The sequence below is a fragment of the Pholcus phalangioides genome, unplaced genomic scaffold (assembly GCF_987345545.1).
Source record: "Pholcus phalangioides strain wild (caught in Gottingen) unplaced genomic scaffold, Ppha-v1.0 ptg000017l_1, whole genome shotgun sequence".
Classification (NCBI taxonomy): Eukaryota; Metazoa; Arthropoda; class Arachnida; order Araneae; family Pholcidae; genus Pholcus; species Pholcus phalangioides.
The window spans coordinates 50,718,237-50,862,415 of record NW_028301610.1 but is presented as its reverse complement, the minus strand read 5'-3'; the positions used below and the strand labels follow the sequence as shown (position 1 = coordinate 50,862,415).

Sequence of the window (144,179 nt, the reverse complement as noted above, 5' to 3'; positions counted from 1 at the left end):
CCCCCCACGAATATTGAAGAAATTAAAGACATAATTAAAAAACTAAAAACAAATAAAGCACCAGGAGCCGACATGATCACGAACAAAGTTATCAAGAAGTTTCCGCACACAATCTTGGTTACTCTTGTGGATATTTTCAACAACTCCATTAAATTAAATTACTTCCCTGCCCCATGGAAGCACTCGATCGTAAGGGCCATACCCAAAGTCGGGACTGACCACAGACAGGCAACAAATCATCGTCCGATCAGCCTCCTTTCAAATCTATCCAAGATCTATGAACGCATCCTTGCTACCCGTCTAAAAGAATATATGGAAACGCATCAGGCCATACGTCCCGAGCAGAATGGTTTCCGCAGCGAACACTCTTGCGTCACGCAACTGCTCAGAGTAACTGAGTACATAACGAAAAACTTTAACCTCAGAGATATCGTAGCAGGACTCTTCTGCGATATAAGCAAAGCGTTCGATAAATGTAGTCACGCAACTCTCCTCGATAAATTAATAGCAAAAAACTTCCCACCGAATATTATAGTCTTCCTCTATATTTATCTAACTGGCAGGACATTCCAAGTCAAGACTGGGGGCACGCTCTCATCCAGAAGAGTGGTAAGAGCGTCCGTACCTCAGGGAAGTGTACTTGGGCCCTTGCTTTTCCTGCTGTATATTTGACATTGACATTGATTTGACTGTTCAATTGGGGTCCCGGAAGCCACTGTGGTAGTGGTCCATACCCCCTTCGTCATCTCTTCGCCATCTGCGCTGCGATTAGTGAGAGTAGCCATAACGATATGTGCAGATTAGATATATATATATTTGTTCTCCTTGTGAGAACTGGCGCCCCCTTGCGGGGGATGCAAGGGTTCAGAGTGTTGCGTTCGTTCATCGTGCAGAATGGATAGTGTTGACCATGGATCGATCGATCGTGCTCGTATTGACCCTGTCTGTTTTTTGGATTATCGGTCCATTTACATGTTTTGCGGTATTCGGTGCAAATATCAATATTAGGATACAATAAATCAGGATTCATATTTTAATGATACATAAATTACTTATAATTACTAAATAGGTATCTATATATATATTATAGTAATGTTCCCACCACCAAGAGGTATTTATATACAACATATACTAATCCAGAGTATTGAAAACATGTTCAATAATGTTCAATTATAATAGACAAGTTCTAATCAAATAGATATTTACATCATATTTACTACAATTAATCCCTTCACCAAATAATATATACACTAATTACAATCTAATTACACCGCCGTTCGGCGGGGGGGATCTAAATAGGGAGGGGAAGAAGGGTTCTCTTCTTTCCTCATTTTTCTTTCCCTCTCGGGAGCGGAGAAGCTATTCCCCGTCTCGCCCTGCGGGGTGGGGAAGGGGTTCCTCGCTATCAGGTTCTCTTATCTAACTGCTCCTTTTGTCAGTTTCCTTCTGCTCCTATTGTCTGGATGTTATCACCAAGGATTGAGCGCCGTGCAATCTTCTTTTCTCCTTTTTCTTTCCCTATGTTTAGCTCACCCTACTCTCTTCGGGTTGGGCTCTTCTTCCTTTACCTCTTCTCCCTCGCTGTGGAGTGAGGACTGGGGGGGGGGGGGGAATCTGTCAATTAGTTTCGTTTTGAAACGATTTTTCTGTAGTTAGCACATTTAGAGCCCTGGTCGCTCGGGTCTCGTCATATGGAGAATATTCTTGGGCCGTCTCCTGGCCAAGAATTCAGCACTGTCATAGCTGGATATTTGGTTGAGGTGCCCATGTTCCGAGTTTTCCAGAGATTCAAAGAATCTTGTGGCCAGTCGAAGGTTATAATCGAAAACGGTTTCTAATTTAATGTCATCTCTAATATTGCGGTTCCTAATGTACCACGGGGCCTTAAGGGCTTTTCTAATAAATTTATTTTGTTCCCGTTCGATTTTTACTATTATCGAATCGCGGTTATACAGCCAGCATACGGACCCGTAGGTCATTACCGGCCGTATAACCATTTTGTAGAGAATGACCTTGTTCTTGGTCGATAGAGCAATTCTGTGGCGTATTATTCTGTTCATATCGCAGATGGCTCTCGTGGCTCTTCTTATTGCTTCGCTGCAGTGGTTTGTGAACCTGAGGTTCTTATCGAGGACAATTCCGAGGTATTTGGCCCTTAAGGACGGTTCAATTCGTGTCCCGCTGACAGTTAATACTGCCCCTTGTGGCAGGTTTTCTGGGCGCACTCCGGTGTTCCATAAAAAGATGGTTTTTGAAGCGTTGAGCTTTGCTCTGCTGTTGGTTCACCATCTTTCGATTTCTAACGTCGTTTCCTGAAGGGCTTCCAATGCCTTCAATGGGTTCCAGTGGCACTGGGCGACCGCGCTGTCATCAGCGTAAAGAGCCGTAAGTCTCGTGGGGCTTACGGGGAAGTCGTTCATATGATAATTATGAAGTGCCGGTCCGAGAACGCTTCCTTGGGCTATAGATGCCCTTAATGGTCGCTCGGACGAGTAGGTATCATTAATTTGGACTTTGAAGGTTCTTCCTTCAAGATAATTTTTTGTAAAGTTAACTAAGCTGCGGGGTACGTTCATACCAATTAGCTTATGCAATAGCCCGTTATGCCAGACCTTGTCGAAACTTTTGGATAAATCGAACATGGCTATTGCGGCGGTTTTTCGATGCATGCGGACCCATTGAAGGTATTCGATGACCCTCAGGAGCTGCGTCGTGGTCGAGTGTCCACTCCTGAAGCCGTGTTGCTCCGGAATGATGATGTTTCTGTCTTCATTAAATTTTTCATATCTTTTGATTACTATTCTTTCGAACACTTTACTCAGGCAGCTGAGCAAGGAAATTGGGCGCCAATTTGACGCAAAGACCAGGTCTTGGCCGGCCTTTGGTATTAATCTGATGATGGCAAATTTCCATGCTGTGGGGTAATGTTGGTGGCGCATTATTTCGTTGAAGAGGCTCGTTAAGATGTTTATGAAGTTTTGTGGGAGCTCTTTAATCGCTCGATTCGTTATTTTATCAAAGCCAGGTGCTTTTTTGATCTTAAGTTTTTTGATTACTTGCTTGACCTCCTCTTCGTCACTTGGGTACAATGCAGTGCCATATTCGAAGTTGGTTGAAGCGAAGAACCTGGTCACGCTTCTGTTGATATTTTGTATCGTTTGGATCGGAGTATTGTCGTTGGGACTGAATTGGTCCTCAAGGGAGTCTGCAAACACCTCGGCTCTGTCCTCGTCGGAGACCACTAGGCCGTTGGGGCCATGGATAGCCCTCATTCCCTCAGCCCTGGGCTTGCAGATTTTATAGACCCTATAAAAGGAGCCATCTTCACAGTTGGCCTCTTCTATAAAATTTTGGTATCGTTCTTGCACGAAGCTGCGGATTTCTTTTGAAACCTCTCTCTTAAGTTTCGTATAATTTCTATGATTTTCTCTCGTTCGGGCGTTTTGCCAAGTGCGTCTTTTCCTATTTTTCTCCTTGATAAGAAGTTTTAGCCATTGAGGCAAAGCTAATGGGTTTCCGGCCCGAGAGGGGGTCTGCGAAGCTTTATCAACGGCATTTTGGATGGTTTCCGTGATGTTATCCACAGCTGTATCGAGTTCTTGGGGGGTTCGGAACCAGCAGTCTGGCCGGGGAGGAGCGCAAGGTGGCGCTTGTATACCTCCCAGTTAGTACGTTTTTTAGGCTTATGGCCGTCAGGCAAAAGGAAGTCGACCTCCATGATGATTGGGATATGATCTGAAGACAAAATATCCTTGACCTCGATCGACATTGCGACGTTAAGATTTTTCGTAAGAGCAATGTCGAGTGTATCTGAGTGCATGTTAAGATTATCGGGGTGGAATGTGTGTACCCAACGCTACTATACAAGCTGATCAATATGAACTTTCCCCCGAAAATAATCTACTTCATAAAAAATTACTTACAGGGGCGTAGCTTCACGGTCAAAGTTAGTGATTCGCTCTCGACGATCCGGCCCGTAAGGGCGTCGTTACCTCAGGGTAGCGTATTAGGCCCGTTGCTTTTCTCCCTTTACGTTAATGACTTTCCGGCCCCTCAGAGAGGGCTAATTAGTCAATACGCAGACGATGTACTAATATCCACCAACTGCAGAGACCCACAAAAAGCATTCGAGAACCTACAGGAAACAGTTGACGAGATAGAGGATTATTGCATTGAATCTGATATCGCCCTGAATCATGGCAAATGTAATTTCATTTGGTTCCACAAGAGAAGAAATCCGCCCATGGCCCAGAATCGCTATATACAACTTGGGCAGGCCAGGCTCCCAACGAAACATCAAATCAAATACCTAGGTATTTTCTTTGATAGGGGTTTAATCATCGGCGATTCTATGGTTAGGGAACTTGGGAACCGAGTGTGTAGGGATTTTCGGGGTTTCGAGCGCTGTTGTCTTCCTGGGGGGAAGATTGACAACGTTCGAGACGTTTTTCATCGCCGAAAGTTGCCCTTGCGGGTGATTCTGTGGGTGGGAACAAATCAGGTAGGAGCGAATATTAGTGAGTCTCTGTCAGAATACCGGGATTTACTATTATCCGCTAGGGAGGGGGGTTCAGATGTGGCAGTGATTCCAGTGCTGCCAAGGGGTAGTAGGGGATATAGGAGTAGGATCCACCAATTCAATATAGGCCTGAAGGACATTTGCTCCTCACTTGGGGTCACGTTCTTGGAGCTTCCCGCATTTACCGATAGGTGGCTTCGTTCGGATGGGATCCATCTAAATAAGAGAGGGGTCTGGGAGGTTTACGATAGTCTTAGGTCAGGTTTTTTACTCCCAGACCACGTAGTCGGGAATGCGGGTTAGTTAATGATAATCACAACAGTACTGACGGGGAATTACCCACCTCTGACTTGGATGGCTTCTCGATTGACAACAAACCACCGGGCAAATTAAAATGTGTGTTAATAAATGCCAGGAGCTTGGGTAACAAGAAAGATTTTTTAGAAACTATGATAGTTGTGGAGGACTTGGATCTTATAGCCATTACAGAATCTTGGGCAAACGATGGGGATGAATCTTTCTTACACATCTCCGGATACGATACTTTTTTGAGAAATAGATCTGATAGGAAAGGGGGTGGAGTGTTGATATACGTGAAATCATGTTTGAAGGCTAGAGAGTGTAACGTGCAGAGAAGTGATATTGAAACCATATGGGTTGAACTTGAGAACAAAAGACGTCATAAGCTTATTGTTGGGGTTTGTTACAATCCACCGAATAGGGATCAAAACTATATCGCCAAAATGCATGATGAAATTTCCTACATGTGTAAGCGAAAGAGGGTTCTCATACTAGGGGATTTCAATTACCCGGGTATTGATTGGGAGAACCTTTCATCTGGAAATCAGTATGAAAGAGACTTTCTTAAGTTGGTGCTCGAAAATTTTTTGTATCAGCATGTATCAGAAGCCACTAGGGGTACTGCTATTTTGAATTTAGTTCTTACTAGTTCTGAGGATCTAGTTGAACATGTTTCGGTGGGGGAAGAGTTTTCTTCCAGTGATCATCGTATCGTCAGATTTCACTGTAACTTTTCCTCGGGTAAGGTTGATAACAAAAGACTGGTTCCTTGTTTTCGGAGAACTAACTTTGATGTTTTGCGAAGAAGGTTAGCGGAAGTTTTCAAAGACCGGTTGGAATCAGCAGGAGTGGTAAGTCAATGGGAAGAATTTAGTACGAAGCTGTCCTCTGTTTTGCACGACGTCATACCCTTTGTTCGAAAAAAGCGTGTTTGTACATCACACCCTCTATGGTTCACGGATATCGTGCGGAACCTTTATCTTGAAAAGAAAAGAGCATTCAGAGAGTATAAAAGTGGACGAGGTGACCTATCATTGTTTACTGATAAAAGAAGACTGTTGAAGAAAGCGATAAGGGATAGTAAAAAGCAAGTTGAATCTAGGTTGGCAGATAACATTGGCTCTGACCCAAAATCATTTTTTCGATACGTCAATAATGGATGTAAGGGGACAGTTGGCCCCCTCTCGATAGGAGGCTCAAAAGTAGAGAGCAATGTAGGCATGTGTAGTGCTTTCAATGACTTTTTCGCGTCGGTTTTTAATGGAGATAATGATATTCGATATACGGGTGTTGCATGGGGTAATAAAACGCTCAACGATATTCAAGTGGAAGACGTGGAGGTCCTAAATCTTCTAAGAAATGTATGTGCAAGCAAAGCACCAGGACCAGATGATATCTATCCCAGGGTTCTCAGGGAAGGTGCTAATGAATTGTTGGGGCCAGTCGCACAGATATACAGGAGTAGTGTTGCTGAAGGTATCGTCCCGAGAGATTGGAAACTGGCTAACGTTGTTCCGATATTTAAGAAGGGTAGTAGAGAAGTGGTGTCTAATTATCGTCCAGTGAGTTTGACGAGCTCCCTCTCGAAAATTTTGGAAATTATCATCAAAAGGCAGTTTGTGAAGTGGATAGACGAGAATAATGTATTGTCGGATAATCAGCATGGGTTCAGGAAGGGGAAGTCATGTGTAACTAACCTCCTTTGCTTCTATGATTACGTGACTAAGGCTTTGGGTAACAGCAAAAATGTCGACGTTGTTTACCTTGATTTCCAGAAGGCATTCGATCGGGTCCACCATGGCAAACTCTTGAAGCGTTTACACGAGATTGGAATAGGGGGCAACTTGCTGAATTGGATAGAATCGTGGTTAAGAGATAGGTCGCAACGAGTTATGGTGAACGGGGAATTCTCTGGTTGGACAGACGTCACAAGTGGAGTTCCTCAGGGAAGTGTCCTTGGCCCCATACTTTTTTCACTTTTTATCGACAAACTCGATCAGGGTATCGATGGAATGACTAGCAAATTCGCAGATGATGTGAAGCTAATGGGGGTAATCGGAAATGAAAGCGATAGGGAGTTGCTCCAGACCAACTTAAACAAGATTGCAGCATGGGCAAATGAATGGAGCATGACGTTTAGTGTAGATAAGTGCATGGTCGCTCATTTTGGTTCGAACAACCCACGGTTCTCTTACGAGTTGAATGGTGTCACTATCCCGGATGCAACTAGAGTCACCGATTTGGGAATTCTCATTGACGAGCGACTTAAGTTTTCTGAACATTGTTCAGCGGTTGTCAAAAAAGCGAATAGAATGCTTGGTCTCATTTTCAAAAAGGTCTCTTCGCGTTCTCCTAAAGTCATTCTTCCTCTTTTTCGAGGCTTAGTTCGTCCTGGACTGGAGTATGCTGTAAGGTTTTGGAGACCATACCTACAGAGGGACATAGACTTGGTTGAAGGGGTGCAGAGAAGAGCTACGCGTGTCCTTATTGGCACACAGGGCTTGAGTTATGAAGAAAGACTTCATTTTTTGAATATGTTTACATTGGATGAACGCAGGTGTCGAGGAGATATGATCGAAGTGTTCAAAATTTTCAATGGGATGGATAGGATGGACCATGAACTTTTAGTACACCGCCAATCGACTGCTTTTACAAGGGGACACCAGTATCGATTGGTGAGGGACAATGCAAGGTTATGGTGTCGCAGGGAATTTTTCTCCAATAGGGTTGTTAATAAATGGAATAGCTTACCCCCGGAGGTAGTAAATTGTAACACAATTGACACGTTTAAAAAGAAATACGATAAACATGTTGGGGTAAGTCGAGAAGCTATCCATTCTTAGAATAAGACAACCATAAGTATTCTTTATGGGCATTGTATAATATTTTATCATGTGTATATATTGTTTGTAATTTGTGTTAATTGCATTTTTAATTGGGTTGCTGTATTTTTGAAACATATGACAACTATATTTTTATGGGCATCTTTTTATCAGCCACCTCGTTGGGCATTTTGCCTGTTGTGGCGTTGTATTTGTATTTGTATTTGATAGGAAAATCAATTTTAAGGCGCATACGGAATACTTAAGGATGAAAGCCACCAAACAACTGGGAATGCTAAATAAGATCTTTTTCCCCAACAGTGGACTTTCGCTAAAAAACAAACTAACCCTATACACCACTGTGATTAGGCCAATAATTACCTATGCAGCACCAGTCTGGGCCTTTGCCACAAAAAAGAACATCAGTACACTGCAAGTATTTGAAAACAAAAACTTCAGAAAATTTGCCAGAGCGGGGTGGTACTGCCGCAACATTCATATCAGAAGAGACCTTAAGACCAGCACCTATCTGGAGCATATTAGAAAACTCGCAGAGGCGCAATACGAGACGTTGCGAAACTCGGAATACACACATCTAGCAGAGCTAGTCAATTATAACCCAGAGGTTATAATCAGATATGGGCGCCCCCAAAACATTCTCTCTCGACCCTGGTAAATGTATAGTGTAGATACTGTAAATACTGTAATTATTGTAAATATTTCTTAATTTTTCCTTTTTTCTTATTATTGGCATTTATATCGTAACTGTATCCCATGTAAAACCAGGCGAAAAAGAGAGATGCTTGTAACAGCCCAAAACGAAACCAAAACAGTAGTAACTGGAATAGAACTTACTTCTGGAAAATAGAACTTACCTCGGATTACGAACTAAACACTAAACTTGACCCCAGAGGTTTTTTGTCGCCCAACAAGATCGGGTGAATTTTTCCTCTCCCCATTTTCCACCAGAGAAGTTCCTTCAGACCTCCTGAAAACCTGACCATATTAAGTGCATAGTGAATTGACTCAACTGTATTTCTTTTCAGCAAGTGGCAACGCCATTTTACCTGCAAAAATTTATTGAGTATTGAGCTTAAAACTACCCGATTTCGACATTTCTTTTACACAACATTTACACACACCTTGCACCACACGCACGTACACTTCACAATATAGGCCACCCCCTTAGTGGTCCGCGGATAAGGCCAGTAGAATGCCCATAAAAAATAGTGGCATGGAACTGGCAAAACAATTTTAATTCAGCCCTGGGGGCACTTTTTCACATCAAAAATAAGGATTCGGGTGCTGGCCTTCGAGGTGAGAGGACGTATTCTTCGATGCTCCAATCTTCAACGGCGTTAGTATCATAACGCGTTGGCTTCTACGGACTTCAATCTTTCTACGGTGTTGGGTGCGACCTGTTTCTTCGGAGCTGCTGATTCGTCTACAGTACATCTGCAGTGCGGAAAAACGGTCATCTGTGATCCTGAGTGTTCATCGCTCTCAAAATTGTGATATGTGTGTGTTTCCCCCCCCCCCCCCAGTGCAAAGTCTGCCCCTTTTCTCTCCCTTTTGTGAAATTTTTGTGAACTTCAAGTTTTCTTCATGGGTTTTCTCTTGGATACTTATTACAGGTAAATTCTGTTCATTTTAGTGAGTGCTCGTGGGGTTTATTTGTCCTTTTGCAAACCCAGATAATATTTTGGTGGTTAAAAAATTATGTTCACTCGTGGAGGAGTTCCATGAATCCCCTGATCAGGGCGAAAGATTTGAAAAGCTTGTATTTCAATGGCTAAAAGATAGATATGAGGAAGGGAACTCTCTTACTAGAAATGATGATTGTGACACAGCTAAGAGGTTAGAGTCTGTCTTCTCTGTGTATGTGCAACTGCTTGAATCCCCCTCGGAAGAGGAAGAAAAGTTGCATGAAATGGTGTTAAAGGCGGCTCAATCCTTTTTTGAGGATTTAAATGTCAGAACATGTATACATAGCAGCAAACTCAGGTTCAAAACTGTGGTTCCCAAAGTCAGTGAAACCCCCCCCCCCTTCTGTGGAACCTGTTGCTAAGAAAAAGAAAAAGAGGGACGAAAAAAAGATCAGGATGAAGGAAAATCGCTCAAAAGAAGCGAGTAATGGGGATTTAGACAAGGCGCCTCAAATTGGTGAAGCTCTAAGCACAAAGAGCGAAATTATTAGGGGAAAAGGTAAGATTTGTGTAAACAAGTTAAACAAAAAATTAGAGTATGACTCATTGACAACTTCTGGGTCAAGCAGTGATACATGTTCCACTAGTTCATGTAGTACCAGTAGTTCTACTTATGAAACTTCAGGTGAAATGTCCTCTAATAATAACAATACTACCTTGGATTCGTTTGTTCCCAGTGACTCTTCCTTACCCAAGTTGGATATACAAAATAGCACTTTGTATATTTCTGGGGATGGTGCTGTTGGGGATATCTCTGTATCCCCTATTGAGAGAAACTCCGGGATAGATGCGGCTGCACTGTTGGCAGAAAACAACTCAGATGATTCTGGTGCAAATGACCATGGTCAAATACTTGCTTTACATACGGATGTGAGTGACAACATGGAAAATGTACTTAATAGACCCAAATCAGATACACATTCGGGGGGTGAGACGAATCAAGAAAAATATAATGGGAATGACCCTCAGGTTGAAATTGCAGATAGTGCTGATGGCTTTGCAACAGTTATTTGCAATAAAAAAGGGAAAAATAAGCAAGCGGTTTTGGAATTAAATGCCAATGGATGTACACAGGAAAGGCAAAATAGTGAAGATCTAACTAACTCAGAGAATAATGAGGACGGTTTTGTAACGGTTACAAGAAATAAAAAGAAGGGAAATATTCCCCCATTAATATTGACGGACTGGGGAAATAATTGGTTAAGTGACTTTAGTGAAATCAAGGCAATGTGCGAGTTTCCCCCACAGCAAAAACCTACGGGAGATAAAATGACATTTCAAGTTTTCTCAGAAAAGGACCATAGAGTGGTGACAAAGATTTTCAATGAAAAGAAGTTTAAGTACCATACCTACCAGATCAGGGGTGACCGTACTATAAAATTTGTCATAAGAGGTCTACCGGCCAATATAAAAACACAAGAAATTATTGAGGATCTGGAGAAACAGAATATCCAGACGGTAAAAGTGTCAAACATGAAAAACTACTCTAGTGGTAGAGTTCTACCTCTATTTTTAGTAGAAGTAGCTATTAGTTTCAAAAACTTTGCAAACATTACTCATATAGGTGACATACCCATTGGTATTGAAAGGTACAGGGGAAATCAAATTCCCCTACAATGTAGAAACTGTATGATGATTGGTCACAGCTCTTATTTTTGTAAAAATATGCTGATCTGTTCCTTTTGTTCAGGGAACCATGAAACCAGGAGTTGTGTGGTAAAGGGTGATAAAAATTTCTTGAAGTGTCACTTTTGTGGTGGTCCTCATACTGCTCGATATCCTGGTTGTCGATCTAGACCGGGTTTTGTGACTAAAAATACCCGCACTTTTCTGCCTTTGCTACCCACTACATGTAAACCCCCTGTGACAGAAGATTTTCCATCATTAGTTGGAACTAATGAGGATGAGTTCAATATTGGAAGGTCCTCGCTTTTTGTGAGGTCCTCAAAAGAACTTTTAAACACTGATATTGATACTCAAAAACCCTCACGTGAAGATCTTGAAAAGGAGATGGCTGACCTCAAACAGAGGCAGGATGAACTGCACAATACTATTTATGCAGGTACCCATCCACTTGGTCGTGAAAAAAATCATAAAACTTTTGAAGAGTTACAAATGGACTTACAAAATATGATTCACAGAGACGTCATGCTTGATGTGATTACTCATACAGTTGAAATCGATATGAGTGGCATTGACTCTTCTCATGAAGAGACACTTGATGTTTTAGAGGAAGGTAAAATATCAAACCCCATAAAAGACTCTGGAACTGTAAACTGCACAGCAGTTTTGCCTACAATGAAAGACCAAAATGTAGTCATCGAAAAGTGCTCCCAAACAGAAAACAATACACTTATTAAGAGTTTCGATAAATTACTTAAATCAGCTAGTATTCACCCTGCCAAAGTACAGCTGATTATTGAAACTTTGATTCAGATTCTGGAAATTCCTAACAATTACACAACTAATTAACGCCCCCCCCCAGGCCACTTTGCTTAATGGCCTGGAATGCTGGTAGTCTGAGTGGCTCAAAAGAACTTTTTAAACAAACACTCTATGACTATCAAGTGGATGAACGCAGGTGTCGAGGAGATATGATCGAAGTGTTCAAAATTTTCAATGGAATGGATAGGATGGACCATGAACTTTTAGTACACCGCCAATCGACTGCTTTTACAAGGGGACACCAGTATCGATTGGTGAGGGACAATGCAAGGTTATGGTGTCGCAGGGAATTTTTCTCCAATAGGGTTGTTAATAAATGGAATAGCTTACCCCCGGAGGTAGTAAATTGTAACACAATTGACACGTTTAAAAAGAAATACGATAAACATGTTGGGGTAAATCGAGAAGCTATCCATTCATAGAATAAGACAACCATAAGTATTCTTTATGGGCATTGTATAATATTTTATCATGTGTATATATTGTTTGTAATTTGTGTTAATTGCATTTTTAATTGGGTTGCTGTATTTTTGAAACATATGACAACCATATTTTTATGGGCATCTTTTCATCAGCCACCTCGTTGGGCATTTTGCCTGTTGTGGCGTTGTATTTGTATTTGTATATAGCACTTATCAGTGAAACCTGGCTCCTTCCGAGCAATAAATTTGACATAAATGGCTATCAGTGTTTTATAAATGATCGAATTCACAATCGTGGAGGTGGTGTTGCATTATTTGTGAGAAATCATATCCCTTGTCAACAATTCCCCTTGCCAAATTCTCATAACATAGAGGCAATTGCAGCTACAATTTTCATAAACAGAGTCAAAACGAGATTCTGTGCTATATACAAACCACCTAACAATCTTGCGGATCTTGAACTTTTAAGAGAAATATTTAACACATCTATCCCAGTTATGGCAATTGGTGATTGGAATTGCAAATCATCGCTGTTTTACTCCAGGACTACAAACAGGCAGGGCAGAATCCTGAGGAAATTTTGTTTGGACAATTTTCTGGATATCATCTCATCACCTGAACCAACGCACCATCCTCCACAAAATATTGGACAGCCTGGTGTAATAGATTTTGGTATTGCAAAAAATTTTCTTCATGACATACAAATGCATGTAAAACCTATTCTTTACTCAACACATAATCCACTTTTTGTCTCTATTGATTTTTTAATCCCTAGGAAAAAACAAATTTTGAAACAAGTTGATTGGGTAAAATATACTGAAATACTCGATAATTTACCTACATTAGAATTAAATGATCCTAGTGCCCAAGACATTGATCAGGCAGTAGAACATATAACTACACTTATTAAGAACACAATTAATGAGGTTTCCTCTGAAAAAAATGTAAGTAATAAAAATTTTGGTCTCCCTAAGGAAATTCTCGATAAGATACAATACAAAAACAGGGTGAGGAAGAGGTGGCAAACCTTGAGAGGGAACATAGACAAGATTATATTAAACAAACTTCAAAGGGAAATCAAAAAGGAGGTGGCGGCACATGTGAACGAAAGATTCTCAGATTTTATTAGTAACGTTACGGCAGAAAATGGGCAACTATGGCGTGCATGGAGATTGTGCAAACCTAAGACCACTAGAATAAACAAACTAAAAAATAGCTTAGGAGAACTTGTTTTTACAGATCAAGAAATTGCTGATTCCTTTGCTGAAGGATATGAAAGGCAGTTTACACGAAATTCAAATCAACCTGCAGCTACATCACTCAGAATCAGACGTAGGGTTGCTCAGTATCTACATCACTATGGCAGCCGTACCAATTCTCATATGGAACTTACTTCCACAAATGAGATACGTGAAACAATAAACAAATTAAATGTCAAAAAAGCATCTGGAATAGATGGTGTCAGCAATAAAGCGCTCAAATGTCTTCCAGTAAACACTTTAAACTCTGTAAACAATATTTTTAATGCTGCTATTCAGAATAATTATTTCCATACACCTTGGAAAAAATCAATCATAAAAGCTATTCATAAGCCAAATACTGATCCTTTAATTGCTCAAAACTTCAGGCCTATCAGCCTATTGAGTAATTTTAGTAAGGTGTTTGAACGTATCATTGTCTCAAGACTCACACAATTTTTGCAATTAAACAATATTATTAGACCGGAACAGCATGGGTTCAGGGCAGAGCATTCATGTGTAACGCAACTCATCAGAGTCGCAGAATTTATTACAGATGCTTTTAACCATTTTGACTTTGTGGCTTCTGCATTTTTGGATATTTCTAAGGCTTTCGATCGCTGCGATCATGCCACTTTGCTTTCTAAAATGATTGATCTTGACTTCCCACCACATTTCATTATCTTCTTCTATAATTATCTTTTGGGAAGAACTTTCCAAGTGAAAATTCAGGATAAATTATCTGCTGTTAAGCCAATTCAGGCCTCGGTCCCACAAGGTAGTGTGTTGGGACCGCAGCTATTTTTACTTTACATAAACGATATACCTGGTCCACAAAACGGAACTATTGCTCTGTTTGCAGATGATTGTGCTATTTTGTGTAGCAGTAGGGATGCTACACAAGCTCTAAATAATTTACGAGAGACCATTGACTATGTTGAATCATAGTGTGATAAATCAGCTATCAAACTCAATTTTGAGAAATGTAAATTTGTTTGGTTTACTAGAAGACGAATACTTCCCAGACAGCCTCTCCTAATTGGAGACAGTGTACTGAGACCTGTTTCACAGGTAAAATACTTGGGATGCCTACTAAACAAAAATCTTTCCTTCACACCTCACATAGAATATGTTAAAAATAAAACAAATAGAGTATCAGGGATGCTAAATAAAATCACTTTCCCTCAGGCAAAACTTACACTGAAAAATAAAATAATTCTTTTTAAAACCATTATTAGACCTACAATGCTATATGCTTCACCTGCATGGTCACATGCATGTAAAATGAACATTAAAAATTTACAGACGGTGCAGAACAAATTCCTCAGGAGATACACCAGAGCACCATGGTACATTAGAGGTATAAACATCAGGAATGATTTAAAAATCCCCCACATATTTGACTACATAAAGAAAATAAATGGAGAACAATACGATAAGATGAGAGAGTCGGAGCATCAGCATTTGAGAGACGTTGTGGATTACGATGCTCACTTATTGGGAAAATATAGAAGACCACAACAAATTCTACATCTGGATTGGAATCGTCTATAACCACTCTTGGAATATTGTGAAATTTGTAAAATCTTGTTTTGAAGGTAAATTCTTTCAATTGTCTTTTTGTGTACATATTTATTTTTTACTTATTTTTGATGAGCACTTACTGAGCAGAACTGTGTAAAGTGTCTTATTTCATTTTCTTGTATATTGTTATACCACGCATTTGTACTTTATATTGATCCTTAAAAATGAACGAGGTTTTTGCGCTGCGATACCCATGCAGTGTTTTTTATTGTCCTCTTTTCCACTCTGAACTTTTAGAATTTGTCTGTCGATGCAAAAATGTGACCTGCTGTTGAATCTGGTTTTGGTTGTGGTGGCATTTTTTCCTGACTTAATTTTGAATAGTCTGACGCATATTGCTATTTCTTTTCGCTTTTTCTTCTAAATTTTTTCCTTTTCCCTCTTCATAGACCTTCTTGGTCAGTTCGTATGCCGACAGTCGTCCCCTAAATGGATGGGAATCGGCTCCAAATTCAATTCTGGTCTGGTCCCTGGGGGCACTTTTAGTTCCGGTTACCTGCCGTTCAAGATGTCAGGAGAGAAAAGGATGGATTCTTTGGTAAATATGTTTTTTTTTCTCTTAGCTTGCGGAAGTTGCTTCGCCTAGCCGTCGTCCATTGCCCTGTTCTGATTGCAGGCTTTGGGGGTACGGTCAACGAAACAATCTGTACGCCGTGGAGCTCACATGTTAAAGGGTACGGTGGTGTAATGACGTTCAAATGAGTTTGCACTGAGATTTGGACACTTCCTCGCGGGGCTTTCCCACATGCACCGGGATGGATATGATGGCCTCGCAAGGGTCACGTATTCTTTCCGGAACTATGCATGATGCCCATTATCCTTGATTTGCGAATCCTCCTAAAGGATATCGCCCCCTCCACCCCGTTTAATTAGCGACCCCTCTCGGTACTCGTTAAAGAGTACTTTTTTTCACCTGCTAGGTAGATTGTCTCGTGTAGGATTTTTAAAGACATTTTTTGTCACTTATTAATCACAAATCCATTCCTAGGTTAATTATTAGGGTTAATAATGATCTAGGGCTTTCTTCTTTCAATAATAGTCTTTAATGACGTGGTTAGGATTTTTTATTTTCTCAGTTTTAAACGTAATGTAATGAAATTTTTCACGCTCACGTGTTACTTTTAACATTTTTCTATGCAATGTTGTTGTCTGAGGATAGCTTTCATTTCGAAGAAGACACTGATGCCAGTATGATCTTTTTGAAGAATTCCTTACCCGAGATTTCGGACAGTTCACTCAATGTAAGTTTTTATTCAAAAAATATTGTCTTCATCTTTTGTTGGTTAAAAGAAGAATTAATTGATTCTTTTTTATTTATTAGCCTCCAGCAACGAACGAACCGGATATCGATCACGAGGAAATATTTAGACTGTACCCCCCTCCATCTAATATGTCATTGACTCAAGAAGAAGCCTTTGCATCTTCTATGACCATCGACACTTGCGACTTCGAATTCGCCGAAGATTTTGAGATTTCAGACAGTTCACTGAATGTAAGTTTTTTCTTCTTTTTTAGATGTATGAGTAAAATGTTAGTGTTATAAATCATTAGTTTGATATATATATATTTTTTCATATCTTTTAGCCATTTTTGGAGCAGCGAGGCCGCGGAGAGAAAAGAAGTAATGACTACGACCCTGGTGAAGGTACATCAAGACAAAATGACGAGCGTCAGAATGTGAGTATATTATATCAAGTTTTATTATCGTAGGTTTTCAAACTCGAATTGTTTTATGTTTTTTAACGGGAAGGAATTTAATAGGTCTTTATTTTAATATAGTTTTGTATTGGTTTGTTCTGACTTCTACACCATTACTGGTTGATGGCGAGAATGAAATAGTAAGATAAAACTTTTTTGATTTGTCATCCAATTTTCAACATTATTAGTCTTTATATAGTAAATAATTCGGGGTCGTTTTCCTTTATTTTTTAGCCGCCAATTCCTTATTTCCTGAGAGAAGTAAACAGAAGAATCAACAAAAAGTTCAATGCAGAGGAAGCAACCTATCAAGCACGAATAGTCATAGACGATCTTCACGACGGTGATTCGTTTCTTGGGACGGCAATTCAACGACTTAGGGATTTGCTCCAGCGAATAGTGAATGACGCCATGAGAAATCTTAATGATGACGATATGATTAGGTATTTTTTTTATTATAACTTTAATAAACCATATTCTTATTCTCAAAGTATAAAACTCAAGTTAATTTACTTATTTTCTTTTTTAATAGGATCTTGATGCAATCGGACAACTTAGATCGTCCACTATCAACATCCCTAATGAAAGTGCGAGATATGACGTTGGAGCATCTACTTGCAATTATTTGCAAAGTTTTGCAGAGTAAAGACAGAGTTCCATTCATTGACCCGAGCTTGGCATTCAACGTTATCACAGTCCGTCTTCCAAGTGGCGGCGGTGGGGGTCATAAAAAGCTGATTAATCTGGACACTGATTGTCTGAAGAAGCGCTCGATAATCACCGTTCTCCGGGATGGTTATTGTTGTGCTAGAGCATTAGTGATTGCAAGAGCGATTATTGAAAAAGATAAGAGAATCAAGATTATCAAGGATCGCAGAAAGCATCTGCAGACTAACTTGGCCTTGGAACTTTTCCGCGAAACTGGAATTCAGGCAGGACCATGTTCCTATGGGGACATAAGAAAATTCGAAGATTTTCTTGATATACAAGTCTATGTTGTATCTGCTGAAGAATCGAGAAAAGTAAGTATACGAAACGTTTCATGAAATGTAATTAAAAAAGTATCACTTTTTTCTTCTTTTTTTTTAAATATAACTATTTCTCTTTTACAGGTAGTCTATAAAGGACCAGAAAGAGAGCGAAAGGCATTCCTCTTATACCATGCAGGTCATTTCGATATGATAACATCGATGAAAAGTTTCCACAATTCGACGCAATACTGCAATCATTGTGATAAGGCGTACGATCATCACCATGAGCATCGGTGTCCGGTTCGCTGTAATGTATGCTTCTCGGAAGAATGCTTTACCGATGAACCAGTCGTATGCCCAGACTGCAACCGGAAATGTAAGTCACGGGAGTGCTTCCTAAGACATCAAGAATCGGGGCGAAAAGAATCATCCTTCTGTGAACAATATTATGAGTGTCTCCGGTGTGGAAAATTTCTGCAAAGCAAGATTAGAAACCCTCAGCAGCACAGATGTGATGAAATTTATTGTGCGGGCTGTAAAAAATTCTTTCAACCAGGTGATCATTTCTGCTACCTTGACAGGGAAAAAGCCAAGAAGAAGTCCGATAACCTCATATTTTTTGACTTTGAGACTGACCAGTCAACTTCGGAGCACATTGTGAACTTTGCAGTTGCACAGTATGCCGATGGGACAGAAAAAGTCTTCCAGGGATACACAGCCCTGAATGATTTTTGCAGGTGGCTGTTTGACAATAAACACAAAGATTTTACCGCTGTGGCTCATAATATGTCTGGATTTGACGGTCAATTTGTTTTGAGGTGAGTCCATCATAATTTAGAATTAATGATTCATACATCTATATTATTCATTTGAAACATTTTTATCATTTCAAGAACACGTTTACATTTTTCTTCTATTCATTTTAGGTACCTACTCGAACAAGGTATAACCCCTACTGTCATTCCGAATGGAGCAAAGCTAATGAGCATACAACTGGATTCACTGAAAATCAAGATAATTGACAGTTACAATTTTCTACCCATGAGTCTTTCTAGACTACCAAAAACTTTCGGACAAACCGAACTGGCAAAGGGTTTTTTCTCTCATTTCTTTAACATCAGAGAAAATCAAGCGTACGTGGGGGTACTCCCAGATGCAAAATTCTACGGACCTGATGCCATGTCAGCAGCCCAAAGACAAAGTTTTTTTGAATGGTACGAGCGGAGGAAATTGGAGAATTTTGATTTTCAAAAAGAAATGCTAGAATACTGCAGGTAAGTCAATTCAAACTGTTAGATGTATATATTCTATTGAATTTTCCTTCTAGGTATGTGATAATGAAATAGAATTTTTCTTTTAGGTCTGACGTGGACATTCTGAGAAAATGCTGTCTTCAATTCAAGGAGGAATTTTTTACAGCCACAGAGGTGGACCCATTCCAATACGTCACGATAGCTTCAGCGTGTATGGCAGTATATCGTTCAAGGTACATTCGACCATCAACGATAGCAATGATTCCACTGGGTGGCTATGTAAACAAGACTAAGCACAGCAAATCTTGTATAGAATGGCTTGACTTCATTGCTGCAAAAGAAAGTATTGACATTCAACATGGAAAAAATGGATTTGGAGAGAAGATAATCGAGGGTTTGTCTGTGGATGGCTTTTGTGAAGTAACAAAAACTGTTTATCTCTTTCATGGTATGTATTACAATTATATTTTTTTTTCAGGAAATACCAAGTTGTGGAAAATTTTTCTTGAAAAAAAAAAAAAGTTAAATTATTATTTTCATTTCTCTAGGATGTTTCTGGCATGGTTGCGACATTTGCTACGACACGGGTACCAAAAATGCTGTTAAAGACTGCTACATGTGGGAGCTGAAGAAAAAGACGATGGAGACAGAATTAAAGCTCAAAAACTCGGGCTTCAATCTGGTCACCATATGGGAGCACAAGTTTGAAAAAATGAAGAAAGAAAATCCAGAATTGAAAGCGTTCCTCACAACACACAGGTTTATCGAGAGATTGGAACCTCGAGATGCATTTTTTGGAGGACGGACCAATGCAGTCAAATTATATTTTGAAGGCCGAGCGAAATATGCTGACATAACGTCCTTATACCCCTGGGTAAATAAGTATTGTAGGTAAGTACCATGATCCAAATTGAATAGTCTCCCCAATAAAATTTGTAATTATTATTATTATTATTTTTTTTTTTTTTTTTGCAATTTAATTTTTTTTTCCTTTCCGCGTTTCCTTTCTTTCAGATATCCGATCGGACATCCTAAAATAATTACAAAAGATTTCAACGACATCTCAAACTACTTCGGAATCATAAAATGTACAGTGCTACCACCTCGAGAACTATTCTTGCCAGTACTACCATACAGGTATTATTTTGTCATTTAAATATTATTCGCGTTACATAATCAAAGATGCAATTCTCCTTTCATTAACACGATATCTTTTCAGATCAAACAAAAAACTGTTGTTTCCTCTTTGCGGAACATGTGCAGACGAGAGGAAACAGACGAAGTGTGAACATTCACAGGAAAAACGTGCAATTACTGGAACATGGGGAACCGAAGAGGTGAAAAAAGCAGTCGAATTGAAGTATGAAATCTTGACCATCCATGAGGTACCGTACACAATTCTTTTCTTATACAAAAAAAGAAAAATAAACCTTATACAAAAATCAGAAGGCATTTAATATATTTGTCTTCATTTTTCTCTTTCGCTTGGTTTTTTAGGTTTATCATTTCGAGAGTAGCCAGGTCGGTCTATTTTCGGACTACATAGACACTTTCTTGAAATTAAAACAGGAATCTTCAGGATGGCCTGCCCATTGCAAAACAGAAGAGGACAAACAGAATTATGTAAATTTATACGTGCAGAAAGAGGGTGTCAAACTCGACGGCCATGTAATAGCGCCCAATCCTGGACGGAGAATGGTAGCAAAGTTATGCTTGAATAGGTAAGAATAATATAAATGCAACGAAATCCGTAAAACAACAAATCTGTACTATTTTTGATCACGTTTAATAAAAATTAAATCTTTTTTTTTTTCAGTTTTTGGGGACGATGGGGCATGTCTACAAACAAGACTCAATTGACTTTTGTAAGAGACGTTGAAACTTTCAACAAGATGGTAACAGATACTGAAAAAGAGGTTAGTCATGTGTTACTTTAGCTTTTGTTACCCATTTTTAAGTATTGTTACTTCTTTCATTAAAATGCTTCATTTTTCTCTTACAGGTAAAAGACATGTTTCTAACTACTGAGAACATAGCTGCTCTTCAATGGAATTTCAGAAACGAATTCGTTCCGGATTCAAAATCCACAAATATCTTCATTGCGGTGTTTACAACTTCTTGGGCAAGACTAAAATTGTACTCTCAGTTGGAAAAAATTCAAGGAAACTTGCTATATTTTGACACTGACAGGTATATTTATTTTTTTTTCAATTTCTTGAATGATATATTTTTTTAAATTGCACATTGCTACAATTTTACTAACTTACTACAGTTTTACTAATTATTTTCACTATCGTTTCAGTATAATTTATGCTCACAATGGAAGTAACGACCCTCCGATGGGAGATTTTCTCGGAGATTATACAGATGAACTAGATGGAAAGGAAATCACTGCTTTTGTGTCTGGTGAGTGAAAGAATATAGAATTTCAAGCAATGTTATTTATTTTAAGTTTTTTATTAATTTTAAGTTTTATTAATTTTTGACTCAATTCTATTTACAGGAGGAGCCAAAAATTACAGCTACATGAGATCTGACGGAGAAGTATTTTGCAAGATTAGAGGATTTACACTGAATTATCGCAATTCTCAAATTCTCAACTTCAGGGCGATGAAAGATCTGGTACTTTCTTTTGATTTTGACACTTCGTTACCTATCATTAATCCACATAAGATCGTTCGAGACGCAAAGAAAAGAAGGGTCATGTCGAAGCCGGAAGAAAAGAAATATAAACTGGTATACGACAAAAGAATTCTTCAAGATGATTGGTCAACAATTCCATATGGTTATTAGAAGAAGACCAAGTCTTGCTGACGAGGGAAAAAAAATAATTTTAAAAAACCGTTTTTTTATAATTATTCGACAGATGTTCTCTTTGAAGGACAGCGGAGATTGGACAAGGCTCTTCTCAGGGCCACAAATCATGCCAAGAGGTTACGCCTGATCGCATTCCTGACTTTCAAGCACTTTTGAGAGCTCAGAGGAGAGACTTTTGCTTTCAATAAAGATCAGATTTTTTTTTTTTAGTGCATATACATGTTTTTTCTTCCTTATATAGCAGATCGCAGCTTTCATTAATTGTCATTCGACATGGACGTGTTGAAGCTTAAACACCCTTTTACGGCAGTATGCTCTGGTCCTACTTCATGCGGGAAAACTAGGTTTGTATCAAGGTTGCTTGCACAGCAGATGATAGAACCTTTCCCTACCGAAATAGTATGGTTTTATGGGGTCTACCAGTCATTTTACGAAGAAATTCCAGGAGTTCAGTTTGTTGAGGGGTTACCCGATAATTACAACTCCTACATCGGTCAAAGAACATTGTTTATCATTGACGATTTGATGACTGAATTAGGAAACGATAAACGGTTAACAAATCTTTTCACACGGGGAAGTCATCATAAAAATCTGTCGGTGGTGTTCATAGTCCAAAATTTCTTCCATAAAGGAAGTGAGAAGAGGGAAATTTCCCTGAACGCCCATTATTTAATTTTATTCAAAAATCCTAGGGATCGTAGTCAAATACAACATTTAGCAAGGCAGATGTATCCTGGTAAAAGCAAGTTTCTCCAGGAAGTTTTTGATGGCGCAACTAAACAGGCGTATGGATACTTGTTAGTTGATTTAAAACCGGTTACGGAGGAGGGGCTTAGGCTAAAAACCGGTATTTTCCGAGACTATATACACTACGTCTACCAGTCCAGATAAGTCAGATAGTCACCAACAGCAGCGGTCATGGGGAGTGTAATAATTGATTTCGAAGGGTTCCAGTCCGAGACGGAGGGATACATAGTGAAGGAACTTGCCTTTCTTTCGGTAGATTCTGGAAGCTATGGTGTTTATACTTTCCAACCACCGTTCGAATGGGCAAAATTAACAATGAAAGAGAAATGTTCTGCTGTATGGGTAATGGCCAATCTTCATAACATGTCTTGGTCCGGTGGTGACTTTCCTTACGAAAGTCTCACAGACATACTAACCTTCTTATCCCGTTCCCACTCCAAACTATATTGCAAGGGACTCGAGAAATGTAAGTTTATAACTTATGTTTGCGGTGTAGAGTGCAGCGACCTAGAAGAATTTCCTCGAGTTTCTGTCTTACCTCCTGCTCACGTGAAGTGCTTCAAGCACAGGGCGAATTTCGACCACTGCGCGCTCAACAAGGCTGTGAAATTCGGTATGTATAGCAGGCAACAGATAAATTTTCCCCATTTGTGATCCTGATGTCTCGATACGCGCATCACCACCTTGAACTCCTACGACAGATATCTCAAGCCAAACCTAAAAAACGCCTCGACTTGATCAAAAAAAGTCAAAACAGTGTTATCAAAGCCTTGTGCGAGGTCTGTTTGAATTTACTCAAAGGAAACATTCCTGTAACGAAATCTCGAAGAGAGAAACTCAGCAAGTACAGAAAAAGTTTAAGAAATTTAGCCGCCAAGAAGGTGCCTTTATATAAAAAAAGACGCATATTGGTTCAGAAAGGAAACGGTTTTCTAAGCCTGCGATTTCCGTCATCTCCACTTTAGTAAATGGAACACGCTAAAAAATACGTCATCGTTGCGGCAGACCGACATCTCAATGCCGTCGAAGAACAACTCGGGCTGTTGGACAAAGATATTAATTCCATTCTAAAGAGAAAAGTTCTTGATGACGGTGAGAAAGCAAAACAGTATTTGCAAGTGTTGCAAAAATACTTGCAAATTGCTGACAATTCATCCAAAGAAGTTCAAGGCGACGTCAAAGTCGACAACGAGACCGAAGAATCCGATGGAATGGAGTATGAAGATTCTATATTGAAATCTACAGCTCCAAAGAAAAAGCAGACGACCAAGCAACTGATCGAGAAGATGAAGCAAAATAACAAACTGATTTTCTGGAATGAAAAAGGTGAACTCGTGTATAAAGTGAAGTTGTACCTGGAAGCGATATTGTTCAACTATTCAAAGAATCTATGAAGAAGAAACGTGTAAACCGATTGAAGAAAAATAATGTACCCGCTGGAAAAAAATTATTTGATGAAGCTATGAAAGAAATGAAAAACCCTACGTGGTTTACTCTGTAATTATGAGAAAAAAATAAATGTTATCAACAATGTAAAAATTTGTCTTTGATCTGATTTTTTTTCAAACAGTAATTTACACAATAACGACAAACACAAGAAATAATCATTTTTAAATTTTTTTTTATTTATTAAAAATCATTCTTACACCATATTTCTTCTTGAAATATTGATACAAAGCAAAGTCACAACCATTCATTTTTAGAAAATTTACAATATCTTCCATAGATTTTCCTTCGCTGCGCTTGATTAAGAAATACATAGAATATTGTCCACATACGTTTGAAGTCAGAGATTGTAGAGGTGTTTCATTCCACAAAACTTTTGGGAACCTCTTAATAAATGAAGCGATGTCTTTTCCATATACTTCTGGCTTCTGTCCATACGAATCGAAAAACTCCACTATCTTCTTATCTGGTAAATTAACGGCCATCCAGTGTGACCCAGGCTTGGTGTGATCATCGCTGTTGACCACGAAGGAAGCCGGGTAATTAATGTTCTTGGGTATCTTATCGGAGGGAAACACGCCAATGAAATACGGTGATTCTTTCTTTAACACTTTCTCTATCTGGGAGGAATACATGTTCAACTGCTGAAATCAAACAATATGTTGCGTGTCTGGTTGATCTCTATCACGTTATCAAACTCCAAGTATACAATGATGGAGATTGGGTTAGGCAATGGTGCTTTAAACTTGGTTTCCAGTCGTAGATTTCCATGTTTTATTAGACTGAAATGACCGCCGTGGCATAAATCGGCTGATAAGTCGTATACGAAGAGCGAATAGCCATTCGGATATTCCTCTCTAGAAATATCAATACCTTCGTCTTTGCAGGCCTTTTCTGTTCCGAGAAACAAACTGTGATAAGCTCGTACATATTGATTCTGGTCAAACTGTGGTTCCAGGGGCTTGAAGGGTACTGGCTCGCCATCTATATACACTGCTATGTAATTCAAGTCATAGTGCTTGAATTCGAAAGGTGATTTATTGTATGAGCCAGAAAACGCGTCGTTGTCTACTAAACCAACGACAACTCTTTTTGGCAACTGGCCCACTACTATACTATCCTGAATCCAGGACATATTTCCTTGATGAAGTGAGTAGACTTTACATACAATGCGATCTATGGGATACTTTGCTGATGTGTGAGACAATGCTTTGGCATGACCAACGAGCACACCAGGCGAGACTTTCACTTTCCTTATCTGTATAGATACGTGATCTAACATGACTTTGTAATCGGCCTTTGAGGTTGAAGATACAAGGCAGAATTCAGGCTTGCTTCTAATAAGTTTTATCTTTAGGGAAACGAGGTTCAATAATAATCGTCCTTGGCAAAAAATATCTCCATGGATAGATCCAATCATGTCAACCGTCTTACTTTCTTTTATAAATTCAGTTCTCTCGGCTAGTCCTTCATTTCCGTCCTTAGCTTCAGGATCAACGATGTTCATTTTTCCGGCAGTATCCTTATAATAAAGTTCAGTAGTAAGATGACTTGTCTTGCTATCAATACCGTGATTCAAAAGTGTCTCGATTATTGAACGATAAGCGTAAATATTGTTTGATGACGACACTAGGCGATCATTAAGCGAAACATCAACCTGTGAAAACATAGAGTGTAAAAATAGGTTTACAGGCCCTACTGTGTCTTCTTTGGTCAAAGGTTTTCCATCTCCTTTCACCACTTTGGCCTTGACGTATAACAGGGTTTGTGTAAGATCCAAGTATTCTTCTCCACTGCCAGAAATGTAAAATTCTATGGGACCTCCATCTGATACATTTGCTATAGGATGAAAAGTCACCCATTTACCACCTTCTATTACTGTTTGCGTGCCAGGTAAAGAAAATAAATTCAGCTCGGACTTCACGAGTTCGGGGGAATCTTTGAGTCGGTAAGTCATCACGTATCGAATATGTCACGTGTACTCCGTTTGGGTTTCTTTGCAAAAATGACGCGTTGAGCCTTTCGACGTTTCCTTTTAAGGCCTTCACCAAACATTGTTTTTGTCTTGTTTACTGCTTTTTCGGCGAGAATTTTTCCAGCTTCCTTAAGACGACGCTTGGCAGCAACTTTTACTTTATCTCCTTTGATTACGTCGCCCACAATGTCCGCTCCAGATCTTAGTACTTGTTTGCCAACAGTTTTGGCTCCTTGCTTCAAAAATGGCAAGGCGACTCGGAATAAACTCCCGAATATGATGCCTAATCCATTTCCTCGCTGAAGCGTAACTCCAGAATAGTATGGTAAGCCTCTTCCAGCTTGCTCCAAATAATATTGTTCGAACGATTTTGTACAGCAGTGATAGGGAACCTTCATCTTTACAGTTTCGTATCTCACTTCAAAATGATCTTGAACTTGTACATTTAACAGTTTTATAGTATTTGTCTAATGCGAAAATGTAATACTGCTATGGCTTTACCTCTATTGAATGGTATGCGTTTACCAGAACTTGATCTTATCTCCATTTCGATGGTTTGAAATACTCGCCGGGAAAGAGGAAAGTAGTGTGGTCGGTCATAGTATGCACTGACTATTTCGTTGTCTCTTCCTTTAACTCTAACTACGCGTAGGAGAGGTGCTTGAACGTCTCCCACCACTTGTGGCTCTATTATATCGGTGTAAATGTACAATACAGGATAAAATACATTTGTGTCTGCTACGAAAGGACTCTCTGTGGTTTCTTTAAGAAGGGTAGGCTCAAAACCTAATAGTTCAGCAATACCAGTGTTCAACAGTAATCTTGCCCCATCGTTCAGGATAATTTTTACTTTCTTAGAGCTGTCGTTGTAGTGGAATGTAATTCTGTTCTTGAAGGATTCGATTTCAATACCTTTTATTAGATCGGACTGTTTCATAATTCCCAGCTGGAATATGTTGTCCTTGAAGTTCGCCATCACCCAAGTCAAATCCTATAAGATTGGAACCTTCCGTCACGTTGTACCAGCAATGAGGGTAAATTATTTCAGGTAACCCACATTCCCAATCTCCAGACAAATGAATCGGTTTTGGCAATTGGGTAATGTAGTGAGATATCGTGTTACCTGGGTAGTACGCAGCTGAACTATCGCTGGGTAGTGTTAGGAAGAAAGACATTTTTCTAATGAGTAACAATTTAGTGGTTACTGTCTTTTTATATCCTTTTCAACTCTCGGACCCATGCTTTGAATTTATTTGGGTAACCTTTGAATTTCACAAAGTATTCGATTTTGCCTTTAAGTTTCCGCTTTTTCAAGATCTTCTCAACCTGGTAATATTCACTAGGTTTCACTTTTTGCAGCTCGTGCTCGTAGAAAGTTCCTTTAATAGGTTCTCCATCAGCATCACCTATCTTGTAAACAGGGGGATCTCTGCCTATTCGCTGTTTTACGGTAAATATTTCGCGAGTCCAGTTATGTTCATAACCCTTTTCAAAAATCATCTTTGATCGACTTATGCGAACAGTGTCACCGACTGCAAACTTGAATTTTATATTTTTCTCTCCTAGGATGTCTTTTTATAATTCTTGCCATACCTGAGACTGATTTTCCTCTGTCACCATGATAGGTTTCATTTTGATACTGCGATGCCACGTGTTATTATAACTCTTGATCAACTGATCCAAAACATCGATGTATCTATGAGTATTTTTGAACGTGAAATACTTGAACATTTTCTGTTTCAACGTTCTGTTGAACCTTTCTACCACTGAAGCTTTCTTCTCGCTTTCGCTCGTGAAAAAATTTACGTTTTTGGATTTAAGATATCTTTGTACTACCCTGTTTTGAAATTCCGTTCCTTTGTCAGTTTGCAAGTTCTGACAAATTCTGTCTTTGAATATTTTTTTAAATGCTTTAGTTACCTCTTCTCCAGTTTTATCTTTCAAAGGGATAGCCCAAGCGTATTTAGATAGAATGTCAATGCAAGTAAGAATATACTTATAGCCACTATTTTGTTTACTCAATGATTGCATATCAGCTAAATCTGCTTGAAATTGTTCGTTCATGCCACCTACGATAACACGATTCCTGCGAAAATTCTTTCGCGCTGGCTTATGTAATGTATAAGCCTCATTACCGTCTAACCATTTTTTCACTTGTTTCAGAGAAAAATTATAACCTCTTTCTTTCAAGTTCCGATGCAGAGCATTTATTCCTCCAAAACTTCCTGGTTCTGTTGAATCTGTATATTTTTCCATTTCACAGTTTCTACCCAAAGTTTTTTAAACTCTTCAACTTTACGTTTGAATCTAATGGCGTCTTCAACCCAGAATCCGCGACTGCAATAATTACCAACTTCAACAACGGTTACTGGACCGAATGAAACAGACTTAACGCCATCCATAAGTATAATGAAACTTCTGTTGAGTTACAGTCAAATAAATAGTAAAACACTCAAAAAATAAAATACCAACTCAAAAATTTAATTCAATGAATTTAATTCACGTACTTGTAACAAATACAAATTAATCAACCAGGCGACGTTTAGCATCGTTAACGAACTCAGTAAACTTAATGGAATTTAAACACTCACAGCTCACTTCATAGTGCTGCCTAGACAGATACACATCAATAAATTCATATATATCAAAACATTGCACGGCGTTCAAAAATGTCTCAAAAGAATTGTGGTCGTTTGTTTTCTCAATATAGATTTTAAGTCACCTTTTTTAACAATGTACTCACGGAATGCAGCATGGAGGTCGTCTCGCATGACTTTTTGTTCATCCACTGTTGGCTTCCTCGAGCTGTTGAACCCCACGTAGTCGCCGTAAGACGAGACCAAATCCAATAGATCCAGACGAAAACACTCTATGCTCAGGTTGATGTTATCTTTAAGTTCAACCAACTTATACCATTGGTCTTGGCTCAATTTAATGTAATTTTTGCTCGGCACACCATTGTGTAATCGCTCTTTCACGATAGTGACATTCTTTTCTGTAGGGCCGATCTTTGCGTAAACGTCCTTATGCACAATCACTTTAGATGAAGCTGTAGCATAGTCCAGTTCATAGTTGATCTTGTATGATGACGCCATAACACAGTTGAAAATAGTTTGGTCCACGGCAATACCGACTTTGGTTGGATACCATCTGTTGTTCAACCAGTTGAACTCCCTTACGTGGACCAGGATACATCCATTGAAGACGCATACTCTCGCCAAGACAGAGTCACCCAGCTGGTAGGAATGATCGGGTAGAGCCATTTGTTTTAGCAGATCTTCTGACATTTTGTCCTGTAAGAAAGAATCGTGTTAGGGGCATCGCAAATCAGGGCATATTATATAAAAATTGGGCTTTGTTTCCAGCATTGGAAATAAAATACAGTTAAATCATTTGCTAAGAAAAATATGAATAGAAAATAAACTTACCTCAGATCTCAATCTCTTTGCGGGTGGACTAGAATCGGCCATAACGCACATCTTTAACCAACGGCGTTCAGACTGGAAAGTGACGAAAAGCGAAGACCACGAGCAAGGCTTCAATGAAACGGGATTGCACTTAGTAGATCCAAGGACCATACAACTTCCTGATTCGACAAATGTTGTCACGTGATCATACAGAACCAATAGAATCATCTTTTGACTTGTTGCCAACGCGCAAATACTAACCTTGCACAATCTAATAATACCCACGAGTCAAGACAAGTCATGCCCATAGAACCAATAGGAATTAGCGAGAGCACAACCAGTGACGTGGTAACAGGTGAATATTTTTCAACGACCGCGGGAATCACGTTCCGACATGTTACTGCATGTTTGACGGCAGCGTAACCTAGGTCACGTGATTGTTCAGACATGTTACTGCATGTTTATGAACAATTTTGAATGATGACATCATTGCCATGTAGCACCATCTACGTCACGTGATCGTAAGTTGAATAATTAAAAAATATTTTGTAAAAAAAAAAAAATTGGAGAAAACTACTGCTAGCCTTTTTTTTATATTGATAATTAACTCGAATTTCCATAACGACATCATAGCTGAGAGGGAGGATCACCGCTCCGAGATCCCAAGGTCCCGGGTTCAAAACCAGGCAGGTCAAGTTTACGGAAACTTTTTTCCCGTTAGTGCTGCCACCTGGTGGGAAAACATGAAAAAATAGTCAGGTGACAATGGCAGCCATCTTGAATGACTACAGCGCCATCTACCACCTCCTCGAACAGTACGATTTTGGGACACTATCCGTGTCGTCACGTGACACCCAAAAAATCACACCGTCGAACAGTACGATTTTCGGACACGCCCACTTGTGGCCAAGGCCGTCCATAGGCGCTATCCTACTTGTGGCCAAGGAAGATGATGCCACGCCCCCCTCCAAAACTATCTCCGTCCAACAACACGATTTTGGGACACGCCCACTTGTGGTCAAGGCCGTCCATAGGCGCTATCCTACTGCTCATACTACTAATATGAATCTATATTATCTCTTATTTACTTGTCTTGCATCATACAAATAAAAGTTACATTAGTGATTTTTGTTTTAAAAAATTATGTGATTTAAATAGAGCTACCTTGCAATAAACAAACCATTAAAAAATATATGTGGGGGGAATGAATCTCACAGGTAACACAAGCAAAACATATCTTAATCAAAAAATATATATAAGTAAAAAGTGGCAAAGCTATAATTGATGAATATTATTGCTGCTCCTAAAAGTGAAAATAAGAGTCTACATATCATCTATTGAAATTAATAATTCAAATGTTTTTTTAAATGCTGTGTGTATCTGTATATTCTGTGTTTCTAGTGGTATTGAATTATATAATTTCAGAGCTGAGAGAATAAAATAAAAATGTTTAGGAAAAATTTCTTTCCTAAAGGTAGAAATACACTAAATTATATGACGTCTTTTTTAAAGAAAATAATAATATGGAAAACAGTATTGTAATACTATTGTAAATATGTATACACAAAGGAAGTAGATTAAGATTTCTAAAAATTGTAGAAGAATGAAACTGACCCCGAGACTCAAAATTCTGAAAAACTTTTTTTGATTGAAAATGAAGGCAATAAATTAATTTTGTAATCACCACTCGATATAATTGTGCCGCAATTTATGAGTGAATAAAAACATTCATATTACAGGTCTTTTAAAAAAAATTAGCGGAAACTTTCTTACTTATATAATAAAAATTATATAAAGCAAAACGAAGTTTTTTAAGTAATTCGTGAACATGGGATTTCCATTTTAAATTGCAGTTTACAGTTAAACCCAAGTATTTAATACTATTTACTTCCTGAATTTAATGGCAGTTAAAATGAGGTTGTGTAAATCGTAAGCAAGGGTGTGAAATTTAAGATTAAGCTGTAAATGTGTTTGCATAAGATTAAAATTAACATTTTGTTTGTATATCAATTTAATTTTAAATCATTAGCATAGAACCATTTTTGAATTAACCATTATTAAATTATGGTTAATATATGATGCTTAAGACTGTCAAAATCTTCATGTGAATACATTCATACAGAATCATCAGTATAAGTTGGCAATGCTGCCTTTGTTTACAAACACCTACGTTCGAGAGCTCTCTATTTTTTGTGAATATTAAACGAATTTTAACAAGATATTACATGATAGGGATTATATTCTGAAAAATGTAAGTACCAAGTACACGAAAAATATAAAATTCACGTAAATTTATCAAAATATATAATGTAAACATAAAAAGCATATGTAACAAATTGACAACAAAACAACAATCGTAGTGACATCTGTGAGTCAAAAAGTGAAACATAAAAAAAAATCGGGAAGTATGGAATGTGAGAACTGTAAAGGTGCCATTGTGGACAAGACTGAGGTATTTCAATGTAAAAAATGTGCTCTGATGCTACACCTGGTTTGTGTAGGAACAAGCGAGAGTGCTTTTAGAAGAATGGCTAAAATAAAAAAAGATGCTTATTTATGCCCCAAGTGTGAAAGTGTTAATGCGGAGGGAATCGAAGCTGGCTTTGACGACAAACTTGACAAACTGGAAAAAATCATTGAGAAACTTCGACAGGAGATGAAAAATGATTTTACTGCTGCAATCGGAAAACTGGCAACAAGACAAGAGGAGCTGAACAAAGAAACAGTTGACATAACAAAGGCAATAACTTTTAATTCACAGTGTGTTGAGGATCTCGGGAAAAAGATATGTGAAATGAAATTATACATTGAATGTATTGATAAGGAAAATAAAGAAATTAAATCAGAAAATCGAAACCTAAAAAAAAGAAGTGAAGGAGCTCAAAATCAGAATAAATGACATAGAAAACAAGAGGAGAAAAAGCAACATTGAAATAAATGGAGTTCCATAGATGCCTTCAGAAAATATCGTAGAAATTGTGAATGTAATAAAACAAGAAATAGGGATACAGAAATAGAGAACCTGCATAGAGTACCCACAAGAAATGAAAATAAAAGCAAACCTATAATAATAAGATTTGCAAGTGAACACTCAAAAAAATTATGGATACAAAAGGCAAAGTCTCAAGAATTGACAGCTGATACAGTAAACCCCAACTTCGCATCCAACAGAATATATATAAATGAACATCTTTCACAGGAGAGCAAACGTTTGTTTTTCCTGACCAGAGTTTAAAAAGAGCAACGACTTCAAGTATGCTTGGGCAAAAGATGGAAAAATTTTCCTCCGGAGACTTGATGACTCTAGAATCATAAGAATAAGGGATGAGGAAGACCTCAAAAAGTTGAGTGCTGATGAACAATGAAAATGATATAATAGACTCGTACCAACAACAACCTACTCTGGAGGAAATATGTGAAGTAAATAATTTTTTTAATTATTCCTTAAAAAACAGCAAGAACATTAATATCCTCATCTTGAATATACAAAGTTTAAAATCCAATTTTGATAATTTTCTGGTATTTTTGAGGTCATTACCACAACATATAGATATTATATGCCTAACAGAAATATGGTTAAAGGAAGAGGAATTATTCAATTATGATCATTTGAATGATCATCAAACATATTCTAACTGTAGAACGTATAACAAATCAGGGGGAGGGGGGGTCATTATGTATATTAATAAATCAATTAAAAGCCTCAAAAACTCTTGTAATTTCATAACTGCTGAAAGCTTATGTATTAACCTGCCAGATTGTGATATTGATATTTTATTACTATATAGATCTCACTCATATACTATTTCACAGTTCAATGAGGAGTTGAAGGCCTTTAACATGCTTTTTTTTGTTTTTGAAATAATCACTGGGGATTTAAACATTAATATATTAGAGAATAATAATGAGGTATCAAATTATCTTGACATAATGGCTGTAAATGGCTTCATTGCTTTACAGGAGTCAGTAACCAGAGAATTACATGAAGGAAGTACTTGCATTGATCATGTTTTTTATAGATCAAATAAAAATACTTTACAACAATTCTCTGTACTTAAAACACACGTTACTGATCACTATCCAATACTTGGTTACATTGATTTTCAAGATCAAAAGAGTATTAAAAATAATAAATAATACTCCAAAACAAAAATTTATTATACTAAATTTGAAAGATTCATATCAAATGTATCCTTCGGAAATGTTTTCTCAGAAAAAAAAACCAAACAAAAATATAAACGGCTTACAGATATTATCTCACTTAATTCTAACCTCTGGACCAAAACACAACAATGTAAATGTAATAGAAAAAATGAGTGGATTACTAAAGATCTCATACTGAAGATAAATACTAAAGAAAAATTATATAAAAAAATATAGGAAATATCCCAACATACTTTCATATAAAAATGAATATAAGAATTATGATAAAATGTTAAAATTTCAAATAAAAAAAGCTAAACAAGAATATCTAAAAAACAAATTTATTGAATGCAATAGAGACAAACGAAAACAATGGAATTATATAAATACTCTTATACTCAATAAAAATAACAGAAAACAAATACTCCCAATCCATTATGATCCTAAAAATTTAGTAAATGACTTTAATAAGGAATTCATTGATAGAAATTTGAATACCAATACTATAGGATACACACGTCAACATGAAAGTATATACAATATTGTAAACTCAATAGCAATTATAGATATTGATATACCTACTTTAAAAAAATTAATAAATGATTTAGATGATTTTAAAGCAATTGGTTATGATGGCTTAACATCGAAAATGCAAAAAATAATTTCATTCTATCACATTGAAGTATTAAAACATCTAATTGACTTGTCAATCAAAGAAAGTTACTTCTATGACAAAATGAAATATTCCCTTGTTTACCCAGTTTACAAAAAAAAGGAGATCCTAATAATATGAATAATTACAGACCAATTTCAGTTCTCCCGATTTTTTCTAAAGTAATAGAGAAACATATGAACAAACAAGTTGTAAATTTTCTGAATCATAATAATTTTTTTGCACCAAATCAGTATGGATTTCAACAGAAGAAAAATACAGAAATGGCAATAATCAAACTTTGTCAATACATGAATACAGGATACAATAATAATAAATATTCTATGATAATCTACCTGGATTTAAAACAAACGTTTGATAATGTTGATCTAAATATATTAACACAAAAGTTGCCTAAAGCTGGTGTTCGAGGAAGTATTCTGGAATGGTTCAAAACTTATTATTCTAGAAGGCAACAGGCAGTCATCAATAAGCGAATACCTACAGGTTCAAAAGGGTGTCCCTCAGGGATCAGTTTTGGGCCCTACATTATTTTTGATTTATATTAATGACTTCTGTTTGCTGAATCTAAATGGAAAACTTGTATCATTCGCTGATGATACAGCTCTTTACATGGAAGATGACAACTTTGAGAACCTTATAGAAAAAACAGAGAGACCTCAGATATATTAATCAATGGATGACCGAAAACAAACTCGAATTATATGTACACAAAACCCAGTATCAATGTATTAGAACAAGAAACATAAACTCCAATTTCGAGATCTCCATTAAAATTCACACTTGCCAACAACAAACACAACAGAACTGCAATTGTCATGAAATAGAAAGAGTGCACCAATATGAATACCTAGGAGTTATTATACAGGACGATTTAAAATGGAACTTGCAATGTGATAAATTAACTAATAAAATCCGATTTTATATAGTTTTACTTTATAAATTAAAATATTTAATAGATGGAGATTTTTTAAAGGACATTTTTTATGCATGGATTTATTCAATTATAACCTATGGATTATGTGCCTGGGGTGGGGCTTACCTAACCAATATTACGAAATTAAATAACACAACAAAGCAAGAACACTAATAATACAAACATGTAGCACGTACGATAACAATATCAATTGCCATACATTGGACATTAGACAGGTATATATTTACAGACTTATAAATTTTGTGTTCAAAAACAATAACTGCTTAAAGAAGAAAACAAACAGAACTTCAGCAAGAATCAAACATGAATTTGAAGTCACAAAAACAAATAAACACCTTTTTTAAAAATGTTTCTTGTTTACTGCTCCAAAAATAATGAATTCATTTCAGTCGACAGCTCATAATTGTAACAATAAATATGATGCTTTCATGTACGCAAAAAGTGTACAAAATTACGAAAATATATTTTAAGATTGTTTTCATAAAATACAATATAAATAGTGACATCAATGGGAAATATTGGAATAATTTAATCATAGCTGAAATAAACATTTATTATGATGTCATGATACAAAAATAAAATAAAATAATAAGAAAATAAAAATAAATAAAAAGGATATGTGTGTGTATATATGTATATGTGTATCTCTATGAGCATGTACGTAGTCATGTGAGTATGTATGTGTATATATGAAGGTTTTGTGAAACGAAAAGGAAAATTCATTTCATAGACTAATTATTTATACAAGAAATATCGTGATTCAACAATTTCAGATGTCACAATTCAAATTTTTAGTGTGCATAAATTTTTGAAATATTCATATACTATTACATAACATTTATTAACATAACGTACGGTACTTAGAAAAAAAAATGGCGGCAAAATATAATAATTTAATCCATAGGGCTGCCTGGAAGGACGTTATGTCCCTTGGGGTCCAATATGACTATTTATTGTGTTCATGTGTTGTTCTTTCTATGTGCTTTTGTTCTGTCTTTTGTATGTATTTTGTGTTTGTTTTTGCAACAAAAAAAAAAAGTGATCATTGAACCGTAAAATTCCAAATTACATAGATCATTAATGGATATCAGAAAAAGCAAAGGACCCAATATAAATATTTGTGTAACTCCTCTATTTGGAAATAATTATTCAAATTTTCCTGTATCTTGACTGTTCTTTATTTCATAAATGTGAGGTAAACCAATTTAATATGACCTGGAATACCAACTGACTTAAGTTTTGAAATGAGAATATAATGGTTTACATTGTTAAAAGCCTTCGAAATATCTAAAAATATATTGCAACAGTAATTTTTCTTTTCTCAATACAATTATAAACAAATTTTGAAAAGGTCAAAAGGGCACTTTCAGCACCTAGTCCTTAACTGGTTTTCAGCAAAAAAAAATTTAGAATACAAAAAATTATATACTCTAATTGAAAGAATTTTTTTCAATGATTTGATTTTTGAAAAACCTTTATTTCCAACTTCAAAAACAGGACTATTAGTGGTACGTTTCAGTGACTCGGGAAATACAGAAAGTTGAAATAAAGTATTTATGAACTTTGTGCAACATTATTTTTATAGCTAACTCTCTAATTAAATATATATTAATTTCATTGTAATCATAGGAATTACTTTAAAAAAAAATTACAGTATTATGTACCTCAAGATCATAAGAAAAAGCAAAGGAATTTAAGGTTGACAAAAGGTATTTTCAAAATCACTGTTACCAAATAAAGACGTATTGTGGTTTATATGATTAAAGTGGGTGTTTAATTGATTTGCAAGTTCTGAAGTATCAGCAGAATCTCGCAAAACAATAGCTTTATTTTGGTTTTTTGACAATACTGTTAATTAACTTCCTTTTTTTTTGTTAGCATCACATTTCATAAACTGTTGCTAGTAATATTTATTTTTAACTAATTTAATACAGGTTTTAAGCTTATTAGCTATGCATTGGTACGCTGTTCTATAGGTTCTGTCAAAAGGATGTTTCCACATTTTTTTATACAATTGTTCTTTTTTCGACAAGCCATACATAGCAATTTGTTTGACTTCCAATTATTATTAAAATTTTATGTTCTAGTGTGATGTTTGAAATTATTTTCAATAGAGTTCAATACTAATGTAAACCTTTGATATTGCATATGAATATATCAACATTATCCTTCTAATTATATTTATAATCACTTACATAATTAGAATATTTTTAGCGATTGCTGTAATCAGAATTTTTTGAGCTTGGAATTTTTTCATGACTTAATTTTATAACAATAGAAAAATGATGTTATATTATTAACAAATATTTCTGAAGAAATAGTGAATTGGTTATTTTGTGATTTAAAAAGGGTAGGATCACCAAATGTTGATGTATCTCTCACTCTTGTAGGTTTATTTCAGGCAACCATATTGGCTTAGACCAGCAGTTCTCAACCAGTACTCTGTGTGTATATACAGGGTGTTTTCAAAACTCAATGAACAAACTTTCAGGGGAGATATAAAATACAAAAACAAAATCGCATAGGAATGTATACCAGAAACCCCAACCTGATCAGCTGGAGGATAAACAAAGATGCAGAAAGGATAAGGCAATAATGGGTAAAAAAACTCTTCCTTTAGCGACGCTTCACACGAGGACAGTACATGTAAAGTTTCACAACAAGTGCTGAAAGTTCTTGCCACCCACAGCTATGCATGATTTACAATGGTGACACATTGATTGTCAAACCCTTTCAAAAATACCTGGGATTTTGCGGACGTTTATAGCTGCGATGGAGCTTGGCATCAGAGTTGATGGGCATCTCTTAGACCATGGCTTTCAGAATCTCCCACAAGAAATCCTGGCTAGATAAACCGGGCAATCTTGGTGGCCATGGGACGGTTCCACCATGACAAATCCATCGAGGCACAAATGGCTCCAGCTGGGGTTTCTGAAGACAGTTAAAAAATATCCAAATAATATGTAGTACTCATGTGTCATTCATGTTGCAAGGGGTTGTATAGTTATTAAAATAAAAAAAAATCAACTTTTTTTTATAAACATCTTGTGCTAAAACCCAATTAGAAATTTTTTGCCCTGTCTCTCCTGATGCATTTGTAAAAATCTGCATTCCTAAGAGCAATATTCACTGAGATATTTGAATTTGAAAGACAAAATAAAATTCAGAAGGAAACAGCATGTGGGAAAACCGTTTTACCCACATTTAATGCTGTTTTTTTCCCAGCTTTCTTCCATTTTTCAAATTTGAGTATCTCAACGAATATTTGGATACTTTTTCTAATTGAAAGTATGCCTCTAAGATCAATGGTTTGCCAGTAAAATGCCATACTCTGTTACCTATACACCTGTATATAGGGAGTATTATTTTATAATATATATACACACACACAAATGTAAAAGAATTTATTCATACACACGGAGAAAAATAGAAATAGGATTTTCACACACTTTTGAACAAATTCAAGGGGCCCACTAATAAACACTCAAACATCTGTCATGTTAAAACAATTTTATGTCTGCAACTGTGTTAATCAACTATGATGATGGTTTTTTTTTTCTTTTGACAATAAACGAAAACTTATTAGTAAATGATAGTTCAGGTTTCTACTAACAAAAACTGTTTTGGGAAATACCCCCAACTTCAAACAAACTTTCTACAGGGTCCATACTAATTTCCATAACAAAAATTTCTCGTGACTTTCCAGGTTTTCCCAGTCAAATTTTCAAAAAATTCCAGATTTTTAAAAAAATATCAAATTAGACATAAATTAATAAAAACTAATTGTATTGTGAAATGATTTATGTAAGTTTGTTAATTACAATATCATAATCATGGATTATTATATTTTTTTATACATGCATTTATGCTTTTCAAATATGCCTGATAGAAAAATGGGAAACAGTCAAGGAATGAAAGATTTCCTTTTTTACCAATTTCAGTGTGTACAAGATTTAAGCCTTTATTGTTGTTTCCTTTGTGGCATAATTAGTCAAAAATGTAGTTGGTTTCACTACATCACAATTCCTTGCAGTTGGCCTACTCGTGGTTTTTACTTGTAAAAACTCAACCCTGCAGTGCTTTCTCAGAAATAATGTTACTAGATCACAGTATCACCAGCTATTTACTTTTAATTCATCTACATTGATGTACTTAGTCCTCCTATTTCTTCTTTAATATTGTACAAATAGTGGTTTGAAAAAAAAAGCTGTAAGTGCACGTAACGCATGGTTACAATGCTGTATTTAATATCTTATCATATAGTCATACTCAGACATATGTACATTTTGTCAGTTAGGCACATTGACAGGAGACTTTTGGGGAGAATATTACCTAGATGAACCCATGCTCTCATCTTTGGGATTCTCGCCACTGATTCTTGCTATGTGACCTGTGCCCATCTCCTCTTGCTTATATATATTGCCTTTACAACAATGAGCACCTTTTGCATCTGTTTTTGCACGGATATCTATGTTTATGTCATCAAGTTTGCTGACATTGCACATCCGATGCTCTATAGCATGTTCAGTTGACTTCAGGATTTCGTCTTCCTTTTTCGATGCATTCCACTTTTCAGCTCCATAAGTCATTGAAAGGAAAATGTTGTAGCGTGTTTTACGGCACCAATATGTTATGAAATTATCTTTTTATCTTTTGATCATATAGTGAAGTTTTTACATTGCACTGTCATTATGCCTGCATAACTCACAATATTGAGTGTTTTCATTTCTTAGTTGTGCCGTTACAACTAGTTGAATAAAACAGAACAAAAAAAAATGGGACAGTTTCAAATTCAAAAGGTTGTTTAATTTTTAAATATTCATATTTAGATTTTGAAAACTTTTCTCAAGAACAGACATATTTATCGTTAAACAAATTATCACTTTTCGCTTCAACTATAAATAGAAATAAAAATATTCTGACTACATGTCTTGGTGAAGTAACTCTTAAATTCTCTCAAAGAAAAGGAAAATATAGAGGGTATTATGAAATTTTATCAACATTTTACCTACAGCCTGACACACCCAAAACCAAAACAATGGAAGGATATCACACACTCACCTCTGTATTCCTAGAAAAACCATAATCTCCCCCACAAGATTTAGTTGACTTCGGGCATAATGGGGAACCAGTTCAATGAATAAGCTGAAGTTAATCGGATAGATGACAGTTAATTTGGAATGTTTACATTATTCGATGACCTCAAGAACTGCTTGACACTGTCCGAACAACCGAGACGAAGGCAGTCACACTGTCCGAACCATCGAGCTGTAGGAAAGCGAAGATGCAGGCAGATCAGTCTTCATGAAGAAGGTTTATGCTCAAGAGATTCTTATGAAAACAAGCTATTTCGAACTTCCCCAATGAGTAACGGGGAAAAAAGTCTGAGGATGACATCTGGATGACAATTTTCACAGAATTCTCACGGACTTCAGGAATATTCAAAGCAAGACCGGATCTGCATTTGAGATATCAATGACGAAAACTATCAGTCGAACCTGGTGGTTGAAGATTACTGGCTGAGTTCCGGTGGGAGTGGGTACTCTATTTATGCCATATCAAAAAACTAAGTTAAATTTTAAAAAAACAGACGACGGAGATGAAAACAATTCTGACCCTAGAAAACTTACTTATTCATTTATATCTCTGGGGGAGGTTGCATAAGAGGCATTCTGCCTCCAACTCTCGCGCTGCTTCTTCCGGAGCCTCAAGGTCTGTGACCTTTTTTGGCCACTGAAAACTACGAAAATCCCCTGTTGAAATCACGGAAAAATCTTGCATATGACTTTTAAAGGGAGAGACCTACGGCGATGCACCCGATCATTGGACGCGCAAAAAACGTCATTCTTACTATTATCCGCTCAGGGCACCGAAGAACAATCAAAAGAAAAAAAAAATTACTCCTACTGCAGTTATTTGGACAACAGTTCAGGCAAGTAGTCTAAACAAAGAAAAATTTAAGATTTCAAAAATTTTTATTAAATCTCACATTTTACATCGTACAATTTTGAAATTATCACCTCAATTTGGGAGATGAAACAAGCTTTCCAACGATACCCGACATCATATGTAAATATTCTTGTTTCATGACATACTGAAAAATATGAATCTAGACAAAGGGAAATCTAAAAAAATTTTAAATTCAATTTTTCTATGACAGCAGGGTTTAAGCTATGGTCGCATTTTTCGCAAAATGCAAAAGACAATCGTAGAGTGCGAAAGAAGAAGTAGCCACTTTCGCAAAAATGCTTACAGGAGGTACGAAATGAGTAAGACATCCAACCATCAATCATTACATAGCATTGTAGCATTTTGCTAAAGCTTTTCCCCCAATTTTCGCTTTTTTGTGAAAGAAATTTTTTATCCAGCTTAAACTCTGTATGACAGACCAATTTCAATCATATAACATTATTTCGAAGTTTCTCTCCCTCACAATATTTTATAACCAAATTTTCTCTCAAGTGTTGGAAACAGTAGGGAAGAAAGAAATGATAAAAATATTAAATTTTTTAAGCTTGAAAGACTCGCAGGTCTCAAAATTATTTAACTCTTGTGATTCAAAAACTTTTTTGGTAATCACAACATTGACTCAGAATATTCTAAAGATAAAAAATTGGTTTTTCAAATAAAAAAAGATATTTAATGGATACAAACGATAAGAGAGAAAAAATAAATCTTCCTTTTACTTGTACAGGAAGCGTTTCGTATGTGAAAGAACAAGAAAACTGACTCATCAAATATGGTGATATCTTCCTCAGTTTTCTGTGGATCATTAGACATCTCTCTCACGCAAAAGAAAGAATATTTTATTCAAAAGAACATATTTTCTTATTAAAATTAAATCAAAATTTGAGGCTGGCGCAATGCATTCTAATGGGGGACCCACAAAAATGTATTTATTTTACATAATAACCCTTTCAAAAGGAGCATTAAAGAAAAGTCTGTCCCAAGCCCCTGAAAAGACACATTACAGCCTTTGCCATAACCAATTCTTGAGTTCATTTCCAGTCCATAACTCAGAGAGAGAGAGTAATATCAGGGAATAACATATTTATTTCTTGGATAAAATCCACTTGGTTACACATTTTCAATGAAAAACTACTTGCTTTGAAATGTAATAAACAACTTTCATTTAATACTATATAGCTTCTCCCTAGTACATCATCACTCTAAGCCAGATTACATTCTACCGAACCTTGTAGATACCTCTCCAGTACACAAAAAACTACTGACCTATGTATCAACAATGAAAAAGGGAAAATCACCCACAATCCCCTGATCTTACAATGGTTGGAAGGTAATGAGTGATGACACAAAAAACATTGTTAATTCATGCATACTTGTGACTCTTTCTGAAAATGTATACGCACCCAAAATTATTTCTTCAAACTCACTCAAACTATACAACTCGATAATTACACAAAAAATTAATCATAAATATAATACATCATTTGAGCAAACATACATGAATATATAATTCGCTCAATCTAACAAAGTCCCCCCCCCCATTTGTGGTCAAATCGTTCAAAATAACTTTTTTCAACAACCAAAAGTGGAGTTTGCCAACTGCTACGGATTGTCTAGTTTCTACGGACGGCCGCAATAAACTACAGAGCTATGGGAGATACTGTCAATACTACAGAAATCAGTTTAAAAAAAATTGGGGGGTCCAAGTTTCTTGCAGTGCTTTACTCATTTTTTAACTTGTATCGATGTTTTTAAAAATTAAATTTTTGAGTGGTTTTTTTTATTGTACTATGATTATGTTGTCTTGGGGAACGATCCCACACACACACACACACATCGAAATTCATCAGTATGCAAAGCTGAATATTCGTCACTACTGACATGCTTTAAGCCAATGTTGGTTGGAATGTCTGCCAATGGATTAGTGAATATATCTGCTACGTTAGCTTCATACTCAATGTTTAGTATTTTATAACAATACCTTTTGTAATGAAATCTTCAACATAACGGTATTTTACATCTATATGTTTGTTTTCATCAATTTCTATATAATTATTTGAACATTCAAAGCATGCCACATAAAAATACAAAACCTGTTATACTTTTTATAGTATCTTTACAATTTCCAAAATCACTATTAAAATATCCTCTACCAAACCTTCAAATACATTCTCATTTACAAGTTCAATACTCAAATGTTTTGTAGCAACAACATATTGCAAGACTTTCTTTAGTGCTAACTAATGAGAAAAACCTGGGTTCTCTGATTGAATTTTGACAATTTGTATAATGAAAATGACAAATCTGGTTTGCTTCCATTAGCTAGAACCATTCAAGTATCAAATTAAATTTCTATAAGACATATCTTTCATATATTCTTTTTGGTTTGTATTTTCAGGAGATTGTTTCTAAGTTATGTCAAGGGTAGGTGATAAAGGTAAGTTTGGTTTAATCAACATATTAGGTTCAAACAATTTTATTAAGCTTGTGGTGTCTCAAGCAGACGACCCCCCAAGAGTCGGGTCAACGACCTCGAGTGTGTCACGTGATCCCGGGTACTGGAGACGACCGTCTGGAAAACATCAAAGCAGAGAGTCACTGCACACGAAAGCGTGAGGTTCGAAAATTTCTATGCCTGTCTTATTTTTTCATTAACCAAGATAATCATTATGTGTCGTCAAAATAAATGTTTATTCCGAAGCTGTGGCTCTGTGTGGTGACTCCGCAGTGGTGACCAGCGACATTTAGGAACATTAACCATCAAAAAAAGTCCATCTTCATTGAAGATTTAATCTCATGCATTTTCGAAAATTTTCTTCTTTCCGAGCCTCCATTATGTCTGTGGTTACGACGACTAGATTCTTCCCTCAAACAGGCCCCTCTCGCCCACGTATCATCGTCTGCTCTTCTTCTCTCCTGGTGTGTGACCTCCTTCTCCTCCTCTCTTGTCTTCTCTTCTTTTTTTTCCCCTCTCTCTCCTGTTGGAGCTGAGCGATGGCGGAAGAAAATGCTCAAGTTTCGAGGATTGGACTTCGATTACCTCTGTTTTGGAAATCCAATGTCCAACTATGGATTCAACAGTGCTTTTCAACTCAGTGGAATCACTAACGATGACACAAAGTATGCAGCCTTGGTCTCTTCCTTGGACGGAGAATGCTTGTCTTTCGTCTCGGATCTGATATTAAATCCCCCGGCAATCAAGCCTTGTCGGATCGCCTCATAAAGGAGTTCGCAGCGACGGAACATCAAAAAGTCAAGGAACTTTTGAACGAGCTACAGCTGGGTGATCAAAAGCCAAGTCAACTGCTGCGAAAGATGAAAGAACTCTCCGGCAACAAAGTCACTGACGAGTTCTTGCGCATCTTGTGGATGCAATGCTTACCGCAAAATATTCAAGCAGTGTTATCGGTTTCCAGTGAACCATTATATCAACTTGCTGTCCTAGCCGACAAAGTGGCTGAAGTCACTACCCAAAATTACGTGTGTCGAATCCAGCCATCGTCGTCATCTCAAATGCAGTCGACTCCAGATCGAACCGATTCGACATCAGCCATCAAAACGCTCACCAAACAAGTGGCAGAGCTAACGGCAAAGGTGAATCGACTCTCTAGAGGGAGATATCGTAGTAACTCCCAACAGCGACGAGCTAGGCGTTCAACATCTCGTTCAAGTCGAGTATGGGATATCTGCTTCTATCACAACAAGTTCGGTGAGAATGCCCGCTACTGCCGTCAGCCATGTAAATTCCAGAAAAAAAAAAAGACGACCTTCCATCATCGCTGGTATGATGGAATTGGGCCGCAAATCCAGCAGGCTCTTCGTGATTGACAGAGTTACGGGTGATCGTTTCCTTGTGATACGAAGGCCGGTTGTATCAATTAAAATTAGACATGAATAAAATAATTACATATAACTCCAGATTCATTTTCCTTACATTTATTCCGCACCTATCTCACTGTTCAACAGATAATAAATTCCATGTCCATTTAATTACGCGAGGTGGCAAGTAGTGAAGAGGAATGAGTCAGTAATTAACTTACCGCCGCCAGGCAGAGGAGTCAGCGCTCGCCGAAGTTTCTTGTCACTCTGTCTCTGTGTTACGGCTTCTTCCTGAAGGTCTTTCTATCTCGCCAAACACCTTATTGTGCGCCAACCGACACCCTCTTGTCGCCAAAACAGCGTAGTGTTCCCACGTAACAACTTGCAGTTACGGTTAAATTGAGCAGGGAAATTATCACAATTTATTTCCCTCTATCATCCCTCCCCCCTTTGTAAAACTTGCCACCGAGGGATTTTCAACTAAATTTACAGTTCATTGTTTCGTAATGTCCAAGTGTTCGTAATGTCCTATTCTGTCCACCGCTGTGCATGCTGGTGTGTGTCTGGGTGACACTTGGCCTGGTCGACGATGCCTTGATGAAGCTTGCAAGGGTGCTGCGGTGTGGCATGGTCATGATGCAGCTCAGCGTTGCTCCAGTATGGATGTGGATGTTTCAAAAAAAGAAAAAAAATATTCTTGGTTATATTGATATGTTACAAAACAACACACCTCTCCTGGCGACCACTCCTTCCCTCTCCACACTTACCACCTGTACAGATTTGCCAAAAAATTTTTTTTTCTATATTCAATTTGGAGAGACAATGCATGTGACTATACCAAAACAATCGAGTAGAGAGAGTGACGCCAGAAAAATAATACACATTCACAAAATTCAAACATATACATCAATACACAAATGCCATTATCAACTCAAATTTCCTGTAAACTGAGAATTCAAGAAAAAAATTTCGCTCATCAAGACGGATCGCTCAGCCACATCACGAACCATAGCACAGCACATTCAGTCTGTACCGCATCATCCAGTGTCTGCGCGTACCATTCGACGGCGTTTACAGCAGAGTGGTCTGTCCGCAAGACGTCCATTGCTTCGTCTACCCTTGACGCAGAACCACAGACGTCTCCGCCGCCAATGGTGCGATGAAAGAAGGATGTGGACGGCACAATGGAATGAAATTGTCTTTACTGACGAGTCACGCTTCTGTCTGCAACACCACGATGGTCGGATTCGAGTCTGGAGACACCGTGGAGAGAGGATGCTGAACAGCTGCGTTATGCACCGCCACACTGGTCCTGCACCGGGTATTATGGTATGGGGCGGTATTGGATATCACTCTCGCACTCCTCTAGTACGCATTGCCGGTACTTTAAAAAGCCAGCGCTACATCTCCGAGGTGTTGGAGCCAGTTGTCCTTCCTTACCTTCAGGGCTTGCCCACAGCCAAATTTCAACAGGATAATGCGCGACCACACGTGGCACGCATTGTCCAAAGGTTCTTCGTCAATCGCCAGATTGAATTGCTTCCCTGGCCAGCTCGCTCTCCGGATCTTTCGCCGATAGAAAACATGTGGTCCATGGTTGCTCAACGATTGACCCAGATTACATCCCCAGCTGCCACACCAGATCAACTTTGGCAACGCGTGGAAGCTGCTTGGTCTGCTGTACCCCAAGAACACATCCAAAGTCTCTTTGAATCAATGCCGAGGCGTGTGGCAGCGGTGACTCCAACAATGGCGGCTACTCTGGCTACTGATTTTGGCAGGAACCACACTTCACAGAAGTCTATAAATTTCATCATTTGATGCTTGGTCAACATGTTATCTACAAAATAAATATTGTTGCGATATCTCGTCTTTCTTGGTGTTGCAATTTGGGTGGCCAGCAGTGTATGTTGTTTCATATGTCAAACTACAACTAACCACGGGATCAGTGTGGAGGTGTTATAGTTCAAGTTATGCATAGACACACTAATCAATGACAATTGTATCACCTCAACACAAGTTATTTTACAATGCCTGCACTGAAAACACTGTGGTGTCTCAAGCAGACGACCCCCCAAGAGTCGGGTCAACGACCTCGAGTGTGTCACGTGATCCCAGGTACTGGAGACGACTGTCTGGAAAACAGCAGAGCAGAGAGTCACTGCACACAAAAGCGTGAGGTTCGAAAATTTCTATGCCTGTCTTATTTTTTCATTAACCAAGATAATCATTATGTGTCGTCAAAATAAATGTTTATTTCGAAGCTGTGGCTCTGTGTGGTGACTCCGCAAGCTATTGTATTGATGCTTCTTATTTATATCTCAAAATGTACTTCCAACAACGTATTCAATGGACCTAATTCCTTCACATCAAATCGCAATTTGATTTTACATTTTACCATATTCAAGTAATATTCATGTTCAGCAAATAATAAAAGGTGGTCTCTCTCAACATATACAATCATTACAGCATAATTTTTCATGAGATACAAATACCACAATAGGCAAAATGCCAAACATGGTAGCTGAAAAAAGATGCCCATAAAAAATATCCAAAAACACAGGACCCAAAGTGATCCGTCCAATTGTAACATATATTTTACTGGTCCTTGGATTCAGAAACGCTGCTGTATAGCTTCTAACACATCTATATGGCTTCAAGCCAGGGGCTAGACCATCTACTTGTCGTTCATAACAACCTGTCCCTCGCTGAAAGACAATATTCTCAGCGACAATTCTGAGCGACCATTTTCCACTTGTTCAGACCACGTGATATGATAAGTACGCGAAAATTCTTCTTCGAGAGTAATTCATCTTCTAACCAATCAGCGCTATGTTAAGGAAATACAACAACTACTATGTTTTTTATTTTAATTGTTCTTCCTGCCGGTGGCAACAGAAACATTGTTTATTTACTTTCTTATCTTTTCATGTGCTTTTTTGTCTTTCAATCATTATGGAAATAAATGGGGCAAAACCTGCAGCGGCCCATTGATTAATGACTGAAGACGCGCCGGGTGCAAATGTGCGTGGGCGTGTAAGAAAAGAAAAAGTGCAGAGGAGAGACGGAAGAAGAAAACTGTTACGCTGACAGTCTACATGAGCATCGGCGGGCATTGGTTATCTCTATTGGAACTGAGTCTAAAATTGGTTGTCTTCATGTATAATACGACAATAATCTAGAATTGTGAATAATAATAGTATTATGATTATGTGTTAATTAATATTGTTAATAAACGGAAGCTTAGGATATTCTTCGACGTACGTATCCTTTAGTGGTGACTTCATGGAAAGATCGCGCAACCTTCAAGCAGTGGAAACAACGAGGGATAACAATATGGCCGTCAACATCGTGCTTCTTCTTCTTCTACAGGTGTCCATCATCAGCGAACGATAAGCCGAGTGGTTCCCTGTCTCCGCTCCACCAGATAACTAAGTAAGCTCGGCATATACAACATTTTTTCTTCGTGTTATGTCCCTAGCGTAGGCGATTCAATTTCATTCTAGATTTTGTATTTATTCATTGTCATCAACATGGCCAATACCCCGGACAGGTCCACTGAGATAGACAGGGTAGCACTTAAACTACCACAATTTTGGGACAAAGATGCTGACTTATGGTTTATAAATATAGAAGCACAATTCGCTCTCGCTAATATTACCCGGGATCAGACAAAGTATTATGCTGTAGTTTCTGCCCTAAACTCTGAAGTATTGTCGTATGTCAGTGACATTGTGAGGAATCTCCCGGCCGAAAATTTATATCTTACCCTCAAGGAGAGACTCGTGGCTGAATTTTCCGACTCGGAACAAAAACGAGTGAAAGATTTGCTATCAAATGCGGTCCTAGGAGATGACAAACCTTCTCATTTGTTGAGAAAAATGCGCCAATTGGCCAATGACAAAGTTGATGCAGAATTCCTCAAAACATTGTGGATACAAAGGTTACCCAAAGAGACCCAAGCAAATCTGTCAATTTCAGATGGAAATCTTGACAAGTTAGCTCAAATGGCTGACAAGATCTTGCAACTAAACCCACACTATGTAGCCAAAACACAGTGTCGCTTAGGTAAATCAATTTCAAAATCCATAAAAATGGTAAGGACATTATCGTCTCCATCGATCGGGATAAACCTGCAGAAGCAACAGACAACATAACGACACCGCAGTCTTCATCGGTTCCGGCTGAGCAACCACAGGAGGCCCAGGAAAAAACTACCAGGTCTGGCCGCTGCATTCGGTTGCCGGTTCGCTTTCAAGAACATTCTTTCTAGGGGCGGGGTACTGCAGCGGCCCACTGATTAATGACTGAAGGCATGCCGGGTGCAAATGTGCGTGTAAGAAAAGAAAAAGTGCAGAAGAGAGACGGAAGAAGAAAACTGTTACGCTGACAGTCTACATGAGCACCGGCGGGCATCGGTTATCTCTATTGGAACTCCGTCTAAAATTGGTTGTCTTCATGTATAATACGACAATAATCTAGAATTGTGAATAATAATAGTATTATGATTATGTGTTAATATTGTTAATAAACGGAAGCTTAGGATATTCTTCGACGTACGTATCCTTTAAACCCAAGAGAAGTTTGAAGACCATCGCCGCTCAATACGAAGTGATGGTCGATTTTCTAGAGAAACATCAATCGTTTATTGAGGGGAAGCTCTCGTCACGACAAAAACATATATTGGTCACGGCTGGCGACAAAGTTGAACGCTATTCCCTATGGTCCAAGCAAAGATTAGAAGGATTGGAAAAAGGTGAATATTTCTTACTTTGATAAATTAACCTTGTAATTTATGGAATGTAATTAATTTGTTAAACATATTTCGTTTATAAAACCAAAAGTTTTGTTTCCTTCTGATTTTAGAAAAATTGAAAAAACGAAAATATTGTATTTTTAATCACACACCAAATTTTTTTATCATCTCTCGGAGAAAAAAAAATCTGATGTAATTATTTTTTATGTGGTATATTTTATATAAACGATGGTAGAATGAAACAAAAGTTAACAGCGGTCCAAATAAGCCTTTTTGAATCTGGTTTTTGAAGGTTGAATTGATCAAGTGTGGCTTTTATGCATGGGATGATTATTTAAAATTTTTTTTTTTTTTGTGTAGACATGGACTTACTACAAGAGGGGTGTGAAAAAAAAGCAGCCGATATCCGGAAGGAGTCCTTGAGGACAGGTGGTGGGCCATCCCCATCAATGCGATTGTCGCATTTGGAAGAGAGAGTGGTCGCTATGATGGGTAACACTGTGGTATATAGGGATGCAGAAATAAATCCCCCATTGTGATCTTCTTCTGCGGTGAATATTTAATTTTAAAGTACAAAGTATACTTCTTTACTTTTTGGCCATCAGGACTGACTGGTGACTCAAGAGGGGTTCGCTGTTTCAATATGAATAATTTGTACAGTTCTGATGTTGACCTGATTGTGGGTAGGTTATTCATGTGGGCTCTGTATCAGGACCATAGCCAGAAATTTCTTTGGGATGGTGATCAAGTCACAGAACTTAACTATGCTAATTTATAAGAATCAGTCATTTTCTTTTATTTCGGGAGAGGACCAAACTCCTAGTACAGCATTTCTCTTGCTCTGTGTCTTTAATGAAATGATTTCATATTTTTGTTATATTTATTAGTGGCACCACTTGTTATTTTGTAGTGTATTGCTGGAGCATCCGCCACAGTGTCAGGATCTTCGATTGTTGAGCAGGAGCCTGTTGAGGTTTTAATCTCAGCTCCTGCTGAAGAATTTCAAGATTCTGATTGCTCCCACCTTTCCGAAGACATGTCTGCAGCCATTGAGTCGGTTAAGAAGATATGATAATCCTTCACTCAAAGGAATGAAATTCTGAGTTAACGGTGGCTGACGCATTAAAAAATATACAATGGCTACCACTGCACCTATGAATGGAAAAAGAATGTAATTTTATCGTAATTTAAATAAATCAAGGCAGAACTAGGCTAAAAAAGACAAATATTTGTCAGCGAAAAAAAAAGAATTTCCGGTGAAGCTTCAATTGAGCAAGGAATGTGTTTTTTGTATGCCAGAGGAACACTATATCAATTTCTATCAATGTCGGAATAACGATATTAATTCGCTTACTTTAATAACGTTAGATATAGAGGACGCATAAATCTTGGTTATAGTAGATCTCAAATAAATGGCAGAGATATTCACTTCATGCTGCGTCACATTTTCTCATAGGCGAAGAGCTTCTTTACATTGCGCTCTCATTAAATTTCACTTTTGGGACATGGTGCCTATTACCTCTTGGCATACAGAAATGTTTCACGCATTTCCAATTGAGTTTTGGGGTCTTCCAATTAGTGCCGTCTTAATGCATAGGCCCCCACCAGGTTTGAGACTGCCCTGCATTTTCAGAAACTTTTTTCAGAACATTTTTCAGAAACAAGCAGTTGTGACATGATGGCATTGGGTTGTATCATTATTGTATATAACTGTCTGAAAGTTTGATGCATAATGGATATGATTATGAGGTATTATTTGTTAAATCTCCTTCATTTAAATACACATTTCAGATCCTGTTGATGTATCCCTAACTGTTCCTACCCATCAAGAGGAAACAGCCTCAGCTGCATTGAACAGGACGCCACAACAAAAAAAAGATGCGATGGAGGAGCTCATAAATGCACAGAAGGAAACTGCAATAGCTTTCAGAGACGTGGCCACTTCTATAAACAATCTTTCATGGCAGTTATGCAACGTGTTTAAGGAGTTTATTGAAGTTTATAAGAGAAATTAAAATTGTGATTTTTTTTTCTTTTTTATTGATTGAATTTGTATTGCTGTATTTCATTTAGATAGGTCACTTTTTAAAATGCTGTTTAATCTCCCACAGGAGACTGGAGGATAATATGGTCGTGTTTACAGTTAAATTCAACCATTTACAAATTCATGAAATGTATGAATCGGCCAATAGATATCAGGAAATGGTATAATAACAGATTGGAAAGTTTTGAAATTATCTGACATAGGGAAGGATAAAGATCATTAAAAATATTTTAATAAAAACTCTACTCTTTCCGATTTCTTTTTTAAAACCAAAATTATAATGAGCAAATTAGTTTCATTATGCATTTATTATTGTTTCTTTTCTTAAAAAATTTGAGGTATTGCAAGAATTTAACTGCCAAGACAATACATTGCAGCATAAAACATTTGACACCCAAGACATTTTATAAGCAATACTATACTCAAAAACGGAAAACATCACAATAAAAAATTCACAAAGATAAACTTGGAAGACTCACGTAACATTTGTACATGTCCTTCTTTTTGCATAAAAGCATGCAGTTACTAAAACCTGATATTTGTCTGACAGAAATCGTTAAAAATATCCTGAAATTCAGTAAAGTAAAAACTTCTAAAAAGAAAAAAAAAAGAAAACATTTCTTCACATAAAAGTTGAGAACAGTGTTTAGACAACATACGTGTATAGTACTAGAACAAATTCTGTGATAGTTTGTTTAGATATCACTTTTTCTCACTTATGTCATTGCATAGTGACCCAATGAACATTATTAATGGAACACATCGTAAATGACTTCAATCCCACCCTTGTGGGCACCACGCATGGGCCCTCAGGCAGTTATATTCTGGAACCCCTAATTCACTGAAAAGAACCTGCAGCACGCGCTTATGATTCTCTTGAGGAAAACATAGAAATTTATAACACCAAATCTCACTCTTAGGAGGCCATTTATGCACGAGACCCTCTGGCCGTGCCATAGGCGGAGATAGACTTGGAAGTCAGGGTGTGGGCACGAAGATGTCAATTCATATATACATTAGATTGTGGACTCTACCTTCGACGCTGGGGGCAATGCCCCTCCTATCTCCACCCATGGGCCGTGCCCGGATGGGGGCCCCACATGCATTAAGACGGCACTGCACGGACTACATATTTTGTGCACGAGTTTTTTAAAATAATTTTATTTCGAAAGACTAGTGTTTTTTTAATGAAAAATCAAAATTACCTGAAAACATCGTGAACATAAAAATATATAGGCCTAAATAGGCTTAAGTTACGTTAAGCACGTTGATTCGTTTTCCATTCTTAATAAAAAAAACATTCATTCAAAATGACTTAAAACACAGACAACGAATAATTTCTAAATATCATTATTTTAATTTAAACGTTAATTATTGCTTACCTTTCTCTCAACTGTCAAGGGTGTCTTCAGTTCCGACCTATGATCCAACATCGGACGCAATTCCTCGCACACTTTTTTTCTTGTAGCATTTTTCGTCAACCTAAAAAGGTTCACGAATTCTTTATCCGACAGCTCAAATGCATCCGTGACATATGTTTCAAAACAGAGCACGTGCAGGCATTTGAGAATCGTAAAAATCATTTAACAACACGTAAGTCAACGGCATCGCCATTGTTAAGCCTACCGAAATAATTGTCCTTCAGCTGAACGAGAGGTTCCCGGCTCTCGTTCACAATTGTCCCTCCCAGCGATCCGCATTTATCGTTCACGAAGAATATGGTCACAAAAACTTCCCTTTTATCGCTCATAACGAGAAATCGATGAGTGAACGATAGAATCGTTACCGGGGACAAGTAGATGGTCGAGCCCCTGATCACATTCCACCGAACCTCACACCTCTCCAATACACAAAGAACTACTGACCTATGTATCAACTATGAAAAAGTTAAAATCTCCCAGAATCCCCTTGGCTTACATTAATTGGAGGGTAATGAGTGATGTGTCACACATATTTCTGATTTACGCATGCTTGTGACACTTTCTGAAAATTTATATGCACCCAATTATCTTTTCAAACTCAAATTATACAAATATTATCTCTAACTTTATAATTACACAATAAATTAATCATGAAGATAATATATACATGAGATTATATAATTCTCTGTCTAACAAAAGAAAACAACTATTGTTTCATCCCATGTAACTGAGTAAACGAAATGCAAAATTTTTGCTTGCAATGCGAATAATTGTTGGTTAATTGAGTCAAAATTTTTCAAGATTTTGCTCATTATCCAAATCGCTCATTAACCAAAGTTCTACTGTACATCAAAAACATATCCAGCAACTAACTTTAAGGCAAGTTAGAAGGTGTAACTCATGATCACTAGATCAGTGATCGAATTACCCAAAGACTCAGATCTAAGACTTAAGGATTCTGACAAGGAGAATAATTCTTTATTATATAAAAAATTTTCAATCATATCCAATAATTACATGTATAATATACAATACAGAATAGGTGATCTTCAGGAAAATAATATATTGGACATTGCACAACTTGCACTTAAAATCTTATTATTTTTATAAATTATTATAATGGTGTAAGCGCACAATACATGACAAAACTTAAATACAATTTTTTTTATATTGACAAGCATAATACTCACACACACAATACATACTTTCGGGAACACAGGTAAAATCCTTCTCAATAAAAACTAAAAAAAAACATTGATTTGCACGGAAAAACTTTTTGCAGAAACAGAAAAGACGCAGTATGGTCCACCACGACTTTGGCGACTTTTTCTTCGCGATAAGTCGCCAAGACCATCATAATGGGGCTCTGGGTTGTCATATTTTTTAACATCTTTCCAGTTTTCACTGGGTGATACCAGGTGGCGCTGGCTTCACCAAACAGGATTTTTCTTTTGTTCACCGCGTTTTTTTCAAAAATTCAAAACAGCCGTTGTTCCATTTCCAGCGCGTCTCTTGGAATATTATTCCTCCCTCCTGTAGCTCGCGTCATTTGGATTATTATCTACTGCTCAGGTTGTATCATACCGTTTTATTATTTTGTTGTATTTATTACTTATTCATCCATTGCCATGCCTTCTGTCTTATCGGTTTATTATTTAAAATGAAACTACAGAATTTTTCATGCCTGGATCCGTTTATTAAAAAAGGGTCCGGGTTTTAGTTTTAATACATACAATATTTATATATATTTATTTATTCAACATGCCCAGAATTCCTTATGTCCCGATCTGTTTATTATTAAAAAAAAAGGTCCAAGTATAATTTTTTTTTAACTGATATTTTTTTCTATTTTTATGCTTGGTGGTTTCTATTATGTTCTGCACGCGGATGATTTTTTTTTCGGCGTCCGCAGTGTCTGACGGCCTTGGCAACTCTTCATCGAGCCATCAGTCATGTTTGGCACCAAAAATTGCCAAGTGGTGGACCATACGACAGCTGTTCCAAAAGTATAGTTTTAATCTAAAAACAAAATTTTGATAGTTCTGACTTCATATGTTCATGTATGTTGGCTGCACTACATGTTTCGCAAAAGAATATGTTTTAGTTTATCGTACTGAGGATTATCTTCAAATTTAAGTTTATTCAAATAAACAAAATAGTCTGCAAGATTTGGTGGGACACCGCTCGGAAACATTTTCCGAAGAAAATTAGAAACATCTGATAGATGTGCAATCTTACAACGAGCAACTTGAGTTTCATCTGTCATTCTGCTCCACGGTAAGCTTCCAGATATCCAGCTCACTATATTGATACCCAAGCTTTCAATGTCAGACCGCCTTGTCCAAGGACTTCTTCTGTGGGCATCACGTGAAGAATATATAGTAGTAATGTTAGTGGCACCTGGGATGTTTTTTTTATGTCTACCTGTTCCGTCGATGTATCTTACAGATAAACCAAAATCGATGATGTAAAATTTTGATGACTCCGATTCTCTTCCGGCACATATGTTAGCAGGATTGAGGTCACAGTGCACATAACCCTGTTCATGTATGAAGTGCAATGCATCGAGTACTTGAGTGGCAATTGTAAAAGACTCTTTGTAAGGAATCAGCGTTTTATGAACAAGTGTTTCATTCAAACTCGCACCAAGCTTCTTCAAAACCAAAAACCTCCACTTCTGTTCTCCGTAACGGAACGAGCCAAAACCTTGCAATGGGCTTATACCAATATGATATATATTTCTGATCTGACAAAATGCTGACATCTTTTCTTCTATTCCAATGTTTTCATACAATTTAATTTCATTTGTTATTGTCTTACTATCGTATGGCTCTAATTTAATAACATACTTGTAATCCTGCAGTTTTCTGCTGCATCTCGCCTCAATCACTGTCCCGAAGCAGCCGTTCCCAATAGTTTTTCCCAATACCCAAACTATTTGCTGCGAATCTATTATTCGTGTACCTTCTGGGAACTTTACACTAGGTTCTGATTGTTTGTTTCTGATTCTCAACATTCCTAAACTAGAGTTTTTACAACGAAATATATAAATCTAATTTTGATAGAATATGTAATTTAACGTTATATGTAACAATTCTAATCATGACCTGGTATACCCGCTACAACTAGAAGGTTGAAAGTTTCATTCAACGTCGCACATAGAGAAGACAACATTAACCACTACATATACACTTATACTTTAGCTTCTACAGGGCTTTAGCTGCGCTAGGGCCATATCCTGATTGAGAGTTTACATATTCATAAGCTGACCATATTTGCTCGAGCAAATGGGGAAAATTAGGTTTCAAAATATGAGATAACGCCAAATATCTCCAAAAAAGGATGCTAAGAGTGAACAAAGTCGTCTACTGGTTCTAAAATCACAGAAAAGTCACCAATCGCGTGGGAAATGAAGCGCCACTTCAAATGGCAGTGAATTTAAAGGGAAAAAAGGGACAAAAAAATGTAAAAGATGAATGTCTTGTATGTAGAGATATTCTCTCCACTTGTTTTAATACGAAATTCAATTTTATTTTCATTGTAATTGTTACAAAACATATAAATCAAACAAAAAAAATCCATCAAGGGATCTTATAGGATCCATACTGGTGGAGACATCAGTTTCATATGGGTACAATCACTGGCGTACGCAAGGGGGGTGTTTGGGGTTCTAACCTTAGAGGAGAAATAAAGTAATATAAAAGTAAAGTAAAATAAAGGAGAACTTTATTTCTCCTCCATGGTTCTAACCCCCAAGTCAAGATTAAAGTGTTATTTTTCCGGAAAAAGCGTAAAAACTCCCCCTTGGGAAGAAAAGTTATTGAAACCCCTCCCTCCTTGAAAAAATTCTGCGTACGCCAATGGGTGCAATCATCTTCAATAGTTGAATCAAGTATATATAATTTATTTGTATAAATACATCGGTTAAAATGAAAAGGTTACGAGAAGAATAGAATTACACTATACAGCAAATATATGTGACGAAGTTTCCTAAAAAAAAGTTCACTTGCCATAAAAAAAAATGCTATGCGGTTGCACACAAGAAATAAATCGTCAAACGGTGTGTTCTGGCTTTTTTTTCTATGAAAACAACGGGAAGAAATGTTCTGACTAGGCTGACCATATTTCCTCGAGAGAAATACGGGACATCGGGATTCCAAATACGGGAAAATACGGGACTTCGCCAATTATCGCCAAAAACGACGCCAAAACCAAACAAAGTTGCCAAATATTGTTGAAATTACGGAAAAATCACAATGGCGGGAAATGATGCATTACTGCAAATTGCAGTGAATTAAAATGTATTCCACGGAAAAAAAACGTTTACCAAGGCAAATGTGGGAGATTAATATCCCATATATAGTTGTAACTATCATAAAATAATTTGAGTTGAAAAATAATTTCAATCTTCGACTTTAATAAAGAATAAAAATTCAAGTAGGCTTCGTGTGAAATACGGGAAAAACCGGGACACTTTTGCCAAAAAGTCGGGACGGCCAAAAAAAGAGAAAATACCGGGACTGTCCCGGGAAATACGGGACGTATGGGCACCCTAGTTCTGACAAACTCGGCAGGGTTTTGAACAAGCATTATCCTAAATATAGTACCTGCTTCACAATCACACATGAAAAATAAGATGCGAAATAGAAATAACATTTATAACAAACTAAAAAATTGAAAAAAAAAAACAATGTTACATGCGTGATATTAATTTACTATCAGATTTTCAGCTTGAAACCATCAATTTGGAGGAAAACTTTAAAAAATCAAATAATACCTATTGAAGGATTTTTGATTTAGTTACAGTTTTATATATTCTGCTAGTATTTTTTTTTTCATATGTTAGTACTTGTATCATGAATAGGGTGACCATATTTCCTCGAGAGAAATACGGGAAATTGGGATTCCAAATACGGGAAAATACGGGACATCGCCAATTAATGCCAAAAATGACGCCAAATTCGAACGAAGTTGCCAAATATTGTTGAAATTACGGAAAATCACAATGGCGTGAAATGAAGCATTACTGCAATTACAGTGGATTAAAATGAATTCCACGAAAAACAAAACGTTCTCCAAGACAAATGTGAGAGATTAATATTCTCATTTATAGTCGTAATCATCACAATATAATTTATGAGTTGAAAAATAATTTCAATCTTTGATTTCAATAAATCCAAGTTGTTGCCTGACGTCAATGAAAACGTTTTTTGGAAGTCATAAAATGTCTCAAACATGACGTGATAAAATGGTCATTATGTCCATTTTGGAAACGTCAAAAATGACCATTTGCAAATAGTTAGACTTTCAGAAGATAGATGGCGCTATTTGAAGAGACGGGGGAAAAATATCACTTTCTGGCGCAGGTCGGAGTCGAACCTGGTTTTTCTCCGGTTTGTCCCTATGTATCTCACGTCACGCCATGCCTTAACCAATCATGCTATCGTAGCAGTAACCAACTGGTGTTATTTAATGAAGAATTTAAAAGTATTGATTGGTTATATTACAATTACCGTTTAATCTCTTGCTGAGTTTAGCCGATGGCAGTTATTTTTTCGTTTTATTTTATTTTTTTATCCATGAAAAATATAGTAATATAATTATAAATATAATTATTTGCGTTATTTACAATTATCGAAAAAAAAGTTTTTAAAAAATTCATTTTTTTAGATCAATGAATTCGTTGCATCATTTTGAATTTTTGACAGATTTCACAGATCTTCTGATCGTCCGTAAAAAACATGATATGGATTTAATTATAATTTATATAACGTACGTTGATAAATTTATATGAACAATTACTCATTGAAAAATTTTGCATTTCCATTCAAAACAAAATCGCAATTAAAAGTACTTCATTTATCTTGTGACAACCAGTAACGAATAGGCCTAGGGTAATTTTGAAACACCCTCTGAAGGTTCATTAACAAACATTTTGGATAATTTTGATATTTTCATCCGGAACAGAATTTTTCAGTAGGAAAGAAATTCGTGATTTTTATGACGCAAAATCGTTTACGCCATAAAAAATCACGTCATTTCATGACCTTATTAGCCATGAAGGTCATGAAATGACCTGATATTTCATTAAGGTCATCAAGAATCACGTTATTTCCTGACCTTTATTGTTCGTGGTCATTAAATGACTTTGAAATGACGTGATTTTTCACGTGATGACCTCATTCAGAGAAAATGACAAAATTTTCACGTCATATTTGACGTCAGGCGACTACTTGGGAAGATTAAAAATTCAAGTAAACTTCGTGCAAAATACGGGAAAAACCGGTAAACTTTTGCCAAAAAGTCGGGACGACCAAAAATACAGCAAATACCGGGACTGTCCCGGTAAATACGGGACGTATGGTCACTCTCATGACGTATGGTCACTTTTTTTTTTACAGAAATTAAGAAAAGCTGATTCCATGCAGCCAGCTAGCAAGCAAGATACCACAACCAAAAGGAAATTCTACTAGCAATGAAAGAACGAACTTATATATTGTACTTGTTTCTTACCAGCAGACTAGTTGCAAATGCTTCAGGAATAAGGGTGCTTCCATAGTGAACCGCTTCTCGCTTCACCGCAACTGAAAAAAGATCGTGAAAACTCAATTGATGCGGCCATAGCGCTCCCGCCTACCTGTTTTTATCGGTTCAAACTGTGTTTACCCGCTTTAACCGAAATGAATTATTATTTCTTTTTCTCGCTTGACCGGCTCACCGCTTGCACTGCGGAGAGCCTTAAAACGGATACTTTCCTTTAAGTATTCGTTTTATAGTGGAATAGTAAATCGACGGAGATTTTGTAACGATTAATTATCGTTTTTTCTAATCGTTGATTAATTATGACATAATAAAAGAAAAATCTTTATTTAATTAACGATAATTAATGATTATACTGAATCCAACGGAGTTTTTGTGATGGTTAATTGCTAATACTAATCGTTAGTTATGACAATAAAAGCGAAATCGTTAATTAATCATTAAGCATAATTAACAATTATATCCAATGGAGTTTTTGTGACGATTAATTATTGTTAATACTAATCGTTAATTAGTTTAGTACCGAGCACGCCCAGGCTCTGTCGCTTTTGCGATATAAGCCCATTGATCGTGCCGGAGAAAACTCAAACCGGCCGGGAAAGCACACACGGTTCGGACCAACATCCCGCCAACCCCCCAAGCAGCACAACCACACCCCCAATTCCCGGGCACATCACCGCTCGACAAAGTCAGGGCAGCATCGCGAGTGCGATTCCTCCTCCGTCCCGACACCCGCGACAAGGTCCCGCCGGCACGGTCCACAGAACCCGGAAAGTGAAAGAACGTGGGTTCAATTCCCCGCAGGTGCAGTTGAATTTTCTCTCTTTCCAAAAATATATCTTCGCAATAGCCAGTTGTTCAAACCTTCGTAATCTTTATAATACTACTTATTCACCTACGTGCCGCAGCGCCATCTACCGACAACAAAAAGAACTATAACTTAAAAATCCTACAGCTCGGCCATCCTGCGGCTCACTGACCTCAGTGACATTTTAAATGAACACAATATTCGTATAAGCATGAAAAATTCGGAGCATGAAATTTGTATCAGCATAAAAAATTCGAAACACAATATTCATATAAACATAAAAATTCAAAACACAAATATTCGTATAAGCATGGCCCCCACAAGGGGTGGGCTAACAAGACTCCAGCCCTGGGGCCCGGAGCGATTTTCACCATTTTGTTTTTCACGCTGTAAATTCATCATAAAGGGGGCCCTTGAAAGTCTGGTCGGGGGCCCACATAAGATCCTGGCCTGGAGGCCCTGCTCCAGGATGTGGGGGCCATGCGTATAAGCATGGAAGATTCAAAACACAAAATTTGTATAAGCATGAAAATTCCGTACATTGTATTCGTATACATTTCTAATAACGTTACATGAGATCAGCTGTGGTAGCAGTGATGATAGGACCTGAATGATCTCCGACTTTCTTGACCTCATATCTGTCCTTAACATTCACTTTTGCCGACCATCTCTGCCCCCCCCCCTCGAATTTCTATAGCCAGGGCACTCAGCTATAAGTAAACTTTCCTTATAACTCAGTGAGCCAGGGTAGCGAATTTTTCTAAAGAGTAACGTCCCCACCTAAAAAATTACGTTAGGTGCTCATTCAAAATTGCGGGCTACCGATTGAGTTGGGCTATCGACGCGTAACCAAAGTTCTGCCACTAAGTGGTTTGAAAAAACAAAAACAAAAAATTCAGTGGAAAAGGTTTCTTCGCGAGCACAAGAAATATTTCTCCTCTAAGGGAAAAACAGGCAGATCGATAACTGGAAGTTACAAAAAAATGTCGAAATATCTAGCTCCAATTAAAAAGAAAAAAAAAACAGATTCATTTCTTTCTATGTTTCTTTAATTTAGATTTCTTTCTTTCATGAGTAGCACAGGAAGTCGCCATATTGGTTACCATGTATGTCCCTCAAGAAAGAGGGAAATATCCATTGAGAAGACGTATAAGTTTTCTCCTCTAAGGAAATATGACGTAATCCAAAAAGCCTCATACGGAAAATACGGGACATTGCCAATTATTGCTAAAAGTGACACCAAAAGTGAAAAAGTTGCCAAATATTAGAGAAATTGCGTAAAAACCAAAATGGCGGGAAATAAAGCATTACTGCTAATTGCAGTGGATTTAAATGAAATTCACGAAATAAAACGTTCACCAAGATAAATGTGAGAGATTAATTCTTATGTATAACTGTGATTATCATAATATAATTTATGAGTAGGAGAATAATTTTATTCTTTGACTTAAATAAAGAATAAAAATTCAAGCAAGCTAAGTGTAAAAAACGGGAAAAACCGGGACACTTTCGCTAAAAAGTCGGGATGGGGAAAAAAACATAAAAAACCAGGACTGTCCCGGGAAATACGGGACGTATTGTCACCTTATGCATATGCTTGTCAATGTTTGTGGCAACACGAGAAATGAATGAAGTTTTTCCCGCTCTTTTATCATCATGCTGTAAACAAACGTGTGTGGAATTGACCAGGTAAACATTTTAAATCAGTAATATCTTGATCCGGTAATCACGATACTTTGTATTTTTAACATGCTGTGTAATTGAGTAGTCTCTTCTCTATGAAATTCGGCTTTACCTATGGGTGTACATCTGATCATTCCTCAAATGCTTAACTTCAATGTTTTTGTTCTCGCTCCATCTTCCAATGAAATGTATCTTTTCCTCCCTAATGCGAGAATCCACCGAAAGTGGAAACCTGGGGTTTTTCTGTAAACAGGAAAAAGATTATTTCAGTTAGATTATGTTTTTTAATGCTTGTGCAAGTAGTACACAGTCTTGCACAAACAGGTTTTAGCGTTTCGATAACAAAGACCATGTGGTATTGTATATAGAGATTGCAGTGCCGTCTTAACGCATGGGCCCACCCGGGCCTCAAGAGAAGAAGGGCCTCAGAAAAACCAGAAGTAGTTGAATTTTTTGGGAATTTTCCACGTAGGGCCTCGGAAAAATCATTTGGCCCGGGGGCCCATGATGCTCTTAAGACAGCCCTGGGTGACGTTTATGATTGTATGCTATTCATTACCGTAGGTAGCGATTTTTGGCAGAGGAATAAGAGTATTTGTGACTCGTTTTTTTGTTTGCTGTTTTGAAACAATCCTTTCCTTTTTAATGACAGATTTTAAAACTTCCTGCATTAGGGACTGTTTACATGACTTCATTGGTGAAACCGTTAGAGCCATGGGTAAATGAGCAACACCGGAGTTTTCGGCGTGCGTCAGAACACACCAGAATTCATTCAAAAATCTAAATTTTTTACCCGAAGCACTATATGAGCGCTACTTTGTATGTTCATGAATTAGTGAGGGCACGCTTCACAAAAATTCTTGGGGCATCAGTATGAATCATTGACATGAATCCTTAGGGGTTCGCCACCTATGCCGCATCCCTCTTGGAGCAGTCAAGGGATTTTACATTTAAAGCTAATATTCAATTTACTAGTAAAATGAATGTGAGGTGCTGTCGTCGCAATTCTGTTGCTTTTGTTTTCAAGTTGTTGCAACAGGCGAACAATTTTATTATTTCTAATATAATTGATAACGATGTCAAAATAGTTGTGTTATATACTTGTAAAGACGTAGGTTATTTGAATGCATTCTACCACCTTTTAGAAATTAGTCCATCTTTTTTTAAACACCCTGTATGTTTGATTGCACCTGAAATGTATAGTGAAGCATGAGCAATTCTATACTTTATTTTAAGAAGACAAAAATAAATAATTTATTTCTAAAAAATATATTCATAATGTATTTAAAATCTAGATAAAAACAAAATTTCCAACTGCGATGAAAATGACAGCTCGGTAGTGTTAAGTAGCCCTAATAGACAAACAAGACAGTAAAATCCAGTCAGAGCAGGCAAGCACAGAGAAAATAAACAAACGCTACCAAGGTGTCACATTTTGCGACTTTTTGAATGGTATCTAATCTCCATGCCACCCGAGAAAAACTCCAACAGGCCACAGAGAGAATGGTAATCCAAACAAAACAATGTTCACAAATTATGATAATCATCCAAGGAACAGCGATAAAGCTCACAAATGAGAGATTATGAAATTGCAAAGAAAACGCAACGTTAAAAAAAAAAGCACTATCATAAATGCAAGAAATTATGGATTTCAAAAGTAACACGTTAACACCTGGCACATGTTACGCAAGAAAGGAAAAAAAGCAAAACAAACAATCAAAATACAACACCTGTAGGCCGGACTCAGTTCGGCATGGGTTGCCTGCTTCGCCACCCGTCCCCGGACCTGAAAATATTGACTGTTTTCACCACCCCCACTGTTAATATTATTTTATTAAGCAGGTTCTCAAAGCCCTAGCAGACAAAGAAGTCAGTATAATCCAGTTGGAGCCGGCAAACACAGCGAAAACAAACATTTTTGAGGTGCCACATTTGGCGACTTTCTGAAAAGTATCTAAAGTCCATGCCACCCCATGACCATACAGCCTGATTTCAACAGAAATGCCCCATTTTTAGGAAAGTAAAGTAATTTGATTAGTTAATTTTTTTTATTTGGTCAAATTGCCATCTCTTGAACTGACAATTTTTATTTGATCTTAATTATTCGACCAACAGGTAGATTGACAGATCTGTCCTTTTTCCAAGAGTTAGTTCGTATATGAGGGTTTTCACAAATTTTTGTGGAAGGGCGAGGACAAGGCGGCAGAGGTTCTGGGATAATCTGGAGACCAAGGATAGGACCATTCACCTAGTTCTGCCTAGGGTTAATCTCCTGAAACCAGTGGAATGGGCCAGAGAAAAAATATATTATGTTTTCTCAGATCATTGATCTACCTAGAGCAGTTCAAGTACCACCACCTTCCTAAGGAACTTTGCCAGAGCATGGAGATGCAGAAGAATTCACTGATAACGACTTCAACTTTCTCACACAGTCACTGGTGTCCCGAGATGCCATACAAGGGCCCTGTGCATTTTTTATATAAAGTCCCCTGTACTAATTTGTTTTTCCATGTCTGTACTGTAGGACCAGCTTTGATATTGGTCACCATTTGGCAACTTCTTTTTTGGTGTCAAACACATCCTACGGCCCGACAAAAAGTCACCAAGAATGCTGGATGCTACGGATGGCGAAAAAAAATTGCTACCACGGAAACCATAACAGTGATGAAAAATAAAAATACCACTATCTAGACCAGAGTTGACATTACGGATTGTCCACGGCTGATATAAACTATGGAGCTACAGGAGACACTCTCAATACTACGGAAAATCATTAAAAAAAAACCAGGTCTTTGAGTTTCTTGCTGTGTTTTACCTTTTATTTTTTTTTAATTGCATCAATCTTTACCATAATGATGGATTTGTATTCACATGTGGGAGAGACAAACGAGTTGAGAGAAGAGAAACTCGCGGATCTGTCTGTTTTGTCTGTGCGTGGGAAGCAATCTGTAAAGTTGGGTCCAAATCTACCTCTCTACTCGATCCTCAAATGCGTAAAAACCTGTTTCCCATCAAAACCATGCTACACGGTGGGCTAAAGACAAGTTTTGAGTGGTTCAGTGTGGCAGGTCTGGACCAGGCTTAATTCGCATAGTGCACAGTTGAGCTTGCAGAATTGTGTCGGAATGAATGTTTCATCATAGGTGCCCTGATATTAAGAAAATGGGGATGGGCTGTAGGGTTGCTACGCATCCATATTATGAGCCACAAGAGCATATGCAGGTTGGGATTTCATTGAATATTCAAAAATTATTAAGGGACTCAGCAACCTCGGAAAGTTACATGGAGGGATCATATGGCCTGAACCCTCTATGTTTCAGTGCCAATGAGGTGCTGTATTTAATGAACTTTTAGTTAAAAATTAAAAACAATTTTTTTAGCTTTTTTGAATTTTTCTATTATACTATGATTATGTTGTCTTCGAGGGTTACCCCCCTCCCTCCCCATGATAAAGCTGAATATTCATCGCTACTGAAAAGCTTCAAGCCAATGTTGGTATGTCTGCTCAACACCAAAACAACATAAAGTATCCAGACTCTTTTAAATAAACAATGATCTTTCCTGTTGCATAAATAAATATTCTCTGTATAAAAAAATAAAACCCTGAATCTCTTTTAAATAATAAACCAATCAGAGCATAAAGGGGTAACAACAAATCAGAAGGCATGACAATGGATAAATAAATAATAAATATAATAGAATGATACAACCTCTGGCCAATATCCACACGAGAATAGAATGATCCAAGCACTGGGGAAAAAAAGACGAAATAGAACAATGGCTGTTTCGAATTTCTAAAAGATGCGCTCAAAATACAAGAGAAGAACCCATTTGGTGAACTAGCACCACCTGAAATAGATGATTCTAGAAAAATGTAGAAAAGTATGGCAAAACACAGCACCACTATATTAGCCTTGGCAACTTATTGTAGGAAAAAAGTTGGGGGGAAAAAAGGGAAATGGTGACCAATATCGAAGCTGTTCTGCACTGTGTTTTGATGTATAATTTTCTGTGCACTCTCCACATCCTGCATCTGTTGTACACCACCTCATTACTGAGTATTGTCTTTTTTTATTTCCACCATTTCTTTTATTTTCTGTGGCCCCATACACTTGTTTTGTATACATTCACACCTCAAAGTAGGAGAACTTAGAAAACCACCATTTCAGCTGTTTACCATTGTGTTGCAAACAGGGTTTGAACCTGGATTCACGTGATGCGAGTCCAGCACGATGCCCACACATTTCAATTGATAATTAGTATCTAAAACTGGGCTTTTCGTGTTCAAATTCTAGGAGGTATAGGCTAGAAAACACAGTGAACAGACTATTGGCAATTAGGAACAAATAGCATGGAATGACCAGTCCCATTTTTAACTATACTAGGCTGTTGGGCAACTGAAAATATGGTAGATCCCGCATGAAACTATGATTCGGCATACCAGATTGAAATCATAAAAGTTTATCATGATTTGATGATGGCATGATGCAGAGCCACTGTAACACATGTGCTCAAGCTGGGAAGCAATAACTCTAGAAAATTTTCGCCCACTGGTTTCTGCATTTGAATAAATGCAAAGTTTAGTTCAGAAACAAAATCTCTGATGTTTGGCTACGATACTTTTTATGATATTGAATAGATTTGCCTTTATTGATTCAGAACAAGATGGGTCCCAGCTTAAAGATAGCTCCCCTGGAATAAATGTCAATTTTTGGAATACTTGGAAAGAAAAGATTTATTTATTTTCCAATCTCTCTTCATGGAGTACAGTTTGTAAAGTGACTTCAAACATTTTATTTAGACAGGAAAAATGTTAGTACCTTCAAAAGGAAAGACAAAGAGAATACAAACTACAAAAGGTAAACAAAAAAGACGTTGCCACACATATGTAACATAATACACACTCTGAGGGGTGAACAAGATTAAGTGAAATACTATTGGAGGACTACTAGATTAACAATACTCCCCCTCACACCGAAGAGTCAATTGAGTCCTAACATTTTTTGAAACATGAACAATTTTTGAGGTGTTAAACTTTTTGTCAAAATGTCTGCTTCTGTTTCTTCAGTGGGCTTGTACTTCACTGATACATCACCAGATGCCACCTTTTCTCGAATAAAATGTTCTTTGATGTTAATATGTTTCGATTTTGAACTGACAATTGGATTTCTCGACATGTTGTTTGCTGATTTATTGTCATTATATATAATTATCTGGTTTTGATGCAGTCCCAATTCATTTATCAGTTCTTTCAGATGAATCGCTACTCTCTTAGCGTCTGTAAGGGACATATATTCAGCTTCACAGGATGGCAGAGCCATGGTTCTCTGTTTCCTTGATTCCCATGATGTAGCAGAACCTCCAAACTTGAAACAGTAACCAGTGTAGGACTTACAATCTTCACTACATAAAGCCCATGTTGCATCAGCATATCCAACTATCATCTTCCCAGTCTTTTGGTATACTAATGATAGAGTCTTGGTACCTTGTAAATATCTGAGAATTCTTTTTGCTGCCATCCAATGTGATTTTTCATGGCAATTATTGTATTGGATCAAATAGCTAACAGCGTATGTGATGTCAGGTCGAGTACCTACAGATAAATACATAAGTGAACCAATAAGGCTTTGATACGGATATTCAGATGTTATATTTTTTCCTTTTGACAGTTTGAGAGATTATTCCATCGGAGTAGATATTGGCTTACATTCTGACATTCCAAATCTTTCAAGAATACTTCTAATGTACTTTTGTTGAGACATTATTATCTTTCCATCTTTACGTTTGAATTCGATTCCAAGACAGTACTGGGGGGTCTATTACGCTCATGTCGTTATGCTCGCGGTTCAAACGTGTTTGGGGTTTGCGGTGCATTGTGGGATAGATTTACGTCACCATCGCTAAAGGTTGATTTTTCTCACATCGTTACTAGCGATTTTCGTTATCGACATCGCTACGGCAACCGTTCGCTAACGAGAACCGGAGACCACTCGTTATGTTCGCGTTACGGAAATAACATGGCCGCTCGCATGTACATTTTTCGATGGTGAGAGCAACGGAGACAAATTAGTTAGAATTGGAAATTATTCATTCATTATTAATTTATCAAGTTGTTCATTATAATGAATAATAATTCTCTGAATTACGTTCCTTAATTTAGTAACATGATTCAAAGACAGCATTATCATTTAAAATGTTATCTGTACTCACACTGATTGGTAAAAATTATTCATAGTGATAAATCGTCATAAATTATTGTACTCGGTACAATAATTTATGCATAGAAATTGCATAGAAATGCCTTTATTCTAATCTTAAACTCATCTCAATATAAGAATATTATTTAACTGGTATATCTTTCTATCGCGATGTGTTCAAGACATTTTGAATTTCGCTCAATATTTTTTTTACATCTCGCTCAAAATCGACGTCAATATATATTTAAACGTCTCCAGATTTTTCTTCTTAATTCGTTTAATAACATTGATATTTTGTAATATCACTGATAGTGTTAAAATAATTGTATTGCTACTTTCTGTGCAGTACACAGAAGTGTAATGCAGTAAACACCATTACACACACACTATACTCTGCGCACTAAAAGTACACTATAAAAAATCAAAGTAAATTTTATTAATCAACAAATAAATTTTTTCTAATCCTTGAGTGCATTTTCTGATCGGAGTATAAAAAAGATGTCAACAACAGTGTAAATTTGGTGGCACTTTATTTTCATGTGTGAAACAAGGAAACCAATTGTCTAATTAATGATGTAAATAAAAGGTTACTTGTTCTTGATTTTGACTTAATATCAAGACGGTAGGTAAATGTGTTAAAAACATGGTAATATATGATGATATTTTTGCTAGTCGTTTTGGAAATTCATAACATCATTGAACTTTAATAGAAAATCATTTTTTAAATGTAATAATTTAGAAAATTTCCCCGTGCCAGTATCATGTGCGTGCATAGCATACCTTTTTCTCAAATATTTGATGAAAATAAAAAGAATCCGGATGAATTAAAAAAAAAATGTAGCTTAGAAAATTAGGGACAACAAACGCACACAAATAAATAAAAATAAAATAATAATAACGCACGTGTTTCCCTACTTGTTGATAGTGATGATGATTATCAGCAGCGGAAAAAATTATCTGATTGGTCCATCCCTTTCGGAGCTAACGCAACTCTCGGACCAGGGAGTTTTTCGTAAAATAGATAACGACATACCGCGAGTTGCTGAGAAAAATCAAGTTTTTGACGATGGTCGCTGAGATTTGCATTATGGGGCTCGTTGAGAATTTGCGTTAAGGGCGTGACGTCACTAACCACCTCGTTGTATAACGACGTGAGCGTAATAGACCCCCTGGAGTTTACCTAGGTCATACATTTCAAAGGATTTCATAAGTTCAATTTTCAATTTTTTGGACCTTATTCGTGGCTATAATGAGATCATCCACATATGTTGCAACAATAGTTTTCTCTCCGCCTTTCAATGAGGAGTATAGATGTGGATCAGCATTTAGTGATTGAAACCCAAGTTCCTTGAGTTTTATGTCAAGTTTTGTAAACCATTGATGACTTGCTTGTTTCAGTCCATATAATGCCTTTTTCAAATGACAGACTTTATGTGTTTCATCATTCCTCAGATTAGAAAGCATCTTTCTGGCTTTCATGAAGACTGTTTGATCAGTGTCTGAGCTGTGTTCCAGCATTATTTCAAAGACAAGTTTTTCAAGCATCTCTGGTTTTTTCCATGAAAATGTCCTCATCTATTTCTCCATTTAGAAATGCTGTAGAAACATCTAGTTGATGCAGATCCAAATCTTCTTCAACAGCTAATGCCAGTAATAGCCTAATTGAACTTTACTTCGCTACAGGAGCATATGTTTCATTGTAATCGAGTTCTGGGTGTTGGTCATAACCTTTTGCAACTAAGTGAGCTTTTCTACTCTCGAGATCTCCATTAGACTTGTACTTGTTCTTCCGAACCATCTTACATCCAATAATGTTCATCGAATTTTGCTTTTGAACAATTTCAAAAGCATAATTTTTTAAATGTGAAATAATTTCTTTTTTCATAGCATCAATCCATAACTGAGCATCAGGACCTTTGAGTGCTTCTTTCAATTCACAATAAGCTGACATTTCATAGTCATTGAACCAAATCGGCGGTCTTCTTGTTCTTTGGATTCTAGTTTTATTCTCATCTTCAGTTTTATCAGGTTGGTCTTTGTCATCTCTGTCTATATGTTGATTTTCATCAGATTCTGAGGATTCATCTTGATCAGAGTTTAACATAACATCAAATACTTCACCTATATTTTCATTTGGGATAGGAACTTGAAATTCAGTTTTATTGGACCTTTTTTCTTTTCTTTCTAGAAGGTCGTCAACATTATTTTAGTTTTTGTCATAGCAGAAAGTGTTCAGTACTTTCACATCTCTGGCTATTTCTATCTGCTTTTTGTTATTCATCTATATTCTATAAGCTTTTGAATATTCAGCATAACCTACAAACATGCCAACATTATCTCTTGGATCGAACTTCCCCTTTTTCCTTTTCTTTTCTAGGACATAAGTCTTTGATCCAAAAACCTGTAGATGCTTTACCGATGGAATTCTTCCAGTCCATCTTTCAAAAGGTGTTTTATGCTTAATCACTCTTGAAGGCGTTCTGTTACATAAATAATTTGCAGTATTGATGGCTTCAGCCCAAAGTGAAGGTGAAGCTTTAGATTCAATTAGCATGCATCTTGCTTTATCTAGAAGAGTTCTGTTTTTCCTCTCAGCTAGACCATTTTGTTCTGGCATATATGGTGCAGATAATCTTCTCTAGATTCCACATGCTTTTAGGAAATCACTGAATTCAGTACTACAGTGTTCTCCAACTCCATTGTCACTCTGCAAATGTTTAATTTTTTTGCCCCAGTGTGATTTTCAACTTCCTTTTTATATTCTTTGAAGAATTTCAGCACTTCATTTTTGTGTTTCAGGAAGTACACTTTACAATATCTGGAACTTTCATCAATAAAAGTTACAAAGTATTTTGATCTGCCAGGAAATGTTACTCGCATCGGCCCACAAATGTCTGAATGCACTATCTCTAACAAGTCCAGTTCTTTTGGATCTGTTCTCTCAAATGGGACTTTTGTCATGTTTCCTTGAATGCACGCTTCACAGTCATTCAGTTTTTCTTTCAGATTAAAATACATTCCTTGGACCGCATTGTTTCTTTGTGCAGATTTTAGATCGCCTTCATTGATATGACCTAGTTTCTTGTGCCAGGTCATGATCTTGGATTCTGCTGTATATCTTGAATTTTCTGGTCGATTACTAGCTTCATATGTGTGCAGACCATTTTTCTTGGGTACAATCAAAGCTATTTCTCCTTTTTGGTTTTTAACAAGAGCTTCTTTCTTTTTGAAAATGACAGTTCCTCCATATTCAGTGATTTTGTTCACAGATAATAAATTTGTCATCAGTTCAGGAACATACAGCGTATTCTTCAATGTAACTGTAGAGTCTCTGTTGGATTTCAGTTCTACAGTTCCCTTTCCTTGGAATTTGATGTTTTGACCCACAACCGCTAGATTTATCATTCCAGTATCATAGTCCTCAATGAGATTTTTGAAACTGGAGTCACACATCACAACACATGTAAGATGTGCTTCCACTGTCCAAACACCAGGATGATTTGACTTGTGGTTTGTCTATATGTGATGACAGACATTTATCTTCTGCTTTGAAGGAAGAGTTATCTTTTTTTACATTCTTTGACCAGCAGTCCCGAGCAAAATGTCCAGGCTTTTGGCACTTGTGGCATCGAAATCATGTTTCTTTTTCACTTGATAATGCTTTTGTATGCCAAAATCTGTGGTGTGGTTTCCCTTTTCCATAAAATGCATCTTCGGGTTGCCTTTCAGCCTTAGAATGTGCGTTCCTTGCTTCACTTTCCTCTATTATCTTTATTTTCAGGTCTTCTGGTCGTGGCAATTCATCTCTGCACTCTATTGCAACCCGAAAGTTCTCGAATGATTCCAGAAGACTGTATAACATCATTACACACAGCAGGTCATCATAGATTGTAACATCCATATCTATCAATTTGTCTACAGTGTCCATAAATGCATTGAGATGCTCTCTTGCACCAGCGTTCGCTTGCATCTTTAATAATATCAATTTTTTTAACAAAGTTGCTTTTCTTGCAGGACTAGAACTTTGATAGATACCTTTTAGTGTATCCCATACATCTTTGGATGTAGCACAATTTCTTACTTGTTTCAGTTCTGTAGGGCTGCTAAGCAACAAATCCAATCTTGCCTCTAGATCTTTATCAAGCCATTTTTGTCTCTCCTCATCTTCAGCTGGTTCTTTGATTTTCCCATTCACATAATCCCATAGTTTACTTTTAATAAGTAGAGCTTGTGCCTGGACCTTCCAGGTGTCATAGTTTTCTTTGGATAGTGGCTGTATATAACTTGAAACTCTGGTGGTTTCCATTTCAATATATTTATTCAGACTCACTAACTTGTATTAAGCGAGCACTGGCCCCCATAACCTAAAGTAACTTCAGACATTTTATTTAGACAGGAAAAATGGTAGTACCTTCAAAAGGAAAGACAAAGAGAATACAAACAACAAAAAGTAAACAAAAAAAGACGTTGCCACACATCAGGGTTCACTCTGACTTTTTATCAATTGTAGCAATTTGGCTAATCAGATGAAAAAGTTGTAGCCAAATGAGAGAGAACCTTAGCCAAATTGACGCGTCGTAAAATGCGGATTCCAAAACAACTCGTATCAAGTTCAAGATGAAAATATAAATCAAAATGCAAATCATGTGTAAATAAAAATTGTTTAATATAAAATGTTAATTTTTTTACAGTACAAAAAATATTTTAGTTCTCCAGAATTTGCAGAGATTTTTTTTTTGCTGTCTACAATTCAAAAGCATTTTCGAAATTCAATTGTTGCCTACTGGGACCATTAACAGAAATACTGTTATTTATATTTTTTTACATTTATTCTGTTCCGCAATTGTGTTTCAATGAGATTCATGATACTAAGGCAGAGATGCCACTCCATCATCTATCAGAGGGGAAACTCTTTTTTCCTGACTTATATTCATTTTGATTGATGTATGATCACTTGTCAACATTTTTATACTGTGTTTAACACTTCTATGTCTTATTCATGAAGAAAAGCTAATTATATAAATATAATAAAGTAAGAATTATAAGCAATATAAATATAACTAATTATATATATATAGTATATATTAACTAATAAGGTATAAGGTTCTCTCTCATTATACATAATAGAGCTAATAAATATAAGCAACTAAAATAAATGTGTACATAATAACTGGAGGGGAAAGGAATTAGGATACCTTTGATGAAAATTCAAAATTTGCGTCGTTTTTATTTTATTTTTTTGGTTAGGAAAAATTCATTCTGTACAATCACATTTGCAGCACGATTAGGTATGGAGTTCAATTACTTAAATCAATTCTCAAATTATTTTTAACTCTAAATTTTTAGAATCAACAATTTTGCTTGGAGGGGGGGGGGTATTTGGGCACTTTCCCTTACTAACAAAAAAAATTAATTTAGTAAGTATAACTAGGTTTAGTTTTTTTTACATTCATTGCTAAATATTCTATTGGTACAAAAAAGAGCTGCAAAAAAACCCCATCGACACTGAGGAATTAGCATGTGTAACAAATTTAAAACATATAATTAAGTTAACCACATTATATATAAGGTATTTACTAATAAACGAGACTATAATTTCTCCGATTGATTTTTCATTTCAGAAAACCTTAGTTCCAATAATAAATTTAAAGCAAATGATTCGATGATCATCTTCTGATTCACGTAAATCCTTTTTGAGCAATTCCTAGTTGGAATGATTTTCTGCCCCCCCCCCCCGGTAGTCCACAACTGTGGTCTACCAAAATTTAATTTCCACAAATTTCATGCCTTAATATGGGAGCTATGTCAGATTTGTATTGCAATTCCTAAAAAATAATAAACTTTTGAGCACTTCCATCTCAGATTTTGCGGCACCCCGTGTGAATCACGTATCCCAAGAGCCGCTTCTGCGTCGTAGCAACGGAATTTTTTTTTCAAAGGATAGCCAACTGAAAGGTGGAAAACTTCAGGAAATCGTATCTACCACCACTGCGCATTAGTGGCCTAGCGGGTCCAAAACCCGGATTTTCGTGACGTGAAACTCACGACCGCATAGTGGCTTGATGACTGGATATTTATGATAGAGTTTTTACAGATTCCGTTTTCTTCCTCCAGCGATCTCGGAAAAATTGTATTACGATTCGAACGGGCGATTCTTCAAAAAATCGCATTTCCAATCTCGTGAAAACGAAGCGAATTTACGCGGTAAATACGCTGTCTCTGACGGGGGTGGGTAGCCGCGAACGTACCGTAATTTCCGATATATAACCAACAGGAGGAAAACCCTCAGAAATTGGAAAATTCGGTATAATAGCCGCTCTCATTTCGGGACGCAACTTGATATTTCGTCAGCCTCATTCGTTTTTAACGTCACGACACATCATCGCGATCATGATAGACGATGAGGAGGAGGAAAAAAATAAAATAAATTGGTTCATGGGTTTTTCCCCCTCTCCGAATTTTCTTTTTTCTTAAAACTCGGAAAGTGCGCGTTCCACGGGAAACGTGAACAAAATTTTTTATGCATCTTTTCCCGAAATTCCGGGTATTTGACGCGCAATAGCGCGTCGGCGGCATCTCTGCTGAGGGAAAGATTATCATCGAGTAAAGGGTTCACAAACAACAGGTTGTTTTTTGCATGCAGGCTCTTGGAGGTGCGCTCAACTATTAACGCTTCTAGATGAGGTTCATCGTCCCTGTCACCCCCCCCCCCCCTCTCTGGAACCGTACTGAAAGTAACTGAAGATTGTTCGCGATGGGCCAACAAAAATTTCCACTTCCGAATTTTCGCACATGCGTCAAATGGCCGATTTGACTATCAAGAGGCCGAATGGACACTCGCGATTTGGCGAACTCGATCTTTGCTTTATTCGCCAAATGAAATATTTTATCGCGATTTGGCGCAATGGCGATCGGCAGCGCGAACCCTGCCACACATATGTAACATAATACACACTCTGAGGGGTGAACAAGATTAAGTGAAATACTATTGGAGGACTACTAGATTAACAATAATTTGGGAACCCTGGTGATAGGGAGATCATGCAGAGACCTTTTTAAAAATGAAACTGAACATCCTGTTTGCATTTTTGATCAACGCAGAACAATGTTCAGAAAACTAGAGTTGCTCGTCAATGAGAATTTCCAAATCTAGAGATGTGAGGTGAGAATATTCTCAGAGAACAAGAATATTCTGAGAATATTCTCCTGGATGTAAAAATTTACATTTACAACAAAACAATTTTTAGTATAATCACCCCCCAATGAAAACTTTTAGTTTTAGAATATTCTCAGAATATTCTCTTGGTCAGTCATGATAAGAGGTTTTAAAAGTTTGGTTATAAACATTTTAGAAACCTTTAGATTAAAACCTTAAAAAATTATTTTAAAATTAGATAAATTTTCAGGAATAAGTTCAAAGCAAAGCGCAAAAGTCGATTGACAAAGGAAGCTATTCTTACAATCACCTTCATTCTAACAAGATACAGAACCATTGTTTTCTTCAATGTACATACACTTAAATTCTGTATCTCACACATTTCTTTACAAGTTATGCAATTCAGCCATGTTCGTTTCATTTTCTTGCTTTTAATTTAATACAAACTTCAATAACCTATTTCCTGTCTTCTTGGCGGGAAGAGAGATGGAAGACGGAGAATATTCTCTGAAATGACTAATAATAATTATAATATTCCCCAGTAATTTGTAAAAGTACTCCTTCCAGAGAATATTCTCAAATATTTTCGTCGAAGGGAAAGATTATTCTAGAGAATTTTACATCTCTAGTCCCACAAGGTTAGTTTGTTAATTGTGGAGAAATTTACCTTTTCTTAAACATACAGGGTGTCCATAAAATGACTTTCCAACTATAAATATGAAAAATTTTAGAGGACAACTGTGGACAAGATTTACCATGAAGAAAAAATAGATAAACATTGCATTTACATCACATTGTACATTGCTCCAAGTTGATGATGTTTACCTTTTTATATATATATCACTAGAGATGTGAGGCGAGAATATTCTCTGGCGAATATTCTCGGAGAACAAGAATATTCGGAGAATATTCTCCTGGATGTAAAAATTAAAGAATAATCGAGAATATTCATTTTTCTTTTAAATAATTTAAATTTTTTTACTAATTTTGTTTATATTGTGAAATATAAATCAGTTTACATTACCTGAAACATTTACAACAAAACAATTTTTGGTATAATCACTCCCCAATGGCAACTTTTAGTTCGAGAATATTCTCAGAATACTCTCATAGTCATGAATGAAAGGTTTTAAAAGTTTGGCTACGAAGATTTTAGAAACTATTTTTAAAAAATTATTTTAAAATTAGATAAATTTTCAGAAATAAGTTCACAACAAATCAAAGTTGATTCATAAAGGAAGCAATTATACAATCACCTTCATTCTAAGAAAATACAGAACTGTTGTTTTTTCAATGCACATACACTTAAATTCTGTATCACTCACATTTCTTTAAAAGTTGTGCGATTCAGCCATGTTGGTTTAATGTTCTTGCTTTCAAACTTTAATATTGTTGTCTACAAACTTCAATATATCCATCTTCTTGACGGGAAGAGAGACAGGGACATTCTTCGGAAAATATTCTCTCAAAGGACTACTATTATAAATTACTGGAGAATATTCTTATCAAAAATAATAATTATTATACAAAAATAATTATATATATATATATATATATATATTATTCTCAAGTTATTTATTGAGATCATTTATTATAATACATGTTATAACATATATTCTTGATAATACTGTCTGGAAAGATTTCGGTAACTGAAGAATATTCTCTGGAAGGACTATTATTAATAACTTCAGAATAATTCTTATTATTTTCTGTAAGAATATTCCCCAGTAATTTATGAAAGATTATTCTCGAGAATTTTACATCTCTATATATCACAGTCTTTTTTACTCACTTTATTTAGTTTGCGCACGCTGCGGATAGCATATACTATTATGCCACTGGATTCATTCATTCATTGCCACCGGAGGAAAAACTAGGGGCACTATATTAAAATTTCATAATACAAATTAATTTATAAAGAATATACAATTAAAAAAAATAAATCGTTGTTTTTTTTTCGTCAGTATTATCAGATTCAGACCTGTCACTTCTGGAATCACTTTTCTTTTCGGGCAAATATAGCAGAAAATCATGATGTTCCTCATCAGAGTTTGCATTGTCAGTCTCCTCAGCCTCAGATTTATTATCTGAAATATCATTCTGTCACTGATGAAATCAGACTCTATTTTCTTCTAATGCACCCTTTTCTACACACTGTGAATGGTCCTCGGTTTCCTAGGAAGCTCTCAAAGCAGATGGTGGCACAAGGAGTTATGAAATTTCAAACTAAAAAAAAAAAAAAACTGAGCTTGCCAGATGAAGGATCAGAAAAAAAAGTAAAAAAGTTTCCTCAACTTTGATAACAGAGGCTATAGCTAAATAAGATATAATTATATTTTTTGATTGTAGATACATACTGTTTCTGCCAATGGACTTTTTAGATTTCCCAGTAACATGATGCAACAAATAGCATTATTTTATTTATTTTTTCTTATTAGTATGTTACACCTGAATACATGTTGTGTTGTGTGTGCCATCAGGGAAATGATGGGAAATAAACCTAAAAGCAAAAGTATACATCGACATTCACAACAAGGAGAAAACATATACAATTTAAATATAACAGTCAAAATGACTGCTCTTGGTCTTTCTGGTTATAAATGTGGATATCTCTGTGTTTCAATGTCTTCAAATTTTTGTACACGAAGATAAGTACAGAAATAATGAAAATTCACTGTACATGTTAAATACTGTCCAGATTATAGCATTTTCAAAATCAAAAACCAAAATGACTGCTCCAGCCATTCTAGTGTTAAACACTGCTCTAGATAAATCCGCTTATCAGTAACTTTGACAAGATACCAGTTTTTTTTAACCATAAACCTCTTGAGGATAAGTTCTGTCATTCGTGGAAGGTAGCTCACTTCACTATGAAGCTGTAATCCTTACTCTTTGGAGGGGGGGGGGGGGGAAGGCTACAGTCAATATGGGGATGGTTTTATTACAAAGGTAAAAGTGAAAATGAATAGTCTTCCAAATAACTTTGGGAATAATCAAAAATATTCTACAAGCTCCCACTACTGAGATGAGCGGTGGCAGTATTTGAGGGTGAATTTTTTTTTATTCTTATAAGTGGAAATCTGATTCTTATAACCAATGATTTTCCTGTGTTAAATCAGTGTTAGGTAGGTTTTTAGGTCTTAGGTATAGTTTTATTCTTATAAGCGGTGGCTACTGTATGATTATTTCCCATATAACAAGAGAAATAAAGTGATGGAGAAGGAGCCATCCTGATCTGTTACACTTCCCTCCCCATCCCCCAACCAATGGAAGAAAACTCCCAGGAAATATTTTCATGTGTGTTTATATTTACCCCAAAAGCAGAATGTTTTGCATTGTTCTGCAAGAGCCGCCTGACTGGAAATGTTCTGCAATAAAAATTTCCATAATAGTGCTTTCTACATTTTTCTTAAAATTCTTCCAGATTGTTTTGTGGTAGCACATTTTAGCATATTCTGCTTTACAGACGCTTACGTTGTAACATATTATAGGTGTCACCCAGTGTATTAAATTTACCACTAAAAGAGAAGTTGTCAACTGGCAAGTCAGTATCCTGAGTTTTAAGAAATCGAGAAATTTCCAACTTTTTTTTAAATCTCGTCATCAGGAGAATAGTAGTAATCAGGGTTGGGTGTTTGAGGTTTTTGACATGGCAAGCGTCAAAAACTGGTTTAAACCATCAAAAAACCTAAACGAATGCTTTTTGATAATGTTTTGAACACAATAGGTAAATGAACTTACTTTTTTTGCATATTACAATGTTTTATTTTTAAACATTAATTTATTACAATAATTAAAACAAAATATATATTAATTATAATTTGCAATTTTGAATTTTTCAACATAAGTCTAGAACATAAAAAATATAATTTTATGGTTTATTTATTTAAGCTGTTCGTTACCTGTGTTCAGTTTGCTAAGTGGAACAGACAGCTGCTTATTAAAAATACATATGATAGGGCATCAGGGTTAGGTTTTTGACTTCAGGAAACTAAATCAGTATTAAAACAGTCAAAAACTTATTGTCAAATAGTTTCTAACCTCATAGATATATGTTAAATAACAAAACACTTACTTTTATGTAGATTAAAGGGTTTTATACTCAGAATTAATTACTGAGGGAAAAATATCTATTTTGATATTTTAAATTTTCTGGTCTGTCCAAAATTTTATTCCATATAAAAATTCTCACGCAGCATCTGTTAATACACTAATTAAACGCATTTATTTTCACCTAAAAATTTCTTAGCTTGGGGTGTATAAATTCACAGTTTTTAAGTGTATTTTCAGCCAAAGCAGAGCTGTCAGGTCTTGATTCCCAAAGCATTTGTTTTGCACGTTTAAATACACAGCTTCAATTGGAAAACCATTATATTATAAATGCTAGTAAATATATATACCATATAGTGCAAAAGTAAGAATAACTAAGTTTGACTAAGGATAAGTTACAGGAGTTTCTTAAGCATCATATACAAGCTAGCATTGCCAAATTAAATGACATTTTAGTCCTACAATTTAATATTTTGTTTGCTAGATATATTTCAATGTTATGTACAGTAATAGTATCTTTTTAAGTATCAATGATTATCTAGATAATTTAATAACAGAAAGCACAACATTACATAGGTCTATATGATGTAATAGACCTTTTTAAATACTTATCTGTTGTAAATGGTTTATATCAATGCACGTATATAAAGCAGTTGAAGAAATTTTGGAAGGTCTAGAATCATCTTGAATAAGGGAATGTCAAATCATTCCATATTTTATAAGAAAAAAGAAACATATATTGTCCAAAATAATTCTGTAGAGAGTAGAAAATTATTTTACAATCATATTAAATACTTATTCTTTATATAACAGTCACTTTAAACATTACATGCAATTAACGTGTGTACTTTCAATGGGAATTTTTATATTGAAAAGCAATATTTGAGGTTTTTGACGTGACAGTTTAAACCGGGGTCAGTCAGTTTGAACTGTCAAAAACCTGCCAACCCTGATAGTAATCAATACGAGAATCATCTTTTTTTCTTTTAACTCTTTAATGCACAGCACTGCTTATATCAGTTCAAAAAAGTTGTGGCAAATCTGGGCAGTGCGTATATATCCGGCTGGCCTGATCAGTTGCCTTCCTCTACTTTCTTTGTGTAAATCTGTTACACATGTAGTTTACGAGCTCCTCCTCCAATATTCAGAAAAGATCATGCCATTGTAGGACGCTCTATACAGCTACACAATGCAGAAAGCACATAGTAACAATGCTATTATCCCTTGCATTGTAACTGCTATCTCTAGGAGCAAACGTACAAAGTGTTGTGGTGAAAGAGAATTCTTGAAGATGTTTGTGTGGTCTGAAGTGTTTTTTTTTTTCGTCAAAAAATATAGTTATCAGTTTTTTTCTTTCACTCAATTATCTCTTCTATATTTGATTTTCTTTCGTTTTTTGAAATTTTTCAGGTGATAATTAGTTTAGAAATGAATTTGATACAGAAATTTAAGTTTCAAAATGACTAAACCTTAAACTCTCCCACCCCTTGAGCTGAATTTTTTTTCGTAGTAAAGAAAGGAACCACCCCCCTCCTTCACTCTTTCATCGTAAACTGACATATTTCCCATTAAACTATGCTATATAAAACATGTCATATTAACGTGTAATAATAATAATAACGTATAAAATTATCCATGGTCGTTTAAGCTTAGAATGGATGGCTTTGTTACAATATCAATCTCTCTAACAGACTGAACTGTCCCCAAAAATTAAATCCTATTTCTGCTTCTTCTGAATGTTTTATAGTTTTTTTATCATACCTGTAGTTGAATGGAACGAACTCGCTCCCCTCAACTATCATTTATTACAGTCTGTCACAATCAAGCGCATTCTTTTGTATCGGTCTCGACAAAAAATATTGTACGAGTGTCAGGAATTTCGAAAAAATCAAAAAATGGTGAAATTGCAACTACCATCTCTCGTCATTATCTATGTGCATTATCACACTCTATAAATCAAGTTTATTACACTGCTGATGCATTCCAAAAACATTGAAACTTTAGTATTCATTGTGCATCTTTCATGTTCTGTGAGAACATCAAATTTGAATATTACCATAGTTATTTTAAACTTGTAGAACTTTAGGCCGTACATTGCAGCCAGTTTTTTGAAGTTAAACTTTCCCAAGTCTGCACAATCCTCCGATACAAATTTATCATATTCCTGAGCTTACGCGAAAGGGAGGTGTCTAACCACCCCCGTGACCCAATATAATAGTGTTATTTTGCAGGAAAAAATTTAACCCTCCCAGAAAATATGAAATTTTGAAATGCCCCCCACCCCTCAGAGAAAATCCTGCCTACACCTATGATAACATTCACCTCTTTGACGTAATCTTGCCTGTGCTTTCCGTGATTGACAAATGTCAATGTTTTGTTCAGAAAAATGTTCTTGTAGTGAAACTGCATAGATCACAAAATGCCTACTTGCATGGGTTGCATATACAAAGCAATTCATTGGAAAATTCTGTCTCTCAAAATAAGAATATTTTGAAAGTACTGTGAAACTTCTACGAAACGGCTGTTCTGTATTCCGTAAAAAAAGGTCATTTGTGAAGTTGATCTTTGAATAGAAGTTGGAAGATGGTAGAAAGAAGATTAAGGCCTCCCCGCCTTATTGTGCATGGTGGTCAGAATTGTGGTTGGCGGTCGCCAGCGTGTGGTGTGTCAAAATTTTGGATTTCATTGTCAAAAAAGAAAAAAAATCTCATACTCAATACATTTTACAATGCCCAAGAAACAGGTGCATATGCATTGAACCAGGGTTGTTTGGTTTTTTTTTAAAAATCAAATAAAAGTGTGTGGTCTAAATATTATTTTTTTTTCTTTGAAAAATATCATATTTGTTTATTATTAGCCTAATTTTTTCATTTCTACTACATTTTATATTCTTGGGGTATACATTCTGATGGTATATCTTTAAATGGCATAATACAAATACAACGCCACAACAGGCAAATTCCCCAACGAGGTGGCTGACTTAAGAACATCATGGATCCCCGAGCCCTTTTTTACCCTACCTACGAGCCCTACCTACTACTGCTACACCACACATGCACCCCGCCCACAACCCCCCGCGGAACCCCCAATGAATCGGTACATGCGGGAATGTGCGTGTACGTGTAGTGAAACCTGACGTGAAGTTTTTTGTTTCTCTGTAATGCTTGTTATGTGTAGTGCTGCCATCTGCCACCAGTTTTTCAAACTATGAGTGAAGTGTTATGATTGAATGATTTTTCGTTGTAGGACTGTTGCTCTCTGTGGCGAGACTTTTTAACGGGGAGATCGGTTCGCATTTGCACCTTGAAGTTGGGAACCACAGAAAACCAACTTCAGCCGACCACCACTGTGGGGTTCGAACCCGGATCCTCGCATCGCGAGTCCGTCACTATAACCACTCGACCACCACAGCGGCAATATGTATATAAGATGGTGTAAGAGTTTTTTTTTCAAAAAGTCTCATAAAAGTGGCTTGAATATATATATATATATATATATATATTTCATATGAAGTATCTTGGTAATTTAAAGTTATATACAGAAGCCAAAATTTCTTATTCTTACCACATTATCTAACCTTTAGCTAAATTCTGATGCTCTAAAGCAAATTCATGAATAAGGATTGCATCACACATCTAAATGTAGTGGTGTATTTCTCACAGGTTTCTTTTTCCCTTCACAAAGAAGCAGCAACAGTAGTGACACCATCATGCTAGGGGCAGGTGGTCCTATAATCCAGTAAAGACACCAGCTGTCTCTAAAGGATGAAGACTAGTGTACTAGTAGTTACATTACCTCACAGACATTTTATTTTTCTTTCCCATAAGAAGTAGCACATCTCATACCATATATCATCAAGTCTTTAGATTCAACAGTTTTTTCTTTTTTAATATATATATACTTTTACCTTTAAGCCCAATTAATCCAGGTTCTACTTTATAGTAGTAACAGATTTATGAAAAAAAAAATTATATATATATATATATATATATATATATACACAGGGTGATTATAAAAAAACTATCCCGACATATGGGCCCCTAACTATCACACCATTCACAGAAACTGAATGAAATTTTGGCATAAGGTATTTTGATGTATGCGCTCAAGAATGATATGGAAAACAACAGTGTCACTCTAACAGTTACGGTTACAGTGAGAAAATTTCGAAAATATCAAATGGCAACACCAAGTTTTTTGTATTGGAATGTGATCTCCATTGAGAAAAACCCTAAATAGCGTTCGAACGGCAACTGTAGGATGAAAATCACCGGCGGTAGATAGGCTAAAAGTGAGGACAACCAATAAGGACAGAGAAGAAGCATAAAATAAAGCATTTTATTGTGTTTCACAAATTTTCCACATGACCTTGTGGAGGACTAATCAGGCTGGGATCTCAGCCGAAGAAACGGTGTGATGAATGAAATGAACATTAATGCTCTGGTGCACGGCAAAGTCCGTTTTACTTTTTCCTTGCCTAGCTCTGGGGATTTTCGTGCTACAGGTGCCATTCCAACGCTATTTAGTGTTTTTCAGTATGGAGATCACATTCCAATACAAAAAAACTTGGTGTTGCCATTTGATATTTTCGAAATTTTCTCACTGTAACCGTAACTGTTAGAGTGACACTTGTTTTCCATATCATTCTTGAGCGCATACCTCAAAATACCTTATGCCAAAATTTCATTCAGTTTCTGTGAATGGTATGATAGTTAGGGGCCCATATGTCGGGATAGTTTTTTTATAATCACCCCGTACATAAAATCAGCTATATACAGAGCAAAGCTGCATTAAGAGTAAATAGTATAAAGAGTGATTATAATTAAAGTTTTGATTCCAAAACTATAGAATAATTACTGGTCAGAATGACTTGAAAATTTGCATGGATGCTCCTGAAGCAATAGAAAGTTCTTTGGCAAAAGAAAAAGTGCAAAATGTGCAAGTAGATAATGCTGTACTTGGCCAGCAGTATAATCTATTTTGTGCAACCACATCATTTCGGCACTTCAACAGCATCAATGTGTGTATAGAACAACTTCTATCAAGATGCACATTGCAATACCAGCAAAGCAGCTGCTGAAGAGCTATTTTGACAACAGGACAACATGACACCTGGCCGACCATCAGTTCACCTGACCTTAACCCTTGCAAATTCTGGCTGTGGGGGGGGGGGGGATAGGTACCTCAAAATGTTATGAACAATGGTTGGATTGCAAACTTTGGTGAATTGCAAAAGCTCCAGTGCGTTCCTTATATGTTAGAAGTTCCTCAGGAATGTTAACGTGGGGGTGCGTTTGGTTTAATAAAGGTGAACTGCAAGCACATACGTATCGTGACCATGGCATACTGTGATCTGTTGTTGAACAAGAGTTTTTGTGCTTTCACCTCATAGCCAGAACACTGTGGACAACATATTTAACATTTCTTGTATAAGTTGTAGTTATTTGTTCAATTACTTCGTTTTTTGTGATGTTTCCATAAATTATGAAATCGTGCAATGCTAATTAAGTTATCATTTTGCCATGACTGGCTACCATTTCCATTTGCAAGCAAATTTCCCACATGTTGAATGAGTACAGTGTCATTAATTTTGATTTTTAAATATTTCCCCCCCTTTGCCAAATAAAATTCTATTGCTTCAGGAATATTCATGTAAATTTTGAAGTCATTCTGATGATGGTTCTTTTTTTTTAAGTGTTTTGAAATCAGAACTTTAGCTATAATCATCCCGTATATCGTAAATCATCGCTAATTAATCTGCATCATTTATGCTTCATTAAATACATTATATTCATCTAATTTTTATCACAGTTTTTGCAATATAGCTTCCCAATTAAGTATACTGAAAGTAACTGGAGAAAACATAAATTATAAATCTTATAATTTATGATTAATAATATTAAAAGAATTTTCAAACACAAAGTAATCCTTTGAGTTAAGCCAACTTTTGCAATGTAATTATTTTTTGCTTTTGTTAAAATGTAAGAAATATTTATTGTGATTAGTTAAAATATGGCAATAGTGTTAATTATACATTAATAAACATTTATTTTAATTAATTATTAGAAGTTTCAATGATTTTTTTGGAATTTCATTGTTTTTAATGTTAATGCTATTTAAAACAAAAAAAACCGGTTTAAAACCAAAAAAACCTGGTTTAAACTAAAAAAATCTTTTTTTTTTTTTTTTTGGTTTTTCAAAAACCGTTTTTTTTACCAACCCTGCATTGAACAGAACATTGAATAACAGATCTTCCGATCAATTCTTGAATCTGTATTATCAGCGATCTATTCTTTTCTCGTAGTGAGTAGCCTAGGTACTGCACACAATGAAAAGTAAAAGACTTTAAAGTCTTTTTTTTTTCGTTCTTTCCTCGCATTATTTTATTCTTTCACTGTTTTTCTACTGTGTCAATTATTAATGAGAAGATTGTATAAATCATTTAACTATAAATGAACAAAATCATAACTTACTTTCATTTTCAAATAAATCTTTGTTTCTTGTACAGCTTGAAAGACGATTCTCTTCATTCTGCTAACTTGACCTTCTAAAACCTTTTCACAATTTTTGCATTTTGCTCTTATTCCTTTTGTTTTCTTGATTCAATTTTTATTTCATCAAACAAGTGCCAGATTATATCTTTTTTCTTTCAATACTCGCCATATTCCTTTTATGGAATTTCAATATAGATATTCTAGTATATATGTGTACTAAGATAAGAATGGCTTTAGGTAAAAGAATAAAAAATTTTGGATGTAAAAACTAAAAACATGTAAAATGACAAAAAAATCATCTACATCCTCCTGGTTAGTGGAAGCCAATTAAAGAAAGTACATGCTGCTTCTCATGAAAAGGAAATGAATGTGTCTACTTGGGGATGAACCACCCCACATTGGTCTTGCCAGACACTTGTTGTGTTATATAGGCGTTGCTAACCGCAGCACCGTACTCTGATTGGTTCCATATCTCTTTATTTGCATACGCATGCCTGACCAGTTTTTTTTGCTCTTCAGTTTATATATATATATATGTGTGTGTGTGTGTGAGAGACAACCCATATTCATGGGCTTGCTTGATCTTACTAAGATAAAGCATCAAAATGTAAGGGCTAGCATATGTGGTTAATATTAGCCACTTTGGCCACTTGTTTGTGACTGAAAATCTTTATTTGAAAAAAATTATATTTATACCATTTTATAAAGGTTTTTTCAAAAAAAAAACCCTGGGTGGTTTAAATCAAACAACCCTGATGTCATATATTACTAAATTACAGCAACCCAATATATTAAATACATATATACTAAAATACAGCAAGCCACGTCTTTATTACGGAAAATTGCTGTAACTTTTTTTTTTACAAACGAGCTTTACTAGATATTTCCATGATGTTACAAGCTTGTATATAATTTCATTGTTTTCAATTGACTACTCTATTGTGAGTGTAAAAATGTTGATGATAGAGATTTTCATGTAATAATATTGATTTATATCTTTCAATTAAAATAATGATCTGTTTGTATGAATCCAAAAAAATAGAAAGAAATTAGGGAAAATGATAATTTCTCATTTTTCTCCAGGAAATCAAGGGGGAAACCGATTTCCTGGGTATCATAAACATTTAAACACTTGGTGATGCCATTCTGGCTAACCTACAATAGACCTATTCATGCCGTTGACTTATTGTTGCGATGGGAGGATCTCCAATCACAGAAAATCTGGCCTCCCTGATGGTGAGAATGGGGGAAAGCATCATCTTTCCTGAACAGGCCCTGCCCATTTTCAAAGGATTTATCTGAATATGCGCAACTGTCGAAGGGTTAATAAAGACTTTCTCTGCCAACCTCGTTGGATGGGAAGCAAAAATTTTGACAAACAGAGAAGATTTAAGATAATGTGCTTGAACTACCCCTTAGAGGAACAGTTTCTTCCTTGAAATTTGTAAGTGCATCTACTGACCCTCCTACATCTAAATTTTGAATATAACCATTCTCCTGGATGGAAGTATTTTGGTTTTCATCAATTTGTGGTTTGAAGATTGATTGATGGAATTCTCTCTCATTATTTTCAACATCTCTAGAATCAACCTCAGGAATACTTTCACCATCATCGATAAACTTGTTGTTGACGTCACCAGCATTAACTTTGCAAGTTACGTTACTATTTAAATCTTCAACTAAGTAGGCAACAGGAGTAATTTTTCTTTGAATCCTAACTTGGGCCTTCCTACCTCGGTTTAAGTTTTGCCATCACATTACCTTGGCACTGGAACAGAAATGTGTGCGTGTTAATTATACAAATACTCGAATACAATACAAATACAACGCCACAACAGGCAAATTGCCCAACGAGGTGGCTGACTTAAGAACATCATGGATCCCCGAGCCCCTACCTACTATTGCTGCACCACACATTTCCCCCCCCCCCCGCGGAACCCCCCAACGAATCGGTACATGCGGGAATGTGCGTGTACGTGTAGTGCAACCTGACGTAAAGTTTGTTTCTGTGTAATGCTTGTTATGTGTAGTGCTGTCATCTGCCCCCAGTTTTACTAACTATGAGTGAAGTGTTATGGTTGAATGATTTACCGTTGTAGGACTGTTGCTCTCTGTGGCGAGACTTTTTAACGGGGAGATCGGCTCGCATTTGCGCCTTGAAGTTGGGAACCACAGAAAACCAACTTCAGCCGACCACCACTGTGGGGTTCGAACCCGGATCCTCGCATCACGAGTCCGGCACTATAACCACTCGACCACCACAGCGGCATGTTAATTATATTATTTTTTATCGTAGTAAAACTTTTGCCTCCATTGTGGTTTTTTTAACATTTTTCCTGACCTGTTGAAGTAAACTTTCTGGTAGATTAACCATTTAATTTTGTATCACTCGTATAGAGATGTAAAATTCTCGAGAATAATCTGTAGGAGAATATTCTCTGGAAGGGCTACTATTACAAATAACTTGAGAATATTCTTATAAATTCTTGATGAGAATATTCTCCTGTTATTTATAATATTAGTTATACACTCAAACCTGTTTTTGTGCGGTGGATAGGGGCCGCATAAAAAAAAAACTCATAAAAAAAAAACTCATAAAAAAAGTCGCACAAAACTTGACGAGTAGCTGTGAAAAATATTTTTCGCAACACATTTAAAAAGTATTTTTTTTATGTGGTGGATAGGGACCGCATAAAAAAAGTCTCACGTAGAAAATAACTCAAAACCTTACGAAATAACTAGAAATTGCTTTTTAAACGAAATCAAGACACGAGGCTTGGCAGCTATTTGGAATCTCACCAAATCTTTTGGAATCTGATTTAGAAAATACACATGCAAACATTTTTAAATATTTTATTTACATAGGTACTTATTTCACACATACAAAACTTTTCAAAATATTTAACCATTATCCTTTGTAGTCTGACAATACGTGAATTGTCTTGTGGTAAACTGGTTCAAAATCACTTTCATCACTTGAAGATACTACCTTGCACTTGTTTAGAGTTGACTTTTTTTCAGTTACCATGTAGTCTGTGATCATTTTTTGGGACAACTGTTGTTTCACTAGATGCTTGTATATGTCTCGGTAGCCAGATATACAAGATTGAAGCTCTTTTTGGAATTTTGAAGTTCTTTTAGAATTGGCATCGATTGCAATAAAATGACCTTCTAATTTACTGCAAAGTTGGAGTCCTGCATAGATTTTATCTGCTGTCATATAATCGGGTTCTTCTTGCCCATCAGTAACATCTGTTACGTAATTTATAATGTCATCATCCCTTACAGTTTCATCCTGAACATCGCATTTTTAAATTCATCAAGATCATTGGTTTATATGACAAATTATAGTTTTTACAATTTATGTCATTGTTTTACATTTCATGTTTCTTTTTATATGTTTTAGTTTTTTGACATGATAAAAGGACATTTTTCTTATTTTTATGTCATGGTTTGGCCAAATTGGTCCTTGCGCCAATAAATTGAAAATCCAATCCAATCCAATTCATCCTGAATCATTTCGACAAGATCATTTTCACTGAAAGTATTAAAACCTTCTCCGCCGATGCCATGTGCTAGCGTAACGATTTCTGTTGTTAACATTGATGTGTTTTCGGTTGTACTTCTATTAATGACACATTCCGGCCAGTCTGCTTTCCAGCATGCATTTAGTGTGTGTTGTTTAATTTCAGTAATTGCTGCAGCAGCGTGATTTATGCAGTCCAATATCGAAAACTTTTTCCGAATTTCAGTCGAGGTTATTGCATTGTTTTCAAGTTTTTCCAAAATGTTTCTAAAAGTTAACTTCACGTAGTGTTTTTTAAAAGCTGTGATTATGCCCTGATCTAATGGTTGTATAAGGCTTGTCGTATTGGGCTACTTTCACATTAGGGTGCTATACAAGGATGACCGGGTGCATTGTCAACAATTAGCAACACATTAAAAGGAAGCCCCATATCAGTCATATATTGTTTGACTTCTGGAACGAAGCAATTGTTGAACCATGTTATAAAAACAGCTGTTGTGATCCATGCTTTTTTATTAGCCATGAAATGGACTGGAAGCTCAGCTACATTTTTGCCCTTTAGCGCACGTGGGTGCAATGATCTATTTATAATAAGGGGTTTTAACATTCTCCCTATAGATGCATTACTATAAAGTAAGAATGTTACTCTATCTTTTGAAGCTTTAAAACCACTTGCAGTTTTCTCGGACTTGGCGATGAACGTTCGGCTAGGCATCTTCCTTGGGGCCGATCAAACCTACTAATTTTTTTTTATTGATAACTTCGTCAATTATGTTCTAATTTGATTGAAATTTTCTTATACCGCACAAAAAAAATCGCATAAAAAAAAATCTCACAAAAAGACAGCACAAAAACAGGTTTGAGTGTATATAATATCCTTCAGAATATTCTCTCTGGAAGGACTACTTTTATAAATTGCTGGAGAATATCCTTATAGAAAATAATAAGAATTATTCTCAAGTTATTAATAATAGTCCTTCCAGAGAATGTTCTTCAGTTATAGAAGTCTTTCCAGGGAGCATTCTCAAGAATATTTGTAATAACATGTATTATAATAAATATCATCTCTATAAATAATTTGAGAATAATTCTTATTATTTTCAATAAAAATATTCTCTATTAATTTATAATAGAGAATAGTCCTTCTAGAAAAATATTCTCAAGGATATTCTCTGTCCCTGTCTCTCTTTCCATTAAGAAGACAGGAATATTGAAGTTTGCAGCCCACATTATTAAAGTACAAAAGTGAGAAAATTAAACCAACGGGGCTGAATTGCACTACTTTTAAAGAAATATTAATGATACAGAATTTATATATATAAGTGTGTGTACATAGAAGAAAACAACAGTTCTGTATCTTTTTAGAATGAAGATGATTATATAAGAATAACATCCTTTATCAATAAACTTCGATTTAATTTTTTTATAGAGATGTAAAATTCTCGAGAATAATCTTTTAATCTTCATCGAGGAGAATATTCGAGAATATTTTCTGGAAGGACTACTATTATAAATAACTTGAGAATATTCTTATTATTCTTGATGAGAATATTCTCCTATTATTTATAATATAAATATGTATAACATCCTTGAAAATATTCTCTGTAAGGACTACTTTTATAAATTACTGGGGAATATTCTTATCGAAAATAAAAAAAATTATTATAAGTTGGGATTCTTTGGGGAATTTGCCAAACTTGCCTCTATCTCTTATTTTGAAACATGTTTATATAATTGTTATTGTATAGTTTTATAATAGAATTTGTGTGTGTGTGTTATATTATCTTACCTTTTATAACCGTGCACGGTTGATTAAATTAATCGGTGATATTTTCATTTTTCATAGACTGGAAAAATGTGCGATCCTGATCACGTCACCATTTTGAATTATTGTTGTTGCCAATTTTGTTTAGTAAAAGTTCCTATAAAAATCTGTTATCATTTTATTATGCAAATTGGATATTATATTTTCGTATTGGTCGTGCTCTGATGCATATTTTTTTGAGATGATCGGTCCCAGGAGTTGGACCATACCACACTTCCTTTTTCAGGTACAAATACCCGAAGTCACGAGTATTCAGTCCTCTTTCAATTCCGTATTCGTTACTATTTTACTTCAGGTAAGGTGATCGTCTCTTGGTGAATCATCTATTTGTCCTGCTAGCAGTATGATATGATAATTTCAATGGTGTTCGACACCTCGCTGGCTTGTTGCGGATCTCATCATGTCTCCTCATATTCTCTAGTCATCCGTTATCACTACTGCCGTCCTGGTACTTGTCGCCGGTCTCGGTCATCTGTCGTATTGTTTGGCGTCGGTCGTCATTTCCAATCCCGGCTGTCTGATCGTCACCTCGGCTCTAGCTATCGGGCCTGCAGTTCTCGCTGCCACTTCTTGCCACATGGAGCCTCGTCTCGGGTTGTGACTTTCGCTCGCTCCTATCAAGGTCAATGACGTTACGGCTTGTGCAATTCAAGAAGGGTAGTTAAACTTCAGTTGCTGGATTATACTGTGATATTTCAATGGACTTGCATGGGGATTGGTATGAATTTGAGAAATACTTTTATGTTAATTTGTTAATCGTAACCTAAATAATTGTTAAAAATATTAATAAATTTATTTCTGTTAAAATCTAAAAACTCTCTTGAATCATTTGTCTCTCTCTCATTGTGTGTCAATTGTGCCAAGTTCACCAGATGAGAATCCTTGGTCGTTATGCAAGGTTGTCACACATGCACACACATTAATAATATCTATAAATAACTTGAGAATAATTCTTATTATTTTTGCAATAAGAATATTCTCTAGTAATTTATAATAGTAGTCCTTTGAGAGAATATTCTCTGTCCCCATTTCTTCTCCCATCAAGAAGATGGAATATTGAAGTTTGTAGCCCACAGTATTAAATTAAAAGCAAAAGACTTAAACCATCATGGCTGAATTGCACAACTTGTAAAGAAATGTGATACAGAATTTAAGTGCATGTACATTGAAGAAAACAGCAGTTCTGTATCTTCTTAGAATAAAATTGATTATACTGGGTGATTCAGTAAAGAAGGGAAAAAATTTTAAGAGGTGATAGTACACACCAATACAAACAATTATCATCACCGAATGCTTAGTCTAACATGAAACGCAAACGTGCTACAGTGTTTCGAAAAAATCGCTCCGCAAACGTTAAAACAGCATTCCTGTTTAAACTTATCTTGAGTACACCATGCATGCAAATGTAACCTGGGGATTAAGAAAAAACCATATGCAAATCTGCATCACAGTGAATAAAAGGCGCAGACGCCAATAAAAGGCCAGCCCTGTGAAGTTATTCCAGCGTGCAACTGTTCTAACAGTTATAGCAACATATGGGAAAATAGCGCACTTTAGTAATGCTGAAAAAGCACGCATGCATTTCAATATGAAAATGCTTATCGTATTTCCCCAGGTTACATTTGCATGCATGGTGTTCTTTTTCTCCCAATAAATTTCAACAGGAATGCTGTTTTAACCTTTGCAGAGCTGCTGCTTCGAAATATGCTAGCGTGTTTGCATTTCATGTTATACTATGCATTCTTTGATGACTAGAACCCGGAAGTTTAGGCACTAAAAAGTAGTCGAAATAATCTGGCAAAAAGGCACTAAAAATGCATAAAATAGGCACTAAACAAAGGCATTTATAATTTTTGGAAGGAAGAAAAAAACAACTGAAAAAAAAGGTATTAAGGGTCCAAAAACTAGCTGACAAATCTGTCTATTGTTTTAATTCTAGTTTATAATAACTGCATTATAATGCAAGTTAAATTAATTTCAAGCCCAAAATAAAATGTCAGTAGACCCTCATTAGGTCAATTCCAGGACCACAATTACAAGACGTGGAGCCCGTAGAGAAAATGACCTGTGGGGCTCCTTCAAGTTGCGAATAATTCTCGTTTATTTGTTGTATTATTTGTAATAATCATTATCATGTCTGTAGTTGAAACATAGCTACCTTGTTCTAATTTAGACAAAAAAATTAGTTTTTTTTAAATATTGCCAGATATGCGGGGCCTTGTGTGGCAGCATCTGTTGCACACCTCTGAGGGCGACTGGTAAATTTAATCGAATAACTAAATATGTAAGATAAATAGCCGGGGTTGTTTGCAATGCATTTATGGTGTAAAAAACAAAATCAGCAGAACAACATGACCCTCAAAACCTTGTCTGCTCCTATTCTGCCTTGTGTGAACCATGACATCAATTGATGATCCCTTGGGGCAGTCATCGGTCAGCTATACATATACAATGCAGTCCAATGCCTGAGCGAGACATGTTCATGTGAAGCATGTGGGAAACAAAAATTTCTAATTTTTCTCTGCTTTTCTAACATGGACTGCATTAATCTAAAATATACAAATACAAATACAACGCCACAACAGGCAAAATGCCCAACGAGGTGGCTGATAAAAAGATGCCCATAAAAATATGGTTGTCATATGTTTCAAAAATACAGCAACCCAATTAAAAATGCAATTAACACAAATTACAAACAATATATACACATGATAAAATATTATACAATGCCCATAAAGAATACTTATGGTTGTCTTATTCTAAGAATGGATAGCTTCTCGATTTACCCCAACATGTTTATCGTATTTCTTTTTAAACGTGTCAATTGTGTTACAATTTACTACCTCCGGGGGTAAGCTATTCCATTTATTAACAACCCTATTGGAGAAAAATTCCCTGCGACACCATAACCTTGCATTGTCCCTCACCAATCGATACTGGTGTCCCCTTGTAAAACAAAATCATTCGCGTCTAACACCATCCGATCAAAGCAAAATTAATGCACAGCAACACCAAGTTCTCTATCTCTCGGATCACATATTTCGTATTTAACCGATTGAGTGGTAGAAGTTTTCAACTCTCACTTCTGGAATGGCGAAGCTTTTTATCTCCAAGTAGTGCTATCCCTAACAGAGGAGGACAGATGCCGGACAACAGAGGAGGCGTGGTTGGAGGGGTCCGTCAGAGTGACAGGTTGTCTACGCCCATTAAGTGATTCTCTATTCTTTACTAATTCACACTCAATGTCAGTACCTTTTCTTTTTTGTTATATTGGCTATTTTTTTTTCTCCCTGTCCTGCTCACAGAACACATTTAGAAAAGTTAATTTTTCTTATTTCAGTGAAACCTCGCTAATACGACACTCAATACAACAATAAATCCCTCTATAACGATATTTTTTGAAGTATTGTTTGGAAATGTCTACACTCTAATGTCAAACTGCTGCTTCTCAATATAGCGATAAACCTTCTACAGCGATATTTTTCCTTGTTCCGCAAAGTATTGTTATATTGAGGTTTCACTGTATATATACTGTACTTTTCTCTCATTTATTTTATTGATGAAAAGAATAATTTATTGGCTCCACAAAGCAACATTGTAACGGGGTATTAGGATTACATAACAATGTTTTTTGGGGTTTCTTTTCCTGTTCAAGTATCCAGCGTCTAAATTGTCTGAAATTTAATTTCTTTCTTATTGTGGACTATCTATAATACCCAGTGCTGCCCGGGATTTCTGGGAGGATTGAAAAAGTGGCAAACCATTACAAAAGCATATGCTTGTCTGAAACGACAACGCATTGTTTGAGAACCACAGTAACCAAAGTAAACAGTCCGAAAGTGATTGTTGAAGCCCAGTAATCATTGTTGCCCGACAGTTTTTCTTGCCCATTTCAGGCATTTGCCCAGCTCTGACAAACTTTTGAAGTAGTTCAAGTCGGTCCCATTTGGTATATACCAGGGTTGGGTTTTTGACGTCTAAAACTGGTTTTTGACATGACAAGTGTCAAAAACAGGTTTAAACTGTCAAAAACTGTCGAAAATCGTCAAAAACCTAAATGAATGCTTTTTGATAATGTTTTGAACACAATAGGTATATAGCATAATGAAAAACTCACTTTTTTGTATATTACAATGTTTTATTTTTAAACACTAATTTATTACAATAATTAAAACAAAATATTAATTATAATTTGAAGTTTTGAGTTATTCAACATAAGAGTCTAGAACATATAAAATATAATTTTATGGTTTATTTATCTAAGCTTATCTTGTGTTCAATTTGCCAAGTGGAATAGTGCTGCTTATTCAAAATATGTTATGTATGATAGGGGCATCACAGAGTTAGGTTTTAGACTTCAGAAGCTATAAATCAGTATTAAAACAGTAAAAAACTTGTTATCAAATAGTTTTTTTTAACCTGATAGATATTCTAAATAAAAAAACACTTACTTTTATGTAGATTAAAGTGTTTTATATTTGGAATTATAATTACTGAGAATCTATTTTGATATTTTAAATTTTCTGATCTGCCCGAAATTTTATTCCATGTAAAAATTCTCACACACAATCTGTTAATACACTTATTTATTTTTTAATACATTAATTAAACTCATTTATTTTCATCTAAAAATTTCTTAGAGCTCAGTGTGTTCACAGTTTCACATTCATAGAGTTTTAAAGAGTATTTTCAACCAAAGACAGAACTTGATACCTAAAGCATTTGTTTTGTACATTTAAAATTAAATACAACTTCAATTGGAAAACTATTGCATTATAAATGCTAATAAATATACCATTACAGGAGTTTCTTAAGCTTCATGTACAAGCTACCATTGCCAAATTAAATGACATTTTAGTTCTACAATTTAGTATTTTGATAGTTAGATATATTTCAAGATGGAGAATGCACAATAAGAGTATAACTAACACTAAGAGTATAATGCACAATAAGAGTATCTCAGTGATTATCTAGATAATTTAATAATAACAGAAATCAACATTACATATATGATCTAATAAACTTCTTTAAACACTTATCTGTTGTAAAAAGAGTACAGCAAATGGTTTATATCAATTAACACATATATAAGCAGTTGAAGAACTTTTGGAAGGTCAAGAATCATCTTGAATCAGAGAATGTCAAATCATTCCACAGTTTTCCCTTCAGCATTTATGCTATGCTTTATTCAAATTGTATATTTTACGAGTATAAGAAAAAAAAACCTCCATTTATAATTTTGTCCAAAATAATTCTGTACAGAGTAGAAAATTATTTTAGAATCATATTAAATATTTATTTTTTCTATAACATAGTCACTTTAAACATTACATGCAATTAACGTGTGCATTTCCAATGGGAATTTTTATATTGAAAAGCAATATTTGAGGTTTTTGACAGTTTTCGACGGGGGGTTTTTGACGTGACAGTTTAAACCGTAAAAAAACTGCCATGTGTCAAAAACCTGCCAACCCTGGTATATACCCAAAAAATTTGCCGACGATAGATAAAAATTTCTAGATTTGTATAGAGAATATACACACACAAACAGAAATAAATTTCATATATATAGATTTAACTGTTTCAGCATTTTTCTACAGGATTTTGATGACTTTATATGAAGTTTTTTTTTCAGAACGATATTCAGTCTACGTAGTTTTACGGCGTTATACAACTTGAAAACTGGAACAATCAAATAAATAATAAACTTCATGCCATCAAGCCTACACTTGGCCTTTGGCGTTCGAGCTGCAGAACTAACCGAAAGGAGGAAGTTATGCATAGGACACAGTCGCCTAACACAATCATATTTGTTATTACGAGAGAGTCAATCAGAGTGCCCTCATTGTCAAAGTGCATTGACCATTGCTCATGCTTTTACTTGTTCACATCATCGTCATCATTTTACGACCGCTTTTGGTCAAAGTCATCTTTCACTTCATGACATTTTAAATGACAATAGCGATGCATCTTGCATTTTTAAATTCATCAAGGCCATTGGTTTATATGACAAATTATAGTTTTTACAATTTATGTCATTGTTTTACGTTTCATGTTCCTTTCTATATGTTTTAATTTTTTGACATGAGAAAAGGACATTTTTCTTATTTTTATGTCATGTTTTGGCGCAGTTTGGCAAAATTGGTCCTTGCGCCAATAAATTGAAAATCCAATCCAATACAACTTGAAAATCGCAATTCCTTCTAAATTTTGCTCTATCGCAGACGTCAATATAAATTTCATATATACACTGCTCAAAACAAGTAGGGGAGCAAGCAAAAAAGTGAAGAAAACCGTGCGAGACAGCCACGTATTGGCATACAATGGATAGTACACGCGTATCAATGCGCAATACAGAAAAAGGACGTAAAAAAATTTGGAATTAAGCTTTAATTCTTTGAAAATATGGAAAAAACATGAAAAGATGATTTAGGGCAACAATTTGGTTACATGTAAACGATAAAAAAAAGTACTGTTTAGACATGATGCATGAGTTTTAATAGGGTGTGTGGTCTCCTCGAACAGCTAAGACTGCTGCACACCTGTTTGCCATGGATGCGATGAGGTTATCGATCAGACTTTGGGGAATACTGTTCCACTCCTGCAAGTCTCGGACAGTAACAGGCCGCCTTGGTCGCGCAGCAATGCGTCGTCTGAGCATGTCCCAAACATGCTCGATTGGATTCAGGTCAGGAGAGCACGCTGGCCATTCCATACGCTGTATTGTTTCAGCTTCAAGCATGTTCTTCACCAGACGAGCTCTATGCGGTCGGGCATTATCATCCTGGAAAACAAAGGAATCTCCAATGGCTCCAGCGTGAGGGATGACATGAGGTCGCAGTATCTCGTGTGAATGATATGCAGGTCCGTATGTCCGCCTATGCTGATTCCACCCCATACCATCCAACCAGCTCGTCTGTATTGTGACCTTTCACGAACGAATGCGGGGTTATTTCGAGTGCCCCTGTCCCTCCATACCAGAACACGTCGGGTGTCACACTCCAGACTGAATCGGGACTCGTCGGTAAACAGCACTTGGCTCCAATCATGTTGCTCCCAATCTCGATGTTTAGCAGCCCATCTTCTTCGGGCCGCGCGGTGGCGTGGGGTCAACGGAATGCAGACCATTGGCTTACGTGCATAGAGCCCTCCCCCATGAAGCCGATTACGTACTGTTTGGCTGGACACCCTTCATCCTGTTGCCAAGAGCAACCGTCTTTGCAGCTGCGTAGCATTCTCTGTTCTGTTTCGACGGGCTGTTAACCGTATATACCAGTCATCAGTTGCTGTAGTGGCGCGTGGCTGACCTTGCCCTGGTCGACGTCTAACATTTCCTGTTTCTTGGAATCGATTCCACAGCCTTGCAACAACACTTCTGGCGACTCCAACAGCGTCCGCGACACTACGTTGTGTTTGCCCGGATTCCAGTCTGCCTATAACACGCTATGCCATGGATTCCGGTAAATCACGTTGTTGAGACATCCTCAAGTCACCTTATCTCAAAAAAAAAAAATACTGCGCAATCGAATTTCACAGTTACGGCAGTAAAACAGACGTTTCTGCAACATCCCGATTTCTGCCCTTATCTCCTTTTTCTGGTTTTTGACGTCATGAACTTTGATTTGCATATGAAGTTTTCTTCTTCCGTTTCCTGCTAGGCTTTAAATTATGGATAATTCATTTTATGTTACTTATCGGTATACATCTTTGCGTAATTTTGTTAAAACCATGTGCTCCCCTAATTGTTTTGAGCAGTGTATATATATAGTTAGATCTATATATTTTCTATTATATATTATCTATCGCGTTGTGTGCGACTTATATTTCTAGTCTTTTACGATATGCAGGGTAGTATGAAAGGCACTGGTTCGCTCTGTCGACACCGCCCATACTATCCTTGTAGGCAGCGACCGCAGCAGGATTCCTTACCACAGTTCCCTTCTTATTTCGCACATCCACCAGTTGTGGACTGTGCTTGATATATCCAGCCTTCTTGGGAAAGCCTAATCCAAAATATGAAACTTTGAGAATATATTCTTTTTTATATATTCTCTGGTATTTATCAACATAATATTGGTGGGCTGTAACTATATATGGTTCCATAATTCATGTTCAAATTTGTATGAGGGAAATAGTTCTGATAAATGTTTTGCTACTCTTAAACACAAACTTTTCTTACTCCTGTAAATGAAAAATATCACTTCTGAAATTTCGATGTAATTTTTGACACACCAACACCTATCTGTACAATTTCTTTTCTTTCAAATTTCACAAAAAAAAAACTTATTTCTTGCTTAATTAAAAAGAAATAAGATGTTGGAAAAAAATAAATTTTGCTGTCGAAAAAAAATTAAACATGTAGCACAATGTTTCAAAAAGACAATATTATATACGTTTTAAAATAAAGCAAATCTTGGTTTTGAGATAGACCGTACGAGCTACTATTAATTTTTTTACTTAGTTTCTGTGGTGGGTACATTTGACATGAACTGTTATTGCTTTCAAATGGGGATAAAGTATTTCTGATACTTTGCAACTAATTTCTCAATTGAGTGTAATTTTGTAATTTTTTTTCAAAAGAAAGAAAAGAATAAGAAACTTTTAGTTGGTGTTTCACCACCTGATTTGGGAAGTTTCCAAAAATCACATACGTATGTTAGCTGAGAAGCTTTTCTTTTCATGATTTTATACTTATTTAGAATTAATATTATTTTATATTTCAACCCAGAAATTTTGATCAATATATATGTCTCGGCATAAGCACATGCAGGATTTTCTCAGGGCGGGGGGGTTACATTTTTCCTTTAAAATAACACTATAATCTTGGCTAAAGGGGGGGGGGCCCTTTGTGTACATCAATGTGTTTCGGCCAGTTTCCGGCCGGCCCAGTTGACCCTGCAAATATCCAAATTTCAGGATTTTTTCGGCTCCTATACATCGATCCCTGTGTATGGGATATCGGTATTCCTGGATATAAATATTTAAAGATATTGATATTCCCATTCCGCTAATCGTTAAAGTTGTTGTAGCTAATCATAACTAAATAGTTATAATTATCACAAAACAATACACCAACGTGGAGATGACCCTGAATCATAGGAATCAATATATAGGGGCTGGGTAAACTGGCAAATTTCGGACTTCTGTAGTAATATATATAATATATTTAAAAAATAAATATCGTTGTAGAGGGATAATCGTTATATCAAGACGTAGCAGTTCAGCATTAGAGTATTGACATTTCCAAACAAGACTTGAAAAAAAAACATAATTGTAAGTGGATTTATTGTATAATCGAGTATCGTTGTAGCGAGGTTTCACAATATATAAAAAAAATGTCATGTGATTAAAATATGTAAAAAAAATATAACCATTGTGTGAAACTAACAAATAGTGGAAATATTATTCAAGTCACAAGTTAAATATATATACATGTAACTTGGAATAAATTCCTAAAAAATGAGAAATTCTGAAAAAAAAAATTTAATTTTATCTTCCAGCAAATAAACTTTTTTTTTATTTTTGGCGGATTGCATACGTTAATTTATGTGTTTATATACAGTGAAATCTCGCTACAATGATATTCGATACAACGATAAATACCTCTACAACGATTTTTTTTTCAAGTCTTATTTAGCAATGTTGTGAATCTCTATACAAATTCTGTTTCTGTGAATCTTGTTGTTTTTTCACTCTTGCTTGAACACTGGGGTGTACAAGAGACAATTGTGTTCTGAGTTGTCTAGACAAAAACAATTCAGCGGGCGATACACCAGTTGCACAATAAGGTGTAGAACGATGTGTCATCAGGAATTGAGAAATTTTCTTACTCAGTGATCTATGATCATTTGGATCATTTTGCATTTTTGACAATGCATGCTTGAAAGTCTGCACTGACCTTTCTGCGAGTCTATTAGATTGAGGATGATATGTTGGTATCAGAGTATGAATAACTGCATTAGATTTTAAAAAGGATCTGAATTCCTCTGAAACCAATTGAAGACCATTGTCAGAAACCAACTCTGACGGTAAACCGCATGGAGAAAATAACTGTTGCAAAGCATCAATGGTACTAACAGAAGTAATAGAAGGCATTTGTATCACCTCCAACCATTTAGAGTGGCTATCAACAACCAAAAGAGAATTCTTTTGGTCTTTTTGAGCAAAGTCAATATGCACTCTATCCCATGGAAATTTGGACCATACCCACAGTTGAAGTGGGGTTCCTGGCAAAGCTTTGCTTACTTTCTGACATGCAACAATGTTGAACAAGATTTTTGATTTGTTTGTCCAATTGTGGCCACCAAATGACTTCTGGCAATAGCTTTCATCTTGAAAATTCCAGAATGTGTATCATGCAGTAAATCTGATAAACGTGATGATCAGTTACCAATACAAAAGGTTTACCAAACAAATACTGCTGAAATTTTTTTATAGCAAAAATGATTGCTCCTGCCTCTTTTTCAATTTGAGAATAATTTTGTTCAGTTTTAGTTAATGTTCTAGAGGCATATGCTATGGGACGTTCCTTATTGTCTATGACATGTGATGAAACAGCTCACAAGATACTCGTAATGGCAATGTTTCATCACAATGGACAAGTACTGCATCTGATGATAGAATGTTTTTACATTTCTGAAAAGTTTCTTCACATTGAGACGACCATTTCCATGGTGTGTCCTTATGAAGCAATTCATATAGAGGACCCAATAGCATAGCAGAATTTTTAATGAACTTTGAATAATAGTTCAAGAGACCTAAGATTGACTTGAGTTCAGTGACATTAGTGGGAGCTTTCATTTGCTTAATGCACCTAATCTTTTCATCAGTAGGGTGAATACCTTGACTGTCAATTATATGGCCAAGAAATTCTACACTTTCTTGCAAAAAACTACATTTTGACAAATTAAGTTTGACATTATAATCAGAAAATCGTTGAAATACCTTTTCTAATGTTTTCAAATGTGCATCAATTGTATCACCAGAAATCAAAATATCACCTTGAAAACATATCACTGATTGCAAACCCTGAAGGATCTTTTCAATTGATGATTGAAAAATTGCAGACGCACTATTTATGCCATACAACAATCGCGATGGACGTACTGAACCTAAGTGAGTGTTTAGAGTAAGACATTCTTGAGAGCGCTGATCAAGTTCGATTTGTTGATAAGCATGACTCAAATCCAACTTTGAAAAATATTTTCCACCGTTGAGAGTCGAAAACAAATCCTGCTGTGTAGGCAGTAGATACTGATTTTGATCAAGATACTTATTCACTGTGACCTTAAAATCACCACAGAGTCGAACATCACCATTCTTTCTCGGCACGATCACAAGAGGTGTTGCCCAACTGGAATGCTCCACAAATTTCCAAACTCCACGTTGTACGATTTGTGAATTTCTTCGGCAACTTTCACCTTCAATGAATAAGGCACAGGGCGTGATTTACAAAAAACTGGTTGAACATCCTCCTTCATTTTCAATGTTGCCTTGATATGTCCAATTGGTTCACAACTTTCCTTGAAAAGCTTGTAATATTTATCAGTCAGTCTCTTGGCAGGATCACCGGATTCATTCACTTTGTATATAGAAAATATTTTAGGCCAATTCAACTTGAAACATTTTATCCAGTCCCTTCCAAACAATGCTGGTCGATCGCCTTTAAAAATTACAGCACGGGACTTGGAAGTCTGGTTCTCATAAGTGACATCTACAATCACCTCCCCGGAAACATCGATAGGATTTTGATTGTAATCTTTAAGAAATACATTCGTAAACTTGCGAACAACATGAGGTAAATGTTTCTTCAGCCAACACTCGAAGATAATAGCTACATCTGCCGCAGTATCTAACTCCATTTCCAATTGTTTACCACAGATCTGTACGTTAACCAAGAAACGAGATTCTTTATTCAATTTATTAATTGAATTCACTGAAAATAAATTATACTCTTCAGTGTCCAATTTATCTGCAGTAGATACCATTTTAGCAGAGAAATTTTTCTGCTTTGACTTGCATACTGGAGAAATATGTCCAATTTTATTGCAGGCATGGCACCTAGCATTTTTGTATTTACACTTTACGCACCACATCGATAGCATTTCTGAGAACTTGTCTTATTACCATGAACACCTTTACTCCATCTTGGCTTATTTTGATGAAAAGTCGATTTTCTCATTTTGTTTACATTATGAGAGTCCAGCCACTGTAACCTTGATATTACTAGAGCCTTCATCAGCGAGTTCCATTGCTACAGCTATGTCAATGGCATCTGCAAGTTTCAAATTTTTTCTTGCCAGTAGACGTTTTTGAGTTGCCTTGCAGCGAATACCACAAACGAATCTATCCCGCAAAACTTCGTTCAAAAAATCGCCAAAAACGCACGTTGATGCAAGCCGTTTTATTTCCACCAAATACTTGGCGATGCTTTCACCCTCCTTGTGATTTCGTCGGTGAAACTTGGATCTTTCAGCGATGGTAATCGGTGCAGGACGGAAATGTTCTTGAAGCAATTTGATGAGCTCTCCATACTCACAGTCCTTGGGTAGACGCGGTATTAGCAAGTTACGAAGCAATTTATATGTTTTGGCACCGAGCACGGAGATCAGCACCGGCACGCGTTTTTCATCTTCCACTTCATTAGCTAGCAAATACTGCTTGAGCCGTTTGATGGACAAGTCAAAATCTTCATTGGCATCATCGTAAATCTGCAACCAACCAACTAAGCCTACTTTGGACATTGTAGCTATAGCGCAATCAGTTTCTTTTTCAGCACGTACAAGGTTCGATTTATTTACCTTTACAGGAACACTTCATCGCCATTATTATAAATAATGTTTCCAGAACTGGTTTAACATTAATATAACTGATTATTTATTACTTTAAATGTGGAGATACATAATCTAGGCACTGGCGTGAAAATACACGAATAGCTTACTAGCTGGAGACACAAAAATGTTGTGTTTACAAAAGTGCCATTGCCACTATATGATAGCAAAATAACACCTTTAGGTTTTAGCCTTTTAAATGGCTAAGTATATTTATTACAGTTACAGTCTTCATAAAAGTTTTCTTTGGTAGAGGTATATCTATTGTTTCATAGTGGATGATAAATTATCATCTAATTAAATCAATTTGTCAATTAATGGTTGTATGATTAGTGAAATGTTTAAGAATCGCAGGGGATGACTTGGGGACTTTATTTTCTATTAGTTTCTCCAGGGAAAGGAATTATCATTGATGACTTGGATAGTCTAAATCCTGGGAAGGTTTCAACCAGTAGTACTAATCATAGTAGAACCAAAAATAAATAAACTACATAAGGGACAGAAAAGTAAAGACAGCTTTTTCACGCCAGTAGGTTCTGAAATCAATGCTCCTACACCACAAAAGATGAAAGATAAACATATTGTTCTAACTCCTACAACAAGAACAGTTTGATGAAGAACAAAGTAGACCCGACATCAAAGTTGAGAATTTTATTTTAGTCAAACATAAAGGGAAGAAAATACCCAGGTCAGATTACTGAAATTTTTGATGATGAATATCATGTAACTGTCATGGGGAAAAAATGGTAAATATTTTGGTAGTCAGATCAGAAAGGTGAGATTTGGTATTCATCTCATTCTGTATTGAGAAAGATGAACTCTCCAAACACAGGCATGTTACTAGACATATTTACATTGTAGACATAAAAGAATAATTTCCAGTAATCTAAATACAGTAGAATCCAGACTATCCAGTCTAATGTGGCAGAATGGCAGGCAAGATAACAAAAGCCGGATAGGCTAGAGTTCTATAAATGCTCACTTCCTACCCCCATTGTACCATAAAAAACACCATTTTAATACCAAAAACCAGTAGTTGCATAAAATTGGTAGCACATGATGGTATCGATAGCTTCTCATAATGTAACAGTGATCCCTATACTGTAATATTTTTCCCTAGTTGAGACATATTTATTTCCCTGTCTATTATAATTTTTTGAATAGTATTCTTATTTGTTTTTGTTTTTTTTTAATTCACAGAGATGTCACAAAAAAGTATTTTGGCATTTTCGAAGCAGCCAGCATCACAGAATCCAAAAAGAAAATTGGTTGAAGATTCTTCTGAAATCCAGGTAGGCTAAATGATCTGATCTGAATAACAGTGTAATTGATGCATAAGTTTACTTGAAACAAGGAGTCAGAAACTGTCATTAAGATTTTGAATTTAAAAGAAAAACTCAATGTATTAGTTAATTAAGTGAGCTTTTTTGAAATGATTTTTCTCATATTAGGTATCATGCTGCATATTAGATTTTTTTTTTTTTTTTTTTTTATCATTTGGGTATTATTATGTTTATAAAATATAGACCAGGTGTTTGCTTTAAAAATTAGAAAACAGTCAGGTACCAGCTAAATTACTTCTGTTCGTCCAAAAGTCTGTTCTAATGAGAGTTTGCAATAGCAGGAAAAATTACCATTATAACAGACTTCTGTAGCAGCTACAAAACTTCAAGGCCAATAGCCTACTTGATCTATCAACAATAGTAGACTTCTGTGCAATTTTAGATGTCTGAAAATTGAGTATTATACAATAAAACTTCTCTAAAAAAAGTTCTGTAAAAAAGCTGCTGTCTGCAGAGGTGACACTGCCAAATCAAAGTTTCACGAATGTAGACCAACCGGGAAAAAAAACATTTCAGGAGGTGTGTCAAAATAAAACAGTTTTCAATGTCACAAAAAAATTTTGTGCTCAATTTATTTACAATGCCCAAAAAAACCTTTGTGCTTAAACCTTAAATATAGACTCTTGCTAGTCTGCTTTACCGCACACCGACTCCGGCCATATATCACCATTCTGCAATTTCCAACCACTGAAATTGGGTGGAAATAAAGGCTCCATCCATCGGCGGTCGCCCCAAGTTCGGTAGGTAAATAACTTACTTCTGATGTTCATTGCCTGGATTTAAACCCATGGACCTTGATGGTAACCTTCATAGTGGAAGACAAGCATCTTACCACTGTGCCACTTAGGCACTCTTGCTAATCTGGCACATATCAGACCAGAGTATGCCAGATTACCAAATTCACCGGATTACTAGAACTTAATTTGAAAAGCCCATTTGAATAATATAAACTTTTGCACTCAGACATGCAGTGAAGTGTTTCCCTCTTCTATGATTGAAGAAAACTCCCTTAAAAACACTGGATCACTGAACGGGCCAGATTATCGAATCACCAGATTATCGTTTGTACATAGCTTTGCATATGTGCGAAGGGTCCTTTAAATGTTCATTATTGCAGCCATTTTGAAGATCGAAATTTCTAATCACCTTATCACATAAAGTTAGTCATATTCCTTTTATTTTATATTTTTAATTGGCTGGTAGATATCCCAATCAAGGAAAACAACTCTTTGTTTGTTGTAAAGCATGTGTGGCTGCGATTTCTCTAATTTGTTAAAATGATTTGTATTTCTTTTTTTCACCTTGAAGTTTGCAACCCAAATTTTTTTTTAAATCATAGTTTGATTCACAAAGAAGGTAGTTATGTATTTAGAAAATAATATTACTTCAGTACATTTATTTTATATGTGATTTTCGAGACTCTATACATTTTTTAAAGGCACTGTATAAGCAGTAAAATTCTAAACATATTTTTTTAATGATTTCTCTGGCTTTCTATACTTGTCAGTAACTAAACTGAAGAGCCAAAAAAACTGGTACAGGCATGCGTATACAAATAAAGAGATATGGAACCAATCAGAGTATGGCGCTGCGGTCGGAAACGCCTATATAACACAACAAGTGTGTGGCATAATTGTTAGATCGGTTACTGCTGCTGCAATGGCAGGTTATCGAGATTTAAGTGAGTTTGAACGTGGTGTTATAGTTGGCGCACGAGAGATGGGACATAGCATCTCCGAGGTAGCGATGAAATTTGGATTTTCACGTACGACCATTTCATGAGCGTATCGTGAATATCGGGAATCCGGTAAAAAATTAAATCTATGACATCGCTGCGGCCAGAAAAAGATCATGCAAGAAAGGGACCAATGACGACTGACGAGAATCATTAAACGTGACAGACGTGCAACCCTTCCGCAAATTGCTGCAGATTTCAATGCTGGGCCATCAACAAGTGTCAGCGTGCGAACCATTGAACGAAACAGCATCGATATGGGCTTTCGGAGCCAAAGGCCCACTCATGTACCCTTGATGACTGCACGACACAAAGCTTTACACCTTTCCTGGGCCCGACAACACCGACATTGGACTGTTGAGGACTGGAAACATGTTGCCTGGTCTAACGAGTCTCGGTTCCAATTGCTTCAAGCTGATGGACGTGTACGGGTATGGAGACAACCTAATGAATCCATGGACCCTACATGTCAACAGGGGGACTGTTCAAGCTGGTGGAGGCTCTGTGATGGTAATGGGGCGTGTGCAGTTGGCATTATATGGGACCCCTGATACGTCTAGATACGACTCTGACAGGTGACCGGTACGTAAGCATCCTGTCTGATCACCTGCACCATTCATGTCCATTGTGCATTACGACAGACTTGGACAATTTCAGCAGGACAATGCGACACCCCACACATCCAGAATTGCTACAAAGTGGCTCCAGGAACACTCTTCTGACTTTAGACACTTCCGCTGGCCACCAAAATCCCCAGACATGAACATTATTGAACATATCTGGGATGCCTTGCAATGTGCTGTTCAGAAGAGATCTCCACCCCCTCTTACTCCTGCGGATTTATGGACAGCCCTGCAGGATTCATGGTGTCAATTACCTCCAGCACTACTTCAGACATTAGTCGAGTCCATGCCACATCATGTTGCGGCACTTCTGCGTGCTCGCGGGGGCCTTACACGATATTAGGCAGGTGTACCAGTTTTTTTGGCTATTCAGTGTATATACATTTCTACTATGACATTATTCCACCTGCTTTACATATTGACAAGTAACAATAATTATTTTGAGTATTACTGTTTTTTGGGTGTTATAAGATAGAGGAAGTTGACCTGATGTCAACATGACTTTTTTATGCCCCCCCCCCCCCCCAGCATCAAAGGTGAAGTTGACTGATCTAATGCATATATGTATAGATGAATCGACAACAGCATCATCTTGCCCCCCAGACTTCCATCTATCTCCGCCTATGGCTGAACCAGGGATTAATGGTGGTGATATGACAATGGTACTGCAGGAACATATGACCCAATGGGTGATATGTTACAGGCAGAGTTGGAATAGGACCAGAGAAGTAAGCGGTACAAGATGTGAAAACACAGTGAAGTGATCCCATTGCTGCAGTATATATGGCCGCTCAGCCTCTGTAGAGATGATCCAATGATAGGACTGCCGGTCGCAGTGTAGACCAATCACTGTTGACTGATTTGCATAGCAGATACATTTCTTCACTATTCAGGAATCATCAATTCTTGTTTTTTATTTTCAATGGAAGCGAGTGTCTGAGGGGGCAGGTTGGCCTGCAGAAGTGGCAGTGGAATTGGGGCTAGTTTTTGTATTTTTTCCATACCCTATTACCTGTTCCGAGAAAAACTGGCCATGGAATAGAGCTGTCTGTGTATGGAAGTTTCACTCTATTTTATTGCTCTCCACCAGGGTTGTTTGGTTTAAACCAAGTGGTTTTTTTTCAAAAAATCAAATAAAAGTTGCCTAAATATCATTTTTTTCCCTTGAAAAATATCATATTGGTTCATTATTAGCCAAAATGTTTCATTTTTACCACATTTTATATCCTTGGGGTACATTCTGATGGTATATCTTTAATTGACATAAGATTTTATAAGTGGTTTTTTTTCAAAAAGTCTCATAAAAGTGACCAGAATATATATATATTTTTCATATGAAGTATCTTAGTCATTTAAAGTTACATATAAAAGCCAAAATTTCTCATTCTTACAACATTTTCTAACCTTTGGCTACATTCTGATGCTCTATCTTTAGCAAATTCATGAATAAGGATTGCATCACACATCTAAATGTAGTGGTGTATTATCTCACAGAGTTTCTTTTTCCCTTTACAAAGAAGCAGCTACAGTAGTGACACCATCATGCTAGGGGCAGGTGGTCTTGTATTCCAATAAAGACACCAGCTGTCCTTAAAGGACAAAGACTAGTGTACTAGTTCTAACATTACCTCACATGCATTTTCATTTTCTTTCCCATAAGAAGTAGCACATCTCCTACTGTATATCTCCCAGTCTTAATATTCAATAGTTGTTTTTTTTTATACTTTCACACACACACTGTTAAGCCCGGTTAATCAAGGTCCTACTGTATAGTAGTAACAGATTTATGAAAAATATATAATCAGCTATATACAGGGTGATTATAATTTAAGTTTTGATTCCAAAACTATACAATAAGTACTGATCAGAATGACTTGAAAATTTGCATGGATACTCCTGAAGCAATGGAAGTTTCTTTCGCAAAAGAAAAAAGTGCAAAATGTGCAAGTAGATGATGCTGTACTTGGCCAGCACTATAATCTATTTTGTGCAACCACATCATTTCGGCACTTCCACAACATCAGTGTGTGGATAGAACTTCTATCAAGATGCACATTGCAATACCAGCAAAGAAGCTGCTGAAGACCCATTTTGACAGGATGCACCTTAATCCTTGCAACTTCTGGCTGTGGGGGGTACCTCAAAATGTTATAAACAGTGGTCAGAATGCAAACTTTGGTGAATTGCAATCTCCAGCACATTCCCTATATGTTAGAAGTTCCTCAGGAATATTAACTGGGGGGGGGGGGCACGTTTGGTTTAATAAAGCTGAATTGCAAGCACATCCACATTATGACCATGGCATACTCCGATTCTGTTGTTGAACAAGAATTTTTGTGCTTTCAACCTCACATCATAACATATTTAACATTTCTTAAGTAAGTTGTAGTTATTTGTTCAATTACTTTGTTTTTTGTGATGTTTCCATGAATTATGAAATCGTGAAATGCTATAATTAAGGTATCATTCTGCCATGACTGGCTATTGTTTCCATTCTGCGAGCAAATTTCCCACATGTTGGATGATGTCATTAATTTTACATTTTTAAGTATTTTTTCCCCTTTATCAAATAAAATTTAATTTTTTCTGGAATATTCATGTCAATTTTCAAGTCATTCTGACAATCGTTGAGCATCTGTATTTGTAATGTTCGTATTTGTGACTGCTGAGAATAAGAAATCACTTCACATTTCATCATGGGGGATTTTTTTTTCTTTTTTGAGCTACTGGTCCTGCAGACCACCATAATATTTTATTTATTGATCTCAGACCAATAGACTACCAATGATTTCAGATACTGTATTCTGGAGGAAGGGGATCAATAAATAGGCTATTCCCCATATATACCAGTCATTTTCTTACACATGTGAAGGAAACGGTGCCCTTCGTGATCCCTCTCTATTACAGCCTTGATTCTATCCAATTCAGCAAGTTGCCCCCAATTCCAATCTCGTGTAAACGCTTCAAGAGTATACCATGTTGGACCCGATCGAATGCCTTCTGGAAATCAAGGTAAACAACATCTACATTTTTACCCTTACCCAAAGCTTCAAAGCAAAGTAGGCTGGTTATACATGACTTCCCCTTCTTGAACCCATGCTGATTATCCAACAATAAATTATTCTCGTTTATCCACTTTGCCAACTGCCTTTTGATAATGATTTCCAAAATTTTCGAGAGGGAGCTCGTCAAACTTACTGGACGATAATTGAACACAGCTTCTTTACTACCCTTCTTAAATATTGGAACAACATTAGCAAGTTTCTCCAATCCCTTGGGAAGATACCCTCAGCAACACTACTCCTGTAACCGTCGCTGTGCATCTTTGCCGGCTTCGTGGTGACCCACAGTTGTTTTTGAATAGTGGTCAGGTGCCTATTGTGGAGAATGCAAAATTCCTCGGCATTGCATTTGGCAAGAGGCTTGCATTTGGACCTCGTGTTTCACAGTTGGGAGCTCGTTGTGTGGGGATGGTGAGCCTCTTGAGGGTCATCTCTTCTACATCGTGGGGAGCTCCTCCACTTGTATGGGGCTCTGATGCGATCAGGGCTCGACTACGGTTCCGTTGTGTACGGATCGGCGCCTCGGAGCTGTCTGAGTGTGCTCGACCCAATTCATCGTCTCGCTCTCCGCGTTTGCTCTGGAGCTTTCCGAACTTCTCCCATGGAAAGCCTCTATGTCGAATGCAACGAGCCATCACTGACATCAAGACGCCAACAACTTTCTTTGAAATATCATATCAAAATGAAGTCTTTGCCAGGTCATCTACTTCATAATGTCATTTTCAATCCGTCATTTCATAGACTTTTTGATACAAATACAAATACAACGACCTTCATGTGTTCCATCTTACGGTCTTCGTATGAGGGCACTTGTAGAAGAAATACAAATAGACATCAGTCGTGTGGCCCCAGTTGCTTGGCAACTGGCACCATGGGAGCAGTCTCTGCCAGATGTCTCTCTTTCATTATCGTTATACCCTAGAGCCACCACAGCAGATGTCATATATCGACAGATATTCTTCAGGCACAGGGGTAGGTACAATAGGTACTTCCCCATATATACCGATGGCTCCAAGAGCCCTGGGCATGTCGGTTGTGCCTACATCTGCTGTGAGGAGACATCTTTCAAACTTCACGACACATTCTCTATTTATTCGGCAGAACTGTACGCAATCCTTCAGGCTCTACGTCATATACGACGCAAACGCCACCGACGATGCATCATTTATAGCGACTCTCTCAGCGCATTGCAAGCACTGTGTTCCTTCACTTTTCACACTCATCCATTCATTCATGCCATTTTTCATGAACTGCATCACCTCATTCATCACGGTACCACAGTAAAATTTTATTGGGTACCAAGTGATGTAGGAATACCGGGCAACGAAAAAGCAGACAACGCAGCTCGAACAACAATGAACATTGATAATAGCCTTTTGGTACCTGCCAGTGACCACTTCTCAATCCTCCGGGAAGTGATGCATCGCCGCTGGCAGGATCATTGGAACAATCAAACTAATAATAAACTTCATGCCATCAAGCCCACACTTGGCCACTGGCGTTCGAGCTGCAGAACTAACCGAAAGGAGGAAGTTCTGCTTGCCCGGTTACGCATAGGACACAGTCGCATCACACAATCATATCTTTTACTACGAGAGAGTCAACCGCAGTGCCCTCATTGTCAAAGTCCATTTACCATTGCCCATGCTTTTACTTGTTCGCACCATCGTCATCATTTTACGACCGCTTTTGGTCAGAATCATCTTTCACTTCGTGACATTTTATCTGACCATTGCGATGCATCTCGCATTTTTAAATTCATCAAAGCCATTGGTTTTTATGACAAATTATAGTTTTTACAATTCATGTCATTGTTTTATGTTTCATGTTGCTTTTTTGACATGACAAAAGGAAATTTTTTTTATTTTTATATTTGTTTTGGCGCAGTTTGAACAAATTGGTCCTTGTGCCAATAAACCCAAAATCCAATTCAATCCACTACTCCTGTATATCTGTGCGACTGGCCCCAACAATTCATTAGCACATTCCTTGAGGACCCTATGATAGATATCATCTGGTCCTGGTGCTTTGCTTGCACATACATTTTTTAGAAGATTTATGACCTCCACGTGTTTCACTTGAATATCGTTGAGGGTTTTATTACCCCATGCAACACCCGTATATCGAATATCATTATCTCCATTAAAAACCGACGCAAAAAAGTCATTGAAAGCATTACACATGCCAACATTGCTCTCTAACCTAGAGCCTCCTATCGAGAGTGGGCCAACTGTCCCCTTACATCCATTATTGACATATCGAAAAAATGATTTTGGGTCAGAGCCAATGTTATCTGCCAACCTAGATTCAACTTCCTTTTTACTATCCCTTATCGCTTTCTTCAGCTCTCTTCTTTTATCAGTTAAACAATGATATGCCACCTTGTCCACATTTATACTCACTGAATGCTATTTTCTTTTCAAGATAAAGGTTACACATGCTATCTGTGAACCATAGAGGGTGCGATGTACAAACACGCTTTTTTCAAACAAAGGGTATAACGTCGTGCAAAACAGAGGACAACATTGTACTAAATCCTTCCCATTGACTTAGCACCCCGACTGATTCCAGCTGGTCTTTGTGTAACGGATCAGGATAACATCCTTCTCCGTTACTGTTGTTTTGTTATGTGGGAAATTTCTCATGTAACATACGTTTAATTACATTTCGTTTGGGGATTCTCCCGGGGGAGATATCGCATCGTCTCGTTATATTGTTATATTTTTACTTACCTGTTTCGATGGTTGGCTGCAGACTTCCGCTGGAATAATTATTTTGTTTTTGTGTTTTCAGTGCTTGATGTGAAAGGTGTGATCAGAGAGCCTGGCCAGCTCGCCCGATTACATTTAGCGTTGCCACTGAGAAATTTTGAAATATTGTTTGACTTTGTTTTGTATGAAAATTATTTTTGTGAAATGTTGAATTTTTATCGAGAGACGGAGTGTTGCCGGTGGACGAATGGTCCTAAAGTTAAAGCCGGTTTATGATGCATAAAATCGCGTCTCTCGATCTCACTAATCGCATTCATTCGTTCATTCAAGTATTCACCTCTTGCTTTGGCTACTTGAGTAGCTTGTTCTCGGCTTCGGTCGTGAAATTTCAAAATAATGTTATGATCTAAATAACTACCATTCTTGTTCCCTGCGGGTCCGGTGAAGATGTTTTTATAAAAGCTAAATAACCAATTAACCACTCTTGCAGTTCAACCCGTGACTAGTTGCCCTCTGGCAGATGAAACCTTGAATGGTTTGGTTCGTGATGAAACGTCTGGTCTAACGCTATAGAAACGTCCAGTACCTCAATCTTCGACATTCAACTGGCTGGGCTCCGATGGACTGTCATCGATGATTTCTGGGAGGTCTACCTGGAAACTGGTTGCTGACGACTTGCTCTGAAACTTGGGACACTGTTCTTCGGTTGGTTCCAACTTCGGTCGCTATCGTATCTAGTGCACTTGCATCTCTTGGTCTGCGAGAAGAAAGGTGATGTCCGGCTGAATGGACATGGACTTCTGTGGTGAGATCCACACTTTTTTTTATAATTAAAATTGATGTCAGAATAATTGACTTTAACGCAAAAAAAATTGTTTTAATGAAGTCTAACTTAATGTAAAATAACCGTTAATGTAATAAAGCCTTTTGAAGTAATACAAAACAACATATTTTTTTGTTTCCTGCTTGTTGTCTGCTTTTAACTGGATAATTCAAACCGGGCACGTAACCCCATTAAGGGTTGTTACATTTGAAAACTTACACTAACCTTCTTCTCAAAACATCAAAGTTGATTTTCCGAAAACAAGGAACCGGTCTTTTGTTATCAACCTTACCTGAAGAAAATTTACAGTGAAAACTGATGACACGATGATCACTGGAAGAAAACTTGTCCCCCACCGAAACATGTTCAACAAGATCCTCAGAACTAGTACGAACCAAATCCAAAATAGAGCTACCCCTAGTGGCTTCTCATACATGCTGATGTAAAAAATTATCGAGCACCAACTTAAGAAAGTCCCTTTCATACTGATCTCTATCTGAAAGATTCTTCCAGTCTATACCCAGGTAACTGAAATCCCCAAGTATTACAACCCTCTTACACATGTAGGAAATTTCATCATGAAGTTTGCCGATGTAGTTTGGATCCCTATTTGGTGGATTGTAACGAACCCCAACAATAAGTTTATGATGTCTTTTGTTTTCAAGCTCAACCCAGATAGTTTCAATATCACTTCTCTTCATGTTACACTCTTTAGCCTTCAAACATGATTTCATGTATATCAACACTCCACCCCCTTTCCTATCAGATCTATTTCTTAAAAAAGCATCGTATCCTGAGATGTGTAAGAAGATTTATCCCCATTGTTTGCCCAAGATTCTGTAATGGCTATAAGATTCAGGCCCTCCACAACCATCATAGTTTCTAAAAAAATCTTTCTTATTACCCAAGCTCCTGGCATTAATTAGCACACATTTTAATTTGCCCGGTGATTTAGTGTCAATCGAGAAGTCAGAGGTGGGTAATTCTCCGTCAGTACTGTTGTGATTATCATTGACTAACCCGCATTTCCAACTGCGAGGTCTGGGAGTAAAAAACTTGACCTAAACCTCCCAGACCCCCTCTTCTATAGATGGATCCCATCCGAACGAAGCTTAGTCGCGTGGCCCCAGTCGCTTGGCAACTGGCACCATGGGAGCAGTCTCTGCCAAATGTGTCTCTTTCATTATCATCATACTCTAGAGCCACCACAGCAGATGTCATATATCGACAGATATTTTTCAGGCACAGGGGTAGGTACAATAGGTACTTCCCCATATATACCGACGGCTCAAAGAGCCCTGGGTATGTCGGTTGTGCCTACATCTGCTGTGAGGACACATCTTTCAAACTTCCTGACACATTCTCTATTTATTTGGCAGAACTGTACGCAATCCTTCAGGCTCTACGTCACATACGACGCAAACGCCACCGACGATGCATCATTTATAGCGACTCTCTCAGCTCATTGCAAGCACTGTGTTCTTTTACTTTTCACATTCATCCATTTATTCATGCCATTTTTCATGAACTGCATCACCTCATTCATCACGGTACCACAGTAAAATTTTACTGGGTACCAAGTCATGTAGGAATACCGGGCAACGAAAAAGTAGACAACGCAACTTGAACAACAACTAACATTGACAATAGCCTTCTGGTTCCTGCCAGTGACCACTTCTCAGTCCTCCGGGAAGTGATGCATCGCCACTGGCAGGATCATTGGAACAATCAAATTAATAATAAACTTCATGCCATCAAGCCCACACTTGGCCACTAGCGTTCGAGCTGCAGAACTAACCGAAAGGAGGAAGTTCTGCTTGCCCGGTTGCGCATAGGACACAGTCGCATCACACAATCATATCTTTTACTACGAGAGAGTCAACCGCAGTGCCCTCATTGTCAAAGTCCATTTACCATTGCCCATGCTTTTACTTGTTCGCACCATCGTCATCATTTTACGACCGCTTTTGGTCAGAGTCATCTTTTACTTCATGACATTTTAAATGTCCATTGCGATGCATCTCACATTTTTAAATTCATCAAAGCCATTGGTTTATACGACAAATTGTAGTTTTTACAATTTACGTCATTGTTTTATGTTGCTTTTTTTATCATGCACAGTTTTAGTTTTTGACATGACAAAAGGACATTTTTCTTATTTTTATATTTGTTTTGGTGCAGTTTGACCAAATTGGTCCTTGCGCCAATAAACCCAAAATCCAATCCAATACTCCCTACTACCCCTTGGCAGTACTGGAATCACTGCCACATCTGAACGCCCCTCCCTAGCGGATAATAGTAAATCCTGGTACTCTGACAGAGACTCACTAATATTCGCTCCTACCTGATTCGTACCCACCTACAGAATCACCTGCAAGGGCAACTTTCAGTGATGAAAAACGTCTTGAACGTTGCTAATCTTCCCCCCAGGAAGACAACAACGCTCAAAACCCCGAAAATCCCTACACACTCTGTAGGGAACACAACAGTAGGGAACAACAAACAACCATTTCTTATTGTCATTATTGTCAGTGCTACCTAAAATTGTGATTAGGTATCCAAAAAACCACGGTTTTTAAGTCACACATTTTAAACAATTCTGAATCAAGTCCAGAAATGCAATTTAGAGGTGCTAAACTATTGAAAGAAAAAATTAACCAAGCCTCAGCTTCAGTTGTTTGCCACTAAATTGTGAAGTCATAAAATTTTTATCATGGGGACTCTAAAGCCCCGTTCACATGGAAAATAGAAATTGTGGGTTTAAAACCTGCTTCGAGAATTTTCACCAATGACTGCTCTCCATTTCTTTCCTTAAGAAGGGAAAAGTCATCAAGCGGGTGCTGGAACTCCCAATGCTACCGCAATATTTGCACATGTGAACGGGGCTTATGAAAACAATTGGAGCAAAACCTTTTTTCAAAATAAAGGTAATAGACTCGCACCACTCTGTCGTTGTAACCCCCTTGATTATATGTCATCCAGTATATGATCAATATTTTCTAATAAGTTCAAAAATATTTTATTCTATTAATTTTGAACAATTGGGTATCATACTTTTATATTATAGCCTACCATATACTTTGTATAAGCATTTTTTGTTGTTGCTAGATTAATTTTGAATTTAGTGATTGGTCTCTTTACAACAATAGGTTGTGAGAGTTTTGTTTGTTTTTAGGACTCTGGTTCTCATAAAAAGCATTGTGGTGAAGTTACTAGTGGCAAAGATACTAGTTTGATAAATAAGGAAGAAGCTCTTCATAGGCAAGTTGATGAGAATAGGTGGAATGCAAAAATTAAGCTTATTCAAGCAGCCTTATTTCATAAAAGTATGTGTAAAATATTTGCATGTATTTGTGAAACTATTATTATTATTCATATTATTCTTTCTCTTTCTGTATTGTAACATGCTGTTCGTTGTTTTTTTTTTTACCCCACTGTAAATGGACATATGCTTGTTGTGTGAATTTATCAATAAATAAATTTCTACATCTACCTAACTTTTTTTTCAGAGTTGGTATTGTCAGTACAAAGGATTTTTTTATAGAAGAGAAATAATTATACAAAAATTGCTGATAAGAGAGAGCATTAGTATAGGAAAGAACAGTGATAAATATACAGCTGATGGTGAAAATGACAGTGACTGTATTTGTTGTGAGAAATATGTTGATCATCAAAATTCATATCCAACAAAGCTTTTTTTTATATAAATTTCTTCATTTTTTTCTCTACTTCGGACCAGTACTTTATAAATTCCTGATAACATTCGCAATTAAAAAATTAGAACTAGCGCCTAAAATTTTTAATGCATTGTGTGATACTATAGACCCAAATTATAAGCAAATCTATACATGCATTTGCATATTTTGACATTTTTCATATAAATGCATAAAATTGAAAACTTTTCAGAATAAGTGCATACTTTCGAACTTAAATGAAATTTTTAGTACATATTTGCATATTCTTAGAACGTGGTTCTCAAACATTTTCCTCCTGCAGCGTCCCTGAACCTAATCAATGCTTATCTGTGGCTCCTCAGAGCAGTTTGAGAAATAATCTCTTCGAAAAATCTTTCTCAGTCCACCGTTCCACTGCACCCCTGACAAAGGTTGGCGGCACACAGTTTGAAAACCTGTCTTAAAGAGTATTTTGCTATTTTTTATTGCACAGGCTTGTAATCTTTCTCTAGTGATTATTAAAATTTTATTTGATTCCGATTGCTATGCATGATTTTTTTTAGTCACACTGACTAAAAAAATTTAATTTCAAACAAAATCCATAGAATATATTTTTCGCAATTTTTCCCCTATTCAAGTAACATTAACATGAGGAAGGAAATAAATAATGTGGTTCATGTAATCTCAATGGTTTTACGACTTGGGGGTGACAGTAGGCCCTGAGACAAACTAGAGAAGAGGTTTAAGCAAAATGGAATAACTGTGAAGACAGAAAAATGTGTGTGTTCAGACGTTTCATTCAAAGATGGCTGCTATAAAGAAAACAACGATTTGTTGACCATTCATTGACATTCTTTTGAGTGCTGGTAGTAAATGTAATCCAAGAAGTAGATGGGTGAAAAATAAAAGCTTGTAAAAAACCCATTGTTTTCATGCAATTACAGACGGATAGCCATTTAGTCATGTCCCCCACATGGGGGGGGGGCGCTGACAGGGCTGTAACCCTGAGGCCTGGGACGGTTATCATTTTTTTTGCTTTTTCATGATATAAATTAACTACAGAAGGGGGCTCGTTAAAAGTCTGACCGAGGGGCCCGCAAAAAATCAAAGCCTAGGGGCCCCGCTACAGGATGGGGGGGGCCATGCATTTAATTTAGCACAAAGCTATCTTCAGCCAGCACTGAGTGATTTGATGGGGGAATATATTTATAAAAATTGAATAGAGAATGATTGCTCTGGGGTATTTTTTATGAATTTTGAAAGGGGGTGCCAATACATTGCCTCTGCTGAAAAGAAATAAAGTCAAATTCAGTTATAACAAACTCCAAGAGACCAAATCATACATAAGGAAAAATACCCGCGAAATTTAAAATTTTTTAAAACTAGATTGCTGTGATAATGTATTGGGACAGGGGCAGGCAGCTTAAGCGAGGGTGCAAGGGGTGCGGCGCACCCGGGCGGCAGGTTGTAAGGAGCGGCAGCGTAGACTTTGCTTAAGACAACAAAATTCAACACAGTAAAAATTCACATCACGCTTTTGAGTCATACTATACCTCGACAAAGGAAACGTTGAGAAAATAGACAAGGCCTCTGATCGTAATACAAGAAACAAGAATGTAAGCTATCTGGGCGGCTCGAGACAAAATCCGTACCGGTGTGGGACTTATTTTTTGCTCCCTCCATAGTCCCTACCTCCTGCATCAGGGAACCTTTCATGGGGCCCATGCCCGATTTTCCACGGGGCCCCTTCTACAGTTAATTTATAGAGTGAAAAAAGAAAAGTTATAAGGATTTAGTCCCAGGCCTCAAGCTGGAGCCCTGTCAGCCCTACCCTTAGAAGATCATGCCCTCCCTCACAATTTATCCAAACAATTCCTAACAAAACATTTTTTTTGGCCCTTCATTTCGGATTTTGCGCCTCTCCAGAGCCAACGGTTTGGTTTTTTTGGCCAATGGAATTTTTTTTACCCATTCACCCCGGATTTTGTATCCTCTTAAGCAGTGCCCCATGTAGCTGCAATGAGTCGCATGGCCAAGCGCCACCCCTGTACTCTATTACAAGGGGGCCATGTGTGCATTTTGGTTCCCTCACCCATGGCCCCCAAAAGAGCCCGGGATAATTCTCATGATTTTTTGGCTTTTTCAGGCTATAAATTAACTATAGAAGGAGTCATAAGAAATCTGACTGGGAGGAAGCCTGCAAAAGATCCCAGCCTAGGAGTCCATACACTCACTCAGAATTTGATCCACAATAGTCAAATGAAGGCAAAGGAAAATTTTGGTTTTTCACTTGTCCGGCCCCTGGAATACCAGAAACATCTTTGAAAAAATTTTCTTAATAAAAATTACCCCGTTAAATATCATCTTTACAGGATAAGTGATGATGGCTCGCAAAAATAAGTGCTCTTTCAAGGATTAAGTTATCTGGCAATTATTATGAATGGTAAAATAATTCTAGAACAAAAAACAGACAAAACATTTTCTACTTCAAAAGCAGGATGTATGGGCACACATATTTTGCACAGTAAACAATTATGCACAGCTTTCTTCTGAAAAAAAATCAGTTTTATCTCCAGGTGCCCTTCACCGAAGCCCTATCAGCCTCCTGTCAGGGTCGCCAGTAGGGGCGGCACATGTCCACATTTATACTCACTGAATGCTATTTTCTTTTCAAGATAAAGGTTACCCAGGCGGCAGGTACGCTCGAGCCGCCCCTTGGGATTGGGACTTCCTCCAAGATTGGCACCACATCTTTAAAGTTTTTTTAATCGATACAGTAATTTTTCCTTTTAACTGCCTTACTGCTGGCCTGCAGCATTCTAAATAATTTCAATGCAATTTTCCTATCCTGCAAGAACAATGTTGTGGACATTAGAAAAAATATTCTAAAAAGGCGTATGACAAAAGCCGCAATTTAAATCTGTTTATTAGAGACTCATTGCATCTGCTGATTTCTAAAAAATTAATAAATTCTCACGTAAGTCTTCACTTTGAAATGTCCATAAACCGCTCAATGCGCCTCTTTGTATCTGTCAACCTAAAATTTATGGTTTTTAGTGTTGATAATACGCATGAAAAACCAATTCAGCGATGCGTTTTCACAATCTGCAAAAACTGCTTGGATTTGATAGTTACAAATTATGTCTAAATGGCAAAGATTTGGAGTTCGAATCAAAATGAAAATGTCAAATAATTGAAATTGTGTTTCGTATAAATGAAATATTTTAATTTTGAAAGCTATATATATAAAGATTAATTATGCCCGTAGTCAAACATCTCATAAATTTGAAATTTTGTCGTAAAACTGAGAGTGAGGCATGAATCCCCTTGCGCACAAGTGGAATTTCTAGGCATTTACGCCCAACCTAAATTTATAAAAGTAAAAAGGACATAATCATTATAAAAAGGACTGTTTTCAGATCAAATTGCCGAAGTTGAATTACTTTACTGCAAAAATGTCAGATTTTTTTTGGGGGAAATACAGTCAAACCCAAAGCGTATTAAAGACCCTTTATTAATACGCTTTGGTCAAACCCCATTAGACCGGAACTCCAAGAGACCCGAGAAATCACTTCGTAATAACGAAATTTTGTTACAAAGGAATTCCAGATTTTTATATTGTTCCTATGTAAACCTATCTGAGAAATCAGAAAAGTTTTCGTTAAAACAATATTTTTCTCGTTATAATGGTATTTATTAAAATGAGAGTCGACTGTATTTCGTCTCAAGCTATTTTTTTACGTGTATTTGGAGGCTACATGGGTAACAGGGTGTATGGCACTTTACTGGTGAGCCATTAGTGTTAGAGACATACCCAATTAGAAAAAGTATCGAAATCACGTGTCCAACTCAGATATGTCATTCATGTTGTAAGGGGTTGTATAGCTATAAAATAAAAAAAGCAACTTTTTATACCGTCCCAGTGTGCCAAAGAACCCAATTAAGAAGTTGTTGCTCTGTCTTTCCCGATGCCAACTAAAATAATTTCATGTTTCTAAGTGCAATATTCACAGAGATATGCGAATTCAAAAAATTGAGGAAATTTGGGAAGAACAGCATTAAATGCAGGTAAAATGGTTTCCCCTCATTTAATGCTGTTTTTTTCCAACTTTCTTCGAATATCTCAGTGAAAATTTGAACTTGGACACGTTGAATTTTTTTGTGGGAGACCGGGAAATAAAAAAAACAACTTTCCAATTGGGTTTTGGGGCACAGGGTGTCCATATAAAAAGTTAATATTTTTATTTTAATAACTATGTAACCCCTGGCAACAAGAATCAAATATCTGAGTACTACACATTATTCGGGAAGTTTTGCCAACTGGAAGTATGCCTCTAGAACCAATGGTTTGCCAGTAAAATGCCATATGCCCCGTTACTTATGCTCCCTGTATATTAAATATAGTACGGACTGTTATGTGAAATATTGTGTTGTGCTTAAGCCGTTACTTATGCTCCCTGTATATTAAATATAGTACGGACTGTTATGTGAAATATTGTGTTGTGCTTAAGCCAACACGCACGTTGCTTCGTTCGCCTGCGAGAGAGCGGTCACATTATGAACCAAAAGGCACTTGAAGGTAGCTTGTCATCCAATGAAATACCAGATATTGACCGTATCGAAATTGAAGTCAACAAACTGATAATTTTCTTATTTGAAAATCTGTTTATATTTTCCGATGGGCTTGAAATCCTGATAATGAATCATTATTATGTTCACACAAACAGTTTTGTCACTGTGTACATGATTTCTCTGGAATGAATGGTTCAAACAAATATTTAAAAAATTTTCACACGTATTTTAGTTCATTTTTTAAAATTCATAATAGGGCTACAACATGAACCTATATCCTTGATACATGTATTATTCTTGAAAACGATGTGGAAGGTTGAACTTTTCAATTGTGATTCATTTGTGTGGCTACTCCCTCATTACTACTTTTATCCACATGAAAAGAATAAAATTAATGTTTTATTAATTTTATTCTGCTTGCTACCACTTTTTGCGATTTTTATCATTATAAGAATGCATATTTTCGAAGCTACAACTGACATTTCTCAATGAAACCATAACCATTTACACACAAAAAAAACTAATTTGGAAATAATACAAATTTCATCCAGTACAGTAACTTGATGACATTGTGCCGTCTTCAAGCGCAGAGTTTACATTGATTATAAAAATATTTTTTTTTTAATTGGACTGACACAACACATAAAACATACAAATCAAACTGAGAAAAACACAAAACAATGAACTTCACAAAAAGTAACATTACGATGATACAGACACTTTGTGACCCCAAGGGATTTATTTTATTTTTACTGTATTCTATTATGTTTATTTTGCTTTTTCGTTATTTTCATAAATTAAAAATTAATCAAATTAAATTCAAAAATATTTAAACTTCAGACAATTTTTGAATAACTATCTTCTAATGAGAAAACGGGGGGAGGGGAGAGAAAGGAAGGGGGAGTAAAAAATTATTCATGTTCGCAAGGGGGCCACAGGAATGAGGTCCATCTTTCTTTAAGCATCCTTGGATAAGTTACCATCTGGTGACAGTGTCAGCAATTTTTTTTCCCATTTGAAAGACATGACACCTAATAATACAGGAACACAGCAGAACATAATTAAAAAAACAATTGATATAAATTACACAAAAAATAGAAAAAAACACACATACTATTTGTGACCTGAAAGGATCTAAACAAATTCTTCCACCAGGTCTAAACTGGATAACAATTGTTAGCTTTTGCCCAAGTTATGTCCAACCATTATGTGCAGTCCCGTTCAGTGCACATGAGCTCTAAGGAAAGATTGAGGTTTGTTGCCCTTGTAGTGTAGTGGTCTAGTGCACTCATCCGGTAAGTGAGAGGATGTGGGTAGGATTCCCCGCAACGCCAGTTGAATTTTCGTTCTTCGCTGAATTCATCTTCGCATCTGCCAGCTGTTAAAACTATCTTATGGATAGTGGAGAGTGATATTACCCTCTTGGATAATACAATCCAGCAAACAATAGGGTATTAGGCAGATGTTTTAGCCAGTCATTTGGCCATGGTAGCATACAGGGAAGTTAATTGGCCAGATGACTGGTTAAATGCTTTTGTAAAACAGCTCATACTTTGATTAATAAGATTAATTTAGCATGTACTTCATGATACTAAAATATAATTCTTAAACCAGAGTAACAGCGAAAACCACTGAAGCTATATTCATGAAATTCGGTCAGTAGTTTTATTTCATGGCTTAAAGATATCAAATACGTTTATTTCAAGACTAACTAAAAAGGGGTTTATCAAAATACGACCCATAAGGGGGGGGGGCTCATATGTAGAAATCACGCCAAACCGAAACTGCTGAAGCTATGAATATGAAATTTGGTCAGTATTTTTTGATTGTAATGTAGAGACTCACTGAGAAGGGGTTTTTCAAAATTCAACCCCATAATGGGGGTTATAAGGTGCAATCATCACCAAGCCGAAATCGCTGAAGCCATAAATATGAAATTCAGTCACTTTTTTTAACATGTCAGTTTTTAACGTGTCAATTCTGTTATAATTTACTACCCCTAGGTGGTAAGCTATTCTATTTATTAGCAATTGGATTTTATTGGAAGTATACCTCTAAAGTCAATGGTTACTGAGACATCCGCTGATCAAACAATTTTGGACTTTTGTATGAAATTCATTTTAAAAATGTTTTTATTATTTAAAGTGGTGGTGTTGGAAATTTAATCATGTGATTGGTATTAATTTGATTTTGTTATCAGTATTTGATTTTATGAATTGACTAATTTTATCAACCGTAATTTTTATTAGTGGGTGAGTATTGTATTCTAAAAAGCGAGAAAAATGTCTTTTTCATTTCCATTCTTGAGTATGAGACACAGTGCAACTACATCTATTGTTTACCCATAAGGATGGCTCTGTTGAAAATTGGACAATCCCTTTTTTTAAAACCCTGTATGTTTTCTTGCTTCTAAAAGGTAAGCAAACATGGAGGGTTTTATAACCTATTTTTAAAAGAAAGAACAAACAGTTACAGTAGACTCTCGATAACCTGCCCGTATGCTAGTCTAGTCTATCCAGTCATCTAGTTTTTTTAGGCGGGTTTTCTTAGAGCCATCGAAAGGGAAAACATGTCACTCTATGTCTGTGCACAGAAATTTATATTTAAATAGGTTTTTTTCAGTTAACTTCCAAGTATCCAAGACACCATGCTCTGATATGTGCTGGTTTAGTGAGAGTCTACTGTATATGTAATAAAATTATGCATAGTATATACTTGAAAGCTGAAAGTTCTGGATAAAGTTCCAAATTTTCAACTGCAGTTGAAATTACCACTCTGTTATTTGAGGTAAACATAGTTCTTAATATTCAATGTAGTGACTTATTTTCATTTTCAAACCAAAAGATTTTTTTTTCAATAAATTGTTAAAATTCATCAAATTAAATTTTCAAATTATGAGAAATACACCCGAGATTGACTTCTAATGGTCCAAAGCGTTAAAATGACCACTTAGTATATCTAGTTGTGATGCATGTATTTTAATAATATATGTACCTTATACTTTTTAAACTTATTTAGATCAGTAGTTGTAAGTTCACCAAAGAAAATTACACAGTCTATCCACCATTGGACAAGGTATACACTTGGACATTATGTGATATTCATGATGTAAGTTCATATTATTATCATTAATAAAAAACATAATTTTAATAAAAAGGACAGTATGTGAGTTAGTAATGCTAAGATTTAAGCCTGTTTAAGAAGTAGGCGTTATTCAAGTAGTTTGATAATAATGTTACAGTTACAGCATTCAACAATGCCAACAAGAGTGCAACAGGTTTCATTCGATGGGACAAGTGCATTAATCTTCAAGTCTCCAAAACAATGTTTACAAACTTACAGGAATGTAAAGAATATAAAAATAATCAGGTCCAGCAAAATTCACAGGTCAGTTTTCTATACCCTTCACAAAATGCAGACTAATGGAACCATAAATTTGTCATTTCATTTCTTTTGCAATAAATTAACTAGATTGTTTCAACAAAAATATTTACTTTTCTTGAAAATAAGGAAAATTTTCACAAAAACAGAACCTTACAAAAAAAAGTCTGGACAGACCCCTCATAATATATTTAAGTATTCAATAAATGAAGTGGTCAGTATGTTGTAGTAATTGGAATGTTAGTATATTCAATAACAGTCAATTGACATGTTGGATCAGATTTACATAGGTTCTAGCTCAAATTAAAATCTCTAAATTTATTTAAAAAATACATAGCAATATCCCCATGTTGCTATGTTGTTGAACGCGTCTGCTCGCCTGTTTCGGTGGTGTATAGTTCCTACCTAACCTGCCGTTGCCACTAACCTTCATCAGTTACGTGTGCGCGTCCCCTTGTAGGGCTCCATGGTGGGCACGGTCGGTAGGGGCCGAACACATTATCTCCAAAATGAGGAAAACACAAAATGCACCAAAAGGTCAACGAATAGCTATGAGTGAAACAATTGTCACTGAACCTGCTCCTGTCATCTCATTTTTCTTCCTGCATTCTTCTGACACCGATAAACAGCTGGCTAAGGTATCTCCATTCTTAATAGACAAAGCTCTCTGTGGCACAGTAGGCACATTAAAATCAGTGAAGGCCCTTCGTTCAGGAGACCTTCTGATTGAAACTAGCACTCCCAAACAATCCGAACTTGTTCAAAAGCTCACATCTCTTGCAAACATTCCCATAACCGTCAAAATCCATCCCACGTTGAATTATTCACGTGGTGTCATTTCAGATACTAACTTGATTAACATGGATGAAGAACTACTAACAGAAGAGCTGGCATCTCAAGGCGTAGCATCTACCAAGCATATCATGAGCCGCAAAGATGACAATCTAGCTCCATCACGAAATATAATTCTGACATTTTCATCCCCAACATTGCCGAAAGATGTCAAAATCGGTTATTATAACCTCCATATCCGGCCATACATTCCTAACCCTGTTAGATGCTTCAACTGCCAAAAATTCGGTCACTCACGAATGGCGTGCCGTAGTCAACCCACCTGCGTAAAGTGCGGTGAGAGGGACCACATTTCGGACAACTGCACTAATTCACCATTCAAGTGCGTCAATTGCGGTGGCAATCACCCCACATTTGACAGGAAATGTCCGAAATGGAATGAAGAAAAAGAGATCCAGAAGATCAAGGTCCTAAATAACATCTCATATATTGAAGCACGCCGTCGTATAACCTCTAACCAAACTCCAATAGGTACTAGATCATACTCTAATATGGTAACAAATCCATCGTCAGCTAATAAGACTAATACTGTCACCAAAGCATCTGTAACAAAGACTGAACCAATAGCTGACACATCAACTCAAACATCATCATCTAACCAACTGTGTAATAGTTGTGGCTGCTGTTGCTCTGCTGGATTCCACGTGTCATCGCGCGTATAATGCTGCGCACGAACCTGCAAGCCATCGCTGTGGAAATTTCTACAGGCTTTGCAATGTCCCTTATGGGAGTTGCTTGCCCGGTTCGAAATATCCAGCAATAAAGTGGCAAACGACAAGTGGAAAATGATTAGAAACAAACTTTCGCATGAAATATTATTATTTATTCAATTAATTATATGGGTTAGTTAATTTTAACAATGGATTAGTATATCTTGGAGCCCTCTATTTGACGTTAGCAGTAAAGATACTGGCTCACCAATTGATGATCAACAACAGTCAACCTGTGCAGCGATCGGACATCCGATGTTGTTAGCTTTTCCGTAAATACCAGAGGAGTTTTCTCAGTTGAGAACCGGAACACCTTGATCAGTTCCTGGGGGCCTCTCGGTTGAGGGCCGGACCACCTTGCTCAGCTCCGGGGGGCCTCTTGGTTAAGGGCCGAACCACCTTGATCAGCTACAGGGGGCCTTTCGGTTGAGGGCCGAACCACCTTGATCAGCTCCGGGGGCCTCTCGGTTGAGGGCCGAACCACCTTGATCAGCTCCGGGGGGGTTGAGGCCGGACCACCTCGATCAGCAATGAAGAACTTTGACTGTGAAGATTGTTTTATATTTTGATTCCGGACCTGCCGGAAAACGGATTCAAATAATGTAGATTATTGCATTTTAACAATTCAGCCTAAGGCCAATAGATACGGTAGTAAGACGGTGAACCGTCCTACTAGAGGGCTTCAGTTGAACAGAACAAGATTAGACGAACGCAATGTGAGAGACAAAGAGGGAGGAATTTATACTCCCCTTTTACAAGAAGTTTGGGACCACATGTCCTCGCATGGCCTTTTCGCCTCAACAAAATTATCGAATTTGCATATTCATGCGTCACTATTATAAACATTACAATTTAATTACATTGAAATCTGGCAACATGACATAATCCGGAGAGCTGATCAGACTCTCCCGATTATGTAAACATTACTAACATAACAATATGAAATGAATTGTTCCGACGGAGGTCTGCAGCCCCCCGCCGAAAATAAGTGAGTACACTATATTTTCGTATCCGCACAACGAGACTTGCAATAACTCCCCCGGGAGGTTCTTCGATAAAAATAATTTAAACTGGGCTAAGCCTCGCCCAACTATACATATATTGGATCAAACCCCTCCACGAAAATAGCGGCATCGTCGTCATGAGGGAAATTAATTTATTTGGGACATCAGTAGCCCGACCTCTGGCCCGTTCTCGTTCGACAGCCGAAAGACCCCACCCGCCGACTGCCGAACTAATCGAACACTCTGGCCCTTACCGGTTCGCCAGTGGGTCCTCGGGTGGTTTCCGGTATCTGAGAGGTCCCTGGGGTCTAAAATAAGAAGGAATTTCCCACATAACGACAAGATCACCATTAACGTAGAGGGATCGGATCCCGATACGTTACAGCTTAAGAATTACCATCTGTTCTATTTATTTGTTATTTGCCACCAAATGACACCATCTTACAGAGAGATCTAGAAGATCTGATTAATCAATTACCTCCACCATTTTTTTCTTCTAGGAGACTTTAATGCTCATAATATGATTTGGGGTTCTAACAGCAACACCCCTCTTGGGAAATGGTCGAATGGCTGTTAGACAAAATGGACCTCGCCATCATAAATGATGGTAGTTTCACTCATTTCCATGCCCCAAACAATAGTTTCATCGTTATGCTCACCTTCACTCTTGCCCAACTGCTCCTGGTAGGTTGATTCAGAACTCCATGGGAGCAATCATTTTCCTCTAGTGGTTAAGTGCCTTGATCGACGCCATAGCTTACCTGAGGGTCCTCCTCGGTGGAAGCTTGTGGCATCCCGATGGGCCGAGTTCACGGTCAGGGCAGAAATCACAGATGATATGGTCTCACAACCCGATGTCAACCACTGTGTTGACCTTGTGACCAGTTGCATGATCTCAGCAGCCAATGAAACAATACCCAAAGTCTCCTAGAAACTTCCTAATTTTCCTAAACCTTGGTGGAACCACAAATGCAATCTTACGATTAAAGTACAAAAGAAAGCATGGAGTAGGTTCCGGCGGTATCCTACCCATGAAAACAAGTTGGTATTTTTAAAAGCAAAGGAGATAGCGAGAAGAACCAGGTGCCAGGCTCAACGCGAGTCCTGGCACAAGTTTACCACGGGAATCAATTCATCAACTTCATCCAAAATCATTTGGGACCGGATCCGAAAAATCAGTGGTCATTATCAGTCTCATCCTATCAACATTTTAAATATCAATGGCACTATCATCAGCGATGTGAGGGATGTTGCGGACACCATCGTCGCCCATTTCGCCGCTGTTTCCAGCGATGCGAACTATCCCCCATCGTTTCATCCCATTAAATCATCGGCCGAACGTACATTGTACACCTTCCGGCCTTTTACACTGGAGGGGTGCAATTCATTGTTCACCCTTCATGAACTGACGACGGCCTTGCAACGAAGTCCTGACTCAGCTGTAGGGCCCGATGCCATTCATTATTCCATGATTCGACATCTCTCACCAGAATCACTGTCACATTTACGGGGTGTAATGTGATAGGCCTCCTCGTGGTGCACTCTGGGTAACGCCAAATCTATCACACGTCATTGTCATCGCTTTTTGTGCTCATATACTTCACCTTCAATAGCCCAAATTACATGTTTATTTCTACACATCTTGCAGTACATGTCTTGCGTCTCGTTTCGTCCTGTACATGTTTGTCTTCTGTGTCCAACCCCTCATTGTGGGCCCCGCTCCGGCGGGGAGGGGTCCTCCTGGATGGGGCATTGCTTCTAGCGTATGCTCCATCTGGGACGCTGTCTACCTGCGTGTTTGGCGTGCGTGGAGACCCGTAAGGCTGGAGATGGGGATCCTGGTTAGCCTGATGCGCTAGCTTTGGCCTCGGATTCAGCCGAAACGGGAGGCTTGGATTAGCACCGTCCAGGTCAATCGGCTGTGGTCGCCTCGGTGGCTGAAGGGGTTACACTACTGGGCAGGTAGAGGGGCCGGGCCTGCCGGACGTCGTTGAGGTTTGTTGGTGCTGCTTCACGACGATCTTGGATCTTGAACACGTCTGCTCGCCTGCTTTGGTGGTGTATAGCTCTCACCTAACCTGACGTTGCTACTAACCTTCACCGGTTACGTGGGCGCGTCCCCTCGTAGGGCTCCATGGTGGGCATGGTGGGTGAGAGTGGAACAATATCCATTCAAATATGGGAAAAACAAAAAATGCACCAAAACGTCAAAGAACTGCACTTAGTGAAACTATTGTCACAGAAACCGCTTCTTCAAATTTATCTACTGTCTCATTCTTCTTCTTGCACAGTTCTGATAACGATAAACAGCTGTCAAAAGTTCAAAAGTATCACCATTCTTGATAGATAAAGCTCTCTATGGCGCAGTTGGAACTTTAAAATCAGTGAAGGCTCTTCGTTCAGGAGACCTTCCCATCGAAACCAACACTCCCAGACAAGCCGAACTAATTCAAAAGCTCACATCTCTCGGAGACATTCCCATAACAGTCAAAATCCATCCCACGCTGAATTATTCACGTGGCGTCATCTCAGACCCTAACTTAATTAACATGGATGAAGATGAACTAACCCAGGAGCTAGCGTCTCAAGGCGTAACATCTGCCAAACATATCATGAGCCGCAAAGATGGCAATCTAGCTCCATCACGAAATATAATTCTCACATTTTCATCCCCAACATTGCCGAAAAAATGTCAAAATCTGTTATTATAACCTCCATATCCGGCAATACATACCTAACCCTGTAAGATGCTTCAACTGCCAAAAATTCTGTCACTCACGAATGGCGTGCCGTAGTCAACCCACCTGCGCAAAGTGCGGTGAGAGGGACCACATTTCGGACAACTGCACTTCAACATCATTTAAGTGCATCAATTGCGGTGGCAATCACCCCGCATTTGACAGGAAATGTCCGAATGGAATGAAGAAAAAGAGATCCAGAAGATCAAGGTCCTTAATAACATCTCATATATTGAAGCACGCCGTCGTGTAATCCCTAACCAAACTCCAATAGCTAGTACATCATACTCTAATATGGTAACAAATCCATCAACAGCTAATAAGACTAACAATGTCACCAAAGCATCTGTAACAACTCAGGCCGAACCCATAGCTGATACATCCACTCAAACATCATCTAACCAACCATGTAATAGTTGTGGCTGCTGTTAGGAGTCCACCACCTCCGAAGAAGCAGGAAAAGCAACAGCGAACACATTCAAAGTAACTACAGCTACTAAGCCAAAAATCAATGCTGGAAATAAATCTAAAATAAAACTATTCAAGACCGGATATTCAAGAAAAGCCATTCAGAGAGCAAAGAAGAACCCTACAGTACAAAACATGTCACTGCTTGATGACAAATCAATTGGTGACATGGATCTCGATAATCCGCCAGAATCCGGTGGTACTCGCCGGAAATTAGACCGAAATAAGTTCAAGGACCTTGAACCGTCTACATCTATTTAAAATTTATGGCCAACATTATTCAATGGAACATTCGTGGTCTTAGATCTAATTACGAAGATCTAAAGGATTTAATCAATCGCTATCATCCTGTTTGCGTGGCACTCCAGGAAACTTTCACGAAGCCCTCGGAGACATGGAACATCAGGCGACATTCCCTGTTTCGTATTGATTACGATGACAGGAGTAGAGCCTGCTGCGGTGTTGCTCTTCTGGTTCCACATCACGTGTGGTCGCGCGTTTTAACGCTGCGCACGAACCTGCAAGCCATCGCGGTGGAAATCTCTACAGGCCTAAGAATTACCATCTGTTCCATTTATTTGCCACCAAATGACACCATCTTACAGATAGATCTAGAAGAACTGATTGATCAATTACCACCACCATTTTTTCTTCTTGGAGACTTTAATGCACATAACATGATTTGGGGTTCTAACAGCAACGCCCCTCGTGGGGAAATGGTTGAATGACTGTTAGATGACATGGACCTTACCATCATGAATGATGGCAGTTTCACTCATTTCCATGCCCCAAACAATAGTTTCACTGCAATAGATTTATCATTATGCTCACCTTCACTCTTGCCTAACTGGTCCTGGTCGGTTGATCCGGACCTCCATGGGAGCAATCATTTTCCTCTAGTGGTTAAGTGCCTTGATCGACGCCATAGCTTACCTGAGGGTCCTCCTCGGTGGAAGCTTGTGGCCGCCCAATGGGCAGACTTCATGGTCAAGGCAGAAATCACGGAGGATATGGTTTCACAACCCGACGTCGACCATTGTGTCGACCTTGTGACCAGTTGTATCATCTCTGCAGCAAATGAAACAATACCCAAAGTCTCCTCGAAACTTCCTAAATTTCCTAAACCTTGGTGGAACCACGAATGTAATCTTACGATTAAAGCACAAAAGAAAGCATGGAGTAGGTTCCGGCGGTATCCTACCCATGACAACAAGTTGGCATTTTTAAAAGCAAAGGCGATAGCGAGAACAACCAGACGCCAGGCTCAACGCGAGTCCTGGCACAAGTTTACCACGGGAATCAATTCATCTACTTCATCTAAAGTCATTTGGGACCGGACCCGAAAAATCAATGGTCATTATCAGTCTCATCCGATCACTATTTTAAACACCAATGGCACTATCATCAGCGATGTGAGGGATATTGCGGATACCATCGCCGCCCATTTCGCCACTGTCTCCAGTGATGCGAACTATCCCCCTTTGTTTCATCCCATTAAATCATCGCCCAAACGTACATCGTACACCTTCTGGCCTTTTACACCGGAGGGGTACAATTCATTATTCACCCTTCATGAACTGCCGACGGCCTTGCAGCGAAGTCCTGACTCAGCTGTAGGGCCCGATGCCATTCATTATTCCATGATTCGGCATCTCTCACCAGAATCACTGTCACATTTACTCATGTTATTTAATCGGATCTGGGTCAGTCATTCATTTCCTGACACCTGGCGAGCAGCCATAGTTCTTGCATTCCCGAAGCCTGGCAAAAATCCTCAACAACCGAACAGTTACAGACCTATTGCTTTGACCAGTTGTTTATGTCAGCTCATGGAACGCATGGTCAACTATCGCCTTATGCACTACCTTGAGGTAAACAATATTTTATCTAAACATCAAAGCGGCTTTAGATGGTTCAGGTCCACAACATGCAATCTGTTACGCCTTCAGACATCAATAAGACAAGCATTTGTGAAGAGGGAGCATATGCTAGCCATATTTTTCGACATAGAGAAGGCCTACGACCGTACTTGGAGGCACGGAATTCTTTCCGACCTCTATGATTGCGGCCTGCGGGGCAACTTGCCCATTTTTATTAAGAACTTTCTGGCTCGCCACATCTTCCAGGTATGGATCGGAAGCACATTATCAGCTCCCCAAATTCAAGAACAAGGTGTACCTCAAGGTAGCATTTTAAGTGTAACACTTTTTATTTTAAGACTCAACGGGGTGTTGAACTAACTCCCGTTGTCAGTCACTGGCGCACTCTACGTGGATGATCTGTTAATATCGTATCAATCAGTGATTATGAGGTCAGCCGAGAGATAATTACAAACCGCTCTCAACAAGATCAGCAAGTAGGCTCATGATAACGGCTTTTCTTTCTCTGCCGACAAGACTGTCGCTGAGCACTTTTGTAGGCGTAGAGACCTTCATGATGACCCACAGCTGTCTCTTAACAATATTCTAATACCAATTGTAGAAAACACAAAATTCCTCGGCATCACATTCGACAATAAACTCACTTTCAAACCTCAAATTGCGCAACTAAGAGCTCGTTGCATGAAGCCAACAACTTTCTTTGAAATATCATATCAAAATGCAGTCTTTTCCAGATCATCCACTTCATCATGTCATTTTTAATCCTTCTTTTCATAGACTGTTTGCTGCTTGACCTTCATGTGTTCCGTCTTACGGTCTTCGTTTGAGGGCACTTGTGGAAGAACTACGATTAGACATCAGTCGTGTGGCTCCAGTTGCTTGCCAACTGGCACCATGGGAGCAGTCTCTGCCAGATGTCTCTCTTTCATTATCATCTTACTCTAGAGTCACCACAGCAGATGTCATATATCGACAGATATTCTTCAGGCACAGGGGTAGGTACAACAGGTACTTCCCCATATACACTGACAGCTCTGAGAGCCCTGGACATGTCGGTTGTGCCTACATCTGCTGTGAGGAGACATCTTTCAAACTTCCCAACACATTCTCTATTTATTTGGCAGAACTGTACGCAATCCTTCAGGCTCTACGTCATATACGACGCAAATGCCACAGAGGATGCATCATTTATAGCGACTCTCTCAGCTCATTACAAGCACTGTGTTCTTTTAGTTTTCACATTTATTCATGCCATTTTTCATGAACTGCATCACCTCATCCATCACGGTACCACAGTAAAATTTTACTGGGTACCAGGTCATGTTGGAATACCGGGATGAAAAAGCAGACAACGCAGCTCGAACAACAACTAACATTGACAATAGCCTTGTGGTTCCTGCCAGTGATCACTTCTCAATCCTCCTGGAAGTGATGCATCGCTGCTGGCAGGACCATTGGAACAATCAAATTAATAACAAATTACATGCCATCAAGCCCACACTTGGCCATTGGCGTTGGAGCTGCAGGACTAACCGAAAGGAGGAAGTTCTGCTTGACCGGTTACGCATAGGACACAGTCGCCTCACACAATCATATTTGTTATTACGAGAGAGTCAACCACAGTGCCCTCATTGTCAAAGTCCATTGACCATTGCTCATGCTTTTACTTGTTCACATCATCGTCATCATTTTACGACCGCTTTTGGTCAGAATCATCTTTCAATTCGCGACATTATGTCTAACAATTGCGATGCATCTCACATTTTTAAATTCATCAAAGCCATTGGTTTTTATGACAAATTATAGTTTTTACAATTCATGTCATTGCTTCACGTTTTTTACTTTTACCTTTTGACATGAAAAGAACAATTCTTGTATTGATTTTACATAGACATTTGTTCTGGCGCAGCTTGACCTAGAGGGTCCTTGCGCCAAAAAAATCAAAATCCAATCCAATATCTCCTGTGATGAGTATGATAACTCTCAAGTGCAACAAAATCATTATCCTTGAACCAAGTTTTACATGCACAATATTACATTGGAAGAATGTGAAAGGTTGTGAAATCATACAGTGTAGCAAATTAGATTTATTGGATAGGGATTTTGCATTAAAATGGAAAGAAAGGTCAAGGAATGTGATTGTCATCTAATGGGCGTAATTTGAAACAAAGATTTCAACAACTGGTTGATGCAAAGATGAAATTAGGAAAGAAATTCCATATGAAGAGATATGAAATACGTGAAAAAATATTTTGATACATTTCTTCCATAGGCTCTTCTAACTCTCACTTACTAGGTAAAACTTGAGAAAAAATCAGCTAGGGCAGTATCATTGCAAGGGTATTGATAAAATTTAGCCTGAATGCTTAAAAAACAATGAATGGGGAGTATTATGTTGACAGAATGCCGCTGTGGTGGTCGAGTGGTTATAGTGCCGGACTCGTGATGCGAGGATCCGGGTTCGAACCCCACAGTGGTGGTCGGCTGAAGTTGGTTTTCTGTGGTTCCCAACTTCAAGGCGCAAATGCGAGCCGATCTCCCCGTTAAAAAGTCTCGCCACAGAGAGCAACAGTCCTACAACGGTAAATCATTCAATCATAACACTTCACTCATAGTTAGAAAAACTGGGGGCAGATGACAGCACTACACATAACAAGCATTACACAGAAACAAACTTTACGTCAGGTTGCACTACACGTACACGCACATTCCCGCATGTACCGATTCGTTGGGGTTTCGTTGGGGGGTTCCGCGGGGAGGGGGGTGCATGTGTGGTGTAGCAGTAGTAGGTAGGGCCTCCAAAAAATGGCTCGGGGATCCATGATGTTCTTAAGTCAGCCACCTCGTTGGGCAATTTGCCTGTTGTGGCGTTGTATTTGTATTTGTAATTACACAATAATGTAGAAATATTGAAGATATTTTGATAAATGTCTACTGAACAAACTAAAATCTATGTAAGTTGGTTAGTTCTTTGCATATTCTTTTGCAATATATATATAATCATTGTATTAATTCATCATTACTAAGTCTTAAAGCTTTTTCAACAGTCCCTTCCAACTCCAGTCTATTACCGTTGCAAGTTTTGAATTCACAAAATTGCTGGACATATTTTCTTTCAACTAGATTCTTCAAGTCAAATAAGTCCTCACAAGAGGTAACCTTGTTTAAATCAACTCATCTTAAAAATCAGTTTAATCATTATTATGAGAAAACATACACTCTTGTGAATGTTCTTCAAATACTTCTGCAAAATTTATCTGAAGAAGGATATGTTACAATACTGAAACTTTTTTGCAGTGAGTTATTTTAGTTCTGTGGCAGTTTTGTATTTCCATCATGATTCTAACTTGAATTTTTGAATAGATCTTTTCAAATTTGCTTACTTTATATCAGGTTTTACATGTAAAGTGCTAGGCATGTTCAAGTTGTGAAAATTTTAAACCCGGTTTGTATTAATTGCAGGTGAGAGTTGCTATCATAGGTCAAGATCCTTGCCATGGTACAGGACAAACCCATGGTGAGTAGCCAACATTTTGCTACAAGTCAGTTATTTTTCCAAATTTCAATAAATATGGATATAGGCCTCTATAGCCTGTCTTAAAACTATATAGTCTTTTTTTTTTGCTCTCTCAAATAATAAATAAAATGATCCACATTTTGATCTAAAATTTTTTATACACAAACTCCATGCTAGTAAAGTCATTCAAAATAGTTGAGCAGAACTTTTATCAAGAACTCAATTAATAAAAAATATAAACTGAAAACAACCTCTGTCTCAAAAGCGTATTAGAACTCCAAGCATTAATAATATGAAAACTTCATGATACTATTTGATTCTTGTAAAAGAGGGGAAGTTTTTCAAAGGTTATACAGGCCAGCTTGCTTATAACGAACAAAGATATTAAGAATTTTCTCATTGTAGGGTTCGTTTTCAATGACTGATTGTCACAATCATAATCACTGCCACTTTTATATATAACACTTGGTTTAATCATAATTTTCAACAATAAACATTATACTATTTACACGTCCTCCTCGCTTACAGCGAGCCTTTGAATTTACCTCCTGAGTCCACAGGAGCCACTTTCTAACTACCCTGAAAACGCACCAAGCTTCTTTCCTCTTCCCGTCGAGGGCCTTTCTCCCCCCCACCCACGCTTTCTAATCTCCTCATGCTCCTTCCCGACGGGGGAAAACCTTACACTCATATAACAAAATTTTTCCATGTCCCATAAATTTCATGCTGCTTATCCATGCTATGTTGATTTCTTATAGCAAACACTGGTTTCAGTAAGTATTTTTAACCAGTTTTCGAACACTAACTTCTTTTTAACCTTATCTAAACCTTATCGATAAATTTACTTTTCTACAATGTGTATGTATAACTAATAATGCTCCCTTTATTTCCCTGAAATACATACTATTAGGGTGTTTTTGAAATCCTCTTTTGCTTCATTTTTTTAAAAATATTTTTTTCTATTAAATCATGTTTTATTAGGCAATCATGGTTCTAATGCAAAACGCTTAACGTCCATAATCATATGAAGAAAAACAAATATTTTTGTTTATGAATTTAATTACATAAGATTTTAATTAAAATTTTGACCTCTTTTGATTAGGTTAGTCACTATATATTTAAAAAATGCTCAGATTATACATATTAAAAAGTACATCGTGCACTTTACCCAAATCATACCACATTATGAAAAAACGAAATCATGTTAATTTTTTAAGTAGGTCATTTTAGTTTTAATTAAGACTTGAAAACAAAAGGATTTTTTTTTCAAATAAAAAACACAATGATTTAATTAGCCTGGTACTTGAAAATTTTCTCATCACTATATGTTTACAATAGAAATAACTAAATCAGCAGCCGAATTCACACATTGTACACCTTCTGTCCTTTTACACTAGAAGGGGGGGCGCGGTAGCCCGGTCGATAAGATGCTCGCCTAAAGTACCAAAGGATGTTTAGAGGTGTTGCTAGTTCGATACCCGGTTCATTCTTGTCAGAAAACTTTCCTGACACAGCGGTACAACAAAAAACGTCGACTTGACCGCAGCAAAAAATTGCTACCACAGGGAGTCCCCCCATCAAGGGGTGAGCGCCCCAACCTCTCGATGAGTATAAAAAACAACCATGCCGTTCGGAATCGGCAATAAATTGTAGGTCCCGGTCTAATTAGCCCTTGTGTGCAGAAAATGACCGTGGTGCGACAAAAATGATCAAATGATCACTAGAAAGGTACATATCTCTACATTCTCTGCTTAGGTTGTTAAGCTAATACCTAAAATATGTTGTGAATTAGATCCGATTTAAAACAGATCTTATTGTTTCCCCTGCTGGTCCAGTTGAAATGTTTTTAATCAAGTTTCAATTTTTCTGAGAAACATATAATTTTTGCAGTTCAACTCTGACAAGCGGCTACGCTCCTGGTAGGTTTCTGAATGGCGAAACCCAGAGAGGCTGCAGATGGTGACACCCAGTTCTTCTCCACCTTCCAACATTTGTGCGATGTGATCATTCTGTTCATTGAACTTTTGGAGATCTTCTAGTGGATGCTGACTGCCATTGATCTGCACTTCGGAAGTCTGTTCCTTGCTTCATTCCTTCGTCTTGGTTGGACTTGTGCCATGTCTACTACCTGAACTAGGGTTCCTGGGTTCTGGAGAAGAGATTGGATTCACAGCTGATAATGGACTGTGACGGATGAGATAACAATAGCTTGACTGAATTAAATCTTTGAACGGAGATCTCAATGAAATATTTTGTCTCGAATTGAAATTAATTAAAAGTTTAAGTTGTAAAAGTAATGTGTTGAAATATTTAATAGACAAAAAATATTTAATACAGACCTATTGCTTTGACCAGTTGTTTATGTAAATTAATGGAAGAATCCAACGTCCTTTTACTTGCCAGTTGAACACCCTAGATCACTAGACTACAAAGGCACTGAATGTCTAAATCTTTCCTTGGAGCTCATGTGCACTCAGTTGCTCTCGATCCCTCGCAAGGGCAGTTGAATTTTCTGTTTCCTAAATATATCTTCACATCAGCCAGCTGTTATAAACTTTCATATGGATAGCAAAGAGTGACATCCTCGGGTAAGTCGCCATCTGGTGGCAGTGTCAGCAATTGTGAGCTTTGGCCTGAGTTAGGTCCGACCATCCATGTACGGTCCTGTTCAGTGCATACAAACTCCAAGGAAAGATTGAGATATTTGTTGCCTCTGTAGTCTAGTGGTCTAGGGCGTTCACCCGGAAAGTGAAAGGACATGAGTTCCATTCCCCACATGGGCATCTGAATTTTTTCTCTCTTTCCTAAATATATCTTCACATCAGCCAGCTGTTAAAAATCTTCGTAAGAGGTTCTGGGTTTCAGTCCTGGCTGAGGCAAAATGACTTCATTTTCCGAGTTCACCTCAGCATAATATCCAGGAAATATGTTTCCTTGATATCTTGGGCTGAGAAAAAACCATCTATCTCTCACGATCTACATACTTTTCACAGCAGGAAGCAATGCGGCAGATCAGAAGGTATTTTTTATTTTCACATAACTGTTACTCAGTTCAACTGGGCTTGATAAAATATGAACTAGACAGTTTAAGTAGAAGGCCTATTCAAAATTCATGTTGACTTGACATTTATTACTTGGTTAAAATCATATAATGAATTATTCAATTAAAAACAAAAATTAACATAGGTGATGTGACATAGCTCTGCTAGCAGCATGACCAACTAGATAACAAGCAGGCAAAGAAAAGCAAAAGGCAATCGTGAGATTACAGAACGAGTATTTATACACATTTGAAAACAATACTGTTGCCACCGAAAGATAAACTTCTGTAAAAATATAATATCGGTGCAGCGTAAATAAGCAGCGCCACATCACTCCACAGTCTGAAAAATGATATACAAAAAACAAAGTTACATTATTAGAATATTTAATAAAAATTTATTAATAAAACAAATGCAAAGAAAAAACTAGTTGTAACAAATTAATACATACAAAAAAATTCAACAGCAAAACACTTAACACATTGCAAGAAAAAAAATGTGTGCAAGAAAATATTTTACAGACGAAATCTTACAATGCTACCAGGTCTTGTAACATAACTATTGGCCAGTGATTCTGATTTGAGTGCAGTTTTTGGACAGTCTATGAACACTGGTTTGAGACGGTCAATAGTAAGGGCCATTTTTTTACCTTTAATGTGCAACGTATAAATCTTATCCGTTTGTTGAAGTACACTTCAAATGGTCCTAGATAAGGCTGCTGTAGCAGTTTGTGCACGCAATCTTGCCGCAAAAACACATGGGTAGAAGAATCCAAGTCTTTGTGAACAAACACATCTTGTTGTCCATGACATGATGCCAGAACTAGGCACAACAAATCCATCTGCTCACGGATCATATGCAGAAATTCAGGATATGGCAACATGGTGCTGGAACGATGAAAGAAATCATGGAAAGGCCAATTAGCCTGGAAGGTGTATTAGTGTATCGAAGACAAGTTTGGCAGAAGATGCCTGGATATCTGGCTTGACACTTGCCTGAATGCCCAGCAGGATGGTGGGTAAGACTTCTGTCCAGTGCTCCATGGCATGGCAACAAATGACACTTTTGAGCTCACTGTGAAACAGATCCACCATACCATTCGATGCCAGATGGTATGCAGTAGTACGAGTCTTTTGAATGCCAAGCATGAGAGTGAACTTGTGGAAAAGGTCAAACTGTCTTCCATGGTTCATAGTGATGCCACTAAAAATATGGATGTCATATATTTTAAAAATACAGCAACCCAATTAAAAATGCAATTAACAAAAATTATAAACAATATATACACATGATAAAATATTATACAATATTTTATCATGTGTATAGTCAAGGGGGGATTTGTTCACCGTCTAGGTGTTTTTTCGCCACCAGGTGTCATTTTTGACGGTAGCTTAACTAGTTTTACTTTGGATTTGACGCCCCTCAATGTTAGTGGTCCTTTGGGAACACCTCCGACCAATAGCGAAGCTGGTTCCGTGATTTCACTTGGTTAACCCCGTTTCTTTCAAATCTTTGTTCATGCTCTGTTCCTCTCATCATCTCTCAGCCCTTTCTTCTTGAGGACACTGTTGATATCATCATCTAACTTACTTAGTTGTTGTTCAACAGCATTAAGGTGTCTATCTACCGAAACGATTACTTATTTTTTAGCGTGTTCCATTTACGAGAGAAGAGATAACGGATATTGCAGCTGGTAAAAGCAGGCTGAGAAAGCCGTTACCTCTCTGGACTAAAACACGTCGTTTTTTATATAACGGTAGATTCTTCATGAACAAAGTTCTCAGACTCCTCTTGTGTCTAGTGAGTTTGGCTTTCTGAGTTTTCGTAATAGGAACATTACCTTTTAACACGTTCAGACAAACTTCGCAGAGAGATTTTATGACACCGTTGCTACTACTCTTTATCAGAGCAGTGCGTTTTCTGCCTCTACAACAGGTTAGCTGTTTAAGAGTCTCTAAATTTTACTGTGTACACCTCGAACGTTACTGACAGTCGAAACCTCTTTCACGAATATAAATACCATGTTTGACGGCTCCGTTTCAGGTTAACTTTGCAGTGAAGAGGAAGCTACGAGGGAACCGCATCACTCGTTGCTATGACAACGAAAGCCTCTTAACCTATGTATCGATGCACAGCCTCGGTAAGGTATGGCTGATTCACGCCAATCTCGCAGAAAAAAATATTTTTTACGTGTAACGTAATGCTTGTAGAAAAAATTGCAGTCAGTTAGTAACAAAAAATTAGCTGATGAAAAAAAAAATCATTGTCGATACTTCCAGAAAATAAAGTGTGGTTTTTGAAATCTTTTTTTTTTTTTTATTAAAAAGTATCTTAGTAACTCCTATTAGCCCGGTTTTCACGTTTGAATTTGGGAATAGCCCCAAATAATAATAAAAATGATACGGAAAAATTTAGAATTCTTTTACTCACTTTTCTTGATGAAATTTCCGTCACTCACCCACCCGAACGCACGGTATACGTCGATGCCACTTATTATCACTACAGTTTTAGTCATTTTTCACGGATTCCCATTCTATGGAATCCTCACTTGACGTTGTAGAACTATCGGATTCTGTATTACTTATTAATTGTTGTTGCTCCATCAAGCCACCTGCAATCCAAAATTCCTCTTCTTTTTCAATAACGTGCTTTATGCATTATTGCCAAAAAGAACGGAGAACGTTTTAGCGTGTCTATCTCTGGTGAAAAGAAAGATACAACTGTCACAGAAAAAAAAAATACACTGCAAGCCTAAACCATTGTGGGTCTCTCTCTCTTGCTTATTTATATTTATCTGGAGAGACACTAAAGGGGCATCTGGAGGAACAGCCTCTGCTGTGGGGGAAGAAGTTGGTGTGGGTGAAAAAGAGACATTACTTATGTCAACACCCTCCGCTATCGGCTATTGGAATTCAGAAACCACCCCTATCCTACGAACACGGCAAGAAATAGATATATAAAAAAGGGGGGGTCTGGAACCGTAACCTACACCCATAAAGAAAGCCTCTCACAACGGTATCGGTGCTGTCGTGAAAGAGGGACACTTCCTGCAATGTGCAATCTATGAGTGAATATCTGAATTCGTTGGAGGTTATTTTCGCGAGAAAAAAAAACCTGAATATTCGTCTGGGTGTGTAGGCTTATAACTACATGCAAAACTGAATGAAAAATTGTATCTATTGGAAAATTCAACAAAATGACGATATTATATATATATATAACTGTGCAATCAAAAAAAAAAGCACGATAGTAATATTGGCGGAAAAAATTTCTTGGAAATCGCGCCAAAATGTTCTTGAGCTCGCCATGGATTTTTGATAATGGTAACCAATATTTTTCTAATTTAAAAATTTTAAACGAATATACATTGGTTCAAAACGGTATTTTATCAGTATCTTTTTCAAAATCATAAAAAAATTTGATATATTCTATATAAATGATCATCATAAACCTCCGATGTATGGGAACTATATTTTGCGGCGAAGGAATACACTCTCTACCTTTCTCTCCACTGCAAAGTTAACCTGAAACAAACTATAGTGAGTTTGGCTTTCTGAGTTTTCGTGATAGGAACATTACCTTTTAACACTTTCAGACAAACTTCGCAGAGAGATTATATGACACCGTTACTACTACTCTTTATCAGAGCAGTGCGTTTTCTGCCTCTACAACAGGTTAGCTGTTTAAGAGTCTCTAAATTTTACTGTGTACACCTCGAACGATACTGACAGTCGAAACCTCTTTCACGAATATACACTGCTCAAAACAATTAGGGGAGCACATGGTTTTAACTAAATTACGCAAAGATGTATACCGATAAGTAACA

The 144,179-nt window shown here is 37.0% G+C and overlaps 5 protein-coding genes and 1 pseudogene across 8 annotated transcripts; 3 read left to right on the top strand and 3 right to left on the bottom strand.

The window, feature by feature from the left end:
• Positions 1–24,605: 24,605 nt before the first annotated feature.
• LOC149074075 (uncharacterized protein F54H12.2-like) lies at positions 24,606–25,925 on the bottom strand. The gene has a single exon (XM_089247309.1). It carries the CDS (start codon positions 25,923–25,925, stop codon positions 24,606–24,608), a length of 1,320 nt encoding a protein of 439 aa, XP_089103435.1.
• An 18,298-nt stretch (positions 25,926–44,223) lies between these two features.
• Positions 44,224–44,898, top strand: LOC149074074 (uncharacterized). The gene has a single exon (XM_089247308.1). The coding sequence runs from the start codon at positions 44,224–44,226 to the stop codon at positions 44,896–44,898; it is 675 nt and encodes a 224-aa protein (XP_089103434.1).
• Positions 44,899–48,422: 3,524 nt separating this feature from the next.
• LOC149074073 (uncharacterized) lies at positions 48,423–49,046 on the top strand. The gene has a single exon (XM_089247306.1). It carries the CDS (start codon positions 48,423–48,425, stop codon positions 49,044–49,046), a length of 624 nt encoding a protein of 207 aa, XP_089103432.1.
• Positions 49,047–62,091: 13,045 nt separating this feature from the next.
• On the top strand, positions 62,092–139,601 carry LOC149074070 (uracil-DNA glycosylase-like). Of its 4 annotated transcripts, none has more exons than XM_089246830.1 (6): positions 105,428–105,511; positions 114,184–114,498; positions 117,692–117,842; positions 125,781–125,870; positions 137,258–137,312; positions 139,203–139,601. In XM_089246830.1, exons 3-6 carry the CDS (start codon positions 117,786–117,788, stop codon positions 139,211–139,213), a joined length of 213 nt encoding a protein of 70 aa, XP_089102956.1. In that variant the 5' UTR covers positions 105,428–105,511; positions 114,184–114,498; positions 117,692–117,785; the 3' UTR covers positions 139,214–139,601. The 4 variants fall into 4 exon arrangements, with proteins under 4 accessions (XP_089102955.1, XP_089102958.1, XP_089102956.1 ...); XM_089246831.1 differs by having other exon boundaries at positions 114,184–114,495; positions 139,203–139,291; XM_089246829.1 differs by lacking the exons at positions 114,184–114,498; positions 125,781–125,870 and adding an exon at positions 62,092–62,147 and having other exon boundaries at positions 105,420–105,511; positions 139,203–139,542.
• Positions 67,124–67,903, bottom strand: LOC149074072 (uncharacterized; annotated as a pseudogene).
• On the bottom strand, positions 103,581–104,132 carry LOC149074071 (uncharacterized). Its single transcript, XM_089247305.1, has one exon. The coding sequence runs from the start codon at positions 104,130–104,132 to the stop codon at positions 103,581–103,583; it is 552 nt and encodes a 183-aa protein (XP_089103431.1).
• Positions 139,602–144,179: the final 4,578 nt, after the last annotated feature.

What these genes read in the sequence shown, in the direction of transcription:
- LOC149074075 (XM_089247309.1), bottom strand. Translation starts at nt 25,925, where the DNA reads ATGACTTACCGACTCAAAGATTCCCCCGAACTCGTGAAGTCCGAGCTG.
- LOC149074074 (XM_089247308.1), top strand. Translation starts at nt 44,224, where the DNA reads ATGCTTGTCTTTCGTCTCGGATCTGATATTAAATCCCCCGGCAATCAA.
- LOC149074073 (XM_089247306.1), top strand. Translation starts at nt 48,423, where the DNA reads ATGGCCAATACCCCGGACAGGTCCACTGAGATAGACAGGGTAGCACTT.
- LOC149074071 (XM_089247305.1), bottom strand. Translation starts at nt 104,132, where the DNA reads ATGTCCAAAGTAGGCTTAGTTGGTTGGTTGCAGATTTACGATGATGCC.
- LOC149074070 (XM_089246829.1), top strand. Translation starts at nt 105,422, where the DNA reads ATGTCACAAAAAAGTATTTTGGCATTTTCGAAGCAGCCAGCATCACAG. An exon ending in AGCAGCCTTATTTCATAAAA is followed by an intron (nt 117,843 to 137,257) that starts GTATGTGTAAAA and finishes TATTAATTGCAG; the next exon opens with GTGAGAGTTGCTATCATAGG. An exon ending in TGGTACAGGACAAACCCATG is followed by an intron (nt 137,313 to 139,202) that starts GTGAGTAGCCAA and finishes TAATTTTTGCAG; the next exon opens with TTCAACTCTGACAAGCGGCT.